Raw genomic sequence first — 107706 nt, 5'->3', positions numbered from 1 at the left:
CAGGGATGTGATTCTAGTGGCTGTCATTAGCCTGAAAACAGTTGATAGGATATGGGTGTGAAGACCACAGAGGATGCTTGATACCGATTGGTTCAGGCCCTTAGTGAGCTCCACCCTTACCCCTTCTTTTCAGAACCATGTTTTTCTAGTTTGCCAGGCACAGATATAAGTTAAGGGGTTTGCAGAAGAGAACTAAAATTGCCCTACGCAAACTCGCTTGTCCGCATGCTCATTCGCTGCATGGGAAGGGAGCGGGGTCACATGCGTGGTGACCCCGTTCTGTGTGATCGCCAAGTGTTCTGTGTGCTCCCACTGTGCACCTCTTCCCCATGATTGGCAAGGCTGGTTTTGGAATGCTGCTGAGCATGTGCACACAGGCGCATGCTCCACGCATTCACCCCCATGTGGACCCCTTGGCGATCATATGGAGGTGGGGCCAACGTCCTCAGGCCTGTTCTCCTTCCCTGTGTGGGGACCACAAACAAAAAGGACATCTGCATAGATGCAATATGTTTAGTAAAAAGGTTTTGAAAAGGGACCATGGTTTCCTCCACATCAACAGTTTACTCCACTTTGACAGCAAAAACGAAAGTTGTTAATCTAAAAGGGGGACAGGTAAAAAAAAAAAACCAGCTGTGTTTTGTAAGATAAGCAGGGCCCTACGTAAGGTATATATGCATTATTCAAGGAAAGGCCTCATATGAAGCTGAGATTGATAGGATTACAAAGGATGATGGTTAAATCAAACCTTTTTTTGAAAAAAAAAACACATAACAATCAATAACAGTTATCAATTAATTCCTTCCCTGTGACCGTTCATGTCTGCGGGGAGGGGGGAGTGAGAAAGAGAGAGAGAAGATGGGGTAAGAGAGGGAGGGAGATACAGAACTCAGTCAACCTTTCAGTGATTTTTTTTTTTTTGAGAACAATAAGAAAAAATTGGGCCTAGGACAATAAACCTCCCGCTTTCTGCGGGCTTCTGCCTTCTGCCTGGATTGCTGGCGTTGATGGAAACTGACAGGTGTATTGTTTCTGGAGAGCTATAAGCTCTATAATCACCCAGGGTGAAAGGCATAACGCTATTGCTAAGTAGGTTCAATTGGCTTTAGTTCTAACTAATAGTGTGCCGTCGATGCTCGGAACACCTTGGAATCAGGTCTCCTGACTGGAGCAATGAAGAAGCTGCTTAATCTAGCCTAAAGGAACATTTTTGAACTTAATGAAAATTGGTTATAAAATGTACTGTACTCACAGCTGTTTAATCAAAAAAAAAAAAGGATGATTTTTTTGGGGGGTAATAACCTATTAATTTAATTGTTCGCGAAGCATAAAATACATCATTTAAAATTTAATTGACCTAGAAAGTTAAGAAACAATATTTAAATTAACCGAGCAGGGTGGCGGTGGGGGGAACGGTATGCGATGAGGGTAATAAACTGGTTGTGTTTCCCCAAGCTGAGACGGAATGTTTTTTCAACTAAGCGATTAAAAAAAACTTATTTTTGAGCCACACGGTAGAGAAAACGCTACTATGAAACACCACATTGTGGCTTTGGTCATTTCAAATGGTATGTTAATGTAGTCGGGGGGAGGAGACACACAAAACAGCTAATGTAATCGGGGTGGGGGGGCACAAAACGACTTTTTTAAAAAAATAATTGGCTTTAATTTCAGGTTTCAACAACATAACTAAAGAAACATTGAAAAATGTACTGCTGTTTTCATCATCTAACTTTTATTTATCCTCCCCCCCCCTCCCCACCAACCAAAACCTTGTCTGATGTATGTGTGTCCCCCAATTCAACAGACAAGAGCAAGAAACTGGGGCAGGATTTGTGGGCCGATTTCTCTTTGCCTGCTACTTGAAGACTGCATTAATGATCTCTATTTTTGTATACCGGACAAGTCAAATCCATTTGTCACACTGGAAGTGATGGCATACTTAATTTGGATATAGTCAATTAGCCTAGGCTAAGCTCTCTAGCCTGCTGTGTGCACCTCTTATTTGGTATTCTCTTTTTTCCCTTTGCCCTGCGTAATCCCATTATGACGGACGGACAAAGAGAGGAATAAACTTTTTCTTTAAAAAATAAAACAAGGGACTTTAAAAAAAAAATCCTATCCTAAGTGAAGTTTTTAATTAAAAAAATATGCACACACACACCAAAAAAAAGAAGTCTCTGTTTGGCTTTTCTTTTCTTTTCTTTTCTTTTTTTTTTTGGTGTCTTGCAGGTTAGTGTAGAAATGTAACTCATGCATCAACTGTGGTTAGACAGATTTATGACACTTCGGGGACGTGCTCTTTCCTCTCCGTGCACCACTGCAGCCTGCTTACATTTTGCAAATCAGTCTGTTACTATGACAACTCCTCCCCTCTCTCTCCTCTTGGCTGTTTCTTGTTTTTGTCATGTGGTCAGTACTGTATAATAGGAACACGCGGGGATAAATGTACATCACATACAGTTGCTTTTCTGAGCCTGGAAAGCGTGATCAAAACAGGAGAGAGAGAGAGAGAGATAGAGGAAAGAGAATGCAGAGAACCACGGATTTCATGGAAAGACATGAACAAGCATGAAGATATGGCAAGGAGATAAAGGGGGGAAAATAATAAAACCACCGCTAGAACAAAGTGAAGATAAAGACCCGTATGTACTTACTTCCCCCTGGCTTTGCGATTGGTTAACTAGATGAAGGTTACATGTAGTGCCACTGACCCTCCATGCCCATATTCATGCCCATTCCACTCATAGGTCCTAGAAGGGAGATAAAAAAAATCCAAGAAGATGCCAGAGAATGAGCAAAGTCAACAGATAGTGCCAAAAGACCCTTTAAAAAAAAAACAGATCCCAAAGGGGGTTGGAGGAATGTTCAGAGAGAGACGAGAAAAAAGAGCCCTGTCTTGTCTGGGTCCTTTTTTTTTTTTTTGGCAGCGTTGAGAAGACAGGCAGAGAAGCGAGGCAAAGCGAGCGAGTGAGGTAGAGCAGGAGGGCGAGGCGAAGATCACCTGTGGTCGAGTGCGGCATGACTGACATTACGACTCGGGAGGAAAGCGCATTGCGTTTGTGGCACTTACCTGGCGCTCGGATCCCCATGTGCTGCTGACCATCCATCACAAAACCTCCCATTGGTTGTCCATCTGGGTTATAAGGTGTTCCTTGGCTGACTAAAAAGGTGTAGGAAATGGCTTAATATCGCTTTGTAAGCAAAAAACCGACCAGTTGTCTTGGAAGAAAAAATAACAACTAAGCAGTTCATTTCCAGATATGCTTTAGATCAAAAGTTATAACTACGGAACTCTGTGTCTGCTATCCTAAAACAAGAGCAGTAATTATTTGCTATTTCTTTTTGTCATAACATCATCTTGGTGCCTTATGGAAAATGGTAATAGAGAATTTGGGCCTGCCAATAGACCAATCACAAACCCACGAAGGAACAGCCCACAAAATATGATAGCGCACATATTAAGCATGGCCTCTTGTTTCATTCCCCCACATAGAGTGACTCTGCTTTCCTTTTGTGGCTGTGGCAGTATTATAGAGCAGGGGACCCCAACATTTGTGATCCTGTGGGCACATCCACAAAATGGCTGCCATAAAATAGGTGCCATAGGAGGTGCAGCCAGCCACAAAATGGCTGCCACAGCTTAACTTCAGTCACACAGTGAAGACGCTTGTGTTGTGGTGGCAGTTGCTATCAAAGCAACATTTTTTGGAAAACCTGTACATCCAATCAGAAGTGTTGCTGGGCAAAAGCCCCACCTGGCTCCACCACTTTCTAAAAATATTTAGTGGGTGAAGTTGGGGACCCCGGCATAAAGAAGTATGGAAGCTGTTTGCCTCTTGCAATCATCTTCCTGCAAAGGCCTAAATCCTGCCATTTCACTTACATTTCCCACCTCTGTCTACGTGCTGACTTTCCAAGGTTAGGCCTGCACAACTATGCGATTAACTTTAAATACGGAGCTGCTCCCCCTTGAGCCAAGAAATCAAGGAAAGATCTGCCCTTGATACAATAAACCAGGGACCTGTTCCAGTACCAGAGCGAAGCTGCCTGAAATTCACTCCCCGTTTCCATTTCCCTTTTGCACAAGTAGATCGATCCTTGTCTAAGGGAATGAGGACCCCAAATACTCGGGAGGTCTGTGTTCTGAGGAGGAGGTGGACCTCTTGGATTTAAAAGGGTGTGTTGAAACCCGGACGTGGATGTTGAAAAAATAATGCCAAATAAACGTCACAATAGGCGGAAATCAGATAGATTTTAAGTCCGGTAGCACCTTAGAAACCAACAAGATTTTTGCCGTATAAGATTTCAAGGGTATCTGACAAAGGGAATTTTGACTCTCAAAAGCTCATATCCCACAAGACTCAAGTCTAGCTGTTTTACTGCAGGCCAGCTGTGTTTGCCCTCTGAAAATTCGGTGGGATTTGTGAAACAATCGTGGCACTAGTAGCACCTTAGATTTTCAGGGTATACGCTTTCGAGACAAAATATCTCTGGTATCCAAGGAAAAAAAGCTTTGACTTTTGAAAGCTTATGTCCCAAAATCTTGTCACTCTCTACGGTGCTAATGGGGTCAAATTTAGCTGTTGACCACTATTGCAGCCCTTTTAAAAAACGGGGCAATTGACCAATTAGATGATTCCTGTAGGGGGTGCTGTACCATTGTCTGCACTGCATTCCCACCGACGTAGTGTATCCTTCACCACCCCGGACACCCACGTCCAATAGCCTCGCCGATCTATTGCAACTCATAGTCACCATCTTGGAAATTAGTCAATTGTGTGTTTGTTACTATACAAGGAAACTGAGTAAGACCGCCTCCACCCCAGCCAACAACCTTAGAACATCTAGAAAGAATAATCGAAAATGCTTTTGATTTTTAGAATCTAAATGCAAGCCCCAAAATCTCAAAGAATGGGAGCTCAAGAGTTGATCTTTCCTTAAACAATGTGAGATACCCAAACGCGGAGGGGGTTGGAGTGTTAACCGGAGAAAGATAAAGATAAAATAGGAACTATTGAGCATTTCACCATTACTCCCATTCTAGATTTTTAACAGAACATTAAAAGCCGGCTTCAGAAGAAAGCTGCCTTGGGTTATTAAAGCACATAAAGCTCTACCTCATTGAATGTCTTTGAACTTTACTGAGTCCCACAAGCGATTGCGACCCCTCTGCCCTTTTGACAGGTAATAAAGTTTACAGCAATTCCACACCAAGCCGTGCACCAGGGAGTGGTCATAGGAGCAGAAAGAGCCAGGGAGGGAAACCCAAAAACGCATAATCTGTTTTGTAACATGAATGTTAAATTGTGCGCCAATACGCCCATCGTTTCATGCGGCCGGTATCAATTAACATCTGCCCGAATGTATATATATATATATATATTTTTTTTTTCCAGTTGTGTTCGTCAAGGGTTGCAACCAAGACAAGACTGCCTTTGTTTAGAATAGTCGGCCATTCCTTGCACTCCCCTTTTGACTTGTTTACCGGGTTACAGACCTCCTGGTGAACAGCTCGCGGAATGGTTTTCGCCACTGTGATATGACTATAGTTACTTTAGTCGGAACTTGCCTGCTCGATTGGACTGGTCTATCATGGGCTGAACTATTCTTCTTCTAGCGTTAATAAACCTGCAAAAGATAATGAGAGAGAAAGAAAGGAATGAGTATGTTAACTAAAAAAAAAAAAATAACAACTGGGCTTTACTCAAAAACATGAGGAACGTTACAGCAGGGTAGGGTCTTGTCTGGGCAAGTAGATTCAAGTGCGGCAAAACCTGTAACCTCCAATGACCTTTCGCAAACACAAGCCTGGGGTTTCAGGGCTGATTTATGTTGGCCTGCTTTTACCACAGTCGGACACTTCCATTTCATCTTTTCATAAGGGAATTAGCGGAGTTTGCAGCAAACAATAGCGGCATCTTTCAGATGGGGCCAGAGGGGGAGGGGATGAAACGGTAGGGAAAGAAATGCCTGCCCCATAAAGGCATCTGTTCTTCTTGCCTTCCACATACCCTATTAGTGATATTTCTGGATAAATTCTCTTAATTCCACCCCCCCTGCTTTCCTGTTTTTTTTTTTTTTTAAATCAAAACCTTCCCCGCCTCTTGCAAACATAATTCTATTTTAATGCCTACTGTTAAGATAATGAACTGTGATGGCCGCTCACCATCAAATGAGAACACGTCTGGAAGTTTTATCACTGCCCAGTTCACTCTGCTAGGGACTTCAGAGCAAAGCATTCTTGGTAAATTTTTGTGGTCCATCTTCCGCCCCCCTCCTTTCCCTTGCTCTTTATGTGAAGTCTGAGGTCAAGGTGAGGTCACTGCAATCCAGTCATGGAATTTATCATTTTTTGTTTTTTGCTGTTGGGCCCGAACATATTACAGTAAACATCTTGTTAAACTGTAATTATAGTATTAGCGATAAGGGGAACGAAATCTGACTGGGATGAGAAGCAGAGAGTCCGAACATTCGTCATGCCGAACTTATCGCGAACATTTTTTTGCTTGACTTTCATTTGTTCCGGGACTGCTGTACTGGAGATGATAGTCGATTAAGATGCAAAACGGAGATAGTTAACAAGGTAGTGTAAATGGCCGAATCTTAAACAAAGGGAAAGAACCTATAAGGAGGAGCAATGCCAAAGTGCCACGCTTCTTTTTGTTCGCTAAGAACACCATCGAAAATTGCTGTCCTCTGACATTTCAGCAAAAAAAAAAAAAGTTTGGAGTGTGGCAGAATGTTCTAGGGGTATACTGCTTTCTATCCCAACCAGTGTTCTTTCTAAGCTGAGTTAGCGTGAGCTAGCTCACAGATTTTTAGCCTCCAGCTCACACATTTTTGCCTTAACTCAGGAAGGATGACCCCAGAGCACACTAATTTATGCACTAGCTCACAACTTTAATGCCAGGAGCTCACAAAGTAAAGTTTTTGCTCACAAGACTCTGCAACTTAGAGGGAACATTGGTCCCAACTGGTTCCCCTTCCCAATGCGGTGAGAGAAAGCAACATCCAGGCATTCAAAGCAGCCATCATGCCCCAACTCATATAAAAGAACAATGGTTCAGGCTGTGTCCCTCGACTATGTTTAGCCAATGGCAATAATACCCCTACCTCCCTTCAGAAAATCTTGCTACTGCCACCTAGCAGTGGGGTTTAAAAGAAGCAGGCCTATCTTTTAGATCTCCGCCTTCCAATAGAATTGGGCTTGGTGTTCCGAAACATTAAAATCCAACCCCTTCCACAAATCTATCAAGAACGGTATTCTGACCTCTGGTTTTCAAACAGCCAGTTCCTTGAATTCAAGCGATTTTGCCCTGACTGGATTACGTAGGCTAGCCTGATCTCATCAGATCCTTGAAGCTAAGCCGGGTCAGCCCTGGTGAGTACTTGGATGGGAGACCACCAAGGAAGTCCAAGGTTGCTATGCAGAGGAAGCCAATGGCAAACCATCTCTGTCGTGGCCTGGATAATCCAGGTTAGCCTGATCTTTCAGATCATAGTAGCTGAGGAGGGTTAGTAGTTGGATGGGAGACCACCCAGAAAGTCCAAGATGGCTATGCAGAAGCAGGCAATGGAAAACTACCTTTGAAGGTCTCTTCCCTTGAAAAGCCTTCAGGGCCACTAGACGTCAAAAGAGAACAAGGGCTTGTCTTCATCCTGCCCTCCTTAGCCTGGCTGTCCTTTCCCCCCTACTGATCTCCTTGCCGGTCCGGCCTGTTTTACTGTGATGTCATAGAGAACTTCTGTTGTCAGGGAGTGTCATTAGCTTAGTTGCCATGGGTTGAAAACTACAACAATGCTGCATAACTTGGGAGCCACCTTGACCTGGATGGTCCATGCTAGATCAGTCTCATCAGATCAGATTAACCTTATTGTTTTGGATTTTATGTTGTAAGCCGCCCTGAGCCCGCCTTGGTGGGGAGGGCGGGATATAAATCGAATAAAATGAATAAATAAAGATCTCAGAAGCTAAGCAGGGTTGAACCTGGCTAGTACTTGGATTGGAGACCACCAAGGAAGTCCAGGGTTGCTAGGCAGAGGCAGGCAATGGCAAACCACCTCTATTCATCTCTTGTCTTGACCTGGATGACCCAGGCTAGCCTGATCTCATCAGATCTCAGAAGCTAAGCAGGGTCAGTCCTGGTGGGTACTTGGATGGGAGACCACCAAGGAAAAACCAGGGTTGCTATGCGGAGGCAGGCAATTGCAAACCACTTTGGTTTCCCCTGACCTAACTGGCCCAGGCTAGACCAGTCTCACCAGATCTCAAAAGCTAAGCAGGGTTGAACCTGGCTAGTACTTGGATGGGAGACCACCAAGGAAGTCCAGGGTTGCTAGGCAGAGGCAGGCAATGGCAAGCCACCTATGAACGACTCTTGCCTTGAAAACCCCATGGGATCACTGTAAGTATCTTCATCTTACTTTCCTTAGCCTGGTTGTCCTTTTTCCCTTCTGATTTCTTTGCCTGCCTCATCTTTTGTGTACTGTAGCCTGGGCCTCTGATGTCATAGAGAGCTTGTGTTGTCATTAGCTCAGTTGCCCTGTTTTGTTTTTTTTTAAAGCACTGCATGACTTGGAACCACCTTGACCAGGAAGGTCCAGGCTAGCCCAGTCTCATCAGATCCTGGAAGCTAAGCCAGGTCAGCCCTGGTTAGTACTCGGATGGAAGGCCACTAAAGAAGTCACAGGTTGCTACACAGAGGCAGGCAATGGCGAACCACCTCTGGACATCTCTTGCCTTGTCCTGGATGGCCCAGTCTGGCCCAGTCTCATCAGAGCCTGGAAGCTAAGCCGGGTCAGGCCTGGTTAGTACTTGTACGGGAGAAGAAGAAGACTGCAGATTTATACCCTGCCCTTCTCTCTGAATCAGAGACTCAAAGCAGCTTACAATCTCCTTTATCTTCTTCCCCCCTATGAGGTGGGTGGGACTGAGAGGGCTCTCACAGCAGCTACCCTTTCAAGGACAACTCCTGCGATAGCTATGGCTGACCCAAGGCCATTCCAGCAGCTGCAAGTGGAGGAGTGGGGATTCAAACCCCGTTCTCCCAGATAAGAGTTTGCGCACTTAACCACTACACCAAACTGGCCACCAAAGACGACCTGGATTGCTACACAGAGGCAGTCAACGGCAAACCACCTCTGAATGGTTCTTGTCATGAAAACCCTAGAGGTTTTCCACCACTACCACCACCGCCATTTGAGTAATTTCCTGGCAATCAAGTGTCTATTTCTAACTAAAGTTATTCAGCATTAATGAAAGTTGTTATTCTCTGATGTCAAATTTGTTTTCAATACGGGCCCCTTTGTTACTCTGGGTACCACCACCCCATCTATTGTTAAATATTACCAACGTTTGTGTGGAAGAAAGGAAAACTAAAGGTTACATATTCTTCCAGTGGATGAACGCTCTACCTTGGGGTAGGTGCACTCTTTGTCCCACGTGTCGAAAAGCTTGCGTGACCCATCACAATCCTCTTCAGGGGACCTCAAGGTGACTCCACGACCCTCACAACCTTCAGACAGTTTATCATTCATTTTCCGTTCAGTTCAAAGAGGAGGAAGAACCGTATAATAAGAATATACTTAGCTTGTTAGAAGTCCTTAGGGCAGTTTTTTTAAAATGCCATAGACCTTCTGCGGCACTAATTAGATGTAAATTTTAAAGGGAGGGACGTAGGTATGGAGACCACATGACTGCATAGCAAAACAAATAAAATGATCAAGGCACTTGAATCCTTTCCAGATGGTTGAGAGGAGGAGCTTGCTATTCAGAAACCCACAAACTCACTGGACGTCTAATGTCCCCCCCCCCTTTTTGTTCAGAAGTGTAACAAACATGAAATTGGAGGAGAGGAAGGGAGTAGCAGCTCCCAGAGTTGAAAAAAGGCACCTTCCAACGCGCTCTTCGCTCGGTCGTGATGCAACGAGTTCTGACCAGTTTTGTAGGAAAAAATAGGTGGTGGAGTTCATCCGGGGATTGTTATGCAGCTGCACCTACTATTCAATGGACAAGGCGGGAAGGAGGAGGTGGAACTCTCAGAAAGGTTCAAGAGCTGTGCTCCTGTGAGCGCATCCGAGGCCTGCTCACAACCTTCAGACCGAGACCATATGAACTGGTCCAAAGTAACCTATTTACTTCCATGGCTGGGTCTTTCAAGCGCTAGGGCAGTGCTGCACCGTGCTGGTGCTCTGTTTGGGAAGAGAATGGTGTGTCAGCAACCCCCCAAAAGGATAAAAGTAGTCCCCTGTGCAAGCACCAGTCGTTTCCGACTCTGGGGTGACGTTGTTTTCATGGCAGACTTTTTACAGGGTGGTTTGCCATTGCCTTCCCCAGTCATCTACATTTTCCTCCCAACAAGCTGGGGACTCATTTGACCGACCTCGGAAGGATGGAAGGCTGAGTCAATCTCGAGCCGGCTACCTGAGCCAGCTTCCGCTGGGATCGAACTCAGGTCGTGAGCAGAGCTTAGGACTGCAATACTGCAGCTTTACCGCTCTGCGCCACGGGGCTCTCAGCAACCCCGACGGGAAGCGTAAGATTAGCGTTGCGCTCAGCCAGACACGCTGGGAGCAAGCTGAGTTCTGGTGGCACCTCCGTGGTTATGGTGGCTCACCTTTCACAGGGTTGGAGGCTCTGAGCTTCCAGGAGATGGAACCCCATGAGGCTAATCCCAGCAGTGCAGTCAACACCTCAAGGGCTGGGTGGAGAATCATTGCCAAGCAAAATGGTCCGGGGCATAAGGAAATGTGGACATGTGTGTATGTGTGTGTGTGAAGCACCATCACCTGCACTGGACGGCACCATGTAGTCCAGGGGTGGCCAAACTTGTAAGAGTCGCATAGAATAAATGTTTGAGAACCACAATATATCAGATGTTTGAGAGCCACAATACACGAACGTCAGACGTTTGAGAGCCACGAGGAAGGAAGGAAGGAAGGAAGGAAGGAAGGAAGGAAGGAAGGAAGGAAGGAAGGAAGGAAGGAAGGAAGATGGGGGAGGGAGAGGTGGAAATAATTCAACTTTAGCTTTAAATGCATTCTCCAAGCTGCTGGGTGGCTTGGATTGGAGAAGTCATTCAAAGAGACAAATGCCTTCTCCAAGCCTTCCAGCGAAGTGGGTGGGGGCTTCAAGAACCACACGACATGCGTGAAAGAGCCACATGTGGCTCCCGAGCCACAGTTTGGCCACCCTTGACATAGTCCAATCTTACCAGGTCCTGGAGCTAAGCAGATTTGGCCCCGGCTAGTACTTGGATGGGAGACCGGCATGGAAGTCCAGGGTTGCTACGCAGACCATGAAAAACCACCTCTGAATGTCTCTTGCCGTGAGAAACCTACGGGGTCACCATAAGTTGGCTATGACACACACAGAGTGCCATCAAGTAAAAGCTGACTTATGGTGATCCCATAGGGATTTCAAGGCAAGAGATGGACAGAAGTGGTGGGCCATTGCCTGCCTCTTCATAGCCACCCCAGACTTCCTTGGTAGTCTCCCGCTGAACTATTAACCAGGTTGATCCTGCTTAGCTTCAAGGATCTGGCAAGGAACCCCACTCCTTCACTCACACATGCTGGAATTGCCTTGGGTCAGCCACAGCTCTTGTAGGAGTTGTCCTTCCTTCCTTCCTCCCTCCCTCCAGTTTGGTGTAGTGGTTAAGCGCGTGGACTCTTATCTGGGAGAACCGGGTTTGATTCCCCACTCCTCCACTTGCAGCTGCTGGAATGGTCCGGGCTCAGCCATAGCTCTGGCAGAGGTTGTCCTTGAAAGGGCAGCCCTCTCCAGCCCCACCCACCTCACAGGGTGTCTGTTGTGGGGGAGGAAAGTAAAGGAGATTGTGAGCTGCTCTGAGATTCAGAGTGGAGGGTAGGATATAAATCCAATGTATCAGGGGTGGCCAACGGTAGCTCTCCAGATGTTCTTTGCCTACAACTCCCATCAGCCCCAGCCATTGGCCATGCCGGCTGGGGCTGATGGGAGCTGTAGGCAAAAAAAGCATCTGGAGAGCTACCGTTGGCCACCCCTGCAATATATATTTAAAAATCCAATATAAAGATCCAGCTGGCCTGGGCTACCAGATCATGGCAGAGATGTTTTGCCATTGCCTGCCTCTGTGTAGCAACCGTGGTCTTCCTTGGTGAAGAAGATAAGAAGAAGATGAAGAAGAAGATATTGGATTTATATCCCGCCCTCCACTCCGAAGAGTCTCAGAGCGGCTCACAATCTCCTTTACCTTCCTCCCCCACAACAGACACCCTGTGAGGTGGGTGGAGCTGGAGAGGGCTCTCACAGCAGCTGCCCTTTCAAGGACAACCTCTACCAGAGCTATGGCTGACCCAAGGCCATGCTAGCAGGTGCAAGTGGAGGAGTGGGGAATCAAACCTGGTTCTCCCAGATAAGAGAGCTATGGCTGACCCAAGGCCATTCCAGCAGCTGCAAGCGGAGGAGTGGGGAATCAAACCTGGTTCTCCCAGATAAGAGTCCGCGCACTTAACCACTACACCAAACTGGCTGGTCTCCCATCTAAATACTAACCAACGGACGTTGCTTAGCTTCTGAGATCTGACAAGACCATCACTTCAGTAATCTTGAAGGAAACAGAAGGAGAACCACAACCAGATCAGGGCAGAGATGTCTTGCCATTGCCTGCCTCTGTGTATCAACCGTGGTCTTCCTTGGTGGTCTCCCGTCTAAATACTAACCAACGGACGTTGCTTAGCTTCTGAGATCTGACACGACCATCACTTCAGTAATCTTGAAGGAAACAGAAGGAGAACCACCATTTGGAGAAGTGATTCAAAGAGACAAATGCCTTCTCCAAGCCATCCAGCGAAGTGGGTGGGGGCTTCAAGAACCACAAGAATCAGGTTGCAAGGGTGCTGTTACACATTACATAAAGTGTAAGCACTCTTTACCGATTTCCATCGGATCGTCATTCACTCTTACTCTCGGTTCTCATTTTGAAAGTATAAACTCTTATGGTAAAACCATCTTTGTAATTATGTTGTACTAAACACACACATCAGGCTCGTGAGCAAAAAGGTTATGGCAATTCTCATCTCTCATTATAAAACACCATGTAAAATAGGCAATTAAAAATTCTACCTTTCCGCCCATTAGTTAGCTTACGCCGTGACCAATTTGAAAATGGCTTGCATTTTCAGAAAGTGATTTTCAAACACACTTCCAAAGGAAAACCGCAAAGAAATAAGCTTTTTTAAAAAAACAAAAAGCACCACCCTGAAAGTCACTGAAATATTTTATATGTGTTAGTATTTTGCATTTACTCTTATGAGCTAGATGGTCTCATCCAGTTACAGAAACCTACGTGCACAAACAAATTTCCATGTGTTAATTAGCTGCGTAATTGGCAGGGTTGGAATTCTAGCCGCTTTGCATAATAGGCCACACCTGCCCGATGTAGCCAATCCTGGAGTTTACAAGGCTCTTATTTGTAAGCTCCAGGAGGATTGGCTATTTCAGGGGCGTGTGGCCTCATATGCAAAGGAGCTCCTGCTAGAATTCCACCCCTGGTAATTCGCAAAAAGTCTGCTCCTGAGGAGACCCTCTCATATGGGAATCAGGTGGCAAGTGCGCTGTCCTCACTATGCTTGGAAGGCATCGCAGTCTTTGGAGTAGGGTTGCCAGGTTGCCTTCTGGGAGTGGGGAGGGTGGAGGGCGACATTGCTGCGTCTGATATCATCGCATAAATACTCCCACTAAGCTGTGGAGACTTGTGAGCAAAAATTCTACTTCATAAGCTATTGGCATTAAAGTATGGTATTCATTCATTCATTCATTCATGCATTCATTCATTCATTCATTCATTCATTCATTCATTCAACTTGTATCCTGCCCTCCCCACTGAAGCAGGCTCAGGGCGGTTCACATTAGGGGGTCACAAGGCCAATATTAATAGACAAAAGATAAAAAAAATACAAGTACATCATAAATTAAAAAACACATCAAAACCATTACATGAAACCAATGGCAGGTGCTATTTGATCTCGCATTAAAATATATTGATGCGCTGATGATGGCGGATGCTACCGACGACACCAGTGTTAAAATTGTGTTATTCAAGTACTTCTGCCGGATGTCCTATTAGCAAAAGATCCCCAGTCATAATACGACGTTCAAGGCGGGCCAAGTGGATTAATTTCTGCCGTCCTGTTATCGGTTTTGGATTCGAGAACGCCTGGCGGAAGAGCACCGTTTTATAGGCCCCGCGAAACTGTGGAAGCTCTCGCAGAGCCCTAACCTCTTCCGGCAGCTCATTCCACCCGGTAGGAGCCACAACAGAAAAGGCCCTGGTTCTGGTCATCTTGAGCCTGGCCTCTTTGATGCTGGGGATCGAGAGCAGATTCTGCGACCCCGACCAAAGTGCTCTCTGGGGTATATGCGAGGAAGGGCGGTCCCTAAGGTATGCAGGCCGCTGGCCATATAGGGCTGACAAGACTCCACAGCTTAGAGGTCGCATCGGTGGGTAGCCATGTTGGTCTGAAGCAACAGAACGAAGTTTGAGTCTAGTGGCACCTTGAAGACCAGCAAAGTTTAATTCTGGGCTTTTGTAAGCATCTGCTTCAGACACAGTCAGTCAGTCACAGTCACATTTTATTTGTGTCCCGCCCTCCCCGACCAAGCGGCTCAGGGCGGCTAACAGCAAAACTCAGTGTATACATTATACAGTAAATAACGTTTAACTATAATTAATTAATTAAAATCCATTAAAATTCTAAAAACATTCTAAAAACATTTAGTGCTATCCCGCTGGCAAATTTATTTGGCAATTTAGTAGTTTCAGCTGGTGAAGGCCACTTGGAACAAGATGGTTTTGCAGGCCCTGTGGAACTGTTCAAAGTCCCGCAGGGTCCGCATTTCCTCTGGGAGCTGATTCCACAGCTGTGGGGCCATAGCTGAGAAAGCCCGAGTACGGGTGCTCTGGAGTCTTACCTCCTTTGGCCCGGGGATAGTCAGCAGGTTCTTCCCTGCTGACCTCAGTGCTCTCTGGGGTTCGTACGGGGAGAGGCGGTCCCTAAGGTAGGCAGGTCCTCGGCCACACAAAAGCTTCTACCCAGAATTAAACTTTGTTGGTCTTGGAGGTGCCACTGGACTCAAATCCTGTTCTGCGAGCGGCATGTGAGAGCGCCAATCGCCTGGAAGGGGACGGTGTGGCGTGCGTTTTGTTCGAGAGGGCTCCTTTCCCCGTCAAAAAGTAAGAGGTTTCAAGTTCTAGCTTTGAATTCCGTAGCCAGGACCAGCCCTAGACTGTCTGCCCCCCTAAACAAGGCTAATTTCTGGTTCCCCCCTACACTGATAACATCACCGAGTCATATGGGGAGAGAATGCAGTTCTGCACTCCCAGAGGGCTGGTGCTCTAGGCAAATGCCTAGCTTGCCTAGTGGCAGAGCCGGCTTTGTCAGCAGCACATTAAGAGATCAACATGATTTTCGGGAGGATGAGCTTTCGGGAATCGAAACTCCCTTCACCAGTTAGCTCATACCACAAGATAGTCTCTCCGGTGCTGCCGGACTCGAGAAGTAGCTCTTCTCCTGCGGAGCGGTACAGCTGCCCCCTGAATCAGGTCTCATTTTGAAGTTTTAGAGTCATAGAATCATAGAGTCGGAAGGGATCTTCAGGGTCATCTAGTCCAACGCCCTGCACAATGCAGGAAGCTCACAAACACCTCCCCCTAAATTCACAAGATCCTCATTGCTGTCAGATGGCCATTGAGCCTCTGCTTAAAAACCTCCAAGGAAGGAGAGCCCACCACCTCCCAAGGAGGAAGCCTGTTCCACTGAGGAACCGCTCTAACGGTCAGGAAGTTCTTCCTAATGTTGAGCTGGAAACTCTTCTGGTTTGATCTCAATCCACTGGTTAAAAGACCAACTACAGGATCATAGAATCACAGAGTTGGAAGGGGCCTCCAGGGTCATCAGCCCCCTGCACAATGCAGGAAATCCACAAATGCATTCCCCTAAGTTCACAGAATCAGCACTGCTCTCAGATGGCCATCTAGCCCATTTCAAAACCTCCAAGAAAGGAGAGCCCACCACCTCCCAAGGAAGCCTGTTCCACTGAGGAACCGCTCTAACAGTCAGGAAGTTCTTCCTAATGTTGAGCCGGAAACTCTTTTGATTTAATTTCAGCTCATTGGTTCTGGTCCTACCTTCCGGGCCACAGAAAAGAATTCCACCCCATCCTCTATAAGACAGCCTTCCTCTGCTAATACCGACCATTTGTTGAACTAGCTTTGTGTGCTGCACGAGGAGGATTGCCTTATCCTAATGTTGCAACACATGAAGGACAGATGAGCAGATGAGCCATGTCATGCCACACTGCACCACAAACCTTTGGTTTTTTTGAAAACAAAAGGTTGGTGGTGCAATGTGACGCGAGCGACATTGCCCGCGCAGCCGTATTACTCCAAGGGGGGCCAGATGGCCAATTGCACCCTTGTGCATACTTGTCCCAAAAATTCAGCCCAACTGAACGCAATTGGTCAGTGTGGGACAAGGAAGCCTCCGCTATCAAACTGGCCCAAGAGAAATGGAGGCACTGCCTAGAGGGGGCGCGAGAGCCATTCGAATTATGGACAGATCACAAGAATTTAGCTGCCCTCATCGCTGCTCGCAACCTCAACAATAAACAAGTACGGTGGGCGAGGCTGTTCCGGCAGTTCAATTTCAAGGTAGGGCACATCCCTGGGAAGCTGAACTTTTTGACGGTGGTATTGTCCCGCCTCCCTCAACACGAAAGCAAGAGGGAGGAGATTATCGACTCATTGTTCATGCCCTCCCAGCTAAGCACATTGGTAACTACGTGTGCGCAAAACCAAAAGGGGGAGAGCCCCCTGATGGGTTCCTAGGAGAACTGAAACAAGCTGTCAATGACAACACCCCAGGGGAGGATTTACAATTTAGGGGAGGGATGGTGGCTCAGAAGTAGAGCATCTGCTTGGTAAGCAGAAGGTCCCAGGTTTAATCCCCGGCATCTCCAACTAAAAGGGGTCCAGGCAAGCAGGCGTGAAAAACCTCTCCTTGAGTTCCTGAATTTTTAAATTGATTTACCCCCTTTGATGGGGAAAACCATAATTTGGGTCGTTGTGGACACTTTCTCCATACAAGCCCATTTCATGCCTTGTAAACAGCTCCCCACGGCCAAACTACTGGCCCAATTGTTTATCCAGCACATCTTTCAGCTACATGCTTTTCCCGCTAAGGTGGTCTCTGACCGCGGCCCACAATTCATTGCCATATTTTGGTCATGTCTGTGTGAACTAGCAGGGATCAAGCAAGGGCTCAGTTCCGCCTACCACCCACAGACGGACGGACAGACGGAACGCACCAACGAGACAACTGGGTGGCCCTACTGCCCTTTGCAGAATATGCTTACAACAACAACATGCATAGCGCCACCAAAGTAAGCCCCTTCCAAGCGGTATATGAATAAGAGAGCAAACCATTCCCTGAACTTGCCGCCCCCCCCTTCATCAGCCTCCACGGACTTTACGGAACGATGGCAAGGGATTGCAGGGGGTTGGGCAGTTATAAGTAAACAACTGCAGAGGGTGCAAGAAGCCTATAAGACTCAGTATGATAAAAAAAACCAACACTCTGAACTGTGGGATTTTGCAGTGGGAGACAAAGTATATGTTTCAACCAACCACTTACCTAATGCACAGAACTGTAAGAAATTAGGGATGAAATACCTGGGACCTTTTCCAATCCAAAGGATTATAAATAAAGTAACTGTTGAACTGGACCTACCTAAAAAACCTTAAACATGTACACCCTTGTTTCCATGCCAGCTGCTTGAAGAAGGAGCCTGGACCTTTGCAGTGGCACCCCCAGACGGAACCACCCCCCCCGACTCTGGTTCGTGGTCAGATTCATCATGAAGTGCAGGAAATTCTCGATGCCAGGATCAAACATGGTGAACTGTTTTATCTTATCAAATGGACCCATTTCCCGTTAAGTCAAGCTGAATGGGTCAGCTCCAAAGATACAAACTGTAAAGCTTTAATTAAAGAATTTTACAACAAACATCCCAATAAGCCCGGGGGAAGGGGACCTTGTGGGGAGGGCAGAATGTCAAGAGTCACTCCACCTTGCTCCTCTTGCCATATGTATCCAGCTATACAATATTGTGCTTGTGCTAGCTATGCTGCTTTGATGTAGTTGCTGCTTGTTGCTTATCTGAAGGGAGGATGGTATGTCTGGGAGCTGGCTAGTTGCTATGTAACCAAGGCCATGAACAGGAGAAGATGCGACCCAAGAACTGATAATGATACCTGTGGTGATGAGAGCTTAGTAGAAACCCCGTGCAAAACCCCCGCTTTAGCTTGGCGCGCTTTGGCTTGAATTATAATGGTCAGGGCAAAGGTTTATAAGTTGGGGGAACTGGCGGGCTTGTCAGTTCTGACAACGTGTGTATATGCCCATGAAGCTGAAATAAAAATCTTGAACTCGTCTTTTCCTTGGCTCTCGGTCTGACATCTTCTCTTGCAGCTGTTTAGGAATCCAGGCTATGTCAGACTTCCAGGGGCGATTGCCAGGGTGGGAGGGGTTGGCTACATTCCCGGCTGCTTACAGGCGGTGGGATCCCTCCCTCCACGGGATACCTTGTCTAAGGAAACATCAACGTCCTACGGGGCTGCCGGTCTCCATGTGGTGATGAAGGAACAGGGATGGGGAGAAAGACTAAGCAACCAGAAAACACCAGATATTTCCAGGGATGGAATTCTAGCAGGAGCTCCTTTGCATATTAGGCCACACAACCCTGATGTAGCCAAGAGCTTACCAAAAAAAGAGCCTTGTAAGCTCGTGGAGAATTGGCTCCATCAGGGGTGTGTGGCCTAATATGCAAAGGAGCTCCTGCTAGAATTCCACCCCTGGGTATCTCCCTTGTTCTATGAAAACAATGTGCTTAATTCCACAAACACATGAAAAATGCACAAAACACTAGTAATCAGGGCTTTTTTTGAGCAGGAACACACAGGAACGCAGTTCCGGCTGGCTTGGTGTCAGGGGATGTGGCCTGATATTCAAACGAGTTCCTGCTGGGCTTTTTTAAAAAAAAAACCTTATGTGAAACAATGGTGATGTCAGGGGGTGAGGCCTAATATGCAAATAGGTTCATGCCAGGCTTTTTCTTCAAAAAAAGCCCTGCTAGTAATACATACGGCCAGGGTGGTTTTTTGAGCAGGAACGCACAGAAACGCAGTTCTGGCTGACTTGGTCGCAGTTCCGGCTGACTTGGTGTCAGGGGTGTGTGGTCTAATATGCAAATAAGTTCCTGTTGGGCTTTTTCTACCAAAAAAACCCTGTGTGAAACCACGGTGATGTCAGGGAGTATGGCCTAATATGCAAATGAGTTGCTCATACGGCAAAAAAAAGGTCGAAATGTTGTAACACACACACCTCTAGCCATTGCAATGTTGTTATATTTTCAGCTGGATATTGATGCTTCTACCTCTGTTGCATGTTTATTTCCATATTCTTAGGTTGTTTATATGCAGTGTTCCCTCAAAGATGAGTTGGCGTGAGCTGGCTCACAGTTTTTTGAGCCTCCACCTCACCCATTTTTGTCTTCGCTTAGGAAAAATGGCCCCAGAGCAAACTAATCGATGCAGCAGCTCACCACTTTAATGCCAGTCGCTCACAAAGTAGAATTTTCGTTCACCAAACTCCACAGCTTAGAGGGAACATTGTTCATAAGTACATCTCTTGATATTTATCGAAACGGGAAGTGTAATGATCGGAATTCTCCAGACCAAAAAAGAAACTCTTGCTGCATATATTAACAGTTGTGAGAATATTATATGTGAAATATTGGAAAGTCTCAAAGATACTGGACAGGGACGAATTTTTACAAAAACTGTTAGAGGCAGCTGAAATGGACACGTTATCTATTAGATTAAGAGGTGGGAATGTACAAGAGTGTAGAAAGACATGGGACAATGTATATGTTTGGACAAAAAGTATGGGAATTTCTATGAAAAATTCAGAATTGTGTTATGGTAAAACCCTCTAACTCCTTAGTGTGGATGGGTGGGTGGGGGGTGGTATGGTTGTGTTTGTATATGTATACTTCCTTTTTTGTATATGGAATCGGTAAAATAAAGAGATTTAAAAACGGGAAAAAAATGATCGAAATTCCATTTTGAGAACCTACTTTATGCCCGTTTGGAGAATTTATATTCCTGCTACTCTTGACTGTTGAATATTGTTTACTTATTCCTTGGAAGCCTGGAATTGTGTTGGAACGTGGTGGTTTCAGTTTATGCAATTTTGATTGTTGTATTTATTGGCAACTGTGTGTGTTACAACATTTTGACCTCTTTTGCTAGTGTTTTGAATATTTTCAATGTGTTTGTGTAATTAAGTACATTGCTTTCATTCCAGTGTTTTCTGGTCTCCAGGTGGTAGCTGGAGATATCCTGGGATCAGGGGTAGAATTCTCACAGGAGCTCCTTTGCATATTAGACCACACCCCCTGATGTAACCAATCCTCCAAGAGCTTGCAAGGCTCTTTTTTTGTAAGCTCTTGGAAGATTGGCTGCATCAGGGGTGTGTGGCCTAATATGCAAAGGAGCTCCTGCTGGAATTCTACACCTGCCTGGGATTACAACCGGTCTCCGGGTGACAGAGATCAGTTTCCTCCTTGGGAAAATGGCTGCTTTGGAGAGGGGACTCTATGGCGTCCCACTCTGTTGACGTCTCCCCCCAACCACCAAACCCTGCCCTCCAACCCTCAAAAATATCCAGAAATGTCCCAACCCACTGCTGGCAACCCTAAATCCTTGGACCTTCTGTCGAATAGAATGCATCATCAGGAATCAATCCCGTAGAGTGAAATGTGGAAATGTGTTCTCCACACATGGATTTCCAACGGTAATACTTTCCCCTGTGGTTCTCTCCATGGGGATCATTCCCAAAGAACCAGCAGGGTGGAATTCTAGCAGGAGCTCCTTTGCATATTAGGCCACCCCCCTGATGTAGCCAATCCTCCAAGAGCTTACAAAAAAGAGCCCTGTAAGCTCTTGGAGGATTGGCTACATCAGGGGTGTGTGGCCTAATATGCAAAGGAGCTCCTGCTAGGATTCCACCCCTGAGAGTTAGTATGGAGCAATGTTGTTCAGTCGCACAGTCAAGTCCGACTCTTTGCGACCCCATGGACCAAGTCACGCCAGGCCCTCCTGTCTTCTACCATCCTCTGAAGTCTGCTTAAATTTGTGTTAGTTACATCAGTAACGCTGTCCAGCCATCTCATCCTTTGCCTTTTTGTCTTTCCCAGCATTAGGGTCTTCTCCAGTGAGTGCTCCCTTCACATTTGGTGGCCAAAGTATCTGAGCTTCAGCTTCAGCATCTGACCTTCCAGGGAACAGTCAGGGTTGATTTCCTTTAGGACTGACTGATTTCATCTTCTTGCAGTCCAAGGGACTCTAGTCTCAAGATTCTTCTCTAGCACCACATGGAGCAATATTTCCAATTAAAACTAAGAATTAGTTCTTAACTTATGCATGTGCCCATGGCTTATTTTTGTAGCAGGAACTCCTTTGCCTATTAGGCCACACACCCCTGATGTAACCAGTCCTCAAACTTACAGGGCTCTTCTTACAGGGCCTACTGCAAGCTCCAGGAGGACTGGCTACATCAGGGGTGTGTGGCCTAATATGCAAAGGAGCTCCTGCTAAAATTCCACCCCTGTAGCCAATCCTCCAAGAGCTTACAGGGGTTCTTAGCACAGGGCCTTCTGTAAGCTCCAGGAGGACTGGCTACATCAGGGATGTGTGGCCTAATATGCAAAGGAGCTTCTGCTAGGATTCCACCCCTGATTAGGCCACACACACCCTGATGTAGCCAATCCTCCTAGAGCTTACAGGGCTCTTAGTACAGGGTCTGCTGTAAGCTCCAGGAGAACTGACTACATAAGGGGTGTGTTGCCTAATAGGCAAAGGAGCTCCTGCTAAAATTCCACCCCTGTAGCCAATCCCCCTGGAGCTTACAGGGCTCTTAGCACAGGGCCTGCTGTAAGCTCCAGAAGGATTGGCTACATCAGGGGTGTGTGGCCTAATATGCAACGGAGTTTGTGCTGCAAACAAAAGCCCTGCACGGAGCCCATTCCAGTAACGTATTGTGGAAATCGCAAACTGAAGCTTTCCAGAAACATTCCAGAGGGGCTTGATCGGAGATAACTGCCCAAGTGTGGGGAACATTTACCCACAAACCGAGCTTTTTTTTAAAAAAATCACGGATTAGTACTAGCAGGAAAACCTAAAACATTTAAAACAAATTCTCCCCCCCCCCCCCGCCCGCCCCCGTGCATCTCCCATGCCCTCATTAAATGTCCTTTTTTACTGGCGGGTTAAAGCCACTGGCTGTTTTGCAGAAGACACCCTTTGGGTTTGCAATCTCCGGCGCACATTTCATTTCACAATCGACTCTTCAGGCTGGTATTTACTTAAGAATTATCGTACGAGATCTAACCCCAAACACACTCTCTCGCATGTGCCTCCCAGCTCCTTCAGACACATCAAGCACAAATGCTTAATAGTTATCTTTTCCTTTAAGTATTCTCGCATGTATTTTTGTGTTTAGTAGCTAATCTGGCGAGAGGAGGGGGGGGGGGGAGAGAGAGAGAAGCCATGTGGTCCGGTGCCTTCAGGGTGATTTCGGAGGAAAAGAACATTTTCCTTCTGGGGAAAGTAATAAAATGACATTCTTGCTCCTCCCCGCCTCCCAGAAGTCAACTTGAGGTCAGCTCCCAATTCTTGTATCTGTTTAAATAAACTGGTCCAGCTGTTTGTTGCCAAAATACCCTTTAACCTTCTGTTCTATCCTCCCAGCCTTTGTAACAGAATACTTTGCTTTGCATCAGAGTAAAGCCCATGCCCGTGTGCATTAAAAGGAGGGGGGGGGGAAATACAATCATGGAAGATTCTCCCCCCCCCCCGCCGCCCTTTTCTTTACAATTGAAACGATCCTATTTCCTTTTTTAAAAAAGTCTTCCTGCTTTGAAGAAAACACAATCCTAGTGTTAGCATCTTTATCAGTTTTTAGGTCTTTTCAGTTTTAAAAAACCCCCCACAAAAACACTGCTTTTGATATGGAGAAAAAAATTGTTTTAGACACTAAAAAATCAGTTGTCAGTTAAAATGACAGGCAGCCTAATTCCCGGACTGGGGGTGGATATGTATAAGAGAGGAAGTAATCAAGAATCCCCCCCCCCCCAAATCCTCAATAACTTCTTCTGAGTTTAGATTTTAACTTTTTTCCTCGGCCTAAATGCAACTTTAGCATCCCCTAGCCAGAATGTTACACATTCCAGTTAAAAACTTGATTTTTCTGTTGCTTTTAAAAAATTCCCTTATATTTCAGTTCCCCAAATTAAAAGGAAAATACAGATAAGAAGGGCCATTTTTCAAATATTAACTAGTCCCCAAGTAGGAAGGTAGGAAACTTGTGAAATCTGCACATAGACTGTCAGATGTTATAGTTTGTCAAGGTGCAAATGCTCTCTCTCCAAACGCTTACAGAATTGCTACCGGGTAGAAATTTTCTCCCTCGTTCAGCCCATATGCCATTCTTGTCAATAAGCAAGTTTGGAATGCTAGAAATATCCAGGGCTCTTTTTGTAGCAGGAACTCCTTTGCATATTAGGCCACACACCCCTGATATAGCCAATCCTCCAGGAGCTTACAGTAGGCCCTGAAAGAAGAGACCTGTCAGCTCTTGGAGGATTGGCTCCATTAGGGGTGTGTGGCCTAATATGCAAAGGAGCTCCTGCTACAAAAAAAAGCCCTGGACATATCATAATATTGGGAAAAGCTATAACATTTTGTGCCCATTTCTTCCAAGCAGTTGCATAGAAGTTCCTCCTCCCATTGGGAAGCAAAGATAAACAGAGAGGAATGAAGATGCTAAGATAAAAGCTAATTGTCTCTTTCTCTGGGAAGATAAGGACCCTTCTCAGCTTCTTAAACCCATTCTCCATATTAAAAAAAGAACAACAAGAACCAGTGCTTGCATCTCCATGGCCACACATTTGGTTAGTGTCGTCTCTCATGCTCCCGAGGTCTCCCTCCTCCTTTTGACCCCGGAGTCCCTTCCTCCACATTGTGACAGAAAGCATCTCTGGTCACATGGAGAAGATTCAGCTCCGGACTCAGTGAAGCAGCAACCTGCCTTTGAACTTTGACCTTCGGCTCTGCCGCCTCCACCGAGATGTACAAGTTTTGTTTCCTCTAAACGAGAGGCGGCCTTCCGGGGATGACAAAGGAGGGGGACCACCATTCTCCCGCAACTGTTACTATCTAGAAAAGGGAGTATTTTTTCCACAGGGCTGCAATATGGGGAGTCTCATGGTGCCGCCGGGTGACATTTCCCATGCAGATCTGTCCTCCCCCCTATCTTGCTGCACTCTCCCCACTCCAACCCCTTCCCCACACTTTCTCATTCTGTATCCATTTGCATTGCTGGCTGAAGTGGAAAAAAAAATCACCTCCCTTGTCTCTTCTGGAACATGCTCATTTTGCACTCGGAATAAAACGAAGCCCCGCTCTCTTGCTATCGGTGACTGCTAAAGTCACCTTTGCCTAGGAAACCTGTGAAGGTTGGATTTTATCATTCTTCAAATGATAGATGATAGATAGATAGATGATGATAGAGAGATAGAGAGATGATGATGATGTTGATGATGATGATGATGATGATGATGATGATGATAGATAGATAGATAGATAGATAGATAGATAGATAGATAGATAGATAGATAGATAGATAGGATAGCTAGTTAGTTAGCTAGATAACAAAATAGATAGATGGATAGATAGATAAACAGAGAGATGATAGCTAGCTAGATAGTTAGCTAGATAGCGAGATAGATGATAGACAGACGGACAGGTAGATAGACAGACAGATTGAAAGATAAACAGAGAGATGATAGCTAGCTAGATAGCTAGATAACAAAATAGACAGACTGACGGACAGACAGATAGATAAACAGAGAGATGATAGCTAGCTAGATAGTTAGCTAGATAGCAAGATAGATGATAGACAGACAGACAGATGGACAGATGGATAGATAAACAGAGAGATGATAGTTAGCTAGATAGCTGGATAGCTGGATGGACGGACGGACAGACAGACAGATAGATGATTGACAGACGGACGGACAGACAGATGGATGGATGGATGGCTAGATAGGCAGGCAGGCAGATAGGCTCAAAAGAGGTTTCTGGAAAATATGGGATTTTCTGAATTTGAAAAGCTCATTTGTCCCTCCAACGTTTTCAAATGCATTTGCAAAGAATGGCACCCTACCCTCTGAACCTCAAGACCCCTGCTGTTTGTGGGGGGGGGGGGTGCGGATTTCACACCGAAGAGCCAGTGTGGGAATAGCAGCCAGTGGTTTGCATATCAGCACTGGGGCCACAGGCAAGAGACAAACTGCATCTCTGTCTCAGGCACCTCAGAACCATTTGGTGCACAGAGAAACGCAAGCTGAAGCAAGGCCATGATTCTCTGGCAGAAACCTCCTCATCTTTGGTATCGTTTTGGTTTGGGGTTTTTTGCCTTCTATGCTGAAGCATTTTGAAGCAATTTAAAGCGATGCAGCCACTTAAATATAACAAAAAGCAGGTGCTGGCCAAAATATACAATGTGAAATACTATACTTGTAAAGATGGGCCATAATAATAAAAAAAAAGTTATGTGCCACTTCTAGAAGTAGAACTTTACTTGCCTTTTTACTCCTCATTCCCTCTAAAATCTAGACAAAATAATTTTTGGGACTGTCGATTTCCTGTGCTGATTATTGGACTATTAAAGGTATCTCAGGGTTTTGCAGTACCTTGTAGGCTTTTTTTCCCCCCGGTTCATCACTGCAGTTCTGGAATATTAATCAGATGGGTTTTTTAAAAAAAGATGAAAGAGTAATGCCCGATTGCTAGATTTATTTTCATCTTTAGTGAAGTTTCCCTCCCAGCAGTTCCCTTTCTAATGGACAAGTACGTATTTTGCAGAATCACTCAATAGCGATTTATTTTTTTTTAGCAGGAACACACAGGAATGCCGTTCCGTCTGGCTTGCCGTCAGGGGGTGCGGCCTAATATGCAAATAGGCTGCTGGTGGGCTTTTTTCTGCAAAAAGCCCTGTGTGAAACAATGGTGACACCAGGGGGTGGGGCCTAATAGGCAAGTGAGTACCCGCTGGACTTTTCCTACCAAAAAAAAGCCCTGATAGATGTTTTTCAGCTCTGAAGAAGAAACGAGCCTCCATCAAAATGCTCATTATAAAATAAGAGTTAAGCACTTTCCAGATATAATTTCAGCACCTTGACACGAGAGTAAAAAAAGAATTCCAAGAACCATTAAACTTGATGTAACTGGCCAGCCATCTGTTTATATGAAATGTAGTGTTACTGGTTTTAAGGTTTAATTGTTTTTATCAAATTGCAATGTTACTGGTTTTTAAGGTTTAAATCATTAAGTGTTTAATTGTTTTATATTTAAAATTGTTTAAATGTTATGCTTGATTCATTGTTGGAAGCCGCCCTGAGCCACTTGTGGGAAGGGCGGGATATAAATCCCGAATAAAAAAAAAAAAAATTAAAGGTTCTTGAGAAGGAAAAACAAAAATAAAACTTCCTTCAGTCTGACCATTGAAGTGATCAATGAGGTAAAGGAGATTGTGATCACTCTGAGACGCTGAGATTCAGAGTATAGGGTGGGATATAAATCCAATATCTTCTTCTTTCATGCCAATAGCTCATGAAGTAGAATTTTCGCTCAGAAGACGCCACAGTTTAGAGGGAGCATTGGTGAAGGGGGATAATCAGAAGCAGCCCATGCCTGTGAATCGTGCCTTAATTTCTAAAATTAGGTTTCTTTATCTTCTCAGGGTAGAGCTAAACTCTATGAAAGTCATGTTCGCCAATCCCCTCTTTGTTTTTTTTTTCACCTTAAAAAACAAAGGCTGCTTAGGCCTACAAATGTAGCATAGATCATTTAACAATAACTTCCTACTCGGAAGGTACTCTGCTCTCTGCTTACAGCCTCTTTTGGAAACACAACATTGGAATTTGCTCCAATCGCAGTAAGCTCCCGTCCATCAGACGCTCCCTCCTCCCCTTTTTGCTGGCAATAGTGGAATATTTGTCAAATGACTAGGTACAGACCTTCCGTAAGAGTTGTGCGAGACAGCCACAAATAAATCCCTGCGCGGGGAGTAGTGATGAAAAGCCACTAATTAATTGGACAAAGTTGATGTAAAGCCCTAATGAAAAGCAAAGGACGGCTCCCCGTTTTAGTTTTAAAAATAGCTCCCGGGCTCGCAAGCGTTCACAGCGTGACCCTACGGACGGATGTAAACACTGTGCATTCAGGGGAAAAAAGTTTCCTTCAAGTGCGAGAAGGTTGTTTATATTCTCCCAGACGCCACCTGGTAATGTACTGAGCATATCAAGTGTGAGGACGGAAGGGATGAAGATGAGATCTAGCGTGTGACAACCGATAAGTATGCCCGGTGAATCCTGACTTTCTGAGGAAGGAACGCATTGTTTGTCAGTCCTCCTTCATCTCCCTTTTGAAGCCTTCAGAAAACTTCTCGAATCCCCGGTAAGTTTGCTCAAACGCAAGAGGCTCTAGCACTCTGGAGAGCTGTGAAGGAGGTTCAAGGGCAGCCTTCCACGTATCGGGGCCGGTGGGGGGAAATACTGCCGTTAGGGCAGCTGTAGTTTTATCCAACTGTATCTCAGGGGGCCCCAAATGTGGTGCCCCTGGGCACAGGGCTGCCAGCCAACACCTTCCCCAGCACCCAGAAAGCATTTTTTTTAGAAAGGGGGTGTGGCCAGGGATGGAATTCTAGCAGGAGCTCCTTTGCATATTAGGCCACACACCCCTGATGTAGCCAATCTTCCAAGAGCTTGGAATTCTAGCAGGAGCTCCTTTGCATATTAGGCCACACACCCCTGACGTAGCCAATCTTCCAAGAGCTTACAAGGATCTTTTTTTTTAAGCTCTTGGAGGACTGGCTACATCAGGGGTGTGTGGCCTAATATGCAAAGGAGCTCCTGCTAGGATTCCACCCCAGATGTGGCCATGAGGGAATTTTGCCCTGCAAGGCTTCCGATTGGCCACTGGAGATCAGATTGTCTCTGCAGAATAAATAACGTTCTAGTGGGAGATGCCATTGCACTGTTGGTTTCCCACCTCTCTTTCTCGGTGTATTTTGAAAATTATCCCTCTTCGCCAATGCTCCCTCTAAGATGTGGAGTCTTGTGAGCAAAAATTCTACTTCGTGAGCTATTGGCATGAAAGTTGGGAGCTACGGCATAAATCAGTTTGCTCTGGGGCCATTGTTCCTGAGCTAAGACAAAAATGTGTGAGCTGGAGGCTAAAGGACTATGAGCTAGCTCACACTAACTCAGCTTAGAGGGAACACTGCTTGGGAGCAAAAATTCTACTTTGTGAGCTATTGGCATGAAAGTTGTGAGCTGCTGCATAAATTAGTTTGTTCCTGGCCCACCTTTCCTAAACCGAGACAAAAAATCCTGTGGGTCTATCCAAGAAAGAGAGGGAAGGGGTGGCCAAATTGCGGCTTGGGAGCCACATGTGGCTCTTTCACACTTTGTTGTGTGGCTCTCAAAACTCCCACTGCCCCGTTGGCCAACTTGGAAGAGGTGTTGATCTCTTTAAATCACTTCTCGGGACCGCTGGTGGCTTGGAGAATCCATTTAAAGTTAAAGTTGCTTTCTTTCCACCTCTCCTTCCCCTATGTCTTCCTTCCTTCCTTCCTTCCTTCCTTCCTTCCTTCCTTCCTTCCTTCCTTCCTTCCTTCCTTCCTTCCTTCCTTCCTTCCTTCCTTCCTTCCTTCCTTCCAACACCTGACATTCATGTCTTGCAGTTCTCAAACACCTGACATTTATTCTATGTGGGTCTTACATGAAGCAAGTTTGGCCACCCCTGGAATAGACCATGCTGATATTGATGGACCCTAGGGCCGGATTCAGTATGGACCAGCTTCATAGGTTCATATGCAACGAATTCTTGTTGGCAATTCTTTTTACATCCCCTTGCCCGGGGGTGGAATTCTAGCAGAAGCTCCTTTGCATATTAGGCCACACCCCCATGATGTAGCCAATCCTCCAAGAGCTTACAAGGCTCTCTTTTGTAAGCTCTTGGAGGATTGGCTACATCAGGGGGTGTGGCCTAATATGCAAAGGAGCTCTTGCTAGAATTCCACCCCTGCCCTTGACTACAATTTGTCAGAGACTATGGACTCAATTGGCATTTTTGAACCTGGAGGGGGGGGGGGGGGAGGTGAGAAGAACACACCCCTGGATACCGCCAAGAATGTCCTAAGATTTAACAACAGAGTGTATCTCCAAGGCACTGGAGGATAATAAACACCGTCCCCTATAAGAACATTATTTTATCTCGCAGATGAGACAACTGACAGTTTCAAAGCCACAACATCCAGAACACCAGAAGAGGAACCAAAGGGATAGCGTGCTTAAAACAACAACCAAACCTCTCCTCCCTCTTGTTATGCTTTGCGCAGTTGTTGCTAGGCACCTCAGGAGACAGGAAGTAGGAGAATCTGGCCTGAAGGTCTGGATTAATAATCGGGAGGTGTCTGAATCTGGAATTTGTGTTCTATGCCCCGAAGACTTTTCGTTTCAACCTTTAGGATTCGGTCCAAGTATTGCACTCAGCCAAAGGCTGTTTCCCCTCTTGCGGGACGCTAGAGAGCTTTCCCATTGTTTCATAGGGGGTGCCTTTAAACATTACTTGCTCATTCTCAGGGCTTAAACTTTTAACAGGGGTGGCCAGCGGTAGCTCTTCAGATGTTTTTTTTGCCTACAACTCCCACCAGCCCCAGCCATTGGCCATGCTGGCTGGGGCTGATGGGAGTTGTGGGCAAAAAACATCTGGAGAGCCACTGTTCCCCACCCCTGTGTGACTTAGACCATGAAGTGGCCAAAGGTAGCTCTTCAAATGTTTATTGCCTACAACTCCCATCAGCCCCAGCCATTGGCCATACTGGCTGGGGCTGATGGGAGTTGTAGGCAAAAAAACATCTGGAGAGCTACCGTTGGCCACCCCTGCTTTCAAAAAGGCTGAGAGAACCATCACAATCTACTCAGTTCTATTCAAGGGAGTCTTAGACTTGAAATAGTGGAATGGGGAACGGAACAGTAGAAAACAAAGCCTTGTATCTTTCATTCAGGAAGTCTAGCAGGAGCTCCTTTGCATATTAGGCCACACACCCTGGTGTAGCCAATCCTCTAAGTGCTTACAAAAAAGAGCCTTGTAAGCTCCAGGAGGATTGGCTACATCTGGGGTGTGTGGCCTAATATGCAAAGGAGCTCCTGCTAGAAAGTTCTGGATTTTGTGGCTTCGAAACTGTCAGTTGTCTCACCACTGGGAAGTGGTCTTAGGACTGGATGGCTGTAAGCCAGACACACTTGAAACTTCTCTATAATGTCGCAAAGCATTGGTCCGTCAGCATCAATATTGTCTATTCTGATGGGCAACGGCTCTCCAGGGTCTCAAGCAGAAGTCTCTCTCATTGCCTGGTCCTTTCAACTGGAGATGCTGGGGATTGAACCTGGGACCTTCTGTGTGCCAAGCAGGTGCTCCACCACTGAGCCCCAGCCTTTCCCCAGTTCATCCTTTGCTCCAAACAGGACTGCATTTTGTTAGCTTAGCTTTTCCAGTGAAACACCCCCACCCCCCCATAAGAGAGAGGTAATAAATGAAGGAACACGCCAATCCCAGAACTCTCTTCTTTTGGTAGAGCCCACCTCGGAAGAACATTGGACGCACTTGTGGTTCATATTCAGATGCTAACCTGCCTCCATGTCCTTTACTCACCTCCTTGCTCTCAAGAGCTGCAGAAAGAGCGGGGGTTTTTTTGTAGCAGGGACTCCTTTGCATATTAGGCCACACACCCCTGATGTAGCCAATCCTCCAAGAGCTTCCAGGGCTCTTCGTACAGGGCCTGCTGTAAGCTCCAGGAGGATTGGCTACATCAGGGGTGTGTGGCCGAAGATGCAAAGGAGCTCCTGCTACAAAAAAATGCCCTGCTCATCCCACAATTAAATGCAGTTGCAAAGTCCCATTCTGTGAAGGCCTTTCTGTTGGCGTTCATGCCCCAAAATATAATTACAATACCGTGACTCAGCATTTATAATATCCAGCACTCATCAAAGCATTTCACATGCGTTTTTTTTTTCTGTCGTGAGGATTACGACGACCCTGTAGGCAGGGTCCAATGCCATCATTTCAGAAGAGGGGGGGGGGAGATGGGGTTGAAAGAAAGCCTTTGGCTGGCTAGTGATGTCATGGCAGAAATAAGACAGACTTTTGGAGTCATACCCTAGGCCTGGGGTGTCAAACTCGTTCATTATGAGGGACAGATCTGACATAGATGAGACTTTATCGGGCCAAGCTATGTCAGGCCGGGCCGTGTGAGTTACAATTTTAGATCCCTGCTTGATCAGATTGGTGGTCCATCTAGTCCAGCATCCGGCCTCACACAGTGGCCAACCAGTTCCTCTGGCGGGCCAACAACAGTGCCTAGAGGCCGAGGTCTTCCCCTGATAAGAATCTAAGAAGAGCTCTGAGGATAAGGTAGGTGGTCCATCTAGTCCAGCATCCTGCCTCACACAGTGGCCAACCAGTTCCTCTGGTGGGCCAACAACAGTGCCTAGAGGCCGAGGTCTTCCCCTGATAAGAATCTAAGAAGAGCTCTGAGGATAAGATAGGTGGTCCATCTAGTCCAGCATCCTGCCTCACACAGTGGCCAACCAGTTCCTCTGGCGGGCCAACAACAGTGCCTAGAGGCCGAGGTCTTCCCCTGATAAGAATCTAAGAAGAGCTCTGAGGATAAGATAGGTGGTCCATCTAGTCCAGCATCCTGCCTCACACAGTGGCCAACCAGTTCCTCTGGCGGGCCAACAACAGTGCCTAGAGGCCGAGGTCTTCCCCTGATAAGAATCTAAGAAGAGCTCTGAGGATAAGATAGGTGGTCCATCTAGTCCAGCATCCTGCCTCACACAGTGGCCAACCAGTTCCTCTGGTGGGCCAACAACAGTGCCTAGAGGCCGAGGTCTTCCCCTGATAAGAATCTAAGAAGAGTTCTGAGGATAAGATAGGTGGTCCATCTAGTCCAGCATCCTGCCTCACACAGTGGCCAACCAGTTCCTCTGGCGGGCCAACAACAGTGCCTAGAGGCCGAGGTCTTCCCCTGATAAGAATCTAAGAAGAGCTCTGAGGATAAGATAGGTGGTCCATCTAGTCCAGCATCCTGCCTCACACAGTGGCCAACCAGTTCCTCTGGTGGGCCAACAACAGTGCCTAGAGGCCGAGGTCTTCCCCTGATAAGAATCTAAGAAGAGCTCTGAGGATAAGATAGGTGGTCCATCTAGTCCAGCATCCTGCCTCACGCAGTGGCCAACCAGTTCCTCTGGCGGGCCAACAACAGTGCCTAGAGGCCGAGGTCTTCCCCTGATAAGAATCTAAGAAGAGCTCTGAGGATAAGATAGGTGGTCCATCTAGTCCAGCATCCTGCCTCACACAGTGGCCAACCAGTTCCTCTGGCGGGCCAACAACAGTGCCTAGAGGCCGAGGTCTTCCCCTGATAAGAATCTAAGAAGAGCTCTGAGGATCAGATAGGTGGTCCATCTAGTCCAGCATCCTGCCTCACACAGTGGCCAACCAGTTCCTCTGGCGGGCCAACAACAGTGCCTAGAGGCCGAGGTCTTCCCCTGATAAGAATCTAAGAAGAGCTCTGAGGATAAGATAGGTGGTCCATCTAGTCCAGCATCATGCCTCACACAGTGGCCAACCAGTTCCTCTGGCGGGCCAACAACAGTGCCTAGAGGCCGAGGTCTTCCCCTGATAAGAATCTAAGAAGAGCTCTGAGGATCAGATAGGTGGTCCATCTAGTCCAGCATCCTGCCTCACGCAGTGGCCAACCAGTTCCTCTGGCGGGCCAACAACAGTGCCTAGAGGCCGAGGTCTTCCCCTGATAAGAATCTAAGAAGAGCTCTGACGATAAGATAGGTGGTCCATCTAGTCCAGCATCCTCTCACACATTGGCCAATCAATTCCTCTGGAGGGCTATCAACAGTGTATAGAGGCCAAGGTCTTCCCCTGATAAGAACCTAAGAAGAGCCCTGCTGGATCAGAACAGTGGGGGTCCATCTAGTCCAGCATCCTATCTCACACAGTGATCATCCAGCTACTCAGGAGAGCCAACAGACAGGGCACAGAGGCCAAGGCTTTTGCCTAACATTGCCTCCTAGCATTGGTATCCACATATCTGCTGCCTCTGAATATGAGACTGCTCAACAGCTATTCGGATCAACAAGCTCTAAAAAAGGCTTCTTCAGTAACGGTTTTACCGCAGCTTCTTTGAAAGCCAGGGGGATATTCCCTTCTCTCAGGAGGCGGCGGCTACAAGCATAGATAGCTTCAAGAGGGGACTGGATAAACATATGGAGCTGAGATCCATAAGTGGCTATACCAGCGCTTTGTTGGAACTCTCTGTCTGGGGCAGTGAAGCTCTGTATTCTTGGTGCTTGGGAGGGACAACAGTGTGAGGACTTCTAGTGTCCTGGCCCCACTGATAGACCTCCTGATGGCACCTGAGTTTTTTGGCCACAGAGTGTTGGATTGGATTAGCCATTGGCCCGATCCAACATGGCTTCTCTTATGTTCTTATAGATGGAACTCTCTGTCTGGGGCAAGTGATGCTCTGTATTCTTGGTGCTTGGGGGGCAACAGTGGGAGGGCTTCTAGTGTCCTTGCTTCTAGTGGCTACACCAGCACTTTGTTGGAACTCTCTGTTTGGGGCAGTGATGCTCTGTATTCTTGGTGCTTGGGAGGGACTACAGTGTGAGGACTTCTAGTGTCCTTGCCCCACTAATGGACCTCCTGATGGCACCTTTTTTTTGGCCACTGTGTACCACAGAGTGTTGAACTGGGTGGGCCATTGGCCTGATCTAACATGGCTTCTCTTATGTTCTCCACAAGGCATTAACGGTCACTCTATAAGCTGGCCGCTTCTGGCAGATCTAACAGGCCTTGCCCTCTCTGCTAACTATTCCATTCCCAAACCAGTTCTGGGACAGGACATTGAGTTGGTGGCCCTTGCCTCTGATGGTTCATACAGAGCTTCAGGTTGCTAAGCTCCAGGTGTGGCCTGGATATCTCCTGCTATTACATCTGATCTCCAGACATCCAAGATCAGTTCCCCTGGAGAAAATGACTGCTTTAGAACGTGGAGTCTAAGGCATCATATCCCGCTGAGGTCTCTCCCGTCCCTTGCACTCCCCAGACTGCCCCTGAATATTCAGGTATTTCCCAACCCAGGGCTGTCAACCCTACCAAAGATGCAAGTTCTAGCCCCTGCTATTGGATCCAAATACAGTACTCATCCCAGAGAGGACAAGCTTGCAGACGCCCAGATAAGGAGAGCTGGCAGATAAGATGGTGAGCGTTTTTATCCAAAACTGAAACAAGCTGATAAAACTATTCACGGAATTTCTAGCCTGAATGGCCAGACCGCAAGCCCTTCTTATGCCTGAAGCTTTTCAGTGTATTTACATAGTCATCTGTCTTCTTTGATCCAGTTGACGCGTGTGAGTGCTAGCAGGTTCATCCCCTGGGCCATATGTGGCTACGACGAAGGGAGCAGGATTAAGAAGAGAAGGTTTCACAGAGGAACACACCGGTCTGTCCCAGGTGATCCAAGCAACAGCCATGGTAATAAAGAGAGACAGATCTACACCAGGGTTTCCCAAACTTTTTTCCCCCATGGCCCGGTTATTTTTACACTTCTCCTTTGTGACCCGCTAAAATATGGGGGTGGAGTCAGGAGACTTTGGGGGTGGAGCCGGGAGACAGGAATTATGTCACAGAGATAAGGGAAGGAAGGAAGGAAAACGGAGCTCAGGCTTTGCCGCTTGTGTCAGTCTCCAAGCCTAGCTTTTCTCTGCACAACAGAGAGACGGGGGAAGGAAGGAGGCCAAACGGAGCTCAGGCTTTGCAGCCTGTGTCATTCTTCAAGCCTAACTTTTCTCGGCACAACAGAAAGACGGGGGAAGCAGAGCAGAGCTCATGCTTTGCTGGGGTGGGGCTGGCTTTAACTTTTCTTGTGAGGCTCCCATGGCCTGGTGCCAGATCGCAACCCTGCAAATGGGAAACACTGATCTACACAATTGATAACACATACTGCCTAAACGAGCTCTGTGTTGGGAAGTACCAGGAAATTCTGTGGGTGGAGCCTGTGGAAGGTGGAGCTTGAAGAGGGGAGGGGCCTTGCCATACCGTCTGGCCTCTAAAGCCACCATTTTCTCCAAGTGAACTGATCTCTGTAGCTGGGAGATCAGGGGGAATTCTGGGAGACCTCCAGCTAAATACCTGGAGGTTCAGCAAGCTCAGGGGTGGAATACTAACAGGAGCATCTTTGCATATTAGGCCACACCCCCTGATGTAGCCAATCCTCCTGGAGCTTACGAGGCTCTTTTTTGTAAGCTCTTGGAGGATTGGCTACCTCAGAGGTGTGTGGCCGAATATGCAAAGATGCTCCTGTTAGAATCCCACCCCTGATCAAGCTAGAGAGAGAGAGTCACGGAAGAAATTGTAACAAGGAATTTACAAACCATGATAGCAGCAACGAAGAAAATATCTTAGGAAATTACAAACTTCCTATGATATTGGTAAAAACCACAAATAAGGCGCTTGTGCTAAAGTCGCAAAAAGTTCACCATATCGATGCACTGGGGAACTTTTTGTGTTTTAACAATTTATTAATAACATATGGTCACAATATTTAATTGTCTCTTTTCTATACTAACCCATATGATATTTCAACCCCCCCTCCCTCCAATATTTGACTTCCCCGAAGTTATAAATTTAAATTCAATTATAAAAGTACCGCTAACCAATCAAAGTTCAATACTTTTCTTTTCTCATTAATACTAAAAAAATTGTCCAATGTCTTTTTACATTCCACTCTTTCTCCATATATCCTTTAAATTTCTTCCACTCCTTTTTGAATATATCTAAATCACAGTCTCTTAAAGTTTTAGGTAATTTGTCCATCTCGCTCCACGATAAAACTTTCACAATCCAATCTCATTTCTCTAGTATTTTTCCCTGTTTCCACAGCTGCGCATACAATGTCCTAGCAGCTGAGAGCAAGTACCAAATTCAAGTCCTGTCTGATGCACTGGTGAACTTTTGGTGAAAATTGCATGTGGAATATTATTGTATGAATATGTATGGAGGTGTAATCAAAGGAGTTTTTTACATGAGCCCTTTATTAATGGTATTTACAAGGAAAGGAAGGAAAGGTCCCCTGCGCAAGCACCAGTCATTTCCAACTCTGGGGTGACGTTGCTTTCACAACATTTCACAGCAGACTTTTTACGGGGTGGTTTGCCATGGCCTTCCCCAGTCTTTTTCACTTTCCCCCAGCAAACTGGGGACTCATTTGACCGACCTCGGAAGGATGGAAGGCTGAGTCAGCCTTGGACTGGCTACCTGAATCCCGCTTCTGCTGAAATCGAACTCTGATCGTGAGCGGAGGGTTCAGATCACAGTATTGAAGTACTGCTGCTTTGCTGTATTTACAAGCATTAAAGTAAAAGCTTATAATTTTCTAAGATTTTTTTCTTTATTGATATCACAGTTTGTAGATTCCCGGTTACCACCTGGAGGCTGGCAGCCCTATAGCCAAAGCTTCTTTGTACGAATAAACGAGTCCTCAAATAAAAAAAACAGCCCGTGGCGCAGAGTGGTAAAGCTGCAGTACTGCAGTCCAAGCTCCGCTCACGACCTGAGTTTGATCCCAGTGGAAGCTGGGTTCAGATTGCCGGCTCCAGGTTGACTCAACCTTCTATCCTTCTGAGGTCAGTCAAAGGAGTCCCCAGCTTGCTGGGGGGAAAGTGTAGAGGACTGGGGAAGGCAATGGCAAACCACCCCATAAAAAGTCTGCCGTGAAAACGTTGTGAAAGCAACGTCACCTGAGTCGGAAATGACTGGTGCTTGCACAGGGGATTACCTTTACCTTTAAAACAGTGAAAATGGAGGTGGGTTTACAAACACACAGTGCCGGCTGGCTCGATAAAAACCTTTGTGAGGTGAAATGGCATTTAAAAAAAAAAAGTGGTTCTCTTGTCTCCTCACGGAGCTTTGACCTTTCCCAGCTCAATTTCAGACGGCTGTTTGAATTTTCACATGGGTCTGGTCTTTAATTGCCGACGGGAAGAGGTCCGAGTTTACCAAATCCTTTCGACGAGGCAAAAGATTACGACTATCAAAATAGCAACGGGACCGTCATGTGATTACCGCGCTCAAAGCCAGCAAGGGGAAAAAGCTTCAAAGGACAAGGCGTTTCCACTCCTTTTATGAACTGGTGGCTGGAAGACATTTTGCTCAGCCCAGAAACGAAAAGTTTGTCTTGATAACAAAACCACTTGCAATTCACTGTGTATATTTCTGGCCCCTGTATCTCAAAAAGGACATCACAAAGCTGGGAAAAGTAGAGAGGAAAGCAACCAAGATGATTAGGGCAGGGGTGTCGAACCCATGAGGGCTGGATCTGATATGAGACCTTGTCGGGCCAGGCCATGTCAGACTGGGCCATGTGCGTACCTATTTAAGATTAGGTAGCGGAGATATAAACTTTATAAAGGACACAGGCAAACACAATTAAATATATTCTTTTTAAAAAAACCCTTAAAACATGCTTTAAACATTAGCACTTGTTGGTCTTAAAGGTTCTTTCTTTGTGTCTCTCCCATCGGATCCAGGGAACTGGCCAAAGGAAGCTCTGGCTGTTTCCTTCTTTCCCCCGGGGACCAGGAGAAGGAAGGAAGAGAGGCTTGGCTTAGTAGCTGTGTTGCACGATTTGCGAGAGCCTGGAAGAACAAGCTCTGCTGCCCCCTCTTCCTCCCCAAGGGAGGAGCCTCAGCCAATGGGGGAAAAAAAGAGGTTTTCCTCTGCAGCTCCTGTGCGATTGAGCAAGCCTTGCAAAGCAAGCTGTGCTGAAGAAGGAAGCAAGAGAGAGGGAGAAGGAAGCAGATGACAGCCAGTTGCTCGGGGGCCTGATAGGAGCCCTCCGGGGGCCTGCTTCGGCCCCTGCAGGGCATGTTTGACACCCCTGGATTAGGGGGTTGAAGCAACTTCCCCACGAGAAAAGGCTGAAGAGTCTGGGACTTCCTTGGTGGTCTCCCACCCAAGAACTAACCAGGGCTGATCCTGCTTAGCTTCTGAGATCTGATGAGATTGGCAGGCCCAGTGCTAGGGGTTCTTGCACCCCAGGCTGAAGCCTGCCCCCCCCAAGTGTTTTATTCGCACATGCAAAGCACACACGCCCCGATGATGTCACATCCCCGACTTTGCAGAGGCTTCCTGACCCTCAAAATGGCCATGAGCACGTTCAGAGCCGGGCTCCGAGCACACTCGCTGCCATGCCCCCTAGGCTTCCCAATTCCCAGGTCCCAGCGGCGGATCCCCCAATTTTGCAGGCTTCCCCCCTCCCCCAGCCAGCTGGCCGGCGGGGGAAGCCCAGCCCTCACAGCCATTATGCACCTCCACGAACGATTCCCATAGGGAATAATGGGGAATTGATCTGTGGGTATCGGGGGCTCTGGAGGGGCTGTTGTTTGAGGTAGAGATGCCAAATTTTCAGTATAGCATCTAGTGCCTCTCCCCAAAATACCTTCCAAGTTTCAAAAGGATTGGACCAGGGGGTCCAATTCTATGAGCTCCAAAAGAGGGTGCCCCTATCCTTCGTTATTTTCTATGGAAGGAAGGCATTTTAAAAAGGTGTGCTGTCCCTTTAAATGTGATGGCCGGAACTCCCTTGGAGTTCAGTTATGCTTGTCACACCCTTGTTCCTGGCTCCTCCCCCAATGTCTCCTGGCCCCACCCTCAAAGTCCCCAGATATTTCTTGAATTGGACTTGGCAACCTTAATGCCACCGGAAGTCAGGAAGGCAGCAGGCATGAGGAGAGGGGCACCTCGTGGCACCCCTAGGCCAGCTGGCGTCCTAGGCGGCCGCCTACTTGGCCTACTCCCATGCGCCGGCCCTGGAGATTTGGCTAACCTGGGCCATCCGGGTGAGGGCAAAAGAAGCAATTTTTAGAAGATTAGAACTGAATCACAGTTTGGTCAGAGCTATCTTCTGTAAAAAGGGCTGTAGAGGAGATGACCATCTACGTTGGTCCTGGGCAATAAGCTTACAATGCTTCACATAATAAACAGTTGGTTAGGAGACACTTGACTTTACCAACCCTTCTGAGGCACAGCATTAGGACCTGACTCTTCTGCCCTGCTTGAGGCATTTTCTGCAGTTGGGTAAACCAGAGACCAAACCACACAAAGTTAAGGGAGGGAGACTTCACTGTGCCATGCCCTTGAGTGGCCAGAAGCCAGGGACGGCTCGCCCACTAGGCAAATTAGGTGATTTCCTAGGGCACTGGCAGGGTGGGGCCATCGAATTCAGCCTTCCCCCCCTGGCAAACGCCTAGTTTGTCTGCTCCCCAGCCTCCTCCTCCCCCCCTTGCCCACCCCAGGTCTATTTCAATGCCCGGAATGGCAATCGAGCACCGCACTCCCAGGCTATCTAAAGGCGCCCCCCCCCCCACCAATCAGCTAATCGGCGGGTAAAACTTCATGGCACACTCACTGTCTGTCAGTGCCGGGGCAAGTCAGCAGCAGCAGGAAGGACCAGCATCCAGAAAGGGTGTCGCCGCTGACTCCTCCCCACTTCCTTCCCATCCAGGGTGGAGGGGGACGATAGGCTGCGAGTCTGTCTACTGTGCTGTGGACTGGGCCTCTGAGGTCATAGAGAGCTTGCGTTGCCAGGGAGGGTCATTAGCTTAGTTGTCACGGTGTTTGAAAAAGCACCGCATAACTTGAGAGCACCTAGACATGAACGGCTCAGGTTAACTCAGTCGTATCAGATCTTAGAAGCTAAGCAGTGTCAGCGCCGGTTAGTACTCGGGTGGGAGACCACCGAGGAAGTCTAGGGTCGCTATGAAGATGCAGGCAATGGCAAACCACCCCTGTTCGTCTCTTGCCTTGAAAACCCTACAGGGTCATCGTAAGTTGACAGCAACCTGACAGAACTTCCCAGCACTCTCAGAACTAGAGTTGCCACTTCCGGGTTGGGAAATGCCTGGAAATTCTGGGGGTGGAGACTGAGGCGTGCAGGGTTGGTGGAGTGCAGGGAGGGACTTTGATGGGGGCACAATGTCTGAAGCGGCCATTTTCTCCAGGTGAACTCATCTCTGTTGCTTGGAGATCAATCAATCCATCAATCACTTTTTATTTATATCCCGCCCTCCCCGCCAAAGCAGGCTCAGGGCGGCTAACCACAAAATTCAATATACATTGCACAGTACATTTTAAACTACAATTAATTAAAATCTATTAAAATTCTAAAAGCCGTAAAATTAATATTTTGCGCTATTACCTAGATGGCGAACTTACTTAGCAGTTCCAGTCAATGAAGGCCATTCGAAACAAGGTGGTCTTGCAGGACCTGCAGAACTGTTCAAAGTCCCGCAGGGCCCGCATTTCTTCTGGAAGTTGATTCCATAATTGTGGAGCCATAACAGAGAAAGCCCGGGTACGGGTACTTTGAAGTTTTACCTCTTTTGGCCCGAGGATAGTCAGCAGGTTCTTCCCTGCTGACCTCAGTGCTCTCTGGGGTTCATGTGGGGAGAGACGGTCCCTAGGGTAGGCAGGTCCGTTATAATCCCAGATCTCCAGCTACCACCTGGAGGTTGTCTTCCTTACATAGGGTTGCCAATCCCCAGGTGGGGGCAGGGGATCCCCTGGGTTGGAGGACCCCCCACACACACACACACCGCTTCAGGGTCATCAGAAAGTGTGTGTGGGGGAAATGTCTGCTGGGCATTCCATTATACTCTATAGAGACCGATTCTCATAGGGTATAATGGAGAATTGATCCACAGGTATCTGGGGCTCTGGGGGGGGCTGTTTTTAGAGGTAGAGGCACCACATTCTCAGCATAGCATCCAGTGCCTCTCCTCAAAACACCCTCCCAAGTTTCAAAAAGATTGGACCAGGGGTTCCAGTTCTAAGAGCCCTCAAAGAAGGTGCCCCTATCCTTCATTGTTTCCAGCGGAGGGAAGGCATTTAAAAGGTGTGTGGTCCCTTTAAATGTGATGGCCCTTTGGAGTTCAGCTATGCTTGTTGTCACAACCTTACTCCTGGCTCCGCCCCCAAAGTCCCCAGATATTTCTTGAATTGGACTTGGCAACGCTATCCCTACCCAAAACGGACTAGAGAACCCCATATTTGCACAAGAACACCTTTCGTTTAACTTTTATGGGAGATGCATTTGTTGTTGTTTTTTTTCCCTTCAGTAAAATACAAGGAAGAACTTATTTTGGAAGGATGCAGAATCGACGCCGGATCATGTTAAGTCGACTGGGCGAAACGCGCCCCCTGCCAAAAACGTTTCCTTCATACACACTGCCGGCCCCGTTTCTTTCCTACAAAGAAGGGGGAGGGGTGTTTCCTCCAGGAAAGAGGCAACATTTGCCCCATTTTTAAGAAGAACAAGAAGGCTGCAGATTTATGCCTCGCCCTTCTCTTTGAATCAGAGACTCAGAGCAGCTTACAATCTCCTATATCTCCTTCCCCCACAACAGACCCAGTGAGGTAAGTGGGGCTGAGAGGGCTCTCACAGCAGCTGCCCTTTCAAGGACAACCTCTGCCAGAGCTCTGGCTGACCCAAGGCCATTCCAGCAGGTGCAAGTGGAGGAGTGGAGAATCAAACCCTGTTCTCCCAGATAAGAGAGCTCTGGTTGACCCAAAGCCACTCCAGCAGGTGCAAGTGGAGGAGTGGGGAATCAAACCCGGTTCTCCCAGATAAGAGAGCTCTGGCTGACTCAAGGCCATTCCAGCAGGTGCAAGTGGAGGAGTGGGGAATCAAACCCGGTTCTCCCAGATAAGAGAGCTCTGGCTGACTCAAGGCCATTCCAGCAGGTGCAAGTGGAGGAGTGGGGAATCAAACCCGGTTCTCCCAGATAAGAGAGCTCTGGCTGACTCAAGGCCCTTCCAGCAGCTGCAAGCGGAGGAGCGGGGAATCAAACCCGGTTCTCCCAGATAAGAGAGCTATGGCTGACCCAAGGCCCTTCCAGCAGCTGCAAGTGGAGGAGCGGGGAATCAAACCCGGTTCTCCCAGATAAGAGAGCTATGGCTGACCCAAGGCCCTTCCAGCAGCTGCAAGCGGAGGAGCGGGGAATCAAACCCGGTTCTCCCAGATAAGAGTCCGCGTTCTTCACCACTACACCAAACTGGCTCTCCTATTTAGTATTTTGGGCGGACTGCTTAACCACGCTAAAATGTAGCCTCTTTCATGTAGGTTCAGCCTGAAGCAAGTTTATGATGTAAGAGAGGGGGAATCTCTCAGGGCCCAGCTCTCGGCTTGCTGGTATTTCAATTCTCAATGGTTAATCACTGCACACCACCCTCTCGATCCCGGCTGGCAAAAACCAGGTCTGCGCAAGCACACAAACGCCAGACGGCCAACCAATACCTCTCGATTGGGCAAGAATGGGCCACTGCCCAGACTTCCGAAGAAACCCAAACTGCTGGTCGCGCAGTAATGTCCTTCTATTTGGCACTGGCTTTGGTTCAGACGTTTTGTTCGAAGCACGTCTGCATCGCTGATACATGTAGGGTGACAGAGTTCTTTGCAGGGGTTGGAATTCTAGCAGGAGCTCCTTTGCCTATTAGGCCACACACTCCCCCGATGTAGCCAATCCTCCAAGAGCTTACAAAAAAAGAGCCTCGTAAACTCCAGGAGGATTGGCTACATCAGGGGTGTGTGGCCTAATATATAAAGGAGCTCCAGCGGCCCCGTGGCGCAGAGTGGTAAAGCAGCAGTACTGCAGTAGTGTGGTCTGAACTCTCTGCTCACGACCTGAGTTCGATTCCGGCGGAAACTGGATTCAGGCAGCCGGCTCGCAGTTGACTCAGCCTTCCATCCTTCCGAGGTCGGTCAAATGAGTCCCCAGCTTGCTGGGGGGAAAGTGTAGAAGACTGGAGAAGGCAATGGCAAACCACCCCGTAAAAAAAGTCTGCCATGAAAACGTGAAAGCAACGTCACCCCAGAGTCAGAAACGACTGGTGCTTGCACAGGGGACCTTTCCTGCTAGAATGCCAGCCCTGGTTCTTTGAATCTTCCGTGCCTGGGAGGAGGAGAGCAGGGGTCATTTCGTAGAAAAAGAGGTGCCGGAGCTCATTAGCGCAGCTCGTTTGCACAACTCATTTGTATATCCCCCCACACACCCCTGACGTCACTGGAAGGTGGACTCAATTATATCAGCTCAGCATCTACCTGAAAAGGCTTCTTGAATTAGAATTGTCATAATCAAACCTTACTCCCATCCAATGAGAGCCAGTTTGGTGTAGTGGTTAAGTGTGCGGACTCTTATCTGGGAGAGCCAAGTTTGATTCCCCACTCCTCCACTTGCAGCTGCTGGAATGGCCTTGGGTCAGCCACAGCTATCGCAGAGGTTGTCCTTGAAAGGGCAGCTGCTGTGAGAGTCCTCTCAGCCCCACCCACCGCACAGGGTGTCTATTGTGGGGAAGGAAGATAAAGGAGATTGTGAGCCGCTCTGAGACTCTGAAATTCGGAGTGGAGGGCGGGATATAAATCCAATATCATCATCACCCCTCGAAGCTGCAGAATCTCATGGGCAAAAATTCCACTTTGTGAGCTCCTGGCATTAAAGTTGGGAGCCGCTGCATAAATTACTGTGCTCTGGGGTCATCCTTCCTGAGCTAAGCCAAAAATGCGTGAGCTGGAGGCTAAAAAACTGTGAGTCATCTCACACCAACTCAGCTTAGAGGAAAACACTGCTCCCATCATACTTTTAAAACTACTTTCTCCTCTGCGGCTACAATGGCGTGATGAAGATTTCCATCTGTCTGCTTGATACGTTTTGGTTATTTTCCCATTTTTTTTGGTGGGAAAAAAATATTAGAAAAGAGCCTTGTAATCTCCAGGAGGATTGGCTACATCAGGGGAGCGTGGCCTAATATGCAATGGAGCTCCTGCTAGAATCCCACCCCTGCTTTATTATCTGCAAATTTAGAACACTCAAAGGACCACCCCTCTCTCTCCTCCCCCAAAGAAGAAAGATCTCAGGGTGAGAATGTTTCTGTTGGTAGAATGAACTGTCCGTCAAGGTAAGGTCTGCTTTTTCCCTTGAACACGGTAGACAGGAGGTAAAAGCAAGCCAATTAGGTAGACCTTTACCATCCGTTCAGCGGCCCCGTGGCACAGAGTGGTAAAGCAGCAGTACTGCAGTCTTAAGCTCTGCTCACGACCTGAGTTCGATCCCCGGCGGAAGCTGGGTTCAGGTAGCCGGCTCAAGGTTGACTCCGCCTTCCATCCTTCCGAGGTCGGTCAAATGAGTCCCCAGCTTGCTGGGGGGGGAAGTGTAGATGACTGGGGAAGGCAATGGCAAACCACCCCGTAAAAAGTCTGCCATGAAAACGTTGTGAAAGCAATACCACCCCAGAGTTGGAAACAACTGGTGCTTGCACAGGGGACCTTTCCTTTCCTTACCATCCATTGATCTTTTTCTTGCTCAACTTCAGTCGATGGATTTTTAAAAGAGGTCTATCTCTCTTTCTGTCTCTCCCCCAAAAATCAAGAATTGAGCGTGAACAAATAAAAGCCGGGCAGACCCTGCTTGATAAGGTTACCAACCTCCAGGGGGGGCCTGGAGATACTACAGGTTCCCTTGGTGAAAACGGCTGCCCGGGAAGGTGAACTCAGCAGTGCCGCATCCCCACTGTGGTTCTTCCCCTCCCCCAAACCCCACCCTCCCCAGACTTCACCCCCAAGTCTCCAGATATTTCCCAACCTTAGCAACCCTACTAAGAACATAAGAGAAGCCATGTTGCATCAGGCCAGTGGCCCATCCAGTCCAACACTCTGTGTCACATAAGAACATAAGAGAAGCCATGTTGGATCAGGCCAATGGCCCATCCAGTCCAGCACTCTGTGTCACATAAGAACATAAGAGAAGCCATGTTGGATCAGGCCAATGCCCCATCCATTACAACACTCTATGTCACATAAGAACATAAGAAAAGCCATGTTGCATCAGGCCAGTGGCCCATCCAGTCCAACACTCTGTGTCACACAGTGGCCAATATGTGTGTGTGTGTATACACACACACACACACACACACATATATATACTGTGGCTAATAGCCACTGATGGACCTCTGCTCCATATTTTTATCCAATCCTTTCTTGAAGCTGGCTATGCTTGTAGCCGCCACCACCTCCTGTGGCAGTGAATTCCACATTCCTCCTGTGGCAGTGAATTCCACATTTCTCTACTTTCTCTATCCCATGCATAATCTTGTAAACCTCTATCATGTCACCCTGCAGTCGATGTTTCTCCAAGCTAGAGCCCCAAGCATTTCAACCTTTCTTCATAGGGAAAGTGTTCCAAACCTTTAATCATTCTAGGGTGCAGTCACATTCACCATTAAATCCATCTGCAACGCGCCTCTATTATAATCCGCTCAACCAATTTTCCGATCAGACAACAGCCAGGCTCCCGTTCTATCCCATGTTTGTCCCGTCGCTGGTCGATCAGAGTGCTCTACCGGACCTCATTTCATGAGACGTCCATCGGCATTAGCGCAGGCGCAGTGATGCCCTCTATCTGCACTATCAAGCAGATCCAGCATCTCCTCCCTTCTCCATGAGAGACCTCGCACACCCACCATGACCTCATTCTCGAGGACGGGGATGCGCGTCACTTTTAAATGGGTCGGATCACTAACAGTTTTGCTAGTCTGTTGGCACTACTTTTCCAGCACGAGCACTACGCATGCAGAAAAAAACCCAGGAATTCAAATCAGTTCACATCTAGTTTACATCTAGTTTCAAAAGTGAGTTTTGTTTCCGGATATAGGGATGGGTAAACGATTTATCGAGCCAACATTCGCTCGCTCATTCACTGGCGCAGTGATATCACTTACAGGGGGCTTTCGGAGGGAAGCGGTGGTGCGCTTCCGACGAGTCGCCAACGATGGAGCGTTCAAACAGAGAAATTCCATTCAGGAACCGTCAGAAGAATTTTGTTCCGGATTTAAAGCAGTACCAAATTAGTCCGCGCCCCAGTCGTCTCAACGCGGGACTCGAACGAGCTAACCACCATTTGCAGATGCTGACGTTTGGACAACCGCTTAAAATCCGACATGCTTCCGAACTCCACTCATGCCCATAGCAGGATTTTCTGAACATCTGACCTCACCCCTAGTTGCCCTTTCCTGCACTTTTCCCAATGCTATAATATCCTTTTTGAGGTGCGGTGACCAGAATTGTACACAATATTCCAAATGAGACCGCACCATCAATTTATCCAGGGGCATTATGATACTGACTGATCTGTTTTCAATTCCCTTCCTAATAATTTCCAGCATGGCGTTGGCCCTTTTTATTGCAATCGCACACTGTCTCGACATTTTCAGTGAGTTGTCTACCACGACCTCAAGATCTCTCTCTTGGTCAGTCTCTGCCAGTTCACAACCCAATCTTAGCAGCCCTACAGCTTAAGCACAACCCAAGCCTCACACATTCAAGGACTCTCCCACAGGAAAATGCTCAACTGCCAACCTCTAAACCAGGGGTGTCAATAGGTCAGCCAAACCCCCGGTCTGGGCAGGGGTTCCCCCTCATAACAAATGAGTTTGACGCTTCTGCTCTAAACCATCTGTAATGCTCCTTGGTGGTCTCCCATCCAAATACGAACCAAGGCCAATCCCGCTAACCTTCCGAGATGAGATCAGGCTAGCTGGGGCCATCCAGGGCTGGGGAAATAGTAGAAGAGGAGGAGGTTTGGTTTTATATGCTGCTTTTCATTACCCAAAAGAGTCTCAGGGTGGCTTACAATCTCCTTCCATTCCTCTCCCCACGACAGACACCCTGTGAGGTAGGTGAAGTTGAGAGAGCTCTGAGAAAACTGAGAGGACAGATCTGAGAGAGCTGTGACTGACCCAAGGCCATCCAGCCGGCTGCATGTGAAGGAGCGGGGAATCAAACCCAGTTCTTCAGATTAGAGCCCGTTGCTCTTAACTACTACACCAAATGTTACAAAAAGGCAAACCAAAAGTGAAATCGATACACTATTTTTTTTATCCTTCCTTGCCAATTTTCTAAATAGGGGAAACAATAGACATACCATATATATTTGTATGTGAGAGGTCCACATGTGTTCTATCATGCTTTCCCATCACTCGCCAGTGTAGCTAGATAGACTGGTGTTCTTTTATCGCTTTCCCCCCACAGAGAAACAAGAGCTCTGGAGAAATACGGCTACGTGCGAAGCATCTTCAGAACACCATACACCATGCTACCTGACAGCTTCTGAACTCCGCACGCTAAGTATTTGTTGCTAATAATAACCCGATTCCCTGGCAGCGTTCCAGGATGCCCTGGAATAATTCACAAGCTAAATAGTTTGGGCTGATTTCAGTGGCTCCTTTCTGGAGCGGTTTCCTACTGACGTTTAACAACAGAGAAAATACACCCACAGATGTGGAACGTTTGGTAGTTAAGGTGAAAAGCGGGACAATTAGCGAAGGCGTACGGAAAACATAAAAGGCGGGAATCTGTTTGAGAGCGCTGCTCCGTTGCGCGTTTGCAGGGAGAAATATAGATTTGAACAGGCACGATTCACCTGGGAGTCCCGCCGATTTCCTGACTGATTCGCTTCCAAGGAGGGAACCTGATTCGTTTGAGGCCTATTTACCTGGTGGAAAAAAGAGTCTGCTCTCGGGGGGATTTTTTTTTTTGGGGGGGGGGGTTGTTTGTCAGAATAAACATGATGTAGCTTTGTAATTAAGGCTGCCATTTCTTGGTGGGGAAATATTTGGCAATTTGGGGTGTGGAGCTTTGGGGAGGCAGGGTGTGAAGAGGGTATAATGCTGAGGTGTCAAAAATGCAGTCTAGGGTCAAATCAGGCCCCTGGAGGGTTCCTATCAGGCCCCTGGGCAATTGGTTGTCGTCTGCTTCTTTCTCCCTCTCTCTTGCTTCCTTCTGCATCACAGCTTGCTTTGCTAGGCTTGCTCAATCGCACAGGAGCTACGGAGCAAAGTCTCAATTTTCTCCATTGGCTGAGGCTCCTTCCTCTCTGGCTCTCTCAATTACACAGTGGAGCTACTAAACCAAGCCTCTCTTCCTTCTATTGGCTGAGACTCCACCCCTCTTCTGGTCCCCTGGGGAAGGAAGGAAAGAACCATAGCTTCCTTTACCCAGTTTCCTGGATTGCATGGGAGAAATACAAAGAAAGTGCCTTAAGGACTGAGCGCTAATATCTTAAGCATGTTTTACTTTAAGTTTTTAAAAACGTTGCGTTTGTCTGTGTCCTTTATAAGGTTTATATCTCCGCTACCTGGCATTACATTTTATGACACTCATTGGCCTGGCATGACAAAGTCACATTTATGTGAAATCCGGCCCTCGTAACAAATGAGTTTGACACCCCTGCTATGATGCCATAGAACAGGGGTGGCCAAACTGCAGCTCAAGAGCCAGTTTTGGAGAAGGCATTTAAAGTTGCTTTCTTTCCACCTCTCCCTCCTTCCCTCCATCTATTTGCTTTCCTTCCTGTCTTGCTGCTCTCAAAAATCTGGTCCTCATGTCTTATGGCTCTCGAATATATGAACATATGAAGCTGCCTTCTACTGAATCAGACCCCCAGTCCATCAGAGTCAGTATTGTCTACTCAGACTGGCAGCGGCTCTCCAGGGTCTCAAGCTGAGGTTTTTCACACCTATTTGCCTGCACCCTTTTTAGTTGGAGATGCCAGGGATTGAACCCGGGACCTTCTGCTTCCCAAACAGATGCTCTGCCACTGAGCCACAGTCCCATTCATGGCTCTCCAGGGTCTCAAGCTGAAGTTCTTCACGCCTACTTGCCTGAACCCTTTTTAGTTGGAGATGCCGGGGATTGAACCCGGGACCTTCTGCTTCCCAAGCAGATGCTCTGCCACTGAGCCACAGCCCCATTCATGGCTCTCCAGGGTCTCAAGCTGCGGTTTTTCACGCCTCTTTGCCTGGACCCTTTTTTAGTGGAAATGCCAGGGATTGAACCTGAGACCTTCTGCTTACCAAGCAGATGCTCTACCACTGAGCCACCGTCCCTCCCCAATTATTCTATGCGGCTCTCGCATTAAGCAAGTTTGGCCAACCCTGCTATAGGGTCGACCCTCCAAAGCAAACCATTTTCTTTGGGGCTACTGACCTTTACTGTCTGGAGATGAGTTTTAATAGCCGGGGATCTCAAGGCCCCATCTGGTGGTTGGCAACCCAAATTATAACCCATTTCTATCCTGCAATACTTTCTCAAGTTGCTTTTCCCCCTTGCGCTACCGTAGCTTTTGTGATGCCCCCAACCCAAGATGTAGCTAAATGTTTAAACAACATCTTTAAATCATGATGGGGGGGAGGCATTCAATAGCCTTCAAAACATGATGATCCCTTAGAACAAAGCAAGAGTCAAATCCCACCTTGAAGACCAAGAAAGTTTTGTTCAGAATGTCAGCTTTCGTGTGAGAGAAGGACACTTCACCAGACAATAGGATGGAATGGCAAGCAGTCCTGAATATACAGAAAGTAAATATAGAGAAAGAGCCCACTTTCTCTATATTTAGGACTGCTTGTGGGTCCACCCTATTGCCTGATGAAGTGTGCTTCTGAATAAAACTTTGCTGGTCTTAAAGGTGCTACTCGACTCTTGCTTTGTTCTACTGCTTCAGACAAAGAAGAAGACATCAGATTTATAGCCCGCCCTTCTCTCTGAATCAGAGACTCCGAGCGGCTTCCAATCTCCTATATCTTCTCTCCCCACAACGGACAACCTGCGAGGTGCGTGGGGCTGAGAGGGCTCTCACAGCAGCTGCCCTTTCAAGGACAACTCCTACAAGAGCTATGACTGACCGAAGGCCATTCCAGCAGATGCAAGTGGAGGAGTGGAGGTTTACCTCCCAGATAAGAGTCCACACACTTAACCACTACAACCAGCACGGCTGCCCACCTGGATCTATGATGATCCTTTGACTGATTTTAGATCCCTCAAGTTGGAGGGAGAATTCATAAAAGTTTTAAAAACATCGACAGCCAAGGACTCGTCTTTTTAAATTGTGCTTCTGATGGCTTGAAAAAGTATTCATCGTTTCCTACACACAAGAATGCATGGCCGTTCAAAGTGGGGTTGCCAACGTGCAGGTAGAGGCTGGAAATCTCTTGGGAATTGCAACGGGTCTCCAGATTGCAGAGCTCCGTTCCCCTCGAGAAAATGGCTGCTTTGGGGGGCGGGCTCTATGGTGTTCCGCCCCCACTGAAGCTCCTCCTGTCGCTGAAGCCTCGTTTAAAGCATAACAGAAAAGAGAACAGGGTTTGAGTCCCCACTCCTCCACTTGCAGCTGCTGGAATGGCCTTGGGTCAGCCATAGCTCTCTTATCTGGGAGAACCGCGTTTGATTCCCCACTCCTCCACTTGCACCTGCTGGAATGGCCTTGGGTCAGCCATAGCTCTCTTATCTGGAAGAACCAGGTTTGATCCCCCACTCCTCCACTTGCAGCTGCTGGAACGGCCTTGGGTCAGCCACAGCTCTCTTATCTGTGAGAACCGGGTTTGATTCCCCACTCCTCTACTTGCACCTGCTGGGATGGCCTTGGGTCAGCCAGAGCTGTCACCAAGCTGTCCTTCAAAGGGCAGCTTCTGGGTGAGCTCTCTCAGCCCCACCCACCTCACAGGGTGTCTGTTGTGGGGGAGTAAGATAAAGGAGATTGTAGGCCACTCTGAGACTCTGAGATTCGGAGTGGAGGGCGGGATATAAATCCAATATCATCATCAACAACAACAACAACAACTAGAACGGCTTTAGATTTACGGAATCGCCTTTACAACCCTCTCCTCATGGAAAAGGAATGTTACGTCATCTTTCCAGCAGGGGGGTAAAATGTAGATGACTGGGGAAGGCAATGGGAAACCACCCCATAACAAAAAACTCTGCCAAGATAATGTCACAATGTGATGTCACTCTGTGGGCCGATAACGACTCGGTGTTTGCACGGGGGACTATTTTTACCTTTTGCTAGTGCTGAGTTAAAGAAGCGTGGCGAAGGCTTTCCCTGAAGCAAAAGCACCAGCTGCTCGTCTTAACTGGGGAGAAAAGGTTCAGCGCTACAAGGATGAAGCAGCAAGGTGATTTTAAAAAACAGCGACAAACCTTTGAAATATAAAAGAGGCTTGCGGTCCAAGTGATTTTATCGCTCTTCTCAGATCTCTCAGTCAGCGAGGTTTTCCTGACGCAGGAAAAGCACCATTATTCCTCTCTACCCTGTCAGGACCTTTTCTACGCTCGTGCACATAATACGAAATAATGGAAATGCCCGATTGTTCATGCTGTCATGCATGAAACGGAGGGCGAGCGGCTGCAGACAACTATATTCACAGGATATTCAGGATATTCAGGATCATACGGAATTCCTGCCATAGGGGCAACTAGCAACGGAACCGGTGATCTCGCCGGATTTGTCTCGTTTCCTAATAAACGAGCCATTTCTGGGGCAATAATAAACTTCAGCTGCTGAGGAGTAGTACGTTGTTATTTCTGCTTACACCTCTCTCATTCATTCAGTCCAGGGGTTGTTTTGTAGAAAAATAGGTGGCAGAGCTCATTAGCATAACTCATTAGCATATGCCATTTCCCCCCCCCCCCCAGCTCAAAGGAAGATGATGCAATGAAGGAGCACCTCGGGCAAGCAAGGTCTGCTTGGGCTGGCTAGAGATCCAGCCAGCCTGAGCAGGCCTCACTCTCCTGGGGCTCTCCTGGGCTGCCCACCGCATCAAAAGGCCAGCAAGCCGCCCACCACCCAAAATCACATAAGAAGTGGAGAAAGGGTGGCGTGGGCTTCCCCAGGGCTTAATGAGGGCTGCTGGGTGCATGGTAAAGCCTGCTTGCCTATCTATCTATCTATCTATCTATCTATCTATCTATCTATCTATCTATCTATCTATCTATCTATCTATCTATCTATCTATCATCTCTCTCTCTCTCTCTCTCTCTCTCTCTCTCTCTCTATCTATCTATCTATCTATCTATCTTTATTATTATAGCACCTTAAACTGTTGTGGTTTTAATTAAATTATTTTATTGTATTTTATTGTATAATGTATTTATTGTAATCATGGCACTTTCCATGTCTGTAAGCCGCCCTGAGCCTGCCTCGGCGGGGAGGGCGGGATATAAAGAAAAAATTATTATTATTATTATTATTATTATTATTATTATTATTATTATTATTATTATTATTATTATTATTATTATTATTATTATTATTATTATTATATCTATCTATCTATCTATCTATCTATCTATCTATCTATCTATCTATCTATCTATCTATCTATCTATCTTCCTTTTCCTGTCCTGTGACTTTCAAACTCCTGACGTTCATGTCTTGTGGCTCTCAAACATCTGACATTTATTCCATGTGGCTCTTACATTAAGCAAGTTTGGCCATCCCTGCCCTAAAGGATCTCCATAAGTTAGCTATGACCTGATGGCTCTTTCCACCACCATGTAGTAGTATGTGGCCCTGCCTTGGGTGGCCTAGGCTAGCCTGATATTTTCAGATCAATGACGGTAAGCAGGATCGGTCCTGGTTCGTACTCAGATGGGAGACCTATCAAGGAAGTCCAGAGTTGCTACGCAGAGGCAGGCAATTGGCCAACCACCTCTGCTGATCTCAAGCCTTGAAAACTCCATGGAGGGGTGGAGTGTCCCCGGCGACCATGGCAGACGTGTGAGAGGAGAGCTCTAACTCCCACGGCCCTATTTCCCTTCTGTTCCAGCACTGGATCGTTCTCTTACAGCCCTAAATGATGCAAAAAGCTGAGGGAACAACCTCGCCTTCTCTCAAGAAGACAGAACCACTGGCTAAAGCCTCTCCCCGGGGAGAAGATCCTCACAGATTAACGAACGCAGCACAAGTGATTTAAAAAAAAAACATGGCAGCTTCCCCTGATGACAGGGAAGGGAGTGCAGTCTACAATGAGGCCTCTATGGAGGAATTCTTTCAAGCCACCTTACAAACGTCTCTTCAGGCCATGGAGATGTCTCTATTAGATAAACTTCCTGCACAAATGGCTGGGTTATTGAAACCCATTAATGATCAGCTACAGGAGTTTACTAAATCTCTCTCTCAAACTGCGCAGACTGCTGACACGGCCTTGAACTTAGGCATGGCTTTACAGGATGAAAACCTTCAGCAAAATGATAATATTCTTCCACTTGAGGCCGTGGTAAGACAAAATAACGTTAAACTGCGTGGTTTTGCAGAGGGGGGTGGAAGCTTCTAACGATCGAATTGATTTCCTGGCACCTCGGCTGTCCCACGAATTAAACCTTACTGATGACTCTCCCTTAATTCTTCATAAAGCTTATCGCATTGGGAATGCTAAGTCTCCTAACAGAAGGCTCTCCAGAGATATTCTAATTACAATACCTGATCCACGATTCACATCTTTGATTCTGAATACAGTCAGAGGAAAAGGATACTTAAAATACCAGGACTGTAAAATTACCCTTTATCCAGATCTTCCTCAGGATGTATTGTCTCTCAGGCAAACACTGAAGCCAATCACCACCAAACTGCAGCAGGCCAACATAAAATACAGATGGACAATGCTGTACAAATTACGTGCGACACCTTAGCATGCAATATGTAGCCATGGATCTGGCCTCTGGAATTACTATGTTGAAGGCCGTACACTTGGAAGTCCATGCAGACTTACTGAAGAAAACAGCTAAGAGGAAGCTCTCACTTACCCCAGAGAAGAAATGCAAGATTCCTATCCTGGAAAAGACCTGAAACCTATGAACTGAACATTTGCTGCTGACTTTCTAATTGAAGACGTGGAAGCTCTGTTTCCACCAGCAGAAAAGCTCCATTGTTTTGTTAACAGGGGCATGCTAAGAACCATCTTCTGGGAGGAAGCTTCACTGCAATGACCTATGTAAGATTCAGAGTAGACCTCATCACAGGGTGTCTGTTGTGGGGTAGTGGGGAGAAGATTGTGAGCCTCTCTGAGACTCCTTTGGGTAGCGAAGAGCGAGGTATAAATCCAATGTCTCCTCCTCTTCCTCCTTCTGCACCACTAATTCGTTCATTTCCCCCTTACAGTCGTACTCCAATATTGTTATACTCCAAAAAAATGCTCCAGTTCCAACTACTGCGGTAATGCCAGCTGTATGCCATTCTTGCCTAATGCCAGTGTGAGCATCAATGCCACATTTGTTACAGTGACCAATGCTGAGGGAGTATTTGCTGAAGCTGGAATTCCAGAGATGGAGGTCATTAAAGGGCTGTGGCGCTAAACTCGTGGATTAGGAAATAAGTCCCTCTGGGTCCAGCGGGATTTACTTCCAAGTAAGCGTAATCAGCAGCAGGCTGCGAGCTGTATTTTCAGGAACATGGCCTCCCGCTGTGATCCACAAAGCCTTTGAGCTGGTGAACTTCTACTTAGCGGTTCGGGTTTAGTTCGCTTATTTAGAATATTCATTAGCTGTGTTTCTCCCCTTGTGGAACTCAAGGCGGCTTATAGTACAAAACGTTATAAAAACAAACAATTATTTGTTGTTGTTCAGTCGCACAGTCGAGTCCGACTCTTTGCGACCCCACGGACCAAGTCACACCAGGCCCTCCTGTCTTCCACCACCCTCTGAAGTCTGCTCAAATTCATGTTAGTTATATCAGTAACACTTTCAAGCCATCTCTTCTTTTGCTGTCCCCTTCTTCTTTTGCCTTTTGTCTTTCCCAGCAACAGGGTCTTCTCCATTCTCATTTGGTGGTCAAAGTATTTGAGCTTCAGCTTTAGCATCTGACCTTCCAGGGAACAGTCAGGGTTGATTTCCCTTAGGAATGGCTGATCTGTTCTTCTTGCCGTCCAAGGGACTCTCAAGAGTCTTCTCCGGCACTACAGCTCGAAAGCATCTCTTCTTCTGTGCTCAGCCTTCCTTATGGTCCACCTCTCACAGCCATACATTACTATTGTGCATTTATAAACAATTATAAACCCCATCAAAAGTCAAAATGACCAATGAAGGCTGCTGATAATGAAAGCTAAATCAATGAAAACGCAGTCATAAGCAAATCTGTCTTTAATGGCCTCCTGAAGATCGACGATGAGGGGGCCAGGTGCACCAGGGAGGTTGTTCCGTATTTGTGGAGCTGCCATCAAAAAGGCCCTGTCTTCAGTACCCATCCAACGAGCATCTTTAATTGGTGGGACAATCAAATGGGCCTCTCTCTGTGGTCTTATTTCTGGGGCAGGAACTAGGGTTGTCAACTCTGGCATGTGAAATAACTGGAGATTTTTTGGGGGGTGAAACCTAGGGAGGGAGGGGTTTGGGGAGAGGAGGGACATCAATGGATATAAGGCCACCGGGTCCACCTTCCAAAGCGGCCATTTTCTCCAGGTGAACCAATCCTGATCACCTGCAGATCAGTTGCAGAAACACGCAGGAGAAGATGACTAGAACAAACCACATCCTGTTTATCACATTTGGGTCATCCATCAAGGACGGTTACACTGTAAAACAGGATGATTTCAGAGAGGGGTGGACGTCAGTCAGAGAGAGTGATTGGCCCAACCAGGTAAGGACTGCAATATGTCTCTAGGCCTCGGCGGAGCTACTGGCAGCATGGGAGAAACCAATGGATGCCCACCTCCAGAGATCCATGGTCCAATGCCTCTGGGCACCAAGAAGAAAATGGGCTCCAGAGGCACTTGTACCCATAACAGGCCAAGTACAGTATCTGTTCGGGGTGGCAAAATACCACTGTTCTGGGGTCAAAAACCAGAGTGTCACCTCTAGCTGGAAGTAGGGTTGCTAAGTCTAACTCAAGATAATATCTGGGGACATTGGAGGTCGAGCTGGGAGACTTTGGGGGTGGAGCCAGGAGACTTTCCCTAAAATAAATAAATAAATACACAGCAGTGCAGTTTCCCTGAATACAGTCTTCATTTCCTCACTCAAGCAGCTGCAAATCCCCCCCTCTCTCTCTGTCACACACACAGAGAAGCAAAAATAAAACAGTTTGCAATCCCACATTTGTGTGGTCTCACTGGGGCAATTTACTCACAAGTTGCTGAACTTCCAATAACACAGGGAAACCAGAGGTTCAGGTTTATCCTTTACTATGCACACGACCTCCGGAAAGCTCCTACAACAAACAGAGGGCTGCTTTCACAGCTACTTGGAGCAGCCACGTTGTTCTGCCTGCTCACCTCGCCCCCATTCAGCCTTAAAGACGCAGACACACCATCCAAAAAGGAAGCCTTTGCAAGCTTTCTCCGAGCATTCTGAAGGGGAAAGGCACATGGTAGCTGTGGGGGCGGAGCTTCCCCTCACTGGCCAGCTAACTGGGTGCGGGAAGGAGCCTGGGAAGGTGGGAGAACCCCCACTGGGACCTGGGGATTGACAAGCCTAGCTGGAAGTAGACCTGAAACCAGAAGTAGGCCTGAAAATGCCCAACATCTCTTCTCATTTCCCGGAAGGATATCATGAGACTCCCACTGGCCAGGTAAGTTGACCTGGCAGCCCTAGCCATAAGTCAACCGTGTCTTGATAGCAACATCAACAACAAAGCATGGAGTAGGAAATGACTCCTACATTATTTCGAAAACTCCCCACTTCCTTACAGACAGGCTAAAACGACATTCCCAAAATAATCCACATGCCACACTACCGAAACATGAATTTGCATTCTTACGTGAATTCTTCATGCACACCTCCATGCTTGGATGGAGCCAATAATTGAGGCCAGATCTTTACCCAGCCGGACCCTTCAGAATTTAATCTAATCTCACCAGCATTGATTTAGAACGACTTATCGTTCATACAAAGATGCATTTGTGTTTCAAAGAATTAAAAACGAAGGCATTTCCCTCTCCTCCAAGAGTTGCGGCTGAGTGATTTATGTGCCAGCTGAATAAAGGAAAAAGGAAACTGCAAATGATAAGCTGGCTTTCCCCTGTAGTAAACAAGTTTTATAAATTTAAATTTACACACACACACATAACCGCAGCTAACTTATGGGGTCCCCTGGTGGAGTTTAAAAATGCAAGAGACATTCAGAGGTGGCTTGCCATTGCCTGCCTCCGCATCATGATTCTGATATGCCTTAAGAACATAAGAACGTAAGAGAAGCCATGTTGGATCAGGCCAGTGGACCATCCAGTCCAACACTCTGTGTCACACAGTGGCCAAAAAGACCAGGCGCCATCAGGAGGTCCATCAGTGGGGCCAGGACACTAGAAGCCCTCTCACTGTTGCCCCTCCCAAGCACCAAGAATACAGAGCATCACTGCTCCGAACATAAGGACGTAAGAGAAGCCATGTTGGATCAGGCCAATGGTCCATCCAGTCCAACACTCTGTGTCACACAGTGACCAAAAAACCCAAGTGCCATCAGGAGGTCCACCAATGGGGCTAGAAGCCCTTCCACTGCCCCCCCCCAGCACCAAGAATACAGAGCATCACTGCCCCAGACAGAGAGTTTCAATGATAAGCTGTGGCTAATAGCCACTGATGGACCTCTTCTCCATATGCTTATCCATTCTCCTCCTGAAGCTGCCTATGCTTGTAGCCGCTACCACTTCCTGTGGTCTTGGTAGTCTCCTATCCAAACACTAGCCAGATCTGATGAGACTGGGCTAGCCCAGAGCCACCCCAAAACTTGGAACCAGCCCATCTGGCCATGGTTTCATGATCAATGAGTCTTGATCTTCTTCTAAAAAGTTTTGGATAATACCCTGACCTGGATAGCCCAGGCAAGCCCAATCTCATCAGATCTCGGAAGCCAAGCAGGGTCAACCCTGACGAGTCCTTGGATGGGAGGCCTCCTTGGAATAACGAGTTGAGAGGATGGGTAGGCTTTATTCAGCCACCTCCCTGAATACCCTTCAGGCCCCCAGTAGGGGTCAGTCACCAGAGGTTACCATGACTTCCAGGCGCACACGCAAACAAAATGATACAAAAATACAAATAAAAGATCTGCTCCTCTTAAGTAGAGACCTGTAGATCTGATTGGCTGTGCACCTTAAAATAACTTGGTTTGGAGGTCAGCTACTGCTATGGTGTTGGTTTTCTCCATCTTGCTGCTCTTTCCCAGTGTATTTTTAAAATTACTCCTCTCGACCCCTGTGCTTGGGCTTCCTTTGTGTATGCCAGGCACTTTGTGGTTGCCACCATGCCCTACGATAGTCAGGTTGCTGTTGTGCTCATCACCCCATGTCTGAATTCCAAATGTGCCCCTACCACGCCACAAAGGTCAGGACCCCTCCATCTCCCCGACCTCAACCAATGTGCACCTTCACAGTGGTTCAAAAGCAAGAAATCTAACAGAACCTGATCTTGAGGTTCAAGTGTGTTGAGTATTTTACTGTGGACTTTCCCTCTTTTAAAAGCAGAAAACAGACTCCACGCAGGAACATAAGAACATAAGAGAAGCCATGTTGGATCAGGCTAATGGCCCATTCGGTGCAATACTCTGTGTCATTCAGTGGGCCAAAAACCAAGGTGCCATCAAAAGGTCCATCATTGGGACCAGGACACTAGAAGTCCTTCTATTGTCCCCACCCCCACCCCAAAGCACCAATAATACAGAGCATCACTGCTCTGGACATAAGGACATAAGAGAAGCCATGTTGGATCAAGCCAATGGCCCATCCAGTCCAACACTCTGTGTCACACAGTGGCCAATAAACCCAGGTGCCATCAGGAGGTCCATCAGTGAGTCCAGGACACCAGAAGCCCTCCCACTGTTGCCCATCCAAAGCACCAAGAATACAGAGCATCACTGCCCCAGACAGAGAGTTCCAATAATATACTGTGGCTAATAGCCATGGATGGACCTCTGCAGGAAAGGACACAAAGGCAAAAGCAAACCAAAACTCTGCCAGAGGAGATCCTCGCCACTGACTGTTTTATATAAAGCACTTTTTTTAATATTCCGAACTGCTTCCCATCATTAAAAATATCTTTGCTTGCAACCCTCGGAGGAATAGTTCACCCTAGTTGGGTGACAGTGGCTAAAATGCCAGGGTTGCTCCTAGTCTAGCAGCACAGAAATGAGAAGAACTGGTGGTTATACCTGGCCTCCTAGCTGACACTCCTTTCACCCACTCCCAGGTTGACTGCCCAGAGGTGAATGGCCAGTATGGAGTTTCTCAGCCTCCACCTAGCTCTGTAGCATTAAAGGATCAGACTAGTTTTTTTAGTGAAACTGAAGAGATGCTAGTAAAAAAAAAAAAGGCAGTCCCCTGTGCAAGCACCAATCCGACTCTGGGGTAATGTCGCATCACGTTTTCACGGCAGACTTTTTACGGGATGGTTTGCCATTGGCTTCTCCAGTCATCTACACTTCCCCCCCACCAGCAATCTGGGTCCTCATTTTACCAACCTCGGAAGGATGGAAGGCTGAGTCAACCTCGAGCCGCCAATCTGAACCCAGCTGCTTCCGGGATCGAACTCAGGTTGTGAGCAGAGCTTGGACAGCAGTACTGCAGCTAACCACTCTGCGCCATCGCCATCAAAAGGGCGGGCCCTCTTTTTACCTATTTCAATAATCAATCAATCACTGGGGCTTTTTTTTAGCAGGGAAGCACAGGAATGCAGCTCCAGCTGGCTTGGCATGGGGGGCGTGGCCTAATATGCAAATGAGCCCCTGCTGGGCTTTTTCTACAAAAGAGGCCTATGTGAAACAATGGTGATGTCAGGAGGTGCGGCCTAATATGTAAATGAGTTCCTGCTGAGCTTTTTCTACAAAGCCCTGATAATCACTAATATAAATCTATACCCTATAACCAGTATGCAGCCGGTTAGCTCTGGATTAAATTGGGACGACTATGACAACTTAAAAGAGTTTTTAAAAAGGATTTAAAAAAAAAAAGATTTGAAATGGTCTGAAAGTTAAAAGCAAGAAGAAACCATTTAAAATGAAAGCTAAAACCAATTAAAATAACAAAGGAGGATAAAACAGTATTTTAAACAAAAGCTAAAACCGCTATTTAAAACTAAAACTTAAACCAATTAAAATCAGCTAAAACAATGCTCCAGGAGAAACTCATTTACATATTAGGCCACACCCATGGCATCACTGGAAGTGATGTCATGCATTCAGTAGGTTACTATCCACATATTGACACACAGGGATGGAAATCTAGCAGGAGCTCCTTTGCATATTAGGCCACATCCCCTGATGTAGCCAATCTTCCAGGAGCTTACAAAAAAGAGCCTTGTCAGCTCTTGGAGGATTGGCTACATCAGGGGGTGTGGGCTGATATGCAGAGGAGCTCCTGCTAGAATTCCACCTCTGTTGACACATAACAGTTCAGTGCCGTCAGTTGCATTTCATGGATGTGTGTTCTCACACAACTCAAGGAGAGACCTTGTTTTGTTCCTCCCCCCAAAAAAATGCATGGCCAGAGAGAGAAATGCATGCGGCAGAGAGGGCAGCAGCAAGCCCAGCTTCTTCTGGGAGGGGGCACTAGTGGGGGTCTCTGCGGCTCTCACTCTCTGTGCGAGTCTGTTGTAGGCAAGAGGTGGCAGAGAGGACAGAGCGTGCAGTCTGGAAACATGTCTCTGCCTAGCACCTTCCCTATTCCGGAGACCTTTTTCTGAGCCAGAGCCCTGGCTGATCCAGCCAGAACTGCATTCCGGTGCGTTTCTGCTCAAAACTCAGCCTACTTAGGATCAAGAGAGACCACGAAGATGTTGATTCTGCCCCCTTCCTGTCTGGGAACTGTGCAGAGGGGGTTATGTGGAATCTAAATCTTAGGAGAAGCTGGCCATTCGGCCAGTTGACTGATCCAGAGAAGGGGAGAAGGGACCGTGCCAGCAGCAGTGCCATCTACTATGTGAAATCTAGATATTAGGAGAAGCTTAGAGTTCAACCAGCTGCCTGATCTAGAGAAGGGGAGAAGAGACCGTGCCAGCAGCAGGCCCGTCTGCTTTCCGAACGTCCTCAGAGCCTGGGGGTTTGATCCGGTGCAAAATTTCCACTTGTGCTAAAGTCTTCGTGCAGGCAGAAATGTCAGAAAAAAGACCACGATAACCACTGGCACTAAGTCAAGTGTACTGATTGTGTTTCTGCTTGCGCAAGATTTCGTGCAACCAATTTCTGGGCACTATAATATAACGGGAGCACAGTGCTCAGGGCCAGCCCTCCGTCAAGGCAAACTAGTGTTTCAGCATTTCACCATTACGGTGTGATGTTATGCTATTAGCCATCAGCCACATGCTGTTTACCACCTATGTCTGTTTTGTAATGTCTGGTTTTTTTTGCTGCTCCTGTTTTGTAATGTCTGGTTTTATGATATTATTTTAACTCTATTGTTTTATTGTTGTAAGCCGCCCTGAGCCCGCTTGCGGGATGGGGTGGGATATAAATCTAAAAAAAAATTAAATTAAATTAAACCAGGCAATTGCTTAGGGTGCTGACCTTCTGGGGGTACCGAATCGGGCGCCTCCCCCATGTGACTCAGTGACAATGCGGAGGGCGGGGGCATAACTTAGAAGATGATGAAGAAGAAGATATTGGATTTATATCCCGCCCTCCACTCCGAAGAGTCTCAGAGCGGCTCACAATCTCCTTTCCCTTCCTCCCCCACAACAGACACCCTGTGAGGTAGAAGAAGATATTGGATTTATATCCCGCCCTCCACTCCGAAGAGTCTCAGAGCGGCCCACAATCTCCTTTCCCTTCCTCCCCCACAACAGACACCCTGTGAGGTAATGAAGATATTGGATTTATATCCCGCCCTCCACTCCGAAGAGTCTCAGAGCGGCTCACAATCTCCTTTACCTTCCTCCCCCCCACAACAGACACCCTGTGAGGTGGGTGGGGCTGGAGAGGGCTCTCCCAGCAGCTGTCCTTTCAAGGACAACCTCTGCCAGAGCTACAGCTGACCCAAGGCTATTCCAGCAGGTGCAAGCGGAGGAGTGGGGGAATCAAACCCGGTTCTCCCAGATAAGAGTCCGCACACTTAACCACTACACCAAACTGGCTCTCTTTAGCCTTGCCTAGGGTTCCAGATAGTCTAGCGCTGGCCCTAGATCTTACACAAGACAGTGGAAATACAAGTGGGGTTACAGTGGTTGCCCTGGCCTTTTCTAGGGTTGCCAAGTCCAATTTAAGAAATATCTGGGGACTTTGGGGGAGGAGCCAGAAGACTTTGGGGGTGGAGCCAGGAGACATTGGGGGTGGAGCCAAGAACAAGGCTGTGACAAGCATAATTGAACTCCAAAGGGAGTTCTGGCCATCACATTTAAAGGGACGGCACACCTTTACAATGCCTTCCTTCCATAGGAAATAATGAAGGATAGGGGCACCTTCTTTTGGGGCTCATAGAACTGGACCCCCACGTCTAATCTTTTTGAAACTTGGGGGGTATTTTGGGGAGAGGCACTAGATGCTATACTGAGAATTTGGTGCCTCTACCCCAAAAAACAGCCCCCCCAGAGCCCCAGATACCCATGGATCAATTCTCCATGATTTTCTATGAGAATAAATCTCCATAGGGAATAACAGAGTTCCCAGCAGACATTTCCCTCCCCTCCCCCCCCCCCATTTTCTGATGACCCTGAAGCGGGGGGAGGGCCTCCAAACTGGGGGATCCCCTGCCCCCACCTGGGGATTGGCAACCCTAGTCTTTTCCTTTCTACTTCCCAAAAGCTCTAGTGCCGGAATGGCCAAACTGTGGCTTGAGATTCACATGTGGCTCTTTCACACATATTGTGCGGGCTCTAGAAGTCCCCACCACACTGGACTGGCTTGGAGAAGGCCGTGCCGGATTAAACCCTGTGGAGGCCCCTAGAATGTCAAAATCTTGGGGGTCCTTTGCAAATTTATCTCAGTCAGAGAGCTCGCCCTGTCACCCATGGCCCCCGCTGCAGCCTGTAGGTACCTTCTCAGAAGCCCCTTTAACGAAGCTAAAGGGGAGAGGCAGAGAGAGGCAAACTTGGCGACAACGCCAGCAGCAGCCACACAAGGCAAGTCAGGTGAAGAGCAGCGCAGTTGCTGGCTGCATGTGAGGCTCTGAGGGCTGCAAGCAGGGTGGAAACCTGTGGGGGGGAGCTGGCATGGGGCCCCTAAAGGTGTGAGGGCTATAGGCCAGTGCCTACTTGGCCTAATTGTTAGTCTGGCCCTGGGAGAAGGCATTTGTCAACTGGAGAGCCAGTTTGGTGTAGTGGTTAAGTGTGCGGACTCTTATCTGGGAGAACCGGGTTTGATTCCTCACTCCTCCACTTGCACCTGCTGGAATGGCCTTGGGTCAGCCACAGCTCTGTCAGAGGTTGTCCTTGAAAGGGCAGCTGCTGTGAGATCCCTCTCCAGCCCCACCCACCTCACAGCGTGTCTGTTGTGGGGGAGGGAGGTAAAGGAGATTGTGAGCCGCTCTGAGACTCTTCGGAGTGGAGGGCGGGATATAAATCCAATATATTCTTTAAATCACTTTTCGCAGCCAAGCCAGCTGGCAGCCTGGAGAATGCATTTAAAGTTAAAGTTGCTTTCTTTCCACCTCTCCCTTCTGTTTGTGGCTCTCGAACATCTGATGCTCATGTCTTGCAGCTCTCAAACATCTGATGTTTATTCTCTTGGCCACCCCAGTTCTAGTGCAAACAAACTTTTGTGCCAAAAGCTGTAGCTCAGGCGTCCCCAAGGGGTGTGGCGCCCACCAATATCTTTTCCGGTGGTTGCCAAGTCTTTTCAGAAAGTGGGCAAGGCAGGTGGGGCTGCTGCCCAGCCAGGATTCTGATTGGTCACTGGCCATTTGATTGGCTGCGCCAGATGGTCAAAAATGCAGTTTCAGCAGTAGCTGCTCCCACAGCGCAAGGATCTTCACTGCGGGACTGAAAGTGAGCTGCGGCAGCCATTTTGTGGCTGGCTCCGCCTCCTGCAGCAGCCGCTTTATCACCGTGCCCGCCATGTTGTGTAAGAGTTCCAAATGCGCCCGCAGGCCCACAAAGCGCCTACTCTGTAGTAAGCGGAACAACGCTGAGTTCATTTATGTTTCTGCTGGCATGCTGCTGGATCCCAGCCACGGTTTCTATCCGCCGCGGCACAAGGCCCATATAACAAAAAAAAAAAAAAAGATTACAAAAAGTAAACAAAACAAACCAGAACTCCACTTGCAATCCAACGGGGAAGGGGAAAACAAGAACAAGTAGCAAAGCTGACATGTATCAGGAATGTTTGACGTGCTCCGTTTTTGACCTCTCCTCTCCCCTCACCCTTGTGCGCACAAGGAATTATCGAGACATGCCAAAGACACTTAGAACGCTGTCACACAATTGGCTTTCAAGTGTGCAGAGTGCTACTTTGTCCTATAATCCCAGCAAGAGCCTTGTAATGTAAAATCAACATTATTCCTGCATTGCGAGCCACGGCGGGAGGGTTGGGCCTGAGAGAGAACGGGTTGCCCAAGGCCGCTTTCCGTGCCATCCCGTGTAGAGCAACTCTGGTTTCGACAGGATATACTTCATCGGCCTCCTTCTCTCGACATTACGAGGAGTCCTGCAATGAGCGGTTCCTCCTTACTTTTTCCGTGCCATTCGGAGTCGAACGCTGAGTTCAAAGGATTTTGCCCACCCCTGTGTCTATCAGAAGAAGCCGACTTTCAGGCTGCGGAAAGACTTTGTGGGGACATTATTCATACTGTATAGTCGGTGTTCTGTTCTTTTTGTTCAATTCAGTTTGCACTAAATATATTTGTACACTGTATTGTGAAAGTTACATTGTTTCTGTTGATTTCCTTTTATTATCCATTGAGTACGCTGGTTCCAGATGTGTTTATCGTCCCCCTATGAAAATGGCTGCTTCGGATGGTCGACTTTATGGCAGTTGTGGCCAACGGTAGCTCTCCAGATGTTTTTTTGCCTATAACTCCTGTCAGCCCCAGCTGGGGCTGATGGGAGTTGCAGGCAAAAAATATCTGGAGAGCTACCATTGGCCAGCCCTGCTCTATGGCATTATGCCCTATCGAGGCACCTCTCTTCTTTTAAACCATGCCCCTCCCCTCCAAGATCTACCCTCAAACCTCCAGGGAATTCCCAAATCAAAGCTGGCACCCTCAATTTTGTGCCCAATTCAAACTGAATCCAATGTGTCCGTCTACTCGCACAAGTTACATCCAAGAGGGTGGCCGTGTTGGTTCTGAAGCAGTAGGACCAAAGTTCGAATTAATTGTTCTTTTAATCTGTTAAAAACATCTTCATTATTCTGCACGCTGATTCACTGCCTGCCCTCTTATACGTATGGCTGCCGTTATCTTTGCTTCCATTTCATTCCGTCTGGAGAAGTGTGCGTATGCACGAGCGTTCACACCTCAAATAAAACCTTGTTGTTCTTACAGCTGCCATCGGGACTCAGATTTTGTTCTATTTGCACAAGTGTTTGCACGGGTCTCTGTGCAAGGAGAAGAAACCTGTTTCAGCAATGAACAAACTCTTGCGCAAGCGACTGGAAAACACTGTGAACAGCTCTTTTTCTCATGTCAATAGTCCTCCAGAAAACCCATCATCTCAATTTATTGGTGCCACTTCATAAGGGAAGTTTACAAGATCTCTATACCGCTCACCCCGTGGCTATGTTGGCACCCTCACGGGCAAGATCCAGACAATCTTAAGCACTTTCGAGTCTCATTGATTTAAATGAAAGATTTAAGGACATGATTAGCTTTTCCCATGAAAATAAATGGGACTCAAAAGCAGCTAAACCTTCTCTGACTCATGCCCTAATTCTTTCAACAGTTGGTAAAGCAGGCGAATCAGAGCTCTTACTATGGCAGAAACAACATGGGTGGACATAAGAACATAAGAGAAGCCATGTTGGATCAGGCCAATGGCCAATCCGCCTTGTGTCACACAGTGACCAAAACTCAGGTGCCTTCAGGAGGTCTACCAGAGGGGGCAGAACTCCAGTAGCCTCTGTTGCCCCCCAAGCTCCAAGAAGACAGAGCATCACTGCCCCAGGCATAAGAACATAAGAGAAGCCATGTTGGATCAGGCCAGTGGCCCATCCAGTTCAACACTCTGTGTTACACAGTGGCCAAAAGAAACAAGGTGCTATCAGGAGGCCCACCAGTGGAGCCAGAACTCCAGAAGACCTCCTACTGTTGCCCCCCCCCCCAAGCACCAAGAATACACAGCATCACTGTGCCAGGCATAACAACATAAGAGAAGCCATGTTGGATCAGGCCAATGGCCCCTCCAGTCCAACACTCTGTGACACATAAGAACATAAGAGAAGCCATGTTGGATCAGGCCAATGGCCCATCCAGTCCAACACTCTGTGTCACATAAGAGAAGCTATGCTGGATCAGGCCAGTGGCCCATCCAGTCCAACACTCTGTGTCACATAAGAACATAAGAGAAGCTGTGTTGGATCAGCCCAATGGCCCATCCAGTCCAACACTCTGTGTCACATAAGAACATAAGAGAAGCCATGCTGGATCAGGCCAATGGTCCATTCATTACAACACTCTGTGTCACATAAGAACATAAGAGAAGCCATGTTGGATCAGGCTAATGGCCCATCCAGTCCAACACTCTGTGTCACATAAGAGAAGCCATGTTGGATAAGGCCAATGGCCCATCCTGTCCAACACTCTGTGTCACAGAAGAACATAAGAGAAGCCATGTTGGATCAGGCCAATGACCCATCCTGTCCAACACTCTGTGTCACAGAAGAACATAAGAGAAGCCATGTTGGATCAGGCCAATGGCCCATCCTGTCCAACACTCTATGTCACAGAAGAACATAAGAGAAGCCATGTTGGGTCAGGCCAATGGCCCATCCAATCCAACACTCTGTGTCGAACAGTGGCCAAAAAACAAAACAAACAAACAAAAAACAGGTGCCATCAGGAGATCCATCAGTGTGGCCAGGGCTGATGGACCTCCTGATGGCACTTGGTTTTTGTTTTGTTTTACTCTTTGGGTCAAAACAGAACTGATGGAACTATCCTCAGCAGGTCGGCTCTGAGGTCATTTCTGTGAAGCTTCCTCCCAGAAGATAGTTCTTAACATACCCCTATTAACAAAACAATTGAGCTTTTCTGCTGGTGGAAATGGGGTGGGGGTCTGCTTTGACCACTTGAAAAGGCTATGCTGGGAGATATAGGACCTGAGTGAACAAAAGCCATGTGGGACAGGGGTTATATTAAGGAGGAGAATTTGGTGGGGCTTAACAAAAAGAGTTGACTGGATATCCCAACCCGAATATCTTCCAAGCTTACAAACTTTTGAAGCAAGCCATTCTAGAAGAAGGAGGAGGAGGAGGAAGAAGAAGACAACATTGAATTTATACCTTGCTCTTCACTACGCAAAGGAGTCTCAGAGAGGCTTACAATCTCCTTTACCTCCCCTTCCCCACAACAGACACCCTGTGATGAGGTAGGTAAGGCTGAGAGAGCTCTGACAGAAACTGCTCTTGAGAGGAATGGCTCTATGAGAAGTTGGGGCTGATCCAAGAACAAATCAGCAGCTGCATGTGGAGAAGTGGGGATTCAAACCCTGTTCTCCCTGATTACAGCCCATGCACTTAACCACTATGCCAAACTGGCTCTCTGCCCTGACCTGGATGGCCCAGGCTAGCTTGAGCTCATAAGATCTGGGAAGCTAAGCATTGTCAGTGCTGGTCAGTACCTGAATGGGAGACCACCACCGAAGTTCACGATTGCTATTCTGAGGCAGTCAATGGAAAGCCACCTCTGCACTTCTATCCTGGATGGCCCAGGTTAGTCTGGTCTCAGCAAATCTCAGAAGCCAAGCAGGGTCAGCCCTGGTCAGTACTTGGATGGGAGACCCACTAAGGAAATCCAGGATTACTACGCAGAGGCAGGCAATGGCAAACCACCTTGGCCTTGACCTGGAGGGCCCAGGTTAACTTGAGCTCATAAGATCTTAGTAGCTCAACAGAGGAAGCCCTGGTTTAGTACTTGGATGAGAGACCACCAAGGAAGTCCAAGGTCACTAAGCAGAGGCAGACAACAGCAAACCACCTCTGAACATCTCTTGCTTCGGAAACCCTACAGGGTCACCGTAAGTTAAACAAGAATTAGGATTTATCTTCACCCTGCCCTCCTTAGCTTGGCTATCCTTTCTCCCTTCTGATCTCCTTGCCTGCCTGGTCTCTCTTGTGCTGTGGACAGGCGCTGTGAGGTCACAGAGAGCTTGTATTGTTAGGGAGGGTCACTAGAGTAGTTGCCCTCGTTTTTGAAAAAGCCCTGCATAACTTGGAGCCACCTTGACCTGGATGGCTCAGGCTAGCCCTGGTCTCATCAAATCTCAGAAGCTAAGCAAGGTCGGTTCTGCTGAGTACTTAGGTGGGAGACCATCAAGAAAGTCCAGGGTCGCTATGCAGAGACAGGCAATGGCAAACCACCTCTGAACATCTCTTGCCTTGACCTGGATGGCCCAGGCTAGCCCAGTCTTATCAGATCTCAGAAGCTGAGCAGGGTCAACCCTGGTGAGTACGTGGATGGGAGACCACCAAGGAAGTCCAGGTTTGCTATGCAGAGGCAGGCAATGGCAAACCACCTCTGAACATCTCTTGCCTTGACCTGGATGGCCCAGGCTAGCCCAGTCTTATCAGATCTCAGAAGCTGAGCAGGGTCAGCCCTGGTGAGTACGTGGATGGGAGACCAACCAAGGAAGTCCAGGTTTGCTATGCAGAGGCAGGCAATGGCAAACCACCTCTGAACATCTCATGCCTAAATGGTATGGGGGTCACCATAAATCGGCTGCATCCTGACATCATTTCCTACCCCTAAAAAGATAAAGGTCCCCTGTGCAAGCACCAGTCATTTCCAACTCTGGGGTGACGTTGCATCACAACGTCTTCACAGCGGACTTTTGACGGGGTGGTTTGCCATTGCCTTCCTCAGTCATCTACACTTTCCCCCCAGCAAGCTGAGTACACATTTTACTGACCTTATAAGGATGGAAGGCTGAGTCAACTTTGAGCTGGGTACCTGAACCCAGCTTCTGCCAGGATCAAACTCAGGCCTATGAGCAGAAGAGCTTGGACTGCAGTACTTCAGCTTTACCACTCTGCACCACGGGGCTCCTTTCCTATCCCTAAATATCTTCAAAATTGCTTGGTAGTCTTGAGGTCCAGATAGGCTGAATAGGAAAGGCCATAGAGCAGGGGTGGCCAAACGGTGACTCAGGAGCCACATGTGGCTCTTTCACACATATTGTGTGGCTCCTGAAGCCCCCCAACTGCCCTGACAGCCAGCTTGGAGAATGCATTTGCTTCTTTAAATCACTTCACCAAGCCAAGTCAGCCAGAGGCTTGGAGAATGCATTTAAAGTTAAAGTTGCTTTCTTTCCACCTGCCCTCCCTCCCCCAACTTCCTTCCTTCTTTCCTCCCTCCCCTCCTCCCTTTCTCCCTCCCTTGTGGCTCTCAAACATCTGACATTCATGTCTTGCAGCTCGCAGACATCTGATGTTTATTCTATGTGGCTCTTACGTTAAGCAATTTTGACCCCCCCCCCCCCGCCATATAGCCAGGGTAGGTTCTACTAATAAAGCTACACCTCGTGTGCTCGTGTATTTTGATATCCCTATTAGCGATGAACATGTAATATTTTAATTATTTGGGGTTTCAATATGGTATTCAAAAGTAAATATGTGAATGCACGACTCGGCAGACAAAAGCATTCTGTGCTTTTCATTAATTCAGTGCCTTTAAAAGGCTACATCCAATTGGTCTCCTGCGTCAGCTGTAAGGTCATGGAAATTGATAACCTTTACAAGCTATGATTACGGGAGTCCGCCTGCGTCTCACAGATAGCACACTTTGTGAATTAATCCTCCAAAGGCAAATATATTGTAAGTAGCTTGTTATCTCCAAAGTACTAAACTGAAGAATACACAGCATTATATTGACAGAAATTACATTTTCTGTAATGGGGTTTAATATATCTGAAACCTCTCCCAGACTCCCTCTAAACCGAGAAAGGGGGTTAGTTAATTCGGGTGCTTCAGAAACAGATTTATTCACTAAAATGGATTAGGCCATGTCATCAAAGCCTCGACAATATTAATCTCTGATGCTTATTGAATAAAAAAAACTAGAAATAAATACTTTTTTTGGTCTCAAGACCGGCACACTTTCATTTCTCATTTCCCCCCTCTCTCCCTAACCCTAGGCTGCCGGCACTGTTTTTCTGGACATTGCTTCAAAGGGGATAAGGTTTCCGCGTTGTAAACACTAATCTAGAGATATTGGGGCAATTAATTTGATACACTTAATTTTGCACAGCATTGGATTTCCATCTGCTGCAGATAGAGAAACCTTGCTCTCGCATGCCATGTGAAACCTGCGTTTCGGTGCGAGAACAAATGGCAACACATGAAATCATTAGAAGTCAAAAAGGTGGGGGGCTTTATGCCAACTTAAGACCCATGTCATCAGAGATGTCAATAGGTGTATTTTTTTAGACCGATTTCCACCCCCCCTTCTCCTGCCCCGCCCCATTCACGGGAGGAGGTGGCCACTCAAGTACCAAATGAGATTTTGCACAGATCTGTTTTATTTTGGGTCTCCTTTAAAGAGCAGCTTTGAAGCTATTTTGGAATGCGCTTTGTCTACTACAAGTGTAAACCCGTGCTCAGTTAGGCTACTCGGCTTCCTTGGAGTTGACTGGGATTTAAATAGTGCAAGACGTGGGCCGGCGTCTGCATACTCTTGGGGGAAGGGGAGCTGCCAGGGCCCAGGGTTTCTGGCAAGGGCTGCTGTTGCCAGCATCCCCTGCCCACTTCCTGCCTAATGCTGCAGCACCCATGCTCCCTGATGCACGCCCTGCCCGGTGCCACAAGGGAAAGGTCTGCAGGCAGCAGAAGTATGGATAGTGGGCAGGGCCAGATTAACGATTACGTAGGTCAAGTAGGCACTGGCCTATGGGTGCCCATGCCTTTAGGGGCCCCAGGCCAGATCCCCCATGGTTTTCCCCCCTGCTTGCAGCCCTCCCAGCCTGCACGCACAGTCAGCAACTAAGCCACTCTTTACCCAACTTGCCTGGTGCGAGCCCTGCTGGTGTCGTCACCAAGTTTGCCTCTCTCCACTTCTCCCCTGCAGCGTTATCAAAGGGGTTTTTGAGAAGGTGCCTGAAGGCTGCAGCAGGGGCCACAGGTGACGGGGCAGGTGTTCCAACTCTGAGATGATTTGCAAGGGGAGGGCAACATTTTGACTGCCTAGGGGCTTCCGTAGGGTTTAACCCAGCACTGATAATGGGAAGGCTCATGAGCAATAGGGGGAAGGAGACATGGGCAGGAGGGAGGTGCGCAGGGTGGAAGGGCATGAGCATTTGATGGTGGGCAGAGCAGGGGAGGGGGGGCCTTGGGAACTGTCTGCCTGGGTCCTCCCACACAACCTGGAATTGGGCCTGTAGCAAGACTGCAAACAGAAGTTTCATAAAGAAAACTAAGCTGGACAGACAGAAAGCTTGCAAAGAGAACCATAAACATCGCAAATGTTATTTATGGTTTCCTTGCTGTTGAGGAATCTGCTTTTTCGAAAGGCTGTCTAAAACAGATCCATTCTCCTCGGGCCTGGCGCAAACACTTTGGTGCCGAAATCCTGCTGTTTACCAGCAAGTCGGAAAAGCTTCTGCGGCAGTCAAAATCATTTGTTCCCATAAGAGAAAACATTCTCTAGGCTATGCTGGTTTTGCATCCATAAACGGGGGAAAGAACGCAAGCCAACTGAAGGGTGCGTCACCGCCATGCAAATCGTTCGAAGCCCATCGCCAGAGGCCGGAATACCGAATTCTGTGCCGGCGCTAAAAAGTGGAAATAAAATAAAACGACTTACCAATTGTTCACTTGAAGTATTGTGAGCCCCGTGTCTTGTGCCAACTGTTTTTTCTGTTCTTCTGAAGGGTAAGGGTGCTGGAAGACAGCAAAGCAAATGGTAACATAAGTATGAAGGGGTAGGGGGAAATATTACTACAGCAGATTTCAAAACGATAGTTTTAACCGTCCGTTTTGTTGAATCATAAAAGTGCAGTAGCTGTAATTAAAGATGAAAATGCTGAGGTGTGTCACTCTCGTAATTATTAATGGGCTACTACATCATATAATTAATGGCAGTAAAAGACAAGCCAATTATACAGATTAGTGAAGTGGAGAGAAAAAAAAACCCGCTCAGGATACAAGCGAGTAAGTACCTCGATACTGAGGGAGGTTAGCTGTAGCATAGTTTAAAATTCTTCTCCGAGGGACTCACGAATGGTACTCCTGTTTTATTGTGCCTTGCCCAGTTCAAATGAAAAGTATCTTCTGAACCTCAGTAGTCTGCTAGTTTCAAGTTTTATGACATCTTTCTGCTTAACATTTATGATCTCCGTGAATTCTGTTCTAACGCAACACCACCCGGCTAATGCCATGGTAAGATTATCAGAGCTTCAAAATAGGGTTGCCAGCTTCATGTTGGGAAGTTTCTAGAGCCTTTTGGAGAGGAGTCTGGGGTGGGCAGGTTTAGGGGAGGCGAGGTGCCCCAGCAGGGTATAACACCACAGAGTCCGCCCTCCATTTTCTCGAGGTAAATTGATTTCTGTAAACTGGAGACCAGTTGTAATTATTATTATTATTTTTACTGTGATCCTGTACATTTTCAATTCAGAAAATGTTCTGTCCTAACACACGTAACATATAGATTCCAGTCTAATAGCATCCTAGAGGCACATTTTTTGGGGTATGAAATATCAGATATCTGACAAAGAGAGTGTTGGCTCTTGAAATCTCGTACCCCCAAAATCTTATTGGTCTGTTTGGTGCCTCGGGACTTGAATCCAGTTGTTCTTCTGACAACCAACATGGCTGCCCTCTGAAACTTACAAACAACCCCACATGTTCCCCAGAGAGTACTGAGATCGGGAACTCAAAATCTCCTAGTTATCCCCGGGCCAAAAGAAGCCCGCTTAAAATCTACCAGGGACCGGGCCTTTTCTGTTACGGCCCCCTCCTGGTGGAACCAGCTGCCAGAAGAGGTGAGGGCCCTGCGGGACCTTGCTCAGTTCCGCAGGGCCTGTAAGACAACCCTCTTCCGGCTGGCCTATGACTAGCTGGTACAAGAAACCAAGTGTAGTTATACTAGATGTCTGCTGTCCCTAATGTTTTAAATGGTTTAAATGTCTTAAAATTTTAAATGTATTAATTATTTTAACTGTTTTTATGCTTAAATTCTATTTATGTCAAATTTTTATGTTGTGAGCCGCCCTGAGCCACTTGTTGGGAAGGGCGGGATATAAATAATAAAATTAAATAAATAAATAAATAAGCATTCAGCAGGAAATTCCACCAATATGAAAATACTGATGAATTTGAGGTATGATTTCCACGAAACACAAGTTTATCAGGAACAACGCTGCTTTTTAAAAGACAGCAGTGCTAACAGTGTGATTTAAATCATAAAAAGTAATGTATCTTGTTCTGGAGTACTCAGACAGAACTTATTAGATCAGGGGTGTCAAACATGCAGCTTGTGGGGTGAATTAGGCCCCCAAAGGGCTTCTATCAGGCCCATGAACAACTGTCATCTGCTTCCTTCTTCCTCTTTTACTTCCTTCTGAATCACAGCTTGCTTTGCCAGGCTTGCTTAATGGCACAAGAGCTACAGAGCAAAGCTCCTCCCTTGGGGAGGAAGTGGGGGAAGGAAAGCTAACTTGGCCAGGCTTTCTCAATCGCACAGCAGAGCTATTGAGTCAAGACTCTCTTCCTCCTGTTGGACTGAGTGTGTGTGTTTGTCTGTGTCCTTTATAAAGTTTATATCTCCATGACTTGGCATTACATTTTATGACATACCTGGCCCACCCCGACAAGGTCAAGATCCATCCTTCATAGCAAATGAATCTGACACCCCTGTATAAGATGGTTCTCTGGCAACTTCTCACTCAAGAGTCCAAAAAAACTTGGAGCCCATCTATTTCATGGACTAAGGTGAGGGTTGGACACTCTTGAGTTACTTGCTGCTTTTCAACCCTTGAGAACATTAAACCATTATTTGCAAATGAGATTTTAAGTAACTGCATTTATTTGCAAAGTGTCTCGCAATTAATAGGACCCAAATCTTCTGTGTTTATATTAATGAAATGTCCACCTTTACACTCACCTACTTTTTATATTGGAATAAGTTGTATTTGGGGGAATTTTCCATACATATTGCACCATGGTTGAAGAAAGCATGGGAGCACTCATTTGAGCATTCAGTTATATCAAAGATTTCAGGTTTTCACGGCTGGCATCATCATTAGGGTTTGTAGAATCTTTCGGGCTCCAGTGCCGTGTTCTACTGGAGAAAGTTTTTCTTCCAGACGTTTCGTTCTCAGCTGAACGGCACTTGAGCCCGAAAGATTCTACAAACCCTAATTCGGTTATATGGTTGAGTCAAGAATAATACTTCCTGTTTATTTATTCAAGGAGATTTATTCTGTTTAGGTTTTGTGGCGGTAAGTGCTGGAAAGTCACCACAGACTTACAGGGACCGTGTAAAGTTTTCTGGGCAAGAGATGTTCACAAGTGGTGTGCTATTGCAAACCAATCCTCCTGGAGCTTGCAGTAGGCCCTATACTAAGAGCCCTGTAAACTCTTGGAGGATTTGCTATATCGGGGGTGTAGCCTAATATGCAAAGGAGTTCCTGCTACAAAAAAAGCCCTGACTGCTATGCTATCCCGTTCTTCCTATTCCAACCACTTCTTCCCGCGCACAGCAAGTTAGAGCACTGAGCCTATAATCTTCCGTGGTGAACTTAGCAAGGCCCTTACGATGTTTTCGAAAGCTTACGGTACAGATTAACTGTGCTTTATTGACTGAGGCTTAACTTTTCATTACTGTGATGTCAGCAAGAACACTGTCGGTCTTTCTCGTTTTGGGTTGCCACCTTCCGTGTGACCAGGGGTTTTACGTAAAGGAAGAAGCTGTGCCTAATTCTACGCAGGAAGCGCATATTTTTGAGACGGCCTCGAGCGATCGGGAATGAGAATTCTGTCGCCGCTGAGCAATTTTCAATTGTTCTGGACCCCTTTTTTTTTTTTTAACAGATAGACAAGAACAGATAAAATTAGCCATTGGGATAATACCGCTACTGTGAGGAGGGGAAAGCACTTTAAAAGTATCAGAACAAAATTCCTTAATACCATGCCGTATTTATGGTCATCTGATCCTCCCTTACTCCGCTCCACAGTCTAGTTATTGGCTTAGTGCAGTGTAAATGTTCGGTTTCGGGAGGCAGTGTAAATGTTCGGTTTTGGGAGGGAAAGGGGGCACACTATAATTGCTATAATCACATGAAAGCCGTGACTTCATATAGTTAATCTCCCTGAGCAAAAGTTCACAAGGAGATTGTTTAAACACACACACAACAATGCATTTCTAATGCCCAAAGCATGAGGCATCTTTAGTCTACTATAAACTTTTGCAGATAATAAGGTCCATGACTTTAATCCACTTTTAAAAAGAGAGAGAGAAAACCAATGTTCCCTCTAAGCTGAGTCAGTGGGCGCTAGCTCACAGTTTCTTAGCCTCCGGCTCACACGTTTTTAATCTTGGTTCAGGAAAAATGGCCCCAGAGCAAACTAATTTCGACAGTCGCTCACAACTTTAATGCCAGTAGCTCACAAAGTAGAATTATTGCTCACAAGATTCTGCAGCTTAGAGGGGAGAGGACCAACATGATGCAAACTAGATAAATGTAAAACCAATCCAAGCCTAGTTTCCTTCCCACTAGCGATAACAGAACATAAGAGAAGCCACACTGGATCAGGCCAATGACCCAACCAGCCCAACACTCTGTCACACAGTGGTCAAAAACCCAGGTGCCATCAGGAGGTCCACCAACAGGGCCATAAGAACATAAGAGAAGCCATGTTGGATCAGGCCAATGGTCCATCCAGTCCAACACTGTGTCACACAGTGGCCAAAAAACCCCAGGTGCCATCAGGCGGTCCATCAATGGGGCCAGGACACTAAAAGCCCTCCTACTGTTGCCTCTCCCAAGCACCACGAATACAGAGCATCACTGCCCCAGACATAAGAACATAAGAGAAGCCACGCTGGATCAGGCCAGTGGCCCGTCAAGCCCAACACTCTGTGTCACACAGTGACCAAAAACCCAGGTGCCATCAGGAGGTCCACCAGCAGGGCCATAAGAACATAAGAAAAGCCATGTTGGATCAGGCCAATGGTCCATCCAGTCCAACACTGTGTCACACAGTGGCAAAAAAACCCAGGTGCCATCAGGAGGTCCATCAATGGGGCCAGAACACTAGAAGCCCTACCACTTAGGGCTGGCATGTGGGAGTAGGCCAAGTAGGTGGCCACCTAGGGCACTACCTGGCCTAGGGGGTCCCATGAGGCTCTCCCTCTCCTCACATCCCATGCCCACTGCCATCTTGACTTTGCTGAGGCTTCCCAAAGTTGGGGGCATGGCAGCAAGACTGTGCCTGCTGCCTTCTGGACTTCACCGAGGCCTCCCGAGGCTCAGGAAGCCTCAGCGAAGTTGGGGGGCGTGCCAGTGATGTTACTGGGGCGTGCACACTTCACATGTGAGAATATACCTCAGAGGGGGAGAGAGGAGCAGAGTTCGGCCTGGAGCACAGGAACCCCTAGTGCCTGGCCTGCTCCCACTGCTCCCCCCAAGCACCAAGAATACAGAGCATCACTGCCCCACATCTCCCAGCCTCCATATCACATCTCCAAACTACAGAAATCAGTTGCCCTGGAGAAAATGGATGCTTTCAAGGGTCAACCCTATAGCACTGTGCCCCCATTGAGTTCCCTGACATTACCAGGCTCCACCCCCAGATCTCCTGAAACTTCTCAACTTGGAAATGGCAACCCTCTGTGGCCTCCCATTCCCTGCTGTTGGGCAGGTGGGACCTGGGGATCCCCTGGAATTACCGCTCATCTCCCATGCAGAGATCTGTTCCCCTGAAGAACATGGCTGCTTTGGAGGGTGGACTCTATGGCATTGCACACCACAGAGGTCCATGTCCTACCCAGGCTCCACCCCCAAATCTCCAAGAACTTCCCAACTTGGATCCGGCAATCCTGCCTCCCGCATCTCCTAGTGGTGACCAGGATGGACCTCTCAACCTTACCTCGCACCCTCAGGGCCAGTAAGTCACATGCTATAGATAACAGTGGACACTGCGCTGCAGCTGAGGAAAAGGTGATCACTAGGGTTGCCAGCTCTGGGTTGGGAAATTCCTGGAGATTTTTTTTTGGGGGGGTGGAGCCTGGGGAGGGAACGGTTTGGGGTAGGGAAGGACCTCAGCCGGATATAATGCCATGGAGTCTGCCCGCCTTCGAAAGTAGCCATTTTCTCCAGGGGAACTGATCTCTGGAGTCTGGAGATTGTCTTTCCAAGAGATCTCCTCCAGGCCCTGTGGAAGCCGCTTCTAAAGGTTTAAACCATGGGTGTCAAACATGCGGCCCAGGGGCCGAATCAGCCCCCAGAGGGTTTCTATCAGGCCAAGCAACTGTCTCCTGTCTGCTTCCTTCTCCCTCTCTCTTGCTTCCTTCTGCATCTCAGCTTGCTTCGCAAGGCTTGCGCAATTGCACAGAAGCTACAGAGCAAAAACCTCAATTTTCTCCATCGGTTGAGGCTCCTCCCCCTCCTGGTCCCCTGGGGAGGGAGGGAAAGAGCCAGAGCTTCCTTTGCCTAGTTCCCTGGATCTCACAGGAGAAATACAAAGAAAGCACCTTTAAGACCAACAAGTGCTAATGTTTTAAGCATGTTTTATTTAAAGTTGTTTTTTTTTTTAAAAATCTTTAGCTGTGTTTGTGCCCTTTAAAGCGTTTATATCTCTGCTACCTAATCTTAAACAGGTATGCACATGGCCCAACCAACACGGTCCGGCCTGACAAGGTCTCATTTATGTCAGATCTGGCCCTCATGACAAAATGAGTTCAACACCTCTGGTTTTAACTCATGCATGCCAAAAATTGTGAGCTTCGGTTCCGGGAGAATAATCACCTGAGGAAGAATTATTATCGAAACACACAAATTTCACCTAAGGGGCGTGTTGCACTTTGAGATTGCGCTGTGAGATTGCTGCGTGGGACAAGATATTTCTGCATTGCTGCCTTTTTCAAATGAGACATTTTGGACTCTAAAGACGGACTTTCTCTTACGATGAGTTGCTATCAATTGTTCATTATAATACCTTGGTACAATACATTGTGCTCAGTCACAGGCATGTTTTAGATGATTATGTTATAGGTCGTTTTCACACTTACCTTACTCCGGAGCGACGTCCCTCTTCACCGCGCAGCGTCTGCGTGGATTTCGCACTACTTGCTCCGCAGAACCCGGAAGTCCTGCGGCTTTTGCATCGCAAATGTAAACTGGTTTTTGGCAGTTTACATTTGCGACGCAAAAGCCACGGGACTTCTGGGTTCTGCGGAGCAAGTAGTGCGAAATCTGCGCAGACGCTGCACGGTGAAGAGGGACGTCGCTCCGGAATAAGGTAAGTGCGAAAACAACCATAGTAAAAAGGGAAAGGTAGTCCCCTGTGGAAGCACCAGTCATTTCCGACTCTGGGGTGACATCACATCATGACGTTTTCATGGCAAACTTTTTTACCTAAGCTCTGCTCACGACCTGAGTTTGATCCCTGGCGGACGCTGGGTTTTCAGGTAGCTGGCTCGAGGTTGACTCAGCCTTCCATCCTTCCGAGGTCGGTCAAATGAGTCCCCAGCTTGCTGGGGGGAAAGTGTAGATGACTGCGGAAGGCAGTGGCAAACCACCCCGTAAAAAGTCTGCCGTGAAAACGTTGTGAAAGCAACGTCACCCCAGAGTCGGAAACGACTGGTGCTTGCACAGGGGACCTTTCCTTTCCTTTCCTTGCCATATATTATATTAGAGAATATTATAACAGAAAAAAAGTTTTGATGGTTATAAGTCTTGCCTTTATTGTATCATTATAGCATGGTTCCCTCCGGTTTCGCCCTGCCTGGAAGTTGGCAACACTGCGACTTGCCATTTTAACAAGGGATAAAGATAATTCCCTTTTCATCTCTCTGGTGGTCACTGTGACTGCTCCCACAAAACCACCTTGCTTTAAAAAAGAAAAGAGTGCAAACTTCAGAAGTAGGGTTGCCAAGTCCAATTCAAGAAATATCTGGGGACTTTGGGGGTGGAGCCAGGAGACTTTGGGGGTGGAGCCAGGAGACATTAGGGGTGGAGCCAAGATCAAGGCTGTGACAAGCACAATGGAACTCCAAAGGGAGTTCTGGCCATCACATTTAAAGGGACCGCACACCTTTTCAGTGCCTTCCTTCCATAGGAAATAATGAAGGATATGGGCACCTTTTTTTGAGGCTCATAGAATTGGACCCCCTGGTCAAATCTTTTTGAAACTTGGGGGGTATTTTGGGGAGAGGCACTAGATGCTATACTGAAAATTTGGTGCCTCTACCCCAAAAAACAGCCCCCCCAGAGCCCCAGATACCCGCAGATCAATTCTCCATGATTTTCTATGGGAATAAATCTCCATAGGGAATAATAGAGTTCCCAGCAGACATTTCCCTCCCCTCCCCCGCTTTCTGACGACCCTGAAGCGGGGGGAGGGTCTCCAAACTGGGAGATCCCCTGCCCCCACCTGCGGATTGGCAACCCTATTCAGAAGTCAGTCTCTTTATTAACACAGTCCTGGTGAAATTGAGTATATTTTATCGTTGCGATCGCTTTGGAATATCGAAGCTGACCGGGTCACTGTTCAATCAACACTGACAGGAGGCCTTTACCTTTTTTTTTAAAACTCATGTACACTTAGCCCCCTACTGTTATCTCTTAAGAGCTTAATTATTTGCAAACAATTGATCGAGAGAGGAATTTGAGCTAGGATATGGCTCGAACCTGCGGTGGGGGTGGGTGGGGAGAGCGAGGGACACATTAGGAGAGCAAACAAAATCACCTTGAGATCTTACAATAAGAATTAACGACCCGGGGGCTGCAAAAGAGGGCAGAGAGGCAGGCCGGAGCTATTCTTTCTGGAGTGTTTCCCATTTGATCTGCATTAACACCTTGGAAGGAGCGAAGGCCATAAAAGAGTGATTATGTATGGAGAGGGCTTAACGCTCTCTTCCAAGACCCGCAATCTGGTACACGTGGAAGACCGGCCTTTATGGGCAATGCTAGGATCAAAAGCAGGCAGGGGAAGAGGCTACAAGAAGAGGCTACAAGTGGGCTTGCAGGGCAGACGTGCATGCATGCGTTTTGTGCATTTTAAGGTATTAATAACCACATTTTTCTCCCCAGCTGGGCCTCCAAGCGGCAGACGAGCCAGCCTTCCAAGAGAGTAGGATACGGTTGCCACTTCTGGTTTGGGGAATACCTGGAAATTTGGGGGTGGAGCATGGAGGGGTGGGGGAGGGAAGGGAACTTAGCAGGGTATAAGTAGCGTCAAGTCGCTTTTGACTTATGGTGACCCTATGAATTAGCGTTTTCCAAAATGTCCGGTCAACAGCCTTGCTCAGGTCTTTCAAGCTGAGGGCCCTCGTGGCTTCCTTTATTGAGTAGTCCATCTCCTGTTGGCCTTCCTCATTTCCTGCTGCCGTCAACTTTCCCTAGCATTCTTATAGAATCATAGAGTCGGAAGGGACCTCCAGGGTCACCTAGGCCAACAGTGCAGGAAACTCACAAATCCATCGCCCTAAATTCACAGGATCCTCATTGCTGTCAGATGGCCATCTAGCCTCTGTTTAAAAACCTCCAGGAAGGAGAGCCCACCACGTCCTGAGGAAGCCTGTTCCACAGAGGAACCGCTCTAACGGTCAGGAAGTTCTTCCTAATGTTGAGCCGGAAACACTTCGGATTTAATTCCAACCCACTGGTTCTGGTCCTACCTTCTGGAGCCAGAGAAAACAATTCTGCACCATCTTCTATATGATAGCCCTTCAAGTACTTGAAGATGGTGATCGTATCACCTCTCAGCTGCCTCCTCTCCAGGCTAAACATCCCTAGCTCCCTCAACCTTTCCTCATAGGACTTGATCTCCAGGCTCCTCACCATCTTCGTCGCCCTCCTCTGGACCCATTCCAGGCAGCTTGTCTATCTTCTTCTTAAAATGTGGTGCCCAAAACTGAACACAATACTCCAGGTGAGGTCCTACCAGAGCAGAGTAAAGCGATACCATCACATCACATGATCTGGACACTATACTTCTGTTGATACAGCCCAAAATTGCATTTGCCTTTTTAGCCGCTGCTGTCTTTTTCAACGATTTTCAGAACCCACTTATTTGCGGAGGGGAATTCACTACTCTTCCCAGTCTCAGTCTCCTTCTAGTTTCTGGGTTTGTTGTCTCCCTTTTGGTCAATGATGGACCTAAGGGACAGGAAATCTTGAAAAAATTCAATTTCCGCATCATCAGTCTTGAATTCCCCAGTAGTCATAAATTTTGTCTTCTTGGTGTTTAGCCTTAATCCTGATCTGGCACATTCTGCTTTAAACCTTCAGCTGTAGTTATTTCAAGTCCACTATTTTCTGTCACAAATATGTCATCTGCTTATCTCGCCCCTAACCTGGATAGCTCAGGCTAAATAAGAACATAAGAACAAGGGTGGCCAGCAGTAACTCTCCGGATGTGTTTTTTGCCTACAACTCCCATCAGCCCCAAGCATTGGCCGCGCTGGCTGGGGCTGATGGGAGTTGTAGGCAAAAAAACATCTGGAGAGCTACCGTTGGCCACCCCTGACATAAGAGAAGCCATGCTGGACCAGGTCAATAGCCCATCCAATCCAACACTCTGTGTCACATAAGAACACAAGAGAAGCCATGTTGGATCAGGCCAATGGCCCATCCAGTTCAACACTCTGTGTCACATAAGAACATAAGAGAAGCCCTGTTGGATCAGGCCAATGGCCCATCCAGTCCAACACTCTGTGTCACATAAGAACATAAGAGAAGCCCTGTTGGATCAGGCCAATGGCCCCTCCAGTCCAACAGTTTGTGTCACATAAGAACATAAGAGAAGCCCTGTTGGATCAGGCCAATGGCCCCTCCAGTCCAACACTCTGTGTCACATAAGAACATAAGAGAAGCCATGTTGGATCAGGCCAATGGCCCATCCAGTTCAACACTCTGTGTCACATAAGAACATAAGAGAAGCCCTGTTGGATCAGGCCAATGGCCCATCCAGTCCAACACTCTGTGTCACATAAGAACATAAGAGAAGCCCTGTTGGATCAGGCCAATGGCCCCTCCAGTCCAACAGTTTGTGTCACATAAGAACATAAGAGAAGCCCTGTTGGATCAGGCCAATGGCCCCTCCAGTCCAACACTCTGTGTCACATAAGAACATAAGAGAAGTCATGTTGGATCAGGCCAATGGCCCATCCAGTCCAACACTCTGTGTCACATAAGAACATAAGAGAAGCCATGTTGGGTCAGGCCAATGGCCCACCCAGTCCAACACTCTGCGTCACATAAGAACATAAGAGAAGCCCTGTTGGATCAGGCCAATGGCCCACCCAGTCCAACACTCTGTGTCAAATAAGAACATAAGAGAAGCCATGTTGGATCAGGCCAGTGGCCCATCCAGTCCAACACTCTGTGTCACATAAGAACATAAGAGAAGCCATGCTGGACCAGGCCAATAGCCCATCCAGTCCAACACTCTGTGTCACCCAGTGGCCAAAAAAACCAAATGCCATTCAGAAGTCCATCAGTGGGGCCAGGACACTAGAATTGCCCCCGCTGTTGCCCCCCCCCCCAAGCACCAAGAATACAGAGCATCACTTGTCCCAGATAGAGAGTTCTAAGAATATGCCTGTCGCTAATAGCTACTGATGGACCTCTGCTCCATATGTTGATCCAATCCTCTCTTGAAGCTGGACCTAAGGGATTTCCCCCCTTTCGGTGGCATTCATGCTTATATGAACATACGAACATATGAAACTGCCTTATACTGAATCAGACCCTTGGTCCATCAAAGTCAGTATTGTCTTTTCAGACTGGCAGCGGCTCTCCAGGGTCTCAAGCGGAGGTTTTTCACGCCTACTTGCCTGGACCCTTTTTAGTTGGAGATGCCAGGGACTGAACCTGGGACCTTCTGCTTCCCAAGCAGATGCTCTACCACTGAGCCACCGTCCCTCCCCTATTCATGCTTATATTGATATGGAGACTTTTGGGCTTTTTGGTGTAACTTTGTAAGATATGGTATTCACATCTATAGAAAGTTTGGATGAACAGTACATTGAGATTAATATCAATTAGAACTTTTGCAGTTTGTATTTTGTTATTTAAGGGTTGTTTTGCTCTTGAGCCACCAGGTCCTGGTGAGGGGTTCTCTTGCTTTGGGGGGCTTTAGTCCAACACCAACTAGCTGGCCAGTGGAGAACCCCGCCCCCCCAAACAGTGACATCATCAGGCGAGGTCCCTCAGGACGGCATTACTTCCAGTTGACAGTGTCATGTTATAGGACAATTCTTTGGTTTTTGGGCAAACTCTATAGTTTGGAAGCAAAACGAACGAACGAACGAACGAACGAACGAATGAATGAATGAATGAATGAATGAATGAATGAATGAATGAATGAACGAACGAACGAACGAACGAATGAACAAATGGAGTTTTGCCCAAAAACGAGAGTGCCACCTCCAACATCACCAACATGATGACATCACTTCCAGGTGACCTTATCATGTTGACAACATCCCACCCACCTCTGGAACACCCCCCAAATCCCCCATCGCAAGGAAGAGGGGATCTGGAAACTGTACTGCTAGTTTGTGATCATAATAAATGACTGACTGATAGCTGCTGTGGATTCCCATGCAGGAGAAAGGAGGAGCATGAATGAAGCAAGTACTTAACTAAATTCTGAGTCACCAAAGTGATTTTAGCACTAAATAAAACCTAAGCACAGAGTGGTAAAGCTGCAGTACTGCAGTCTGAGTGCTCTGCTCGCGACCTGAGTTCGATCCCAGCGGAAGCTGGGTTCAGTTTGCTGGCTCAAGGTTGACTCAGCCTTCCATCCTTCCGAGGTCAGTAAAATGAGGACCCAGCTTGCTGGGGGGAAAGTGTAGAGGACTGGGGAAGGCAATGGCAAACCACCCTGTAAAAAGTCTGCCGTGAAAACATTGTGATGCGACGTCACCCCAGAGTCGGAAATGACTGGTGCTTGCACAGGGGACTGCCTTTACCTTTTTAAAACCTAAGTGCCTCTTCTCAGCACATACTCTTTCACAGTTTAATACTATGATTTCAGGAGCAGTCATCTCCATCTACACTTATTTCCCCCCCCCCAAGAAAAAATAAGCTTTATTTTGATTATAAATCTTAAGGACAATATCAAATAAAGATATCGAATCAGATAACGGTTACATAAAAAAAAGAAAAAGCAGTTAACGTATCTAGTATAATCTACACTTATTAAAAAAGTCCTTTACACAGATCTGAGGGGTTGCTTCCTGTCTCCTATCCAGCTTTGAACTGCAGGGAGAACATAACAGCGTCAAAAAGTACAATTGAATGAGGGATATGATCCAACTGATATATTTGCAAATCCTTTTTCTCCAACACTTTTTCTCCAACACTCCAAATACTTTTTTCTCCAACACAAATACTTTTCTCCACATGAGCACTTCCCGTACAATTTCCCCGCTTCTCCCAGCCAATGAGGGAAACAGCCCTGGAACAAACATGAAGAATAGGGCCAAACTAAGCTCTTATCAAGCGGGTTCTGTTCCCAAGACAATATATTGGAAGAGGAAGAAAGTCAGCAGCATTGTGTGTGTGTGTGTGAGGGGGGGGGGGCGGGGGGGGGTTAGGACCACTGTCTTGCCCACAATTAAGTTAGTGCATTCTTAGAAGATGGCCCCAAGATAAACTCTGGTACAATCAAGAGATGTGATCCATTAGATTTATTTTGTTTTCCTTAACCCCTCTCCAAAGAAGACTAACATGCCGAGGGCAGCAATTATGCACCTTATTGGGGGTGGGGGGGAGTTGTACAAAACATTTTTTGTGTGTGCAGAAACTTTCTGGTTTTTAAGGCTGCTCAATCAGCAACATTATGCAGTTTAACTCTAATTAACTAGCTGTTAATATGGGCATAAATTTGAAAGCGCGGCCGTCTTACAAATTGATTTCATTTTTAATTCCGCTTGATCGAAACTCCATCCCCTCTCTTAAAATGGCACAATTTCCTCTCCAAGTTTTATTTTTCAAACACGTAGACTGTGAAGAATATGTTGGTCTGTGTTACATTTTAGATTGTTGGATGGATGGATGGATGGATGGATGGATGGATGGATGGATGGATATAGAGATAGATAGATAGATAGATAGATAGATAGATAGATAGATAGATAGATAGATAGATAGATAGATAGATAGATAGATAGAGAGAGAGAGAGAGATGATGATGATAGATAGATAGATAGATAGATAGATAGATAGATAGATAGATAGATAGATGATAGAGAGAGAGAGAGAGATGATGATGATAGATAGATAGATGATAGATAGATAGATAGATAGATAGATAGATAGATAGATAGATAGATAGATAGATAGATAGATAGACAGACAGACAGACAGACAGACAGACAGACAGATGATAGACAGACAGATGATAGATAGATAGTTAGATGATGATGATGATGATGATGATAGATAGATAGATAGATAGATAGATAGATAGATAGATAGATAGGCAGACAGACAGACAGACAGTCAGACAGATGATAGACAGACAGATGATAGATAGATAGTTAGATGATGATGATGATAGATAGATAGATAGATAGATAGATAGATAGATAGATAGATAGATAGATAGATAGATAGATAGATAGATAGATAGATAGATAGATACACACAACAGTTTCTTACAGCTCTTTCAATGTAATGAATTAGTTTTACTGTTTGAGCGAAACCTTTTCTGTCTCCTGGCTGCAAATTATCAAAGAGACGCTTTGTGCTGTCCATTTGCATTACAAAAGCAGGGCACAGTGTAGTCTAAAAACATAGCTTGAATTTATAGTAGTTGTCCCCCACGCATGCTGGAATCAAAAAGAACAACTAGGATGCCTGCCACTGGAGAGGAGCCAAAATGTTGGGGGACGCTGTAAGCAAAGTCACAAGATTTCTATATGCTTTCTTAATTCTCAGTGCAATTTGGAGAGGGGGGGGGGAATAATCAAGGAAAGGTGGGTGAAGCGACACAGTTTGCTGCTCTCTTCTTTTGGTTTTGTTTCCCTCAGTCAGCACACACAACCAGTTGGTAGAACAGTCCTGTACAAAAATGCTTGAACAGACACCTTGTCGTCTGTTGTAAATGTTTCTTGTTGTATGCAAGGGTGGAATTCTAGCAGTAGCCAGTTGCTCGCAGGCCGAATAATAGCCCTCCACGGGCCATATGTTTAACACGCCTGGTCTAGAAGCCACAGTGTATCAATTTATTCTTCTCAATATTTGCTGTCTCACTCCATGTTTTCAAATAATTAAAACAAAAGTCCGGTTGGGATTATCAGTACTAGGGTTGCCAAGTCCAATTCAAGAAATATCTGGGGACTTTGGGGGTGGAGCCAGGAGACATTGGGGGTGGAACCAGGAGAAAGGGTGTGACAAGCATAATTGAACTCCAAAGGGAGTTCTGGCCATCCCATTTAAAGGGATCACATACCTTTTCAATGCCTTCCTTTCATAGGAAATAATAAAGGATAAGGGCACCTTCTTTTGGGGCTCACAGAATTGGACCCCTTGGTCCAATCTTTTTGAAACGTGGGGGGTATTTTGGGAGGAGGCAGTGGATGTTATACTGAAAATTTGGTGCCTCTATCACACAAAACAGCCCTCCCAAAACCCCAGATACCCACGGATCAATTCTCCATTATTTTCTGTGGGAACAAGTCTCCATACGGAACTTCACCTTCAGAGTTCCCAGCAGGCATTCTCCTCCCCTCCCCCCGCTTTCTGACGACCCTGAAGCAGGGAGAGGACCTCCAAACCGACATCCTATGACCAGAGCTTGAAAAATGGAAGCCATCTTGAGCTGAACCTTATTTCATGAGTACGACCCTCAGATTTCATGAGGAGAGTACCTAATGATTGTAGGGTTGCCAAGTCCAATTTAAGAAATATCTGGGGACTTTGGGGGTGGAGCCAGGAGACATTAGGGGCGGAGCCAGGAACAAGGGTGTGACATGCATAACTGAACTCCAAAGGGAGTTCTGGCCATCACATTTAAAGGGACGACACACCTTTTCAATGCCTTCCTTCCATAGGAAATAATGAAGGATAGGGGCACCTTCTTTTGGGGCTCATAGAATTGGACCCCCTGGTCCAATCGTTTTGAAACTTGGGGGGGGTATTTTGGGGAGAGGCACGAGATGCTGTACTGAAAATTTGGTGCTTCTACCTCAAAAAACAGCCGCCCCAGAGCCCCAGATACCCGCGGATCAATTCTCCATTATTTTCTATGGGAATAAATCTCCATAGGGAATAACAGAGTTCCCAGCAGACATTTCCCTCCCCTCCCCCTGCTTTCTGATGACCCTGAAGTGGGGAGAGGGCCTCCAAACCGAAGATCCCCTGCCCCCACCTGGGGATTGGCAACCCTAGATGACTGTCATACCATATCTGATTCTTCATACAGAACTGTATATTAAAAAACCATTTCCTCTAAGATGGTGAGCCCAAACAGCCACAAAAACCTTATCGCCTCAAGGCAGACAGAGGAAGAATGAAAAAAAAAGGCATTCACCATATCCTTCAACACTGCCCACTGAACATGCTGTATATCTCCAAACCCCTCCGCTAGGCTTGTTCTAAGACTATTCTCCAGCTCAATTTATAAACTTCAGGAGTGACCTATGAAAATGTTTCCATATGTGAAGATGGGTATGAATTCTACAGAGGACATGTTGAGTTGAGGTCTATAATACAATGTCTGAACTGACTGGGAGCTGCCCTGAGTCCACTTCCAGAGAGGGCGGGATAGAAATTTAAGGCAATAAATAAATTGGCCTGGAGGCCTTTCATCACATGACTACAGACGGTGCAGCAAAGAACGAATGAGAAGCCAACGAAGCTATGACCACTTCCTTCCCAACACTATGCACACACCGGCGGGGGTGAGGAGGCTTCCGGCCCAGCCCTGCCACTAGGCAAACTAGGCAATTGCCCTGAGCGCTGGCCTTCTGGAGCTGCCAAATTGGAGGGCCCCCTCCATGTGACTCGGTGATGTTATCAGTGTAAGGAGGGGGGGATGCTAGACAGTCTAGGGACATTCCGGGGGATGCGATAGGCTAGGAAAAGGAATCTTGCTAGGCTTAACCAGGCCTCGGATCCTTCTGAGAGTTCCACTGAATAGTAGGTGCAGCTGCATAACAATCCCTGTATGAGCTCCACCACCTATTTTTCTACAAAACGACCCCTGGGCTTGCCGATCCCCAGGTCCCAGTTGAGACAGCCTCTGAATTGACACTGAACTTTCACATCTTCTCAGGGCTTTTTTTGGTAGAAAAAGCCCAGCAGGGACTCATTTGCATGTTAGGCCACACCTCCTGATGCCAGGCCAGCCAGAACTGTGTTCCTGCTCAAAAAAAGCCCGGCATCTTCTTAGTTTCATGCGATTATGGAGCACCGCATGCTAGAAAAATAATGGAAGCAGGACTGGTCGTTGACTTCCTGTACATCGGGACTCCTTCTTTCAAGTGTTTTGCCTCCAGCATTTTGTATAATATTGTTGTTCTACTGCATTTGATTGTAACATATCTTAGTTATTTGGTCACTATAACCTTTTGGTTGTTTTTCATTACAGTCTATTAGTGACCTCTTTCCTGTTTTTCAACAGGTGGGAGATCAAGAGACCAAGTTCATCTGGAGAAAACGGCCTCTTTGGAAGGTGGACTTGAGGGCATTATACCCCCTTGAAACCTCCCTTCCTTGTAAATTCTGCCCCTTTCAGGCTCCACGTCCAAAATCTCCAGGTTATTTCCCAACCTGGAGTTGGTGATCCTATCTATGACATTGTATCAAGCCCTCCGCACTGAAGCATGCTCATGAACACACATTAAAACATGAAGACCCTCGGTCCATCAGAATCAGTATTGTCTGCTCAGACTAGCAACGGCTCTCCAGGGTCTCAGGCTGAGGTCTTTCACATCATCTAGAGAGGCAGTTTGGTGTAGTGGTTAAGTGTGCGGACTCTTATCTGGGAGGACCGGGTTTGATTCCCCACTCCTCCACCTGCAGCTGCTGGAATGGCCTTGGGTCAGCCATAGCTCTCACAGGGGTTGTCCTTGAAAGGGCAGCTGCTAGGAGAGCCCTCTCAGCCCCACCTCCAGCTCACACACTTTTGTTTTAGCTCAGGAAAAATGGCACTAGAGCAAACTAATTTATGCAGTAGCTCACAACTTTAATGCCAGTAGTATCTCACAAAGTAGAATTTTTGCTCACAAGACTCCACAGCTTAGAGGGAACATTGGTCACAGGCTCTCAGCCTAACCTACTCTGCAGGGTTGTTGTTGTTGTGGAGAAGGAGAGGAAAGTTCTAAGCTGCTTGGAGTCCCGCTGGCAGGGATATAAATAATTACAAATAAACTTAAATGGATTTCTGCCAGTGGGCAAAGCCCTTTTTTTTGTTTTGTTTTGTCCAGTGTTCCCTCACAGATTCTCATGGACCTCAGCATGGCCGGTTTTTTTGTAGCAGGAGCTCCTTTGCATATTAGGCCACACACCCCCGATGTAGCCAATCCTCCCAGAGCTTACAGGGCTCTTCTTACAGGGCCTACTGTAAGCTCCAGGAGGATTGGGCTACATCAGGGGGGCGAGGCCTAATATGCAAAGGAGTTCCTGCTACAAAAAAAGCCCTGGACCCCAAGCCTCCATTTATGTGTTTGCTTGTTTTTTATATATATTTATAGGTTTCTATTTTTACATGTTTTTTATATATATATATATATATATATACACACACACACACACACACACATATGGGGTGTGTGTGTGTGTATATATATAATTATATATATAATTTTTAATCTTTGCCATCCTGAAGGCCCTAAATTGGGAGGAAAGGCAGTTTACAAGTGCTTGAAATAAATTAAATAATTGAACTGTATTCTCATAACTTTTTTTAAAAAAGGTAGAACAGTTTTGCTAGCTTGGAATCCGTTTACGTCCATATGAAGAGCCTTTCTTGTAGAAAAAGACCAGCAGGAACTCATTTGCATATTAGGCCACACCCCCTGACACCAAGCCAGCCGTAACTGTGTTCCTGTGCGTTCCTGCTCCAAAAAAGCCCTGTCCATAAGTAAGGTAATACAACACTAAGAAACGATGGACTTGCATTTGTGAAATTCACGATTTATTACATTTTACTGGTATTACAAACCTAGGGTTGCCGAGTTGAATCCAAAAAATATCTGGGGACTTTAGGGGTGGAGCCAGGAGACTTTGGGGGTGGAGCCAGGAGATCTGGGGTGGAGCCAGGAGCAAGGGCGTGACAAGCATAATTGGACTCCAAAGGAAGTCTTGGCCATCACGTTTAAAAGGACCACACACCTTTTCAATGCCTTCCTTCCGCACGAAATAATGAAGGATAGGGGCGCCTTCTTTTGGGGCTCATAGAACTGGACCCCCGATGCAATCATTTTGAAACTTGAGGGGTATTTTGGCGGGAGGCACTGGATGCTATACTGAAAGCCCCCTCCCCCAGATACCCACGGATCAATTCTCCGTTATTTTCTGGGAATAATTGTCTATAGGGAATAACAGAGTTCCCAGCAGACATTTCCCTCCCCCCACTTTCTGATGACCCTGAAGCGGGGGGAGGGTCTCCAGACCGATGGATCCCCTGCCCCCACCTGGGGATTGGCAACCCTATACAAACCCTAGCATCGCTGGATCAATAGTTTGGGTAGAAAGTGTTTTACAGTGCAGACCTAAACAGAATCACATTCTTCTGGCTTCAAGGGGCTTAGTAATGTACAATTCTCTTTAGGGTTGTGCTGTTAGCTGGGTTTATTAATTTAAAAAGTATACCTAAAGGATGTAAGAAATTATCTTAAAAGTTGTAATAGTACAAAGAGAGGTGATTTATGGCACGCAACTGACATTGAGATAATGATTAGTAAAGGCGTTATGAACTTCCACTCCAATTATAAGTTCAATTCACATGAGTTTAAAGCCAGCTTTTTAATTAATCCAGTTTCCCGTCAGACAACTACCTAGAGACCTTGAAAGATGTTAAATAATAATAAAAAAAACCCCTACATAATACAAGAGACACCGCCCTCCCTTCCCAAGCCTAAAAATAACTAAGCTCTTAATTGATATAAAATAGAAATACATAGAGCGATTCAATGAAAACATCTCTTACCGCTTGTACACAAAGCCTGAACAAAAAACCGCTCTGGCAAATATATAATGACTGGGAAACTCAGCTTCTCACTACTGTTTCCAGGGTTCTTTTTTAAATCCAATTTAAATATATATTTTTAAGTGGGCTTAGAAATCCACTGCCATCTGTTGTAAGTGATAGGACAGTCAACAGCAAAACTGGGCTCCTGTGTTGGAACAACATGCACAGCTATACAAAACACAGGAAAATATACTCCTCACGCAAATAAAAGTCTTATATCGCTAATAGGGCTTATTATATGCAATTTGATACAAAACCAGGGCTTTTTTTGTAGCAGGAACTCCTTTGCATATTAGGCCACACACCCCTGATGTAGCCAATCCTCCTGGAGCTTACAGTAGACCCTGTACTGAGAGCCCTGTAAGCTCTTGGAGGATTGGCTACATCGGGGGGTGGGTGGGTGGTCTAATATGCAAAGCAGTTCCTGTTGCTGCTGCTGCTGCAAAAAAAGCCCTGTACAAAACTATTTGAAATGTTCTCTTCATATATCTCAACATATATCCCCCAACAGTAATAAAGCATTCAGTTCCTACGTCTCCCACAGTAACAAAGCACTGGTAAGGTTCTCAATCCACAACTCGTTAAAAGAATCTGCTCTATACATAAAGGAGGGGTGGATAAAAATATGGAGCAGAGGTCCATCAGTGGCTATTAGCCACAGTGTGTATGTGTGTGTGTGTATATATATATTTGGCCGCTGCGTGACACAGAATGTTGGACTGGATGGGCCATTGGCCTGATCTAACATGGCTTCTCTTATGTTCTTATGAATTCTATTAGGAGCTCGTTTGCATATTTGGCCACACACCCCTGATATAGCCAATCCTCCAAGAGCTTACAAAAAAAGAGCCTTGTAAGCTCTTGGAGGATTGGCTACACACAAAAGTCCTTCACACAAAATACTCAGAAAGTTGTTTCACAAGACAAAACACTCTGGAAGACAGTGAAACTTAGTAAAATGCTGAAGTCTCTTTCTCCTGAGCTCCCTTGTCGGACGGATCGTTTCCACCGGAAGTAAGGTCTTCTTCGAGGGCAGACCATAATCTCCCTCTTTCCAGAGCCCTGGTTCATTTTCATCATTCTGCATTGTCCTGTTTCTCATTCCTTCAGAGTATTTCCAACTCTCCCCTCTTATACATTTGACTAACAAGATACTAGGCATGCCTCATTGGGCCGCAAGATTGCAGTAAACTGAGGATAGCAGCGTGGGCTCAGTTCAGCTAGTTTCCTTAGGCACGGGTTTCTGTGCCGAAAAATGCAATACCAGGCTAGAAGGAGGAGGAGGAGGAAAAGGAGAAGGAGAAGGAGGAGAAGGGGAAGGAGGAGGAGGAGGAGAAGGAAAAGGAGAAGGAGGAGGAGAAGGAGGAGGAGGAGGAGGAGAAGGAGAAGGAGGAGAAGGAGGAGAAGGAGGAGGAGGAGGAGAAGCAGGAGGAGAAGGAGAAGGAGGAGAAGGAGAAGGAGAAGGAGGAGGAGGAGGAGGAGGAGAAGGAGAAGGAGAAGGAGGAGGAGGAGGAGGAGAAGGAGAAGGAGAAGGAGAAGGAGGAGGAGAAGGAGGAGGAGGAGAAGGAGGAGGAGGAGAAGCAGGAGGAGAAGGAGAAGGAGGAGAAGGAGAAGGAGGAGGAGAAGGAGAAGGAGAAGGAGGAGGAGGAGGAGGAGAAGGAGAAGGAGGAGGAGGAGAAGGAGGAGGAGAAGGAGGAGTAGGAGGAGAAGGAGGAGGAGAAGGAGGAGGAGGAGAAGGAAAAGGAGGAGAAGGAGGAGGAGAAGAAGAAGAAGGAAAAAAAAAAGGAGGAGGAGGAGAAGAAACAGGGATGACACAAACCCAATATGGGTGAATTCTTCAGTTCATTAGCTGCCTCTTTCCTATGTAGTGTTGCCAAGTCCAATTCAAAAAATATCTGGGGACTTTGAGGGTGGAGCCAGGAGACTTTGGGAGTGGAGCCAGGAGACAATGGGGGCAGAGCCAAGAGCAAGGGTGTGACAAGCATAATTGAACTCCAAGGGAGTTCTGGCCATCACATTTAAAGGGACTGCACATCTTTTTAAATGCCTTCCTTCCATAGGAAATAATGAAGGATAGGGGCACCTTCTTTTGGGGCTCATAGAATTGGTCCCTGTGGTCCAAACTTTTTGAAACTTGGGAGGTATTTTGGGGAGAGGCACTATATGCTATACTGAAAATTTGGTGCCTCTATCTCAAAAAACAGCCCCCCACAGAGCCCCCGATACCCGCAGATCAATTCCCCATCATTCCCTATGGGAATCGTTCATGGAGGTGCATGATGGCTCTGGGGGCGGGGCTTTCCCCACTGGCCAGCTGGCTGGGGGAGGGGGGAAGCCTGTAAAACCAGGGATCCCCCTCTGGGACCTGGGGATTGGGAAGCCTATTCCTATGAGATGCAGCCTACAACAGCTTGACAATCTGTTGACCACTCAGCATATGCTGAGGGAAATTAGATGTTGGAGAAAGGATGCTTTTGGTTTTAAGTGTGCGAATGTCAGGGAGAAAGCCATGGCTGAAGAGGATCAGTGGCCACTTTCCTGATATGAATCCGGGCCTCATTTTGGGCAGGAGCTCACAGAAGCGGCGCTCCGGAATCAGTGTTCCCTCTAAGCAGAGTTAGTGTGAGCTAGCTCACAGTTTCTTAGCCTCTGGCTCACATATTTTTGTCTTAGCTTAGGAAAAATGACCCCCCCAAAATTGCCGGAAATGGAAAGAAGAGAAGAAGAAGAAGAAGAAGAAGAAGAAGAAGAAGAAGAAGAAGAAGAAGAAGAAGAAGAAGAAGAAGAAGAAGAAGACATTGGATTTATATTCCGCCCTCCACTCAAGAGTCTCAGAGCAGCTCACAATCTCCTTTATCTCCCTCGCCCCACAATAAACACCCTGTGAGGTGGGTGGGGCTGAGAGAGCTCTGACAGAAGCTGCCCTTTCAAGGACAAGCTCTGTGATAACTATGTATGACCCAAGGCCATTCCAGCAGCTGCAAGTGGAGGAGGGGGGAATCAAACCCGGTTCTCCCAGATAAGAGTCCGCACACTTTACTACTACACCAAACTGGCTCTCAGGAGTTCCTGATGCAAAAAAAGCCCTGGTCAGTTTAAGGTAGCTTTATGTGTTCAAAAGATGATGAAAATTAGTCTTTTAAAGAGCTCCGAATGCTCTTCAGAAACTTTTCTTGCTGGCGTTACCAAAATTCCTTCAACAGGGCAGCTCATTTACTCCATTCCCTTTGTGAAACAGCCAGTATGGTATAAGTGGTTCAAGTATCAGCCTAGGGACTGGAAAAATCTAGGTTCGAATCTCCACTCATGCTCAGGGGTCGTTTTGGAGAAAAATAGGGGGTGGGGCTTATTAGCATAACTGATTGACATATGCCGTCCCCCCCCCCACCAGCCAAAAGCAACTCGAGGTGAGAAAGAAGAGCCCCAGGCGAGCGAGGCCTGCTTGGGTTGGCGAGAGATCCATCCAGCCCAAGCAGGCCTCACTCACTTGGGCCTCTCCTGGGCTGCCCCCTCCAGCAAAAAGGCCAGCAAGCCACCCATGTAAGAAGCGGAGAAAGGGTGGTGTGGACTTTTCTAGGGTTAATGAGGGCTGCTGGGGTGTGGCAAAGCCGGTAGCTGGCTGGCTGCCCGCTCTCCTAATCCAGGGATTGTTATGCAGCTGCACCTGCTATTCAATGGACAAGGTAGGTGGGGAGGGGGGCATCAGAGAGGTTCAGGAGCTGCGCTCCTGTGAGCTCCTGCTGAATTCAAGGCCTGCTCATGCCACAAAAGCTTGCTAGGTGACCTTGGGCCAATCACACATACTCTAGGCCTAAACTACTTCATGGGGTTGTTGTAAGGCAGGACAGGATAACGAAGGACAGGAAAATGATATAAGATGCTTTGGGACTTTATTTGAGGGGGAAAGGTGAGACATAAATCGAGTAAATAAATAAATACATCCAGGGATGGAATTCCAGCAAAAGCTCCGTTGCATTTTAGGCCACACCCCCCTGATGTAGCCAGTCCTCCAAGAGCTTAGAAGGTTCTTCTTTGATAGATCTACTAAGAGGGCAGCCGTGTTGGTCTGAAGCAGTTGAACAAAGCAGGAGTCAAGTGGCACCTTTAAGACCAACCGAGTTGAGAACGTCAGCGTCCGCGTGCTCTCCAAGCGCACTTCATCAGACCAAATGGCCAAGCCGCACTGTTTTATCACGTGACCAGAGCCAGTCTGCGCCCTTAAACAACAAACTGCATGTATTTCAGCCCACAATACCCGATCCCTTTGTCTGATGAAGTGTGCTTTGAGAGTACTTCGAAAGCTTACGTTCTCAATAAAGCTTGGTTGGTCTTAAAGGTGACCTTGACTCCTGCTTTGTTCCAAGGCTGTTTTTGTAAGCGCTCAGAGAATTGGCTACATCAGGGGTGTGTGGCCTGATATGCAAAGGAGCTCCTGCTAGAATCCCACCTCTGGATACATTAAATAAGGAAAGGAAAGGTCCCCTGTGCAAGCACCAGTCATTTCCGACTCTGGGGTGACGTCGCTTTCACAACGTTTTCGCGGCAGACTTTTTACGGGGCGATTTGCCATTGCCTTCCCCAGTCATCCACACTTCCCCCCCAGCAAGTTGGGGACTCCTTTGACCGACCTCGGAAGGATGGAAGGCTGAGTCAACCTGGAGCCGGCTACCTGAACCCAGCTTCCGCCGGAGATCAAACTCAGGTCGTGAGCAGAGCTTAGGACTGCAGCACTGCAGCTTTAACACCCTACGCCACGGATGAAGCATATCGCAAGTTTGGGAAGCAAAAGGGGAAAATAGCAGGTGGAATAAGGGGAATTGAGGAGGAGGTAAACAGGTTCCCGTAAAAAGCGGTGAACGGTCCAGAAGAGGGGCAGGAAAATGCTCTTTCCCGACATGCAAGACTTTTTTTTTTTGAGCAGGAACGCACAGGAACGCAGTTCCAGCTGATTTGGTGCCACGGGGTATAGCCTAATATGCAAATGTATTCCTGCTGGGTTTTTTCTACAACAAAAGCCCTGCCAACATGCCTCAAAGAATCTTGGAGCCGGGACTCTCTTTCCCTGGCATTTATTTCCACACACACACACACCCCCCCGCGCTTAAAATGCAGCGATGGTGTCAGCCCCATCTCATTAGAGATCATTGTCCCCAGAAGACGGCCCTGTTTATGGGGGAATTCCCGCCGTTCCACACCTGCTGCTCAGGTTTTGCCATGCGATAAAAGAAGACGGCGAGGCAAAACGGGGGGCCTCCCCGCGTTTGGCGGCCTGGGACTGATGAGCCTGGGCTAATTCCGGGGTGATTATGTAGTTTACTGGACCACTAAACCTCTTTAAGCTTGTAATTACTGCCTATTTGAGTCAAGAACATTCAAAAGCAATTGGCTGCCGCCACAGCTGGAAACAGGCTGCCGGCGGTCTGCGGGGACGTCGACCGTCTTGCGGGGATGGGGATTCGAGCCCGGCTGGCTGCAGCCCAGAGAGTGCCCATTTCCCCCTCACCTTCTCTGACCGAGGGTGCCATTAGGAGCGCCGCGGAAACTGTAGAGAAGCAATAACGGTGGGGGATAATGGGGTGTAATGGAAATAACTGCATTTTAATGATTTCCCTCTCCCCTCCCTTCGTATGGCAGCCTGCAGTGGGGGGGGGGGTGGATACAGCATTGTTATCAAGCCAAGGGATTGGGGGTTTTTAAGAATCCTTCTAACAGATAATGGGACATTCGTACATCCAAGCAGATATTTGCAGGGATTTTCTTGTAGCAGGAAGAAAAAGAAGAAGGAGAAGAAGAATTGCAGATTTATACCCTGCCCTTCTCCCTGAATCAGAGACTCAGAGCGGCTTACAATCTCCTATATCTTCTCCCCCAACAACAGACACCCAATGAGGCGGGTGGGGCTGAGAGGGCTCTCACAGCAGCTGCCCTTTCAAGGACAACTCTTGCAATAGCTACGGCTGACCCAAGACCATTCTAGCAGCTGCAAGTGGAGGAGTGGGGAATCAAAGCCAGTTCTCCCAGATAAGAGCCCACACACTTAACCACTACACCAAACTGGCTCACCAAAAATTAGCTTGCAGAAAAATCTGGTGTATCAGGAACAAGACTAAAGTAGAACCCTTCTTCCTGGAAACAATTTTTTTTTGTGAAATTAGATCTTTTTTGGTGGTGGGGAATGGAGGAGGTCAGTTAAGGGAGCTCCATCCTCCATTCTGAAGGATAGTCCCAATATAGCTATACCATCTCATCTGATGTCTGTGAGGACCAGATCCAAGAACCTAGGCTGTTAGCAGCTACCAATGACTATCAACCATGGTGACCAAAGGAAACCTTTGTGATCAGAGGCAGTAAACCTCTGTAGACCAGAATTAGGAGACAACATAATGGAAAGAGGTCTCAGCCTCTGTACCATGTTGTTGACCCTCCAGATGAACTGTGTGAGAAAGGATGCTGAGCTAGATGGGCCATTGGTCTGATCTAGCAGAGCTCTTGTTACGTTCTTGTAAACCTCTGAATCCCTATTCAAGGAGAAGAAGAAGACTGCAGATTTATACACTGCCCTTCTCTCTGAATCAGAGACTCAGAGCGGCTTACAATCTCCTATGTCTCCCCCCCCCACACACACACACAACAGACACCCTGTGAGATGGGTAAGGCTGAGAGGGCTCTCACAGCAGCTACTCTTTCAAGGACAACTCCTGCGATAGCTATGACTCACCCAAGGCCATTCCAGCAGCTGCAAGTGGAGGAGTGGGGAATCAAACCCAGCTCTCCCAGATAAGAATCCGCGCATCTAACCACTACACCGAACTGGCTACACCAAACTGGAACTGCTTTGCATATTAGGCCACGGACCCCTGATGTAGCCAATCCTCCAAGAGCTTACAGGGCTCTTTGTACATGGCCTATTGTAAGCTCCAGGAGGATTGGCTACATCAAGGGGGTGTGGCCTAATAAGCAAAGGAGTCCCTGCTACAAAAAAAAAGCCCTGGATTTTTGCCCAAATTTTGGGCCTTTGCTTTCATGGCATGCTGATTCACATTGCTGAGTTCTTGGCCTGTGCAACCACGCAGGGGCCGTGGCTCAGTGGCAGAGCATCAGCTTGGCACGCGGACGGTCCCAGGTTCAATCCTCAGCATCTCCCGTTGAAAGATACGGCAGCCTGAGACCCTGGAGGACCAGAGCCAATCTGGGTAGACAATACGGTCTTGGTTGGACCAAGAGATTGACCCAGTAGAAGGCAGCTTTATGTGTGTCTGCGACAACGGGATTAGAAGGGCTGCCCAGTCCAATTCAAGAAACATCTGGGGACTTTGGGGATGGAGCCAGGAGCAAGGGTGTGACAAGCATCATTGAACTCCAAAGGGAGTTCTGGCCATCACATGTGAAGGGACTGTACACTTTTTAAATGCCTCCCCTCCATTGGAAATAATGAAGGATAGGGGCACCTTCCTTTGGGGCTCATGGAATTGGACCCCCTGGTCCAATCTTTTTGAAATTTGGAGGGTATTTTGAGGAGAGACACTGGATGCTATGCTGAAAGGTTGGTGCTGCTACTCAAAAAACAGCCCCCCACAGAGCGCCAGATAACAGCAGATCAATTCTCCGTTATACTCTATGGCAGCGGTGGGGAACGTCCGGCCCAAGGGCCATTTATGGCCCTTGAGATCACTTGGTCTGGCCCTCAAGGATTGCTGAGCTGAGCCAAGCCATGTGGTGGCCTCTACAAAAGAAGCCCTGGACCTAGGCATTTGCCTAGGGCCGCAGGCCGGGTGTGTGTGCCAAATTAGGCTCTCCCCACATGACGTCAAATAGAAAAACAATTATTTGCAGAAAAACAATTATTTGAACCATTCTCCCTTGGCGGAGCACTGTTTTTTAAGTTGATAATTTTGTATGGCCCGCGAATAATGCTATAAGTATCCAAATTGCCTTATCCTTTATGATTTCCAATGGAGGGAAGGTATTTAAAAGGTGTGCGGTCCCTTTAAATGAGATGGCCAGAACCCTCTTTGCAGTTCAACTGTGCTTGCCACACCCTTGCTCCTGGCTCCACACCCCAAAGTCTCCTGGCTCCACCCCCAAAGTCCTCAGATATTTCTTGAATTAGATTTGGCAACCTTCCTTCCGTCTTACAGCTCTCAAACATCTGACATTTATTCTATGTGGCTCTTACCTTAAGCAAGTTCGGCCTAGCGTATAGTGCTCTGGACTAATCTGGGCCCTCTAGCAACTTAAGAAAGACTGGTCAGCATGCTGAGCATAGCTACTGCCAAAGCAACATTTCTGAAAAATCTGCACTGCCAATCAAAATCTCCAGTGGCCAGTCAGAAGCCTGGCTGGGCAAAAGCCCCACCTGGCCATGCCCACTTTCTAATAATGCTTGGCAGGCATCAGGAAAGGTACTGGCAGGTGTTGTGGTGCCCACCACTCCGGTGACCCCGCTACACATCACAGAGCAGACAAAATCCGAATTTATGCCAATAAGAAAATAAGATTATATCCTGGGACGGTGGCTCAGTGGTAGAGCATCTGCTTGGGAAGCAGAAGGTCCCAGGTTCATCTCCCAAAAAGGGTCCAGGCAAATAGGTATGAAAAACCTCAGCTTGAGACCCTGGAGAGCCGCTGCCAGTCTGAGAAGACAATACTGACTTTGATGGGCTGAGGATCTGATTCAGTATAAGGCAGCTTCATATGTTCATATGTTCAAGTCAAGTGACCCCACACACACTCCTCCATTCCCCACCACTTCTCCAACTTCTCCCCTAAACATCTCAGCCTCTTAGAAAGCCAAGACCAGTGCCAATATAAAAACCTTAAGGGACATACCCAAGTTGAATTTGGGCAACTAGAATGATTAAAGAGTTGGAACACTTTCCTTAGGAAGAAAGGTTCTTATGTGACATGGAGTGTTGGACTGGATGGGCCATTGGCCTGATCCAACAGGGCTTCTCTTATGTTCTTCTGGTGACCTTTTCAAGAAAGCACATTCCACAACTGTCAATGAAAGCACCTCTCTCTGTGCCTTTTTGTCATATTGCCTTATAAAATCTCTTCTCCCCCCCCCCCCCACAAGTTATACTTTTCTCATTCAAGTTCCAATCTTTCCTTCAGCTGGAAGCTCTAAATCCACTACGCTTGCATATATGAATAATAAAGTAGTTTCAGCTGGAAAACTTAAGAAATTCTGCTTTCTCACTAGAAAATGCTTTTATGTATGCAAATTCACAGTGTGAAATCTCATTGATTTTGCACACTTCAGAAGCCCGGCTGCAAGACTGAACTTTGTGGCTGATGTTACTAACATACAGATAAAATGAAATAATTGCTCCCTTTTTTGAAGGGAAGGAACCCAGCGGTTTTTAGAGGCCTGGCTGGGAAATTATGGGATTGCTCGACAACGTGGGGGCCCTAATTGGGTGGGAAGGTGGCATAAAAATGTTGGAATAAATTTTTCCCTCCCCTCGCCGCTGATATGCAGAATGCAAAGAGATCCTAGAGAGGTTTTATTTATTTTATTTTGTTTCATTCAGTAGGCTTATAAGCGGCCCTTTCCCATAACGGGCTCAGGGTGGATCGCAACGTAAATTGGACAATAAGAACCTACAATTCAAATTTAAAACAATACAATAAAACCAAAAAAGAGTAGAACAATAAAACAAAATAAGGTGCACCACCAGCGGAAAGGGCACATTTCACAGAATACAACAGTTTTGGGTCCAAGAAGAATTGATGGTGTTAATAATCGGATTCAGCACCACAACAAGGCCGTAAAGCCTGATGTCACAACAAGGGAAGCCGACTGATGGAAGAGTCGGTGCAATAGGACGCCAGTTGCCTCAACCGAAAGCCCGGCGGGACAGCTCCGTCTTACATGCCCTACAAAATGGCAGTAGCTCAGGTTGGGCGCAGATCTCTGTAGGGAGCTGATTCCACCAGGCAGGGGCCAGAGCCGAAAAGGCCCTGGCCTTGGTTGAGGCAAGACGGATGTCCTTCGGGCCAGGGATGGTCAGAGGTGCTGTGCAGCAGACCACAACACCCTTCAGGGCATATATAGGGAAAGGTGGTCCTTCAAGTACGTCTTGGTTCAATCCGCCACCAAGCTGTGATCTGCAAAATCAAGACAATCCAGACTCATTTCGTAACCTCACAGAGAACTTTACCACACCCTGTGTGAACACCGTGTCGAAGCATATTTATTTAGCCCTGACACACTGGGTCTTGGTGACGACTGAAATATTCGATTTCATAGAAACCTCAGGAGCAGTGGCTCATTCCTTCTGACTCTCCCTCCCCCAATCTGCCCAAATCCATAGTGAATCAGAGAATCACCATTGCTATCAGATGGCCATCTAGCCTCTGCTTAAAACCCCCCAAGGAGGAGAGCCCACCACCTCCCCAGGAAGCCGGTTGCACTGAGGAACTGCTCCAAACTCACAAACACCTCCCCCTAAATTCACAGGATCCTCATTGCTGTCAGGTGGCCCTCTAGCCTCTGTTTAAAAACCTCCAAGGAAGGAGAGCCCATCACCTCCAAAGGAGGAAGCCTGTTCCACTGAGGAACCCCTCTAAACTCACAAACACCTCCCCCTAAATTCACAGGATCTTCATTGCTGTCAGGTGGCCCTCTAGCCTCTGTTTAAGAACCTCCAAGGAAGGAGAGCCCACCACCTCCCCAGGAAGCCTGTTCCACTGAGGAACCCCTCTAAACTCACAAACACCTCCCCCTAAATTCACAGGATCCTCATTGCCATCAGATGGCCCTCTAGCCTCTGTTGAAAAACCCCCAAGGAAGGAGAGCCCACCACCTCCCCAGGAAGCCGGTTCCACTGAGGAACTGCTCTGACTGTCAGGAAGTTCTTCCTCACGTTGAGCTGGAAATGCTTTTGATTTAATTTGAACTCACTGATTCTAGTCCAGGGGTGGCCAGACTGTGGCTTGGGGACTACATGTGGCTCTTTCACACATATAGTGGGGTTGTCAACTTGGAAACGGCATTTGTCTCTTTAAATAATTTCTCTAAACCAAGCCATACCAAGCCAGCCAACAGCTTGGAGAATGCATTTAAAGTTAAAGTTGCTTTCTTTCCACCCCTCCCTCCCCCCTTTTGACAATCATAGAGTTGGAAGGGACCTCCAGGGTCATCTAGTCCCACCCCCTGCACAATGCAGGAAACTCACAAACACCTCCCCCTAAATTCACAGGATCCTCATTGCTGTCAGATGGCCATCTAGCCTCTGTTTCAAAACCTCCAAGGAAGGAGAGCCCACCAGCTCCCAAGGAAGCCTGTTGCACTGAGGAAATGCTCTAACGTTCAGGAAGTTCTTCCTAAAGTTGAGCCGGAAGCTCTTCTGATTTAATTTCAACCCATTGGTTCTGGTCCTACCTTCCAGGGCCACAGAAAACGATTCCACACCATCCTCTATATGACAGCCCTTCAAGTACTTGAAGATGGTGATCCTATCACCTCTCAGCCGCCTCCTCTCCAGGCTAAACATGCCCAGCTCCTTCAACCTTTCCTCATAGGACTTGGTCTCCAGACCGCTCACCATCTTCGTCACCCTCCTCTGGACCCGTTCCAGCTTGTCTATATCCTTCTTAAAATGTGGTGCCCAAAACTGAACACAATACTCCAGGTGAGGTCTTACCAGAGCAGAGTAAAGCGATACCATCACATCACGTGATCAGGACACTATACTTCTGTTGATACAGCCCCAAATTGCATTTGCCTTTTTAGCCACCGCATCACACAGTTGACTCATGTTCAGCGTATGACCCACTAAGACCCCTAGATCCTTTTCGTACAGGCTACTGCTAAGACATCTGATGTTCGTGTCATGCGGCTCTCATATATCTGACGTTTATTCTACGTGGCTCTTGCGTTAAGCAAGTTTGGCCACCCCTGTTCTAGTCCAACTTTCTGGGGCAACAGAAAACATCTCCACTCTATCTTCTATATGACAATCCTTCAAATACTTCTCCAGGCTAAACGTACCCAGCTCCTTCAACATTTCCTCCCCGGACTTGCTTTCCAGACTCCTCACCATCCTCTTCCTTTGGACACGTTCCACCTTATCAACATCCTTTTGCCTAAATCCGAAGGTGGTGCTAAAAAGTTTCTAATATTTATTTTAAAGGACAAGGATCTTAACAACAGAACAAATCCCAATGTACACAAAAATCAGATAATGCACCACAAATACAGCAGAGTGGAAACTATGGGCATGATGTCGAGTCCTACGTGCATTAGAGCGAGCGAGCAAAGTGTGCTGTTTAAGGAAATATAGATTAAACCAGGGGTGCTGAAGTCATTTATTATGAGGGCCGGATCTGACATAAATGAGACTTTGTCGGGCTGGGCCACGTGTGTACCTATTTAAGATTAGGTAGCAGAGATACAAATTTTATAAAGAACACAGACAAACCCAAATATATATATTTTTAAAAATCTTAAAACATGCTTAAAAGGTTAGCACTCGTTGGTCTTAAAGATGTTTCAGGGGATCCAATTCTATGACCCCCCCCCCAAAGAAGGTGCCCCTATCCTTCATTATTTCCAATGGAGCAAAGGCATTTAAAAGGTGCTCAGTTCCTTTAAACATGATGGCCAGAACTCCCTTTGGAGTTCAATTATGCCTGTCACAACCTTGCTCCTGGCTCCACCCCCAAACTCCCCAGATATTTCTTGAGTTGGACTTGGCAATCCAGAAGACCCTATCCTCGAAGACCAGCTCCTCTCTTGTTGAAGGCAACGAAAACAAACATGGGCTCTGTCGGCCTCATGCACTGGAATGCGACACTGAGACGAGGCATGACACGCCACTACAATTTGGGTTGGACGCACTCAAACCTACGCTACACAAAACACACACAACGTCTTTTGGTGTGCCAAAGAGAGCCACAGGAGTCGGACGTTGGTGGGAACCTGGAGAACCCAAAGATATGCAAAGTGCCCGTCTCCTCCAAAATAAAACCGTTCCTGCTGGCTGGTCCCAGGAAACATGCCGATAACCATCCTGTTTGAAGCCCCCCTGCTCCCGTGGTCCGGACAAAAGGAGCTCTACCTCCTGAACCCACGGGTAACCCTCCCCCCTTTCAAGCACTTGAGGAAGGTAAGGAGAGAATCTGCAAACAAAAGACCAAGCGGATATGCTTCCCCAAAAGGCATGTGGTAGGAGGGACAAAGCAAATGAACAACTCTTCCCTCGGCTTATAAGCCTAGGTAAGTACCACTCCAAAAAAAAAAAAAAATTCCAATCGATGGATTTGGAAGGAAAAGCATTTAGAGGTAATGTCGCTTTCAGCACATTTACGATTTGACAGCCATTAAAAATGCATGGGGATCCGAACACATAATCAATTTATTTATCTGGTCAACAGGAGGAGGCCAAGGAAAGGGGCCCTGCCACCTCTTTGCCCCATAGCGCCCCTCCCTTCGTAAAGGAAGACTGAAACAAAAGTCGTTACTGAATAAAGTGTCACGACTAACGAACCTTCCTGAAAGAAAGGCCGAGCGCGCTTTGTGTTGTGCCGTACACCGGTTCAAACAGAACAAAACGTTCATTTGACTATGCCAAATGAACTTGACTATCGGGCGCATAATTATATACACAATCAGATACTAAGTGGCTTCATTTACCAAAACAACGAAGATAGCTCAGACAATTACAGATCAAAGCAGGGTTTTGGTTTTGGTGTTTTTCCAAGACGGCAAAACTTCTGGGATTATTTTTTTCCCCCTGATCTATGATGTTAACCCAAATCTGATAATAGATATCCTCCGGGGTCCTATTTATAAACAATTTGATACAGGGAAAACCTAAAGCGGTGTAATTACCAGTTTACCCCCCCGTTTTGAGAAAATGTAATACTGAGAGTTGCCAGAGGGTTTGCAATTGCTCCTGGTCTGTTTCTTGCATCTCTCGAATGGGGTGCGCCTTCAGCACAAAACATGACACGGGGAATATGCTAAAAAAGGATCCAGATTGGCTAGAGGGACATCGTAGATTACGATAAAAATGACTGGTTGGTGTGATTCTGGTGAGCAGAATTATGAAAAGCAGATAAGATTCCTCTATAGTGAACCAACTACCTGCCCTTGGCTAGCTAATTGGCAACTGGTAAATAAATCACCGCAAGATTTAACTCCTGCTTTGGGGGGTTTAACGTAATCCATCAGCGAGGCCTTTTCAAAATGGAATCACTGGAGTGTGCCATTATGGTCATTTCAAGGTTCTGGTATTAACCTTCAAACTCCTATATGGCCTAGGACCTACCTATCTGTGGGACCGCCTTGCCCCACATGTTCCCCAGAGAGCACTGCAATCAAGCTCTCTAAATCTTTTGGCTGTCCCTGGGCTAAAAGAGGCTAGCCTTAATTTCACCAGAGCAAAAGCCTTCTCGGTTGTGGCCCCAATACTTTGGAACACCCTCCCAGAAGTTATCAGGGTCCTGAGGGACTTATCGCAGTTCTGCAGGGCCTGCAAGACTGAACTGTTTCGGATGGCATATGACATCTAATGAGAGAGGGCTGCCACCACATCTGGACCTATCGAGCTTTAGTACTAACTGCCTAGGATCTGTACACGCTGAGAAAGGAAAATATTATTATTTGATCCGCCTGAAGTAGCACCATTGCAATTTATTGTTTGATTATTTTAATATTGCTTATTGTTTATTGGGTATTTTTCACTGAATATTTTTATTAATTTTGAAGTAAACGAGTCATTATCAATATTCATACGTGTATACAATTAATCAATCTTATGGAAACAAGTTATAAACAGGCACAAATGCTTACCTACATATAATAAATTATCAAGGAAGGATTTTGAGCTACCGTATATAGTTGCATCTAGACATGTTAACCATGTTCTATTCAGGAAGAGAGGTCAAGATGGATACAAAATTAAAATTAAGGCAATAATTCCTGGATCAAGATACAGTCAATCCAAATAAACCTATATTATGATAAAAATATTAATAAGGCATGGATACCAATTTATTGTTCACCGCCTTGAGTCTGCATAGAATGGGTGGGATATAAATATAACATCAATCAATAAAATAAATAAATGGTAAACGCAGACCTACACTTTGGGCCACCTAATCACCAAACAACAACAATAAAGCGCAACATAATACAATTGCATTGTTTCCCCCGCCATTGTTCTTATCATAGCGAGATTAAAATAAAATTAAAAAAATCCAGTAACCCCTTTCCCCTCGTTCTTATTTTTAAAATCCTGTACATGAAAAATGTTCCATAGACAGTGACTCTGCCCAAGATGGCAGCGGATGATTAATGGCCGCATCAGTTTTGGCTCCTCCACGGTAAAGCCTCAGGTCTGATGTGACAAACATCCCCCTTGTCCGCAACCAATCAGAAGAGGCGAGCACCCGGGCCCTGTCAGGTTGACATATCATTCCTACGACAATGTCAACGAGTATTAATGTTCAATTATCTGTCCTAGAAATAACCCTCGCCTTTATGCGCTGTGGAACCGAGCACGTGGCACAGCGGTAACCCGAAACGACAAGGGCAGCAGTGCCCGCAATGATCCGGCTGCTCTGAGATGGTTTCCCAACATCGCGATGACACTGCCTTGCAGTACAGAACAAAGCTTTTTTTTTTTTTTAATAGATAGCAATTTATTTATTTATTTTAAAATAAAGGACCTCAAAGACATTCCCTTCCCGTAGTGTGCTGGCCTGTCACTAATTCTTACAAAGCTCAGGAGCCATGGCCGAACAAGGGCTATGTTTCGGTCTCACAATTATACAGCCCAGCTTTTAAAATGTACTGTACAACTATCTGGGTTGCGTTTGTGTTAGGGTTGCCAAGTCCAATTCAAGAAATATCTGGGGACTTTGGGGGTGGAGCCAGGAGACTTTGGGGGTGGAGCCAGGAGACATTAGGGGTGGAGCCAAGATCAAGGCTGTGACAAGCATAATTGAACTCCAAAGGGAGTTCAGGCCATCACATTTCAAGGGACGGCACACTTTTTCAATGCCTTCCTTCCATAGGAAATCATGAAGGATAGGGGCACCTTCTTTTGGGGCTCATAGAATGGGACCCCCTGGTCCAATCTTTTTGAAACTTGGGGGGTATTTTGGGGAGAGGCACTAGATGCTATACTGAAAATTTGGTG

At 47.1% G+C, this 107706-nt stretch overlaps 1 protein-coding gene across 1 annotated transcript; it reads right to left on the bottom strand.

Annotated features, from left to right (window-relative positions):
• Positions 1–2610: 2610 nt before the first annotated feature.
• On the bottom strand, positions 2611–72082 carry LOC132590876 (homeobox protein Meis1-like; the record flags this gene model as incomplete). Its single annotated transcript, XM_060263809.1, has 4 exons — positions 2611–2753; positions 3074–3159; positions 5569–5631; positions 71991–72082. Coding segments are annotated over 4 exons (300 nt in total), but the record flags the coding sequence as incomplete, so codon positions are not given.
• Positions 72083–107706: the final 35624 nt, after the last annotated feature.

The sequence above is a fragment of the Heteronotia binoei genome, unplaced genomic scaffold (assembly GCF_032191835.1).
Source record: "Heteronotia binoei isolate CCM8104 ecotype False Entrance Well unplaced genomic scaffold, APGP_CSIRO_Hbin_v1 ptg000891l, whole genome shotgun sequence".
Lineage (NCBI taxonomy): Eukaryota > Metazoa > Chordata > Lepidosauria > Squamata > Gekkonidae > Heteronotia > Heteronotia binoei.
The sequence above is the reverse complement of the archived record's forward strand: the minus strand, read 5'-3'. Positions and strand labels throughout refer to the sequence as shown.